At 38.1% G+C, this 102,613-nt stretch overlaps 7 protein-coding genes and 1 long non-coding RNA gene across 8 annotated transcripts; 4 read left to right on the forward strand and 4 right to left on the reverse strand.

The window, feature by feature from the left end:
- Nucleotides 1-8,850: 8,850 nt before the first annotated feature.
- LOC117296918 lies at nucleotides 8,851-17,703 on the reverse strand. Its single transcript, XM_033780027.1, has 4 exons — nucleotides 17,215-17,703; nucleotides 12,404-12,454; nucleotides 11,266-12,069; nucleotides 8,851-10,699 (listed from the first exon to the last, which is right to left on the reverse strand). Exons 1-4 carry the CDS (start codon nucleotides 17,578-17,580, stop codon nucleotides 10,637-10,639), a joined length of 1,284 nt encoding a protein of 427 aa, XP_033635918.1. The 5' UTR covers nucleotides 17,581-17,703; the 3' UTR covers nucleotides 8,851-10,636.
- A 235-nt stretch (nucleotides 17,704-17,938) lies between these two features.
- LOC117300180 (putative tRNA pseudouridine synthase Pus10) lies at nucleotides 17,939-31,770 on the forward strand. The gene is made up of 18 exons (XM_033783904.1): nucleotides 17,939-17,995; nucleotides 19,065-19,202; nucleotides 20,018-20,203; nucleotides 21,298-21,384; nucleotides 21,767-21,801; nucleotides 22,347-22,458; nucleotides 23,233-23,294; nucleotides 23,409-23,451; nucleotides 23,819-23,907; nucleotides 24,512-24,594; nucleotides 24,980-25,105; nucleotides 26,121-26,177; nucleotides 26,844-26,920; nucleotides 27,473-27,528; nucleotides 28,089-28,206; nucleotides 29,111-29,253; nucleotides 30,168-30,267; nucleotides 30,554-31,770. The coding sequence occupies exons 1-18, from the start codon at nucleotides 17,945-17,947 to the stop codon at nucleotides 30,635-30,637; spliced, it is 1,647 nt and encodes a 548-aa protein (XP_033639795.1). The 5' UTR covers nucleotides 17,939-17,944; the 3' UTR covers nucleotides 30,638-31,770.
- A 668-nt stretch (nucleotides 31,771-32,438) lies between these two features.
- On the reverse strand, nucleotides 32,439-36,434 carry LOC117298924 (aquaporin-8-like). Its single transcript, XM_033782308.1, has 5 exons — nucleotides 36,147-36,434; nucleotides 35,521-35,647; nucleotides 34,406-34,665; nucleotides 33,695-33,829; nucleotides 32,439-32,838 (listed from the first exon to the last, which is right to left on the reverse strand). The coding sequence occupies exons 1-5, from the start codon at nucleotides 36,362-36,364 to the stop codon at nucleotides 32,790-32,792; spliced, it is 789 nt and encodes a 262-aa protein (XP_033638199.1). The 5' UTR covers nucleotides 36,365-36,434; the 3' UTR covers nucleotides 32,439-32,789.
- A 1,104-nt stretch (nucleotides 36,435-37,538) lies between these two features.
- Nucleotides 37,539-40,227, forward strand: LOC117300742. Its single transcript, XR_004520216.1, has 2 exons — nucleotides 37,539-37,745; nucleotides 38,691-40,227. It is a non-coding gene; the product is annotated as an uncharacterized LOC117300742 (long non-coding RNA).
- A 4,239-nt stretch (nucleotides 40,228-44,466) lies between these two features.
- On the forward strand, nucleotides 44,467-51,484 carry LOC117307179 (nucleolar and spindle-associated protein 1-like). Its single transcript, XM_033791853.1, has 9 exons — nucleotides 44,467-44,685; nucleotides 45,652-45,798; nucleotides 46,219-46,341; nucleotides 46,952-47,366; nucleotides 47,894-48,075; nucleotides 49,222-49,296; nucleotides 49,627-49,984; nucleotides 50,578-50,676; nucleotides 51,165-51,484. Exons 1-9 carry the CDS (start codon nucleotides 44,599-44,601, stop codon nucleotides 51,347-51,349), a joined length of 1,671 nt encoding a protein of 556 aa, XP_033647744.1. The 5' UTR covers nucleotides 44,467-44,598; the 3' UTR covers nucleotides 51,350-51,484.
- A 1,507-nt stretch (nucleotides 51,485-52,991) lies between these two features.
- On the reverse strand, nucleotides 52,992-77,832 carry LOC117307186. The gene is made up of 3 exons (XM_033791865.1): nucleotides 77,725-77,832; nucleotides 56,326-56,432; nucleotides 52,992-55,929 (listed from the first exon to the last, which is right to left on the reverse strand). Exons 2-3 carry the CDS (start codon nucleotides 56,347-56,349, stop codon nucleotides 55,591-55,593), a joined length of 363 nt encoding a protein of 120 aa, XP_033647756.1. The 5' UTR covers nucleotides 56,350-56,432; nucleotides 77,725-77,832; the 3' UTR covers nucleotides 52,992-55,590.
- Nucleotides 77,833-79,239: 1,407 nt separating this feature from the next.
- On the reverse strand, nucleotides 79,240-88,240 carry LOC117295772 (AP-5 complex subunit mu-1-like). Its single transcript, XM_033778519.1, has 13 exons — nucleotides 88,162-88,240; nucleotides 87,664-87,809; nucleotides 86,714-86,843; nucleotides 86,019-86,120; nucleotides 85,226-85,296; nucleotides 84,846-84,924; nucleotides 84,093-84,233; nucleotides 83,138-83,275; nucleotides 82,614-82,740; nucleotides 81,290-81,530; nucleotides 80,500-80,719; nucleotides 79,829-79,925; nucleotides 79,240-79,383 (listed from the first exon to the last, which is right to left on the reverse strand). Exons 2-13 carry the CDS (start codon nucleotides 87,729-87,731, stop codon nucleotides 79,292-79,294), a joined length of 1,506 nt encoding a protein of 501 aa, XP_033634410.1. The 5' UTR covers nucleotides 87,732-87,809; nucleotides 88,162-88,240; the 3' UTR covers nucleotides 79,240-79,291.
- A 78-nt stretch (nucleotides 88,241-88,318) lies between these two features.
- Nucleotides 88,319-98,781, forward strand: LOC117297833 (selenoprotein N-like). Its single transcript, XM_033780990.1, has 10 exons — nucleotides 88,319-88,535; nucleotides 90,313-90,697; nucleotides 90,956-91,078; nucleotides 91,812-92,146; nucleotides 93,506-93,657; nucleotides 94,536-94,786; nucleotides 95,133-95,238; nucleotides 95,903-96,071; nucleotides 97,334-97,438; nucleotides 97,963-98,781. The coding sequence occupies exons 2-10, from the start codon at nucleotides 90,329-90,331 to the stop codon at nucleotides 98,039-98,041; spliced, it is 1,689 nt and encodes a 562-aa protein (XP_033636881.1). The 5' UTR covers nucleotides 88,319-88,535; nucleotides 90,313-90,328; the 3' UTR covers nucleotides 98,042-98,781.
- The last annotated feature ends 3,832 nt before the right edge of the window (nucleotides 98,782-102,613 follow it).

Consider the following 102,613-nt stretch of genomic DNA (forward strand, 5'->3'; position numbering starts at 1 on the left):
CAGGATATTTTCTAGTGGTAGAACTGTTTGCCTCTGGAGTTGGAGGTCCCTGGTTCAAATTCCAGGTGAGGTCTACAATTTTGTTGTTACAACTTAGATTTCAAAACTTGTTGGGGGACGGAAATTTATTAGTAGGATTTTTCCAGGATATTTTAACTGACCGAGTTGGTCTAGTGGTAGAACTGTTTGCCTCCGGAGTAGGAGGTCCCTGGTTCAAGTCCTGGGTGAGGTCTACAATTTTGTTGTTACAACTTAGGTTTCAAAAATTGTTGGGGGACGGAAATTTATTAGTAGGATTTTTCCAGGATATTTTAACTGACCGAGTTGGTCTAGTGGTGGAACTGTTTGCCTCCGGAGTCTGAGGTCCCTGGTTCAAATCCCAGGTGAGGTCTACAGTTTTGTTGTTACAACTTAGATTTCTAAATTTGTTGGGGACGGAAATTTATTAGTAGGATTTTTCCAAGATGTTTTAACTGACCGAGTTGGTCTAGTGGTAGAACTGTTTGCCTCCGGAGTCGGAGGTCCCTGGTTCAAATCCCAGGTGAGGTCTGCAATTTTGTTGTTACAACTTAGGTTTCAAAATTTGTTGGGGGACGGAAATTTATTAGTAGGATTTTTCCAGGATATTTTAACTGACTGAGTTGGTCTAGTGGTAGAACTGTTTGCCTCTGGAGTTGGAGGTCCCTGGTTCAAATCCCAGGTGAGGTCTGCAATTTTGTTGTTACAAGTTAGGTTTCAAAATTTGTTGGGGGACGGAAATTTATTAGTAGGATTTTTCAAGGATATTTTAACTGACCGAGTTGGTCTAGTGGTAGAACTGTTTGCCTCATGAGTCGGAGGTTCCCTGGTTCAAATCCCGGGTGAGGTCTCAAATTTTGTTGTTACAACTTAGGTTTCAAAATTGTTGGGGGACGGAAATTTATTAGTAGGATTTTTCCAGGATATTTTAACTGACCGAGTTGGTCTAGTGGTAGAACTGTTTGCCTCCGGAGTCGGAGGTCCATGGTTAAAATCCTGGTGAGGTCTACAATTTTGTTGTTACAACTTAGATATCAAAATTTGTTGGGGGACGGAAATTTATTAGTAGGATTTTTCCAGGATATTTTAACTGACCGAGTTGGTCTAGTGGTAGAACTGTTTGCCTCCGGAGTCGGAGGTCCCTGGTTCAAATCCCAGGTGAGGTCTACAGTTTTGTTGTTACAACTTAGATTTCTAAATTTGTTGAGGGACGGAAATTTATTAGTCGGATTTTTCCAGGATATTTTAACTGATCGTGTTGGTCTAGTGGAAGAAGTGTTTGCCTCTGGAGTTGGAGGTCCCTGGTTCAACTCCCGGGTGATGTCTACAATTTTGTTGTTACACGTTAGATTTCTAAATTTGTCGAGGGACGGAAATTTATTAGTAGGATTTATCCATGATATTTTAACTGACTGAGTTGGTCTAGTGGTAGAACTGTTTGCCTCTGGAGTTGGAGGTCCCTGGTTCAAATCCCAGGTGAGGTCTGAAATTTTGTTGTTACAACTTAGGTTTAAAAATTTGTTGGGGGACGGAAATTTATTAGTAGGATTTTTCCAGGATATTTTAACTGACCGAGTTGGTCTAGTGGTAGAACTGTTTGCCTCCGGAGTCGGAGGTCCCTGGTTCAAATCCCGGGTGAGGTCTCAAATTTTGTTGTTACAACTTAGATATCAAAATTTGTTGAGGGACAGAAATTTATTAGTCGGATTTTTCCAGGATATTTTAACTGATCGTGTTGGTCTAGTGGTAGAACTGTTTGCCTCCGGAGTCGGAGGTCCCTGGTTCAAATCCCAGGTGAGGTCTGCAATTTTGTTGTTACAACTTAGATTTCAAAATTTGTTGGGGGACGGAAATTTATTAGTAGGATTTTTCCAGGATATTTTAACTGACCGAGTTGGTCTAGTGGTAGAACTGTTTGCCTCCGGAGTCGGAGGTCCCTGGTTCAAATCCCAGGTGAGGTCTACAATTTTGTTGTTACAACTTAGATTTATAAATTTGTTGAGGGACGGAAATTTATTAGTAGGATTTTTCCAGGATATTTTAACTGACTGGGTTGGTCTAGTGGTAGAACTGTTTGCCTCATGAGTCGGAGGTCCCTGGTTCAAATCCAGGTGAGGTCTACAATTTTGTTGTTACAACTTAGATTTCTAAATTTGTTGAGGGACGGAAATTTATTAGTCGGATTTTTCCAGGATATTTTAACTGATCGTGTTGGTCTAGTGGTAGAAGTGTTTGCCTCTGGAGTCGGAGGTCCCTGGTTCAAATCCCAGGTGAGGTCTCAAATTTTGTTGTTACAACTTAGATATCAAAATTTGTTGAGGGACGGAAATTTATTAGTAGGATTTTTCCAGGATATTTTAACTGACCGAGTTGGTCTAGTGGTAGAACTGTTTGCCTCCGGAGTCGGAGGTCCCTGGTTCAAATCCCAGGTGAGGTCTGCATTTTGTTGTTACAACTTAGGTTTCAAAATTTGTTGGGGGACGGAAATTTATTAGTAGGATTTTTCCAGGATATTTTAACTGACCGAGTTGGTCTAGTGGTAGAACTGTTTGCCTCCGGAGTCGGAGGTCCCTGGTTCAAATCCCAGGTGAGGTCTACAATTTTGTTGTTACAACTTAGATTTCAAAATTTGTTGGGGGACGGAAATTTATTAGTAGGATTTTTCCAGGATATTTTAACTGACCGAGTTGGTCTAGTGGTAGAACTGTTTGCCTCCGGAGTCGGAGGTCCCTGGTTCAAATCCCTGGGTGAGGTCTACAATTTTGTTGTTACAACTTAGGTTTCAAAAATTGTTGGGGGACGGAAATTTATTAGTAGGATTTTTCCAGGATATTTTAACTGACCGAGTTGGTCTAGTGGTAGAACTGTTTGCCTCCGGAGTCGGAGGTCCCTGGTTCAAATCCCAGGTGAGGTCTACAGTTTTGTTGTTACAACTTAGATTTCTAAATTTGTTGAGGGACGGAAATTTATTAGTAGGATTTATCCATGATATTTTAACTGACCGAGTTGGTCTAGTGGTAGAACTGTTTGCCTCTGGAGTTGGAGGTCCCTGGTTCAAATCCCAGGTGAGGTCTGAAATTTTGTTGTTACAACTTAGGTTTAAAAATTTGTTGGGGGACGGAAATTTATTAGTAGGATTTTTCCAGGATATTTTAACTGACTGAGTTGGTCTAGTGGTAGAACTGTTTGCCTCCGGAGTCGGAGGTCCCTGGTTCAAATCCCGGGTGAGGTCTCAAATTTTGTTGTTACAACTTAGATATCAAAATTTGTTGAGGGACAGAAATTTATTAGTCGGATTTTTCCAGGATATTTTAACTGATCGTGTTGGTCTAGTGGAAGAAGTGTTTGCCTCTGGAGTTGGAGGTCCCTGGTTCAAATCCCGGGTGAGGTCTACAATTTTGTTGTTACAACTTAGATTTCTAAATTTGTTGAGGGACGGAAATTTATTAGTAGGATTTATCCATGATATTTTAACTGACCGAGTTGGTCTAGTGGTAGAACTGTTCGCCTCTGGAGTCGGAGGTTCCTGGTTCAAATCCCAGGTGAGGTCTCAAATTTTGTTGTTACAACTTAGATTTCAAAACTTGTTGGGGGACGGAAATTTATTAGTAGGATTTTTCCAGGATATTTTAACTGACCGAGTTGGTCTAGTGGTAGAACTGTTTGCCTCCGGAGTCGGAGGTCCCTGGTTCAAATCCCAGGTGAGGTCTACAATTTTGTTGTTACAACTTAGATATCAAAATTTGTTAGGGGACGGAAATTTATTAGTAGGATTTTTCCAGGATATCTCAACTAATCGTGTTGGCCTCACAGTGCACTAAGCTGCGCTAAGGCTGAGATTTCAAAGTTCAGAGCTGAAGTGTTAGAAATTCTGGGCAAACTTGATGTGTTATCAGAGTTAGTGGTACGTGCAATCATGCTAAGTTGGGGATGTATCTAGACATTGGTGAATGGGCTTTAAACTATGGTTCTGACTGGTGCATGCAAAAGATACCTGCATTTTTATAAGCGGAAGGCTTCCATGTTAGTAAAAAAAGGTTATTTCCTAAATGCTGTATATATATGTCAGCCTTGAAAACTTCAAAAGGACTAGGTACCCGGATAAGTGGCCAAAACAGAGGATATAAAGGCTTGGGTTTGTTTTTAACACGCCATATTAGGACTGTTGGAAAGTGAATGTAAAATCATGCAACTTGCAACCACTTTACTACACGGCAGTTTATATCATCAAACAACATTCTAAAGATACAATGTCATCCATGATGGGAATGTTATTTTCACGGTAGTAGTACCTTTCACAAAGGCACTACTAACTTGGGACTAGTCCTTAAAGGAACACGTTGCCTTGGATCGGTCGTTTGTTATAAAATGCATATGGTTAGAAAGATATTTTAAAAGTAGAATATAATGATCCACACAAGTATGACTCGAAATTGCGTGGTTTTCCTTTTACCTCGTCGACTAACACGGTCGGCCATTTATGGGAGTCAAATTTTTGACTCTGATAAATGACCGACAGTGTTAGTTCGCAAAGTTAAAGGAAAACCACGCAATTTCGAGGAAAAGTTGTGTGGATCGTTATATTCTACTTTTAAAATATCTTTCCAACCATATGCATTTTATAAAAAACGGTTACAATTTACAAACGCTTTTCAAAGACCAACTCGACTGATCCAAGGCAACGTGTTCCTTTAAGAAGGATGAGTGACTCGTACTCGAGATAAGACTAGTCTTTGTGAATTCAACCCCACGACTTTTAAAACACATTTTGGGATTGTTCAGAAGGGAAAAGAAGCCATGTTTCCTGGCAACTTAAAAGGCATACAGTCTGGTGCAAATTGCAGTCAAACTATGCCAGAAACCCCTGAGCTAGCCTTACTTTTTGGGCTGTTATGGCTCTCTTTTAACAGTGTTCTCATATATTTATTGACCAAACCAACAGCGGACGAGCCGCCAATTACAGGAAAGGATACCAAAAAAAACAATAAGAAATATTCATATAGCCTATATAAAAACAATCTGATATGTACAAAGAACTATGAAGACTGATGTTAAAGAGAGCCGTAACAACAAAACACTGCAAACAAGGTGGGCTAGGCTATACCCCTATCTGAGCATGTAGGAAGGAACCTCCATGCCCTGCTGAGCAAGCCCACATACATCTCTCTCATGAAAAGTGCTTTTGGTTCATTTTCCCTCTTGAATAAAGAGAATTCTCTAGTTTATCTGTTTGGCAAACTGTGTGTGTGTGTGTGTGGGTGTGTCTACCAGTTGAAATGTACTAGTACAAACCAATGAGGATGTCCAAACAAAATGAGAGCGAAGGGAAGTCCTTGATTTAGCAGGTCAATGTGCGTGTGTGGGAATATGTGAGGGTGGGGAGAGTAGGAGGAAGTGGGAGGCGGGCAGTGTAAACAAAAATCTCCATCTTCACAAGAAACTAGGCTCCAAACATCCAGTGTAAAAAACCCATAGTCTTCATTAACACAACAAACACATTCCTGCATTGCAACACAATTCCCTTGTTTTCTTCAACCCCTTTATTTTTCATGCAGTATTCGAAGAACAAATATTTGTCCTAGTTATTTTCTGAACTTTGTACAGGTAGGCAAGGTTTACAGAGCAAACATAGGTTGTGTCTTCGTCGCAATCTCCAGCACCATTCCATCACATAAGAATAAATGATGAAGGTTCCAATGGCCCCGGGGTCTTTCTATATATTCAACAAATTGTTTTTTCCCACGTCAGGGCCAAGGAAAACACGGCAAACATGCCTCTGTCATGTTTTCTTTTTAGTGTCCGGGGGATAAAGATGCTGTATTCAGGACCGAAATGAAAAACGGGCATGAAGTTTGATTCACTGGGCAATTACTGATGAAGCCCCTTAAAGGCACTAGACACCTTTGGTGGTCGTCAAAGACCAGTATTCTCACTTGGTGTATCCCATTATATGTACAAAATAATAAACCCGTGACAAATTTGACTCAATTGGTGATGGAAGTTGCAAGAGAATGTTGAAAGAAAAAAACACCCTTTTTGCACAATTTGTGTGCTTTTCATCTGCTTTCTAAAAGGCTTCAAGCCTGAAGGATTTTATTATTTGAGTGAGAAATGACATCTTTCTATAAAACTACACTACTTCAGAGGGAGCCAGCACTCCTTTGCTCATTGCCAAGTAAGTTTTGTTTTGCTTAGAATTCTTTTGAGCTATAACCAATAGTGTCCAGTGCTTTTAACCACTGGTGCTTAAAACAGTGTCGCATCAATAACCTTTTAATATTACGGTGTGCTTATTTGAGATCTGTTGATGAATGAAATTTGTTGACAAGACAGATCTGTCTTGATTAGGGAGAAGCGCCAGGCAAAAGCGCTTCTGCAATAATGGTATTTTCTTTCTGTTAAAGGCACTGTACATGTTTGGTAATTACTCAAAATAAATATTAGCATAAAACCTTACTTGGTAACAAGCAACGAAGAGCTGTTGATAGCATAAAACATTGTGAGAAACAACTCCTTCTGAAGTAACGTAGTTTTTGAGGTAGAGGTAGTTTCTATCTAAAATAATAAAACACTTCTGGCCAGAAGCTTTTTATTGCTTTCTGAAAGCACACTATTTTGTAAAACAAGGGTGTTTTTTCTTTCGTCATTTTCTTGCAACTTCAATGACCAATTGAGTCAAAATATTCACAGGTTTGTTATTTTATGCATATGATGAGATACACCAAGTGAGAATACTGGTCTTTGACAATTACCAAATGTGTTCAGTGCCTTTAACCTGTACTTTCTTCACATCCTGAAGACCAAGTTCCTACAAATATGTGTTTCAATTTGTCTTGATAACTGTTAACATGACACCATATATCCCATAATCAAATTAAAAGTAACATAATTGTTTAAATTTGGAAAAATGCTGTATTCTGAAACCCTAACCAGTTCAACAATAATCATTATCGCCTGTAAGTTTTGTCCTCTTTTTACAAACACCCCCATCCTTTAAAAAATGATGTAAACAAAGAATGATATGCCCTTTTGGGGTCAAAGTTGCAATGCGAGTGTTGCAATGCAAGAGTATCACTGGTGCAATTCAAGCTGAGTGCGTGCAGTTGGACCTGTTAATATGTTTTGGTCCGTAAACGTACAGTACACTTTTATCAGGCAGCCTCAATCGCTGTCATGTTCCCCCGTTTAGTATACAGAAATCAAGTAAAAGGGTTAAAATTTGTTTGCCTTTCCACAGCTATTGTATCAGTTACAAAACATTGATTTGAATGGGGGGGGGAGTGGGATGTCTGGTTTTTGAAAATGGTCTATGGTAAACAGATGTGATTATTATGCTGCATTATGTTTGCACGAGACCCCCTGTGCAACATTTGCCAGTAAAATTACTTGGTTACAAATGAATGGTCAAAAAGCTAAATTTTCAGATGAAAGAAAGTGCTTTGCTTTGACTTGTTTCAAAGTTTTGGAACAAGCAACATTTCCAGTAATAGTGAAGCCTCTGATACCCTTGCGCTTTATGCTGTGATTCCAATAAAGGGGAAATTATGCACGCCTCCATGTTATTGTGCAAAAGCTTGCCCCAAACCATGTCAAGACTGGCTTTAATTTTGGTTTTATCCTTTCACTCATGTGTGCTAGTAAAACTCTTGGACAAAATCACAAGAATAGTATTCAGGTGGGAATCAAACCCACGACCTTTTAGAGCAGTGTGTCACCAACTAGACTGCCAAAATTGCCCGCTAGCTAGAGGCAGTTCGAATCCTATATTTAGCAGCTGTCTTTGTTTGATGGATTTATATTCGAGTGTTCACCCAATTTTATGAAAATTTGTCAAAATGTTCACCATGGTGAATTCTCTATTTTGAGACACCCCTATAGTTGAATACTCTTTGGGCATAGTGAGCAGCAGTAAAATGGAAATTCTGTGACCATTAATTTGTAGTTTACAACAATCCACTTTCTATTCCACTTTCTCTAATCAATAAAACTTGCAAGATTCATTGGCACAAAGTGTAACAACTATCACAACTGTCATGATGAAGTTACAGATCTGAACAGAATGTGTAAATTACATGTATGAGAATAAAATACAAATCACAGCGAAACTACAAGAGTGCATTTACACCAATAAAAAAAAAGGATTCTAAGAGTCCTTTTTTATTGGTTTAAATGACCATTTTGCATTCATCCATTATTTTTTCAAGGATGTCTTTCCATTTTGTGTCCGTCAATCATCTTATGAAAATGACCATCATTTTACTTATTTTATAGGCAGGCTACTAACTATGCTTGAATAACTCATTACAACCGATTTCCTCTTTTTTATATAATTATTTATAGTACCATAGAAAGTGAAAAGACTCTGTCAAAAAATCAAAATAAATACAAGCATTCATGAGAGCAGTAGTCTCGCGCAGAGCCGTTGTCTCGCACAGAGCAGCAGTCCCGCTTAACAACTTGTCCACAAGTCTAGCCAAATGGCTGCATACACTAAAAAATGGCTAAGAACACTAACAAATTGTCAAGCTTGTCATGGTTACTGGAAATAAAACACTACAACCAGTATCATGACATTTACTGAAGGTGAAAACTGACACATTTGTCCCCTTATATTAACTTTAATTAATGTGACCCAATTTGACCCAAGATGACCTCAAGATGTATTTGTAAAAAATTACCAAACCCAACTTCAACAAGTTCAGTTGACCCCAACTTGACCTAAGCTGACCTTAACAAACACCTAAGACAATCCTCCAGGAGTAAACCCGACACCGATGACCTAAGCTAAAATGACACCGACTGGAATGACTCAAATTCCACACACAGTTTTGTCATGTAGCCATACATTTTGTTCAATGATTTATTCTGCAAGCACATTGTACATTCATTTATTACAATACATGTTTAAATGTACTTTCTCTTAGTTTCATTTCCTGATGGCAAATTTTACCACATAAATTATTCAAATTTCTTTTACTTCCGAACCTGCCTCTAATTTTGTGAAGACTATGATGTGGCAAAGTGCCATCAAGTCTGGTACACCACGTAATAAGGCCTAAATGAAAAACTCGCACTTTAAAATCATGTTTTTCAAATGACAATCCAGAAGATAAAAACTGAATTAAATGTAATACAAAATAAATATACATTAAGCTAATTGTATAAAAACATGTTATACAAAGCTGTACAAGTAAAAAGTAAGACAAGACACAAGATTGTCAATGAAATAAATCTAAACTATTATTTGTATGAGCATGTAGTTAGTCCATTTTCAAAGGATATGCTGGGATTGTCTTTGACAAATCTAAGACACAAACGGATGAGCTTCTTGCCCTTTGTTTTTGGAGGCAAATAGCAGAAAAGTGTTTGATACCTAGTTAGAATGTCTTATCATTTGTAATGGCTGAAGAAAAATAAAATAGCTTTATCTCAATTGAAAATATGAAGACAAAAATGAGACTAAAACTAATTCGAGCGAGATATTGTGATAATGTAATGCAGATTTAAATAAAATAAAATAAAAAGGTTATAATTAAAACACCATCTGATTCACATCAAAGGAGCTTATGCGAAGGTTCAATAAAGTAAATAAATGAGTTAAATGAATATTCAAAGGTTTAAACGAATACATAATTATTTCAGCAGCAGATTATTATTGTTATTGAAGTGCAGCATTCTGTGAGTGTTACCGTATCTATTTCAAGACAACACTCCCTCCATATATTACTAAATACTGCACACCTAATACGCACCTTGGATCAGAGAAACTTAGGATCTTGAAAGCAATTTGCAGTGATAAAGAGCACAATGGCTCAATTTCATAAATGTTTCAACCCATCTGTTCCAGTCATCATCAATTATTTTCTGATGAGCTTTTTTCAGGTACATGTAAAAGTCGCTTCTCTCCAGAAAAATTGTACTTTGACCTAGTTTTCACCACAATTTTTTAATGTAGTTTACAGATTTTTGATATTTTTCAAATTAATTTAAAGCGTACGACACAATGTCAAAGCAAACTTCTCAGTGGATGTTTAATTCAGATACCATTTTGGTAATTTTTAGTGTTCTTAATTAAAAGAATTCCTCATCCCAAACAGGCGAAAAAACAGTACATTACAACTTGTGTTTACGTGTTGGTCCCAATTTCAAGCCTGTTCTTCATAATCAGAACCCTGGCAGGTTGAATAAACAGTTTACCGGACAAAATGTTTTACCTTTGGACATTTTTTGTTTGTATGACACTAAATAGCACTTAGGTTCTGTTTTTCCCCCTTCTGTCTGTGTCAATCCCTTCATTAACACACTAAGACTCCGGCATGACACTTTGGGTAAATTGCATCGCAACCTAATAAATCACTGTCTCATATGTATTCAGCTCACATGTAATACTCTTTGGATAAATTGCATTGCAACCTAATAAATACTTTTGCATTTATGTATCCCTCGCTGGACACGTTTATGTAAACATACATGTACATGTACATCCTTTGACAGCTTTCACATTTCAATGACACATAAAACAGCAGTTGACTCCCATTACATACTGTTACAGCACACAAGTCACTTACCCACAACTTTAACCTACAATGATCATACAACCAATGCATGTTTTGTTTTTTCACCAATCAAAGAGAAATTCATAACTTGCCGCTTCCTCCATTCCTGGTTCGCCTTCTTCAGTCTGGTAAAATTGAAAAGACAACAAAGATAAAATGGTTAACAAAAAGGAGAAACTTGCAAACAAATTTACAAGTTTTCATCTCAAGTTAAATCTAGGTAACCCCCCCCCACCCCCCACATACTGAAATGATATTTGCCAAAAATACCATATTTTTTTTAGGAAACGGTGTTTATATGTAATCTTTTTTGGGTTTCCTTGCACTTAAGTTATCAAACAAACATAGTGTGCAAAAGCTATGACAAAAAAACAAGTTGCCTTGCGAGTATTCCAACAGTTCTATCAAACTGATACGTCAGTTCAAAGAGTGCATCTCTTGAATGCTAGGTATTGTTGGAATGAACGGCCCACTCTCAACAACAAGTACATGGACTTCTCTGTGAATATTGATATGCGCAACACAAGAATGGTTCATTATTATTACTAACCAGTGTTGCACCATCCATTTAATAAGATGCATAAATCAATCAAAAAAGGAAACATTATCCAAAGGGTAATTGCCAAAAATATCTCTTGCTCTAAGAGATGAACAAAAAAGCTGATTAAACAGAGCGCCCACACTAACACACCTTATGATCACCCTGTCCTGCCTCTTTGGGCGGCGACCTCTTGCTCCCCGCATCAAAGTTCATGTTATCTTGAACCTTAAGTTCTTGCTTCATCTCGGCCAAAAGAGCCGCCGGCAGGAGCTGTTTCTTCCCGGCCTGCTGCCTCTTGGACCCGCTGTCCCTCCTCGGAGATCCCATCTCGATGCTCTTCGAGGCTTTCTCCCGTTTCGGAGATCCAACCTCGCTGTTCTTGGAAGCCTTCTCCCTCCTTGGGGATCCAATCTCGATGTTCTTGGAGGGTTTCTCCCTTCTCGGCGACGACGGTATGCTGACCTTCTCCTTGGCTTTGCTGCCGCTGTTTGTAGAACCTTTTGATCCGCTGTTCTTCTTGGCCGTCACGGGCGGCGTTGATTTTGGTTTATCGGAGCGCTCCCTCTTGGGGGATTTTTTCCTCTTCTCCAGGGATCCTTGACTTGATTTTTTTTCGCCGTTGCTAGAGCTGCTGTTGGTGACGGCGGCGATGTTCTCCTTTCTGGGTTTTGACTGCTTACTGTTATTGGCCTCATTGACAGCCTGATCAAAGACTAGTCTTTCGGAGCTTGACGCCAGGAGGTTATTACCCAGACTGTTACGGTTGCTGACGTCACGCATCAGCATGACCGACAGCTTGCCTTTGTCCTTGTGGGCCTTGGCGAACCACTCAGCATCCGTCTCATCGGCTGGGTCCGAGACTTTGATGAGGTCGTGGGAGATGGAAGGTGATGGCACTGTGGTTGCAGTCGCTGGAATTGTCTCGGGGGTCATGATGGTCAACTCGTGCTGGCACTGAACGAATTTAATTAAGGAAATAGGGAAAGAAATTAGGAAAGACTTGACAGAAATGTAATCAACTCTCCAAAGTCGAGGTTGTTAATAGCACTCTGTTGAATGTAGGTCATGTTATGCAGGCTTGGAATTTCATCTTTGAAAGGCTATTTTTATTTTGTTAAGGACACTTGAAGTTCCACTGGGAAATCTTAAAGTTTAAGGGAAATTTTTTGATGGGGCCTGAAGGCAAGACCAGGGCAACAGAGGCCATTGCCCTTGTGGTCTCTGTGGAATTTTAGGCCAGGTTATGGATGTTTTAAAAAGGAACAACCTCTCTCAGAAAGATAGTTACCTTTGTCTCCCAAGAAAACGGACCAGAAAACTCATCTTTCCATGATACTGTCTGTAAATGATAAAAATAATGTGTTATCATGGGAAATAGTTTGAATCAGAAGCAATTTATCTAGAAATTGTACAGGTACAACCAAGTGTTTCTATGAAAATGTGAACACCTTCATGCATGCAATACTTACAAGTTAGCTGTATAAAAACTAGAAAACATAAATTAATGTACTCTTCTAAAAAAACACTTATAAATGTACATGTTTACCACTTGTACCTTTGAAGTAAACATTTTTTTTTAGACATAAAAGCAAATAATATTTGTAAGACTTGCTATTCCGTTATGAATTCATTCTGACATTGTGAATTATCTGGACCTGGTGTGTGAAAGTTAAAGCCTCCTAACATTAGGGAACCTTTTGCTTTAAACAACTTGGCAAGCTTTTACACACTTTCACATTTTCCCCACTCACAGCTTTCTGTGTGAGTAAAAAAGCTTCCATGTGACAAAAAAAGTGTGATTGCACTTTATGCACACATACATGTGTACTTCTTGCCACGACTCCCCACTGCATACAACACGTATTATGCACCAATGCTTGTTGCCAAACTCCAAAACACAAGGCAATGAAGCACCAATTTCAATTGGCGCCCGTAATCTTTTAATAAGATTCAATTATGTTGGCTCTGAACTTCTCCCAGATGGTTACGTCCATCAGATAAACACTCATAATGCTCAGAGTCTCAGACACAACAAGAGTAAAAACATGATTTCTACTGAACGAGTAGCTAGAGTATACGTAATATTAAGTCAGACTTGTAGAAAAGATGAAAGATTGTTATGATTGCGGTGGGGGAGGAGAGACGGTGGGCTTTTTAATCCAATGACAGGTTATCCCCAAGGAAGCTGGTGATCGCAACTTGTGCAACTAATGTTTTTATTTGAAGTTGTTGTTCTCTAATTAGTGCTGCTTGAATGAGGCGAAGCTACTTTTCAAACCAGAATAACACAATCATACATGTTCATTTATCATGTGGATATTTGGAATAAAGGTAAATTCATACAGGCCTTGAGTTTCATTATTGAAGGGGCACAGCAATTTGTCTCTGGTAAGGGACACTTTTTAAAGGCAGTGGACACTATTGGTAATTACTCAAAATAATTATTAGCATAAAACCTCACTTGGTGACGAGTAATGGGGAGAGGTTGATGGTATAATACATTGTGAGAAACGGCTCTCTCTGAAGTGACATTGTTTACGAGAAAGAAGCAATTTTCCACGAATTTGATTTGGAGACCTCAGATTGAGGTCTCGAAATTAATAGGGTATTTTTCTTTCATAGTTATCTTGCAACTTCAATGACCAATTGAGCTAAATTTTCCACAGGTTTGTTATTTTATGCATATGTTGTTTCGGTCTGACAAAGTAACTGCCTATGTTTCTAGCAGTCATTTCTCAGGTGTTGCTTTCAAATTTATGCAGCTTCACTGAACGCAGGATGTAAGATTCAATCACTATGAGGACTTTAACCATGGTTAGTAGCCAGAGGCATCCGGGTGTCATTTGGATGTCATTTGGACCAAACAAATCTGGGCTGATGCCTCGATTTGAACATATAGGTCCTTTCTCTATGATTTGATGTAGAGTTCACACTTGGGTTTAAGACTGAGGAGAGACTTGTTGTGCAGAAATTTCATAAGTGAGGATTATATTAAGGTGCCTTCCAATGAAAGCAATTTTTGTGTTTGGGGTTTGTTTGTTTGTTTGTTTGTTTGTTTGTTTGTTTAGATGAGCTTCCCACTGAGGGAACTTGGTAAACTCCCACAAGGGAATAAAAACACCAAGCTGGCAACAACCATACTGTTTCTGTCCCATACAAACATTAATTGGTTTGAAATTTCCATATGATTATGAATTGCACAAATTAAGTGTGTTCAGTAACTACAGTAGACGACAATCCTTATTCTACTCGTTGTGATTTCAGCCGTTAGTTTGGTAGGATTCGAACCCACAACCTTGTGATGGCAAAAAATAACTGCAGTCTAACCACTTTTTTTTCAGGCTCAGACTGTCGCAGTAAACTTAAACATTGGATCTTGAGTTCAAAAACTTAAACATTGGATCTTGAGTTCAAAAAAGCTTTTTAGTTTTCTATTTAATCAGCACTAACCACATACTACACTCATATAGCCTTTCATGCTGTGTAGGCACTTTTTAAGGACTGATGCTATTTTTACCTCAACAGCAATTTCAACTATAAATTGCAGCATTATTTGTTTTAACATTATTATGTGTCCGAAAGAAGAAAATACCCCTGTGACAAAAATGAGTGTTGCAAACATCCTCTTCAAATTAGAAATTCATTCAATTAAAGGAGGAGAAAATTTTGTTTGGAAGAGTAACGAATGTGGAAAGCAATAACATCCATAGACCTTAATAACAACAAAACTCTGTGGGAGAAATACTGTGTGGGAGTATCAAGTACGGTACCGGCAGTTTGAATCCTATTATTTAGCAGTGGATATCACAAAAACCATTTAATAATAGATGGTCGTGAATACAATTTGTCACTTTTCTCTGTACAGGCCTGTGTGGCATTAACAACAGATAAGATCCCCAGGGTCTTAATACAAATTTCACTTAGTAAACAAACTATATAAATTGTTACTTATTATTGCTGTTGCTTTGGACCAAAATGTCTTAATGGCATTGCTTTTATATTAGCACTTTTCCAATCTTGGTAACACTATCCCCTTAATTCTTGTTACCATAGTAACAATGCGAGCACCAATTCACTTTTCATTAAAAAAAATTTTTTGGAGCAACTAACGTTTCTAAGTCCTAATGAATTATTTATTAACTGAGGGGGAAGGTATCCATGGTTTAAATACGATGTACTTTAGATGCACTTGAAAGCTACTCCCATCCTTCGGAGTCAGGCTACCTGACCGCACTTTGGCAAACAACCTTCAATGTAGTTGCAATGAACTTGTAAATCCAAACCAACGGCCCTTAAATGGAGGGTCGCAATGAAGTGGTTGTCTACTGTGTTTGCTTGCTACTTTTAGTTTTTAAGAAATCTTACACATGCAGGCCGGATGCTTCAATAAGGGTAGTGTTTTTTTTAATCTCAGAGCACCTCTATCAGGATAATTTGAATTTCTAATGGAAGAATTCATGGTGCACCAGGAGCTTGACTCCACTGTAGAATGGACCCTTCCCGTGAAATATGCTAATCACATTCACGCATGCGTACAGACCCTGTTGGTTGGCAAACGCCATAGAGTTGTGCAGACGCGCAATCGCATCTGCGTCACGCACCCATTAGCCGTGTACAAAACAGAGCGATGTTCCCTCATTTTGCCAACCAAAATGTTAGTGCGCAGGCGCTATGTGCAATTTACATATTTCATGGGAAGGGTCTATTGCCTCCCTCTTGCCCACTCGCAATAGTCTTCATCAGGACACCCATACTTGTTATCCTTCGTTTGATTCTTTTTATCTTCTCAGGTGCTGTTGTAGTAACTTTTATTTGTTATGGTAGTTTTTAATTTAGTATTTTGTTGTTCAGTATACCTTTGTAATTTGTTCCCGAAAGCATACTTGTTATGAAGATGTTAACAGGTTTGTAAGCATCCTGCAAATTTATTTAATCGGAATTGCCCCCGTTGATTAGAAATCAATAGAAGTATATTGACAAATTTGATTCTCCCAAGCAACTTTTGGAGAATCAAATTTTTGTGTTTTTTGATTGTATTATCAACTACAGCCAGAGATGCAGTTGGTACCCACTTCGCCCTCAACACCTCACTAAGTATGAATGGATATACCATGAACTAGTGCTTACTGATTTCCTGTTTCTCAAAAAGAAGACAACTGCAATTTTCACAGGTGACTTTCAATGTATGTTTCTTGATAATTTTGCCAATAAATCTGCAAATCGTTGACAAAAACCAAACAATGGCCCTACTGTCATGACTGTTACATATTAAGCCCTTCATTTAATGTCACCTGTGACATCACATGTTTACAAAAAAAAACATGTGTAGCCTGGAACTCCTGCAAAGGGCCACATCTCAAAACCTGTTTAAAAGTTTTGTGTTAAATTAGGGGCCTATAACTCTTTAATTTATGTGGAAATTTGTGACAGAAAAATTAATGTGAAATGTTGGGCTAAACGACCAGTGCAATATTTTGCCTGTCTGAAAGTCATTAGAATGAACAAGGTCACTCTTTTTTTAGTAATAATGGTCACATGGTCTATTTAGAATTTTAGATTGCAAGAAGAATAGATGCCTATAGATGTAGGTTAAATCAAATATTGGATAAATATTTCATGGTAGTTTCAATTGCACTTGACGAATGACGCACAACCACAGTGTAAGCAGTCGGCATGAAGTTACAAATCGTGTAAACACCTAGTTGCGATAACGTAACCCTCCTCCGGTTACGTTAATAATAATACCGCAACTAGTAAACACCAGGCATTCGAATTAAACAACACAATACAGGCCAGTGCACAGGGCAGACTCAATATGGCACATATTACTGTAAACTGGAATATTTGTATTGTATTTCATATGGGTGGCAACAAATTAGACCAAGTAACTGGGGCACTGCGCAGCTACGTACTCCGGGTACTCCTTTATTAAATTAAAAAAGCAATTTGCCATCTGCAGTGCAGTCATTATTTGATTTTTTCAATAGGCAAACAATGGTCACACTTTGTTACAAATTTACATAACTTGCAGAATGCAAGTTATTTAGATTAGTAATTAAATATAAAAAAAAATTCACGTTTGTCAGATGCTTTATTTACCTCTTTATTTGAACTGTCCTCATGATCTGTGGAGTAGTGGACAACCTTTCCCCCGCCCTCAACTTTCAATCGGGGAAAACTGGCAGATACAGCGTTGGTTTTCTTTCCCAACTTGAGCTCATACCTCAGTTGAATTGTTGGATCAATGAACCACTCATCTAAAAACGAGTCTCTTTCCTTTTGAGTCAGACGGTCCCAGTCCCTTCGATGAGACTCCATGCACTTCCGCTTTTCGGAGATTATTTTTCTCCCGATCGGGTTGATTTTCGAGAAATAGTCGTCACTAATTTCCTCCATGGACCTTCCCCCGTGATCTATGGGAGCAGTGCTCCGTTTTGGCTGGGTCTCTATTACAGTAAACGCCATGTTTTTCTGGTATTTGGGTGTTTTTTGTGAGCAATGTGTCAAGACTAGTTGCCAAAAATTCACGATCGAATGACCCCAAAATGATTCATTCACATGAAATTTGCATTGATGACAGATAGATGCAGTGGGTTTATTATTGACATTTTTGACCTTTGGTAAAGACAAGTAAAATTGTGTTTCTTTAGTTTAAGATGCAATATTAAATTATTATAAATTTACATATGCCCACAAACTATTTTGCAGAGTTGTTATATTTTTAAGATACTAAAATTTACCATAAAAATAACGTTTTTATTTAGTTTTAAGAAAAATATATATAAACTTGTGATACTGGCTGAGGCGCAATGCATTACTGGGATTGAAAATGGCGGCCGCCGAGGAAGAAGAAACGAACTCAAAAACAGACAGTAATCAGGTAATATCTTACTTCTTTTGATGCTTTTTATAGTCAACTTGGTATATGGAATTTTGTTGGCATTCTTGGATACAACTGTTGTATTTTTAGGCACAAAATGCTTTGGTTGTTGTATTTTAGGTAACTCACAAACGTTCGTGCATTGCACGGAACGTTTTCACGTGGGTTGTTGTGCAGTTAAGACAGCTCGACCTTCAAGCTGAAGCTGCTTTGTTTGTTTGTTTGTTTGTTCTTTAGTGCTTGAGTTTGTTTGTTTGCTTGTTTGTTTGTTTGTTTGTTTAGATTATCTTCCGTTCAAGGGAACTCGGCAAACTCACCTACAAGGGGAGATTCATTGTACATACAAAGCTGCCAATTATTGACATTCTTCATTGTTGAACTAGTTACTACTATACTAGCCAACCTCTCTCATTTGTTTCAATTCAATGGGTGCGTTCGTTTAGCTCCCCTGGGTCAACCCCTGTGCGTGGCGTTTTTTTTTACCAGGACGAACGTGGGTAATTATCTGCACACACTTGTCCTGGGAAAAAAAAACGCCACACACCAGGGTCGACCCAGGGAAGCTAAATGAACGCACCCAATATCAACCATATCAACAATATCATAATATGACAAACATTTGATTTTGAACTTGGTTGACAGGGTTTGTTTATTTACTTGTGATTTAGTTGCGATAACGTAACCCTCCTCCAGACAGCCGCCAGTTGGCTTATTTGGTAGGATTCGAACCCATTACCTTGTGACTGCAAGTCCTGTTCGTAGTCATAAGTTTTAACCACTGGACCACGGTAACCACCTTTTTTTTAGCTGAAGCTACTCGTAGAAGTAATTTTGTACTTCATGACTTTGGACTGCAGGATGTTTAAAAATTATATTTGTCAGTTTAATCTCCAAGTTATGGACTGCAGGATGTTTAAAAATTATATTTGTCAGTTTAATCTCCAAGTTATCCAAGTTTCAGAACTGAAAGTGAAAGATTCTATTGTAACCAAAACACTGTCACTATGTTTTTATTTGTCTTTATTTTATTTTATTTTTAATTTATGTTAGTTTTCTTCTCCCAATTTAGCTGAATGTGCAGACATTTTTTGAGTTGGAAGAATGTCACACTGTGATATCTGAGCTCCAACGATGCGGATGTTGCACGAGGTGCATCCTGAGACTTCTTGGAGTGAAGAGACAGCCTTTGTTTATCACCCCCAATGAAGTAAGACATGAGGCGGTCTAGTTAGTGCAGTCCATAGTATTCATTTCCACATCATTAAGCTTACAAGGAGAAAATTGAGGAGAATCTCAGGCCTGATACTACACAGCAGCAACAAAGGCGATTGCCTCCAAGACCCCCTTGTTCAATGCCTTGGTGCCCCTGAAATGCTCAGTAGAAATTTATAATTTCCTCATAGGGTGCCCTTTACCAAACAGGAAATGCCTTCATGCCCTGTGGCCTTGCCCTTTCAAAGATGCAGCATACAGGCCTAAAATCTACAAATAGGCCGGGAGAACTATTGAAGTTCCTGCTTCTTTTTTAAACCAAAGATTGTGGATCATCGCAGTCGCAAGATGGTAAATTCAGGTTGAATTGTGCTGTATGCTTTGACACCATTGCATGCAGTCAACACTTTTGATGCAACTGGCACTACTTGTAGCAGACATTGACATTTACTTGGCCTAGGCAAGGCTACAATGAAAATCACTACCCGACTAGTTACGCTTTAACTAGTCGTGACTTTGACAATAGTACTACTACTAGTAGTTGTGGCGGCATGCAAGAGTCAGCGGGTAGTTAGTTGAAAAGTTGTAGTCGCACCTAGACATAGCACCCAATCAATAGTCACGATTTTGACACTCCCTAGAAAAACAGTTTTTCTTATAACATTTAAAGTTGGACTGTTGTTCAGTTGAGGCCTAGACAAATTCTAATGATTGTTGTTTGATCAAAGTGTTCATGACTTTACTTTGAGCTTAGTACCTTCCAAAGCTTAATGAAAGATTTGTGATGTAAACCAAATTCTTGTGTTGTAGGTAATGATCCAGCTGATGAAGGCAAAACAGAACGATGAAGAACCAAGCCCATCAACGGACAACAACGGAGAAACTGAACCTGTTGACAAGGAGGTTTCCGATTCAAGCAGTCAGAGTTCAGAGGCAGTCTGCTCCGTGTGTCTTGGTATACTGCAGGGGTTGTGTGACCCCAGCAGTGTCAAGATGGTGAGAACCTGATAGTTGTTAGTATTTATAGTTAACTTCAAGTTAACTTCTTAAGAACTGAGAAAACTTGCTTCATAGATCTGTTGGGGGACAATGAAGAAAATTAACAGTTACAGATATGTTATTCTTGTTCTGTCTTTTATATATACATGAAATATATGAAATATATGTCATGTATACATGAAAGTGTAGTTCTGTAATATTGTAGAAATATTTTGTGTAAATAAATTTGAATTTAATTTAATTTAATTTAATTGAAGAAGAAACTTTTCACAATTTCTTTTGGTACTGTTTCTGGTACAGTCCCTACATGCACATGCTAAAGAAATTGAACAGATTAATAAAAAGATCCCTTGCATCTGGACCTCGAGAGGTCCTTGTGCGGCCCCCTCTGACCTGGCAAAGAACTGCTGTGCTCCACTCTACCCACCACTAAAATTGGTCTCGTTTCAACCCTACCAGGGATGAAGTTATTGTGAGAAAATATTTGATTATAAATAATCAGAAATGAAAAGTGAATGTTTCATTTGTAACAGTATCCATTCCATCAAAATTTAACAGCAGGCAGGTTATATTGTGCTTTATTACTTAAAGGCACTTGACACCTTTGGTTATTGTCAAAGACCACTCTTCTCACTTGACGTATACATACATTGTACATGCATGCATAAAATAATAAATCTGTGAAAATTTGAACTCAATTGGTCGTCGGAAGTTGCGCGAGAATAATGGAAGAAAAACACCCTTGTTGCACAAGTTGTGTGTATTCAGATGCTTGAATTTGATACTTCAGCTGAGGTCTCAAATTCATTTCACATATTTTAGTGAGAAATTACTTCTTTCTCAAGCGCTACGTTACTTCAGAGGGAGCCATTTCTCACAATGTTTATACTTTCAACAGCTGTCAGTTGCTCGTTACCAAGGAAGTTTTTATGCTAACAATTATTTTGAGTAATTACCAAAAGTGTCCAGTGCCTTTAATAAAAAAAGATCTCTGTAACTAATATGTAAACAAGAAGATTGTGTTACTATAATACACTGTATCTGTTTGGAAATTCTACCCTAGTCTGACATGCCAATCTCTTATTTTACAGCTTGCTGATCAGGTACGTGAAGCAGACTTTGGATTTGACACTTTCACCATGTCCATGACTCTACCACTGCAGCTCCTCATCAGGGAGGTAAGGAACCAGACCATCGTAAAGCTCTTCCCCTTAGATAATCATTATGGAAAATATTCATGTTTTGAAGTATGCCTCCTTTCTTCATATCAAAAGATGAATACAATTGTACAGAGAAAATCTCCATACAAATGTTAGCTTTGACATTTTCTTCCACTGAGCTGTGTACAAATTGTGCATGCAGCAAGTCCTGGCTCTGTAGCTCTTTTAGAAACGGTTCATTGCTCATTATCGGTTTCCTGATCTTTATTAGGGCAGTCTTATATCTAGCCAATCATTACAGCAACACAATTTGTATCGAAGCTAATGAATAAGAATTTAAGATGAGAATAATGAATATATTGTATTTATAACTGGCCGTTCTCTTTTTCTTGTTGTTCAGCATTGCATATTTCTTCATTTGAAGTCAGTTTTCAGGTGAGTTGAAATTACAGAGTTAAAATTCAGAAATTTGAAATTTACAGTACAATTGCAAAATGTATTTGGATAGCGTGATGCTCATTTTTCCCCATAAATATTACCGCGCATTATTTATGAACCTCAAAGTTCTAAATGACACTGCGATTGCAAAGTTCATTTGGAAAGTGGTTTGCTACACATGTAAACACTTCTTGAACGTTAAAAAGCAATAAACAACAAGGGAAACTGTTTTTGTTTGCCATAAATTGAATTAATGTTTACCAAGTCAGTTTCCCTTGTTATTTTTTACTTGATAATTTATATAAAATGTCCCCAGGTTGTTCTCAAAATGCGATTACATCATAAATATTACCCTTTCATTATGCTAAAACCTTCAAATGCATAGCGAAAGTAGATTAGTTAAGACTCAAGCAATCATTTGAGTTTGGGAGGAAAATGGGAGAGTTTGTGTTGTTATAAGGGATACAGAAACAAAAGGCCAAATACACAAACAGAAGGCCTTGTATTTCATTTGAATTTATCCTATGCATTGTCTCGTACAGTAAACTTTACCAGAAGACCATCCATAACAACATTGCTACCATTAAGGAGGTGTACAAGTGGGTTTGTGGACCAGTCATGGGAAATGCTCTCGATGTCAAATTCTACTTCAAGGTAACACCAGATTCTGTTCAAATTAACTCAAAGATGTTGATTTATTGACTATCAGAGTACAATAATTTCATAATTGTTCAACTTATATACGTAGAATTATACGAACACCAAAGAGACATTGACCTCTGTTGGCTTGTCTTGTCCTTGTTGCCCCTCCAAACATTACCTTGCTCTCATCACAACTTGTCTAGTAGGGTTAAGGCCCGGTCTCACAGGCCCGATAACGAGAACGAAAACGAGAACAATAAAAGTGCACGCCCTCTATTGGTTGATGCTCCACGCAGAAAACCCGCACGCTTGTTCAACCAATCGAGGGTGTGCATTTTTATCGTTCTTGTTTTCGTCAATGTTATCAGGGCCTGTGTGACCGGGCCTTAACTGCTTTCAGTTCACAGGTCTTAACCCAGACAATTTTCACATGGTCCCACAATCCAATGCATCTTTCTTTTGTCAGTCCACAAAATTGCAGCCGAGGGACATTAGGATGTATTTGAATTGGCTGTTACAACAAGTCTACGTCAGGATCACTATGTCGTCATGTGAGCAATTATGGCCATGCAGGAAGAATAATCCCTAATATCCACCCTGCTGGGTGTTCAAGGCGCAGTAAATGGAATACACAATCTAAGAGCATACTGAATCAAATGTTTGGGGATAAAAACTTCTATATTTCTCCATAACAGATCACTTTAAAGGGAGATGATTCTCAAAATGCGAAATACTATCAAAAGCTACTTAGTGATTACCAAACGTATACCTCCCCTTTAAATACAGAGTCCGATGGAGATTATGGTTACATTCACACACAAAGAAACTGAGAAAGAACTAAACAAACTGTGAGTATTGTTAAGAAAATATTGTGTGTATAATTTTGGTTTCACCGTTACACAGATCTATATATCATGTGTCATACGTCTGAGCTATTATGTTATTTTATGATTTGCTTTCAGATTACAACAGAGTAATAACGAGCCTCCAAGAAAGAAGTTTAGAGTAAGTTGTTTTCAAGCTACCACATTTAGACATGTGTTTCTAGATGTGACTAAAAGAAAATTACTAAGGCTTGCTGACTTTGATTGTGTCCAAAATAAAATATCCCTCTTTGTAAGGCTTCATTGATTTTAGTTTGCCCTCCATCGATCTTTTTCCTCAGTTCTTACCAAGTCTTACCAAGTTCAGCAGAACAAACAAAGTCACATCGGACTTGGCCAAGCAACAAGAACACAGTGCCTTTTAACTGCATCCCTATTTAAGATCAAACCAAATCTATGTTCAAAATCCTTCGAATGTGCCGATTTTATATTAATATCTTATCAACAGTCAATATACAGTGGCTATTTTATTATTTGTATTAATACAGCGTGGGTATAACAGTGGAGCCATCAACTCACCAGGAAGGCCAGTAGTATTGGGAGCCATAAAGAATGTGTCAGATACCAAATTTAAAGAGTAAGTTAAAGGGAATATACTTTTTTGGAAGTTTGCACTGATTTGTAAGTTTGATTGCTGGAGGCGTAACGTTATGTTGGCACACTGGTTTTGAGTAAACTGCACTTAACAAATGTTCAGCTTTTTAAAATTTTTAAGTGCACTCGCATGCTTTGAAGTGTACATTGAGTGGGCAAGCATTACATGGCAATCAAAAACTCACTCTGTGGCATTGAAGTTAATATCGAGAAGCCCATTCCATCCCAAACGAGAAACCTAATCTGCCGTAGTAGATTTACTGGCAAGAACAAAGTTTGAGTAGAGCTGGCTAGTCAAACTATCAAATTCAATGGCAATCAAAAACTCACTCTGTGGCAGTGAGGTTTATACCGAGAAGCCCACTCGACCCATCATGAGAAACCTACTCAGCGGTAGTAGATTAACTGGCAGGGAACAAAGTTAGGCTAGAGCTGGGCTGGCTTGTCAAACTACCAATGGCAATCAAAAACTCACTCTGCGGCAGTGATGGAATATCGATTTTCGGAGATGATGCTGCAGTAGTGGATGACTGACTTACAAAAAGCCTTCCTAGAGAGGAAATGATACCACTTTTTTTTTGTTTTAGATTGTTTACATGTCCACCACCTGTGCCTCAGCAACTAAGCATCACAGAGGTGACCTGCTCCTACTCAGCAGTCTTTGTTGCTGGTAAGTAAATACTTAGTAGTAAACAACAGCAGACCTCTAAATAACCCACGGCACCCACAGCCATGCCTTGGTGTCCTGTGCTTTTGCTGTGGTGCCCTGTGAAAGGTTGCAAAACAAATTTACATTTTCCTCGTAGAAGTTTCCCCTACCAGAGGAAATTTAGCTCAGAAGATCTCCATAAAGACTGGACAATGATCAATAAACCCATTCAGTTTTAGTTATGAGAGGAAAAAACCCACAAGAACTGAGAAACCAAGCCACAATGCAAGGTTCCAACCTGAGGTAGGATTGTAACTTGGGTCGTCGTAACCTAATGCCATGGCAAGATACCCCAAATGTTGGATTTTGAAAGAGTATTTGTACTATTTTTTCCCCTTGTTTGTAGGACGTTATAACAAGTATTCCCGGAACCTAAGCCAGACACCGTGGCTGATTGAAGGCCAGCGTAAGACTGAATCCTCCATGCAGGAGATCATATGTGATCCAATTCAAAACCTCTTTAAGGCATCAGGTGAGAAGATCTTTTGCAACCGGGGCCCAAAGCCTGTAAGCAGATGTTCTCTGCTAACAGAGCAGCCCATGGCACTTTTTCTATTTCATAAACAACTGTTAGCAAGGTTCATACTTCGTACATCAAAGACCAAGTGGAAAGGAAACTGGAAATGTGCTCAACTCTTGTGAAAAGCATTCGCTGTGCATATTGAGTTGGGCCCAATTTCATTGATCTGCTATTGCTTAAAATTTTTCTGTTTAGAAAAAAAGGAGAAGGATTATACATGTGACATGGTAATTTGGATGGTAACCTTATTCTAATAAGCATAATTATGTTGTGAAGCCTGCCCTCTGTGCTCACCTTTTGTAATGCTGAAAGTTCTTATTGTGTCGGTACTGGCCGCCTTGAATTAAGTACTTCCACTACAAATGGCCTCCCTGCAAACAAAAACATTCATTGCTTAAAGGCAGTTGACACTATTGGTAATTGTCAAAGCCCAGTCTTCTCACTTGGTGTATCTCAACATATGCACAAAATAACAAACCTGTGAAAATTTGAGCTCAATTGGTAGTCGTAGTTGCGAGATATGAATGAAAGAAAAATAACCCTTTTCACACGAAGTTGTGTGCTTTTAGATGGTTGATTTCGAACCTCAAATTCTAAATCTGAGGTCTTGAAATCAAATTCTTGGAAAATTACTTCTTTCTCGAAAACTATGTCACTTCAGAGGGAGCTGTTTCTCACAATGTTTTATACCATCAACCTCTCCCCATTACTCGTCACCAAGAAAGGTTTAAAGCGAATCATTATTTTGAGTAATCACCAATAGTGTCCACTGCCTTTAACATTTTTCTGCTTAGCTAAAAAAAGAGAAGGATTGTACATGTGACGCGGTAATTTGGATAATAACCTTGTTCCAGTAAGCATACTTATGCTGAGCTTAAGTAGCTCTATGAAATTGGGCCCAGGCTTTTGAGAGAGTCTTGCTGGAAATTTTTCTTCGTTATAAATCTTAATATCTTTGTTTGAACAGATTTTAAATTCTCAGCATCTGGAAGGGAAGATGTAGATGTGAGGACACTTGGGAGGGGTGAGTTTAATTCCCTGTTTCCTTTTGTAAATTTCTTTTTAGTTTTGAGTTTTACGGCCTCTTTCTTCCATGAAGGATACAACACTTTTCTTAACATCACAAAACCTGCATGCAGCGCTTATTCAAAAGTTCTATACCATCACTGTAATGTTTGGCTGAGTTTGGGCGGTTTGTCTTGGCCCGAGTGGGCTGTTCTCACGCCTGAACGATGACAACATGATTCACTCGGAACAAGATCACACACACCACCTATCATCGGGGGTTTCGAGAACAACACTTTACAAAATGGCAGCACAACTTCAAGAGAATAAGTAAATTAGATGCAAAATGACTCTCAAATAGATTGTTAAAGTTAATATTGATAAGTTGAAAATTAATAGTCATCCCAAAGAAAATAATGAAAGTGTGGTCTCTTTTCTACTGTGGGGTTTCCAACTTTTAAAAAACATCCTATTTAACTGACGAACCACGTTGTCACATGACCAGTACCGAACCTCTTTTCGTGGCGCTTTTATCACATCGTCGTTTGAGCGGATGAAACAAGAACAGCGATCCGTCTTGTTCTCGAGCATCCAAGAACACACCGCCTGAACTCGGCCTTTGATTACAGGCGTCACCAAGAAATAAAGATCTTGTTTATTAAGCAATGAATGTTTTTGTTTGCAGGGAGGCCATTTGTAGTGGAAGTACTTAATTCAAGGCGGCCAGTACCGACACAAGAGGAACTCACAGCATTACAAAAGGTGAGCACAGAGGGCAGTCTTCACTAAGTATAGAAGCTCTGTCTGCTGGTTGTGGCTGCAGGAATCAGTTGCCATGCTGAGCTATAGGCAGAAGCAATAGCCGCGACCAAAGATGTCCATGGACCTTATGCATTGATGTCATCATCCTGCCATCTTTATGCCATGATAAAACGAAGATGAACCAATGGAAAACTTTATGAATGGGCCAATGAGCAACCTTTCGACCTCTAGCTGGGAGTGCCTTACTCTTATGGTGCCATGTATAATCACATGAAATCAAGCAAATATTTGAAGTACTGTTTGAAGCTTTGCATGGTGTGGAGACAAGAAGAAACTATAAATAAATAGTAAACTTGCGGGTACAACCATGTGTAAATCTCTTCGGGTGAGTGTTGGCTCTGAAAAGAGGCGGTTGGGTCTTGACGTTTCGAACAGTATAATCTGCTCATCTCCTCATCTCCTCACTCTGCTCATCTCCTTAACTATTGCAATATATTGATTTGTCTACTTTGACATTACGAAACTTTACCAGTGTTGTTTTTCTTTTTACAGACTATCAACAGAGGTACTACTGATGCTCGTGTTAGGGATCTTCAATGCATAGAAAAGTAATAATACCTGATACTCTCATACTTATCTTTTCTGTACTTAACAAAATGATGCACATCAATCTTGTTCAGTCCTCACCCTTTACAATTAATAAATCCATTTGTTGCCCCTCCCCTAACCACTTTGCCAACCATAGTAACTTTACTATCAACAGTAGTCAGTATGTGTATTATGGGGGAACTCCCCACTTACATCAAGCATATTTCACAGGTAAGCAGAGAGTTTTTGCTTGTGCGTGTGTCTTCCACTTAGCCAGGCATTTGTCCCTTGTACACAAGTAGCACGGAAATTTGATGCTTGTGCTGTATTACGCGGAGAATGGGGATCGCAAGAGCAGAATTTCCTCTTTAAATTGCACTGTCATTTAAAAAACCCAAGACCACCAGCTGTCTTGGGCCTGACACCGAAATCTCTGGCCCCAGGCCCAGTGTAAAATTTTGAGCCCTGACATACAGTAAAGAAAGATCACTCGATGAGTAACATAGACCAACAGCAACACAGAAGACTACAGCATGACAACTTTCAAATCTTATTGACTTTTAAAAATGTTGTTTTCTAGAGATGACCTTAACAAACTCAAAGATGGTGAGGAGATTAAGACCAAGTCTTACAGTGCACTCATTTGGTCATCCGCTGAGCAAACTGCCGAAAGTTTAGCATTCCTGACTGACATTAAGGTGAGATACATTAAACAGAACTTCAGTCCTTCAACTTTGTTGTATGAAAAGGCATTTTCATGTTTCCAAGTATGGACTTAGTCACAAAAGCAAGAAAGACTTTTATCTGAATTCAGACTTTTTAAAGTGTCTGCCTGGTAACAAAAAAATGCTGTATTTTCCTCCAAATAAAAATAGAGATGCTCTTTCACCGTTTTCCTCCTTTAAGTTAGCTTTCTTTGTCACTGTCATTTTCTCCAGTACTTTGTCTGTCAGTCTGTCTGTCTGTCTGTCTGTCCGATGTCGGTCTGTCTGTTTCGTCTTTGTATTGTCTTAAGCATTTACATTTAGATTATGTATTTTGTTATGTAAAGGCAAGCCGCTACAAGCTACCTGGCTTACTTTGGGCCTTGCCTCCACGCGCTTTCCTCAACTTATTCTTTTGTTGTATTTTATTTATACATGTATGCATTACAATGTAGTTCTGTATTATTTGCCGAAATGTGTTTGTGGGAAAAAATGTGAATTGAATTACATTGAATTTCTGTAGTGCTGAGGATTCTGTTTCCTAAAGCTCCTTGGAATCTAATACTTCAGGGGTTACCAACATGTGGAAATGCTCTGATTTCAATGTACCTCCTTAGATATCAATTCCAGTTTCAGACATTTTCTGTTAGCAGTTTAGTGTACTTTTGCCGTTGCATGGTTTTCAGGACCTTGTTTTTAAGGACCTGACATTATATCAGAAGACACTGGTCTTAACTCTTTGTGAATCCAGCCCTGGTACCCTGCTAAAATTTTCCTTAGCGAAGACTTTTGCTAAGCAGTATTTTCTGCTTAACAGCTTAATGAAATCGGGCCCAAATCTGCACTTTCTTTTTCTGATACCCTAAGCATACTTTTGTGTTTGCATTTCTTTCTGCAGGACCTGACATTATATCAGAAGACACCAGTGCGTGTCCTACACAGACGCCCTCTAGCAACAAGAGAGAGAGTTGTGCACACTATCTCAGCCAAAGTTATTGATGCCCATCATTTCAGGTTATTCCTAAGAACACAGGCAGGAACGTATCCTTTGACATGCAGGGAAAACTCATCAGTACCCAGCTAAACTGCCATGAAACTGGCATAATAAGTAATGGCTTCCTGGGCCCAATTTCATAGAGCTGCTTAAGACACAAATTTGCTTAGCATGAAATTTCTTACCAGTCAAATTTTCATTTTTATCAGCTGTTGTTTGCTTAGCATAAAAATCATGTGGAAATTTGGTTGGTAATCCTGTTTTTTATAAAGGAGGAAATTTCATGCTAAGCAAATTTGTGTGCTTTGCATCTCAATGAAATTTGGCGCTGGTTACCTTTTGCTATAAAGACAGTGCTCAAAATTAACACTGGACCACTTGCCCCGACCAGTTATTTTAGCTTAGGGCTGGTAAACTCATGACCAAATAAGCCTGGTAGCATTTTGTTTTTTAATTGAGTAGTAATAGGTTACATAATTGTGTGACATCTTTGTGTACAAAATAATTGACTATCTTTCAATTCTGTTGAGTATCGAAGTAGATTTTCTTTTGATTCCAGTCATTTGATTCCAGTCATGTAAAATAAATTTTGGCCCAGTAAAAATGTTAAGCTATATAGGCAGAGTCACACTGCAGCGATAGCGATAACGATAAAGATCACGATGCAAAGAGAACACATTCTATTGGTTGAATGGCTCCACGCAGAATACGCACTCGCTCATACAACCAATAGAATGCATGCTCTTTGCGTCGTGATCGTTATCGTCTTCGTTATCGCTGCAGTGTGACTCGGCCTTTAGCCTTCAGTCTTGTGGAGAATCCCCAATTTTTAAGCCCTGAGAGGAATAATTTTTGTCAACTTTTTTCTCCTGAGCAGGTCATAAAATAGTGCCCGGCTCAATTAGAAATGTATTCAAGATGCTTTTGTATTTGAAGTTTCCTGAACGAGTTATTTGTTCAGATACATCAAGGAGTTTGTCCATGGTGACTTTGGTCGGACGACGCCCAACCTGGGAATTCTTCTCAAGTGTGATGTGGACATTCTAGAATTAGACGTTGAAGTAAGTATTTTAAAAAATTGAGATTTTTAACAAATTGTGGAAGAAAGTTAGGAACTGTTATTTTGTTTTCAGCATTTTTTCCTGGTTTTAAAAACAAGTTGGCCGAATTTAAAACAGAGCACACTGCCGAAAATTTAGCATTACACTATGTGACTATGTGACAGACATGGTGCATTTCAAGTCTCCAATATAATTATTAATTATACAATGTACTGCTGTAATAAGTTCACTGTCAACCTTGTGCTCTGTCTTTACTTCATTCTCCTGTTATTTGTTCTTTCCCTAGTCAGTTGATGTTGACTGGCCTCCCTATCTCCCTGAGGAGGAGGATGCCGATGAGCAAATGAAGGAGGCAGAGGACAAAACCTGAAGATGTCGGAGACACTGTGATGAAGAAGAAGATAAACCCAAGTAAGATAGTTGGGTCCTCTGGCAAGATGTCAAAAGAACCTGAGAGTCTTGTGCCCATAACATGTCTGACAACTATACTATTAAGCCAAATTGATAAAGCTGTTACTCAGAAAATACTGCTTAGCAGGACACCAGTTGCAACAATGTTAACTTCATGGAATTTTTTTTCTGGTAAGCAGTTCCTGCTAAGAAATATTTTTCTGTGCTTAGCAAGTTTTTATGCTTATGGTTGGATGCCCTGGCCTGTGCTAAGGCATTGGTGGCAATTGCCAATAATGCTGCTGGTCTGTGCCTCGGTGCCCCTTAAAATGCTTCTTTTAAAAACTCCTATATTTTTATCTTGGAGGTATCAGCGACAACAGAAAATTATTCCTTTACAATAACTCAAAGCTCCTTACAGAAACTATTCACTAAGATCAACATATACATACTATTGCATACTTTATAAACTCTACATTTTTGGTTGATTCTCAATAAACATATTTTTTGTTTGTATTGACAAAAGCCAGTCTTACAAGAAGTTGGGATGATAATTTAAAATTTTTGTTTCAAACATCCTGGATACTTGTGGTTGACAAAAGCCACATTTGTAATGAGTAATCCTCTCAAGAAATTTCTTATCAAAAACATATTTTATTTGTTGTTAAAAAGGCAATGGTACATATATTTTTTATTTTTTAATGATCGTTCATTTTCAGAAAAAAAAGTTGCAACATTTTTTGCTTCAAGGAAAGAGTTCATTTACACTGTGAAGAAAAGACTTTTTGATTCTTCGCATAAAAATAATGCATCAATGATCAATTCTCATTGTATAGCAGTCAGGTCAACACCTGTGTTAAAAAAGAAATTCATGTACATGCTCAAATAAACAGAAAAACTCAAAACATTTTAAAATCATGACTCTTTTTGTTCTTGTTTTTGTTAAACTGCAGCTTTATTTACACAATGACTCGGATATAAAAACAGTTGGATCTACACTAAAAGCAATTGTGAAAAAAGCTCACACATTCGCTGAAAGAATGGGAGACTTTTGGGACGATTGGTGGCAGCAGACTTACCAGGTAAAATCCATTGTTCTCGGTCATGTGCACACGCTCAGAACTACGTAAACAATGGAAATTTACCTGGTAAGTCTGCTGCCACCTAGCAACCCAAAGTTTCCCATTGACATACTAAATTTTCTTTAAGTTGTATTCATGGAAAGTGATTTGTTTATATTTTTATTTTGGCCAATTTAAATTGCCCAAGACTGGACTTTAAACAGGAAATATTATTGTCTTATTACTACAAGCAAAGGTATTAAAATTTCTATGTTAACATAATTTGTTTCATTTTTGATTTATGATATCATGTACACGCTTGGAAACAAAATAGCAAAATATATACATTCTTGTGATTGACTTTTTGGTATTTTTTCCCCGCTTTATTTCGTGACAACTTTGTCATCAGATCAGTACAGCCTAAACTAGAAAAACAAATGTTTTCCTATTCTATAAAAAGCAAAATATTGAGGTTGTAAAAATATTTCCATTGATGATCTACTTGAACAGCAGATACCAACATACTTTAGTAATAAAACATGGTGGGGAAAGTTACACTTAGATGAAAATATGAATACTAGGGACTGGTAAATTTTCAGTCCCCACAGATAACCAGCGGCCTAGCCTCGAAAAGGCCTCGGGGGCACGTGTCCCCCACCATTTTCCAGTGCCCCCCCCCCCCACCCAATAAAAAAGCTCACAACTACCTCTTAAACCCAGCAAAAAAAAAAAAAAAAAACCATATTAACAAAATACAGTGGTCAAATAATATGACATTTACCTTTTAAAAAAATCAGTCCATTGTTTAATTCACAGGCTCATCTATTTTTACACAAACTTAAAAAAAAAAAAAAAAGGGATCATTTCAATCATGGATTTCTTAACACAGTTATCTCGCTACTAATAATTTGACATGGCAAAATCCTCTTGAGGCGTCACTACTTGTTTATCTCCATTCAATAACACTGTTGAAACAAAATGCGCAAGATGTTCATTTCGTCACCATTGAAGTATAACAATTCAAATCTCTCATGTCAAGAAGGCACCATTTTGATGAAAATGAACCAAGATTTAATTCACTTTTCCGAGAATTCTCTTCCTGCGATCACCAAGGATGACCCTGTTAAGTAAAACAGAAAAGATGTTTGTATGGTACCCTGTTTGCTTGTTAACTAAGGGAATCAATGTGCGGTGAAAGGTTGACAACTAGTGGTTTAATCCCAACGAGGTCAAGGTAAATTATCAAGAACCCGGCCTCGGCGGGTTTAAACCACTAGTTGAAAACCGATTCAACACACCTCGATTCCCATTCATAAATACCTTTTCGGTAAAAAAAACATCAACACTTTTGGTCAAAAAGTAAAATAGATACAAAACTATAATTGTTCAATGATTTCTTTCAACACAACACCCCACGTGATGTGGCACAACTGTCCCGGCCGTTGCTCTCGACCAATAGGAATGAAGAAACTGTCTTATAATCACAGGTGCAAGCTCGCGTGTCATGCCCATGTTTCAACACTTTTTACTGGTCATAAACAAAGGTTTATACACACCCACGTGACGCGCTCTCCACCAATAGGAATAGCGAAACTGTCTGAGGTATTTATGAATGTTGCATATATCAACATCACTCTAGGCAGTAGGCACCAGTCTGTTTGGAGTGAAGTCCGATGTGGAACCCATAAAAAAGTTCAAATCAATCTTTCTAAATCGGCATATAATGTGTTCAGCATAATTTGTTAAGATCTGAGAATCGTTAGCACAAAACGGGGGGGGGGGGGGGGAAAGGTAATTGTTTGAGGAGAAATACAATACAAATATACCATTGCCTTTATTTTATGGTTGCGTAAAATAGGTCTACAAGTTTTTTGTAGTTGCCATTGATATCCAAATATGTTTTGGTCAGAAATTGATAATCCTTTTTTGTACTTTGTGTATAAAAAAAAAGTATTATGACGACTGCCGGACATTACCTGTAGACCAGGGCAGCAAGGAGACATCCCACTATTGGACCAGCCCAGTACACATAATGATCGTCCCAGTACCCAGAGCAGATAGCTGCTGCAAACGAAACGGCAGGGTTGAATCCACCTCCAGATGTGTAGTAGCTAAAGAAATCATGAACAATGGAAGAAATAAGTTGTGAAAGCATTCAATGAAGAACATTATACTTAGCTGGTGCAAAATGCTTACCAACCATAAGGACCTATGGACACCATGTTTTAGCAATCTTTTACACCCTGTTTCTAGCCAACACCTTGACACTGGGTGATATCGACGCTCTGCAAAAACCACACAAGTGGGTGCAAACAGGGGACAGGAGTTCCCCCTCCCTGCCCTGTTCAGAACCCTTCCCCCCTAAATGAGATTTAAAAATGCACTAATGAAGGGTTCAATTCATTATATAGGGGCCACACCCTCAAGTTATATCTCTCCCCCCAAAAAAAAAACAAAGTGTCTGGTTATGCCTCTGAATCACACTCGCGCAATGTTTTGTTTTACCCTTACACAGATGTGTTCGTTAGCACTCTTTACTCGTTACTTTCCCTGAGTATATAACTCGGGTCAAACCCACAGCAAACACTTTGCAAATCTAGAGCAGTTGTCTTGCCAACTAGACCACCTTCATTGTCTGGTAGCTAGAGGCAGTCCGAACCCTATTATTTAGCAGCGGGTACACTCACGTAGCAATGACGGCAGCAGAGACACCCATCCCATAAGCCAGAGGAGCCCTGATGGGTTGACGGTCATCGATGTTACTAAGCAGGTAGCAGAGATAGATGGCCATAGACACGATGATCTCAATGATGATGACTGAGTGGATACCAAACTGCCAAGTGGATGTCTTCTGGTATTCATTGAAGGCATCGATGCGACGGTTGCCTCTCAGCATAGAGGCACCACCGTGGATCTCCTCGTAGGAACCCCATTGATGGATTACCAGCTGGTGTGGAAAATGGATAGACATGGTCACAAATAATTATCAAAGTCAATTTAAAAGTCTTTTTTTACCAGTTCAACTCAAGTCACAAGTCAATGTTGAAAGTTACAATTCAGGTCACAGGTCAAAAAAACAGCTACTCGAGTCAGAATCAACTCTGTAAATAAACATACTTTTTAAAGTAAAAAATTATCAGTAAAAAGTTATATTTAAAGTAAAAAGTTATCAAGTAAAAGTTATCAGGAAATATTTTACAGTACAGTCAAGTGTCTTTGTAAGTTAGCTGGGACTGGCCAAAACGTCTCTTTACAACAGGAAAGCAAAACAAAGAGTCACAAAGCAGAAATGAGATCCGGGACTACAGTCTTTATAAGCATATCCTCTTCTTAGCAAGAGTCTATAACAAGAGTCAAATGTAATTGGTTTTGCAAGTTGTATGTATATTGTACATGTGTACCATATTGTCAAGTTGTTTAACTTCCTATACCCATTTGTTTTTGCAACTAAAGCAAGGCATGTGGCAGGGTTTTGAAGTAGCCTTTCTTTGTGCGGTGTATGCACACTTTAGATGCACAGCAAAAGGTTCAAAGTACATCAGTTGTTTGCTTGTTTTTTCAGTAATTGTTTTTGCAAGATGTATGTATGTTTAAATGTATACAATCGACAACCTTTTAAAACATTAGTTTTGCCACTTGTTTTGGCAAAATAATAGCAAGGCATGAATATATTATGGGGAGGTTTAACATTACCTTTCTTGGTTTGGTCTATGCACACATAAGAGAACAGCAAAATGTTCAAAATACATACAAGTTGTTATCTTGGGAAAAGATGCAAATTGCTTATTATGAAACGCTGTACCTTGACAAAAGCTGAACCCAGTATGGCGCCAATAAACTGCACAGGAAGGTAGATGAGTCCAACAATCAGCCTGGTACCACCGCACAAAATGGACGCCACGGTCACCGCCGGGTTAAAATGGCCGCCACTAAAAGACAATATTATAGAATCAATAATAACTGACGGTTCTTAAATTCCACGTTGCCTGTGCCATTTTACCTGATATTGTTGTCAAAATGTAAACATTGTTTTTAGCTTTCGATAAAGACTCTGCTAGGGTCGAAACATCAGGACTTTAATTATTTCTTGCAAAATATATAAACATGGAACCGATCTCTCCAAACTCACTCTAATATTATAATACCAAAAAGCAAAGAAAAAAGAAGGGTTTCTGTAAACGAAATTGCAAGACAGTTAAGCAACATTTCAACCGAGATACGGTTCGTTGAGTAAAATTATCATTAAGTTGCCAAAGGGATCCACTTTAATTTGTAAGAGAGTTTGGAATTTTGTTTGACTCGCCAAAATAATTATAGCAAATTGCGGAATTTTAAAGTTGTAACTAAAAGCTAAGTTACTCACCAATGGAATTGTTTAGTTGTTATTTTTAGCAATGATTAATTGTTTGTTAAAGTAAAATACTCAACCTGATCTTGACGAAAGCTGTGCATAAAACGGCGATTCCAAATCCATGGACGATGCCTATCGCAAACAGATTGTTCACGGTGACGGACAGACACGCCACAAAAGTGTACAAAAGGGTACCACAGAATTCGGCAAACACGGGCTGGACGTATCGCTCCCAGAAGTTCAAGTCGTCCTCATCCTCAATCTTAGGTTTTCTGATAGTGATTGGTTTTTGCATTTTGGTTTTTGCGTTTGCAGGTTGTCTACTTTTTTAGGACAAAAAACTATTACGCGGGAAGAGTTTGTGATGTTTTGGCAACCGAAAATAAAATAAAAATGGCGTCGCAGTTGCGCCCTTATACCGTATTCGAGAATTTTGAGGATACTGAATGAGAAAGATAATGTTGTTAGTCTTCCAGAACAAGTCGCAATTGTAAATCCCAACGGATGATTACCATTCTGTTTATCACGTTTATGATGTATAAAGTGGCTTATTTGTGCGACTAGTTTTATCGCGATGAAAATTGGTTTATGTTTGCATATCTCCTATGCGTCATGTCAATAGTAGTTGTTCAAATAATGAAGAACCAATGGTTTGCGTCTGTTGTGTGTCTGGCATGCAGAACTAGTGTACCCTTCCCCCGCCTGGTACACAGCCGCCATTTCAAAAAGTTAATGATTAACACGTGGTTCACATATCTCTCTGCTAAACTTTGTACTTGCTGTTGGTTATTGACTAAAACCATGGAGCAATATAAAACAGCGTAGACAAACCATAGGCCTACCAACGATTTAATTAGCACGTATAGCTATATAGCTAACGATTACTGTTGTGTGAAATGTACGGGAATGTATTGTGTACGGGGTGTGTACGATTATGTGGCAGCGTGCACTTTGGATACAAATCACAAAGGAATTTGTTGGTTGTTACTTTATCAGCATTATTTTATCCTTGTTATTCTGGCGGTTATTGCACTCCCATGTACAGCTGGGCAGCCCCTATCTCGGTCCTTATTATTATGGCCAAACGAAGAAAATATATATATATATATAAAACAAAACAAGTTATGTAGACCCCCCCCCCCCCCCCCCCCAGTTATGCCTTCCCCGCCTACCCACTCCCGACTTGCCCCCATGCTCACTTCAATTTGGTGAGGTAGTCTGGCCTACAAACTTGTATGTCAACCTGAATTATAGGTCACAATACAGAAATTAATGTAAAAAAACCCAGCATAAATGAATGGTTCGATCCAAGTTATGAAGCTCCCCCCCCCCCCTCATTATGTCTCCCCGCCCACCCACTCCTGACCCTGCAAATTTTAACGGTCTCCTTGAACAGCGCCACCACTCACGTTAATGTGGTTAGGTAGTCTGGCCTACAAACTTGTATGTTGACGTAAACACCACGGTGGTGGAGAGGTTGTTTGCTAGACGTTTTGAAGCTGCACTGACGATTACTAAATTCTCAAATTATCCTGAAGTTCAAGCAGGAGATTACATCCAAAATGTCGGGTATTTTGAGAGGAGTCATCACCAGATCGGTACCCACCGTGAGGTCCGTGATCACCCAAACACGTGGAATTAGAGCAAGCAAACCAGAAACACCTCTTACAACCGTGGTAAGTGAAAATAATCGATTTTTTTCAGCCACTCAATCAACATAATCAACATGATCAACATGATCAAGTCAACTCGTCCTAAATTTGCCAAACTAGCGTTACCCATTTCCCCTCATCGTCATACAAAGTTTACTACAAACAACTCAAGGACAACAACACAACAAACAATCCCAAAAGACTGCATCGCAATTTTGGTCTTCTTGGGGCCTGGGCACTTCAATTTAAATTCCATTCATTTTTTGGATTGATACTGATAGGCTTTCGAGTCACAGTGGTTAGGTTCACTTTTATTAATCCTGGCCATCTTAGAATGGGCTTGTCCTGTATGTTTTTATAATTGTCTTGCTTGATTGCCAGTGCTCTGTCTCATTCAATCATTGGTTTACAATTGTTCTAGGTGTCATAAGTTTACATTCATTGTTTCTTATACTGTTAAATTTCTTTAGTACGGTAATATTGTATCTTGTACTGTTTGTTGAAATCTTGGCCGAATAAATAATGATAATAAGTAGAGAAACAAGTCACACTCAAACTTTCACTAATTTTTACAAAAAGAGATAAGGTAAATTAGATACTATATTATTTCATATCGAATAAAAAAAAGTTGATTGAATGAATGATGAATGATAATTACTTGCAGCATGGCCATTGGATTGGGAAACTTTTTCAAGGAAGGGATAGGGCCTATAAAAAAGACCAAATGAAATGCCTTGACAAAACCATAATTTATGCTTTACCAGAATAAGGTTACCAACCAGACAAGTGTGTGGACAAGTGTCGCACACTAACAATTTGCTGCTGGTTTCCTTCTGATTTCTGCTAAGCAGATAGTTGTTAAGAAAATATTGTCTGCTTAAGAAATTGGACCGTATCTGCACTAGAGATTATTCAATAAATAAAATTGTTGACTCTGTAAGTATGTATGCTATTATTATTGTTTTACAGGAGAATGTAACGGGAATAACAATCATTTCACTGGGATGCTTAGCTGTACCCTGCTGGATCATGACACATCTGGAGGACTACAAAGCTCGTGATTAGGGAGAAGCAACGAGCGAGTCTTAACGTGAGTGTCTGCGAGTCTTCATGATGCACCATTGAAAAGTACCAACAAACAGAATTAGCCAGCATAAGGACGTGGCTTTATCAAGTGCTGCTTTGTCTTCACCAGAAGCATTGTTCCAGCAAGCAACAGTTAGGCTGTGGATTCCCTTGTGAATTTGTCTTCATTTCTGCACCTGTATTAACATTCTTGGAGAAGTTTCACATTGCCGTGTAGTTCAGGACGCTTAACATCTCCAAGACTAGCCAACATCCTGGACACCATGAAACACAGAAAACTAAAAAATGCTGACTCTTCAGCTCTTACTTTTATAAGCAACTAAACAATGATCACATCTAATTCCGAATGTATAATAGGAGGACCATGTCCTACATTTTCAGAGCAGTATTATTTAAGTTCAAACGACAGAATCATGTTTCAAAATCGAATCTCTTCAAATCTATTTTGTTTTCAATTTACCATAAATCTTTCTGATACCTCCTTATACAATTGAAACATTCGTGTACTTAAGTACATTTCTGTCACATGCACAAAGTTCATGGTCTGTTTTCTCTTAAACAATTGTTTCGAAAAACTACAACCAAAACAGATCTGCTAAGCACAAAAAATCTTGCTGAGAAGAAATATGTTGTAATCCCTTTCAACGGGACACAATAAATGCATTGCCCTGTCGCTGTTTTCATGCACTTTTCTTAGCAGTAGCTATTGCTTAGTAGATTTTTATATTAAAGTTATAGCAATTGTAAATGTTGACATTGTAGTTTAACCCTCCTACTGTTAGATCATTTAAATATCATCTGCCATGGTTTGGAATGTTGAATGTACATGTACAATGTACTGTGTGTTTGTGTACTAACGACTTCACTGTACACAACTGTGTAACCATTAACAACCTGTGCAGTTAAATGGTCTATACATGCAAATGGTTGTTCAATTCCCTTGAAAATTACAACAACAGACAGTAGGAGGGTTAATGAAAGGAACATGACCATTATTGGATAATGATTTTGCAGAACATCTACAAAACGATGATACACTTCATTGTTCAGTGCTTTGTCAGTCACATTCACAAAAGGAAGTTTAAATATATCAAGGATAATCTTATCAAATTCACTGTTTATTTTCAAATTCATCATGTTTTGTACACAATTGTGCACATCACACAAAAGGAAAACAAAATCATTAAAAGAATTGTGTTCTTAGATTGAATAAAATGAAAGAAGGTTAAAAGTAAATATCACAAGTTAAAGACATTCAAGCAAATTGTTAATTGGAATAGACCTAGTACAGATCATGTTAATGTGTAATTTCATAGTTATAAAGATTGTGGAGACTCGCTTTGCTGTGTGGTTAATTGACATAAGTTTGCATGAAATTATTGTTTGAGTAAAATTATTAAAGGATGTGTGTGTATGAAAATCAGTTGTGTCACTTTATCTGTTCTTATTATCTCTGCCTGTCAACTTCAGCAATAAAAGTGCCTTTAAAAAAATGCTTAATATTCAGCTGGTAACAATGCAAGCTGTTTGTTATACATGAAATTTTTGAGTTCAAATAATTGGATTTAATATTCTACACTGCTGATTTTTTAGTTCCCTCTTCATTTGATAGATTAATTTAAAGAATTAAGTATTAAAAAGTATGCACCATTTCGTAACATGAACAAATGCTACAGAGAGTGTGACCTCGTTTGACCTTGTCTTCCGTTCGAAACAGGAAGTTGAAATGAAGAAAATCATTATTCCTGCGCCTCGTTGGAGGTCTGAAAACAATATCATCTGGAATCGTCATGTAACAAAAACTTAGGATTAGTTTCAAATTCAACTTGTTAATATTTTTTATAAAACACACACGATGTACCGGTGTAGACATGTATGCAGCTAGCATGCAGCACAGAGAGATGAGAGACTGTCCTTGCCCCGCCTCCGTTGTGAGAGGCTGCATTTTGATTGGACCAAAGTGGGTGCCAGTGACTTTTTGTGAGACATGCGCATTTAATAAGTTTTCTCTGTCAGCCATATTTTTTCCCTGCAAACAAAAGTGTAAAACTCTATTGATTCAACCATCATTGTGAAGAGATATTCTGCCGGAAATATCTCATTATCGCTGCTGTATGATGATTTTTACGTCTGGAGCAGTATTTGGGCGTTTGTTCAGTGGACAGGGCCTTGTTCTTCGGCAAATTATGTCAGTTTCGAAGAGGAATATTCACAAAAGGAAAGGCGTGGTGGAAAACCCCATTTCGAAAAAGGTATGCACTCTCTCTCATGACCCTCTTTACACATCATGTTTGTTAAATTTTCATTATTTGTGTGTACATCAACCTTGTAAAGAGTTCACGTAAAGTACACCGTGTATAGACGAGTTTTAAAAAACCAGAGTTTGTTAATGTGTTGTGTGGTTGTATTTGTAGGCTTAGCATGCCTAGAGAAAGAAGAGTAAAACAAAGGACTTGCTTAAAAAATACGAGTTAACGATACGATTCCGTCACGTGACGGTTTTCTTACTTTATAAGTGTACTGTCACATTGGTCACTTGTCAGTGTTTTTACTGCAGTCATGTAGTGTTCCTGCAAGCACTGACTTGTGATTTGAAGTCAAATGGTCCTTGTGTACTGTAATCTTTCTAAATTAATATTTCACTTCAACTCAAGCAAGATAATTTGTCAAATAAAAGTAAATCACATAAATTGAAACTGTTATAGGCAGGGCCAGGGGTTAACTAAGTTTTACTTTTATAGCAAATTTCTAAAGCACCCCCCCACCCCCGCCCCCAAGAAAAAGAGGGGGAAACGGTCACTGCGCAAATAAGTGCGGGCCTAAATATACCCTAGCTTCCTACTTACCACTAGGACTAGGAGTACCAGTGACCGTCTAGGTCAGTGGTACTTTTTGTGCTTCCATGTTTGGTGAAGTGTTCTATACTGCTGTTTTGTTTGTAAATTAATATCATAATGATAATATTATGTTTTTCTTTGTTAAGTTTCAATAAAACAACAAATTACACTATCGAACAGTCTATGTTCTTATACACAGGATCTAACCCTGGCTGCAGTGGCGCTCAGCTTTGGTATTCTAGCAATACCCACCTGGATCTCGGTACAATGGATGGGTGACGCTGAGGCAAAGTAAAACAGGAGGCAAGATGATTCAACAGAATGGGGGGATTAAGAGGAGACTGGAGTATTGAATGCAAACAACTCTGCAGTCTACTTACTGTGAAACTATGGATTCTTGATGGATGGAGTTCTCGACGTTGGGAGGAAGACCATTGCAAAACAAACATGTGTCATGCACGGAGATGGTTATCTTCAACTGAGTCCATATCAAGTGGGATAGTAGTTTTTGGATGGTTTGTTTATTTGTCATACAGTGTATTTAGGTGGAAAGATTTTTTAAAAACATTTTCAATTTGATTTTGTTGCATTTGGACGTGATTTGTGGTCAGAATGTTAGAGGTAAAAAGATAAAAAGATTTAGGGACTATTTTAAAGATTTGTTAGGCATTCCTAGTCAGTTCAAAATTTCTTGTTAAAAAATTAGACATTTCTATACACAACATTGTTCGGTTAACTTCAATGGATGGTCAACTGACAGAACGTACACTAAACACTAAGGTAACAACACTTAACATTTTCAAGGTTTCTGCATTGTTTAATTGCACACACAACATTTTTGAATTAAAAAGTTGTGTTAATTTTGATGGGTTAAGATCAGGAAACAATCTGTTGCTTGTTGATAAAGTGTGTAACTAACTTTACACAATATTATTGAATCCATTCTGTCTTCATAGTTTCTTATTTAGCATGTGAACAAACAAAAATGGTTTTGGGGCTCCAGAGATCAAGGTATATTCCACTACGGTGGTAAAATATCACCGTGCAACACTCCTTATTCTGCCAACTGTTCTTGTTTATTAATGCTTAAAAGTGTTTTCATTATTATAAAAACTGACAAGTGTTTGATGTTTAATATAACAATTCTATGTTTGGTAAAATAAAGTGTTACTCGTTTTGAAGAATTCTAAAAACTACATGTTTCCTATTATTCGGTAGTGGTTGACTGTATCTAGTTGTAGGTAGGCATTGCCATGTTGTCCTCTAAGCCTCGTCTTCGTCCTCATCATCTCTGGCTTTATATTCCTCGATGTGAGAGAGGAAATAGCCAAGTGGGCCCATGATGGCTGCAGTCATTCCCAGCATACCAACAGCTTGTTCCCACGATTTCATTGGGTCCCCACACTGAAAGAAAACCCAGACATGTTATAGTACATCTCTTTAGAACATACTGCTCTCCTTTGTGTTATAGGAGCTTTATTTATGAATTTGTCATCTTAAGTGTTATCTCCTGAATTTGAAGGTTTTTTAGGGTCATCCTTCCTCCATGGTTACACAGGCAACTTTTACAGGCAACTCAAACAAGCACAGTGCATGCCAACAGGTCACTTACGCATGAGTAATTTTGCAAACATTGTCTTACAATCCCAAATCAATCTTCTTTTCTATAACTTTGAAGCCGGTATCATAAAAAAAAGGGTTTGGCAGCAGCCCTCCCATGTTAAAACAAAAAATGTTGTTTCTTGTAAGATTTCTGGATTATTTGGAGGGCTTCTTTTGTTCATTCAAAGTTATAAATGCATCCTATTGGATCTTCTCTGAATAGCATCTTGGACTCTTTGAACTTGTGTCCCTTTTTGGGCAAAACAACTTATCTCTGTACTTGCTTTTCTCAAAATGGAATATTTGGGGTTGTTATATTTCCCCACAAATCAACTCCAGCCAACCGTGGTCATGCCGAGTAAATGAGGTGACAAAAATATCATTATCTAAACAATTTAAAGAAATATTTGATTATGGATAGTAAGGGATAGAGGCATCTTATTTCAAGAAATGGGGGAAAAAAGGAATATTATAGTAATAATACTAACTTTATATTGCTGATAAGACCGTGGAAAGCCAGACCTTGACCTTATTGAGGTAACATTACGAGATACTCTGAGGGCTGCTCTAGTCATCTTAAAGATGCGGCTACTCATGATGGCAGACATTGTGATGAATGATGAAGACTTCCTCTGAGAAAAGATTGTCTCGAGATGAACTTCTTCGATCAGAGATGTTCTGAGTTGAGAGCTAGCTTTTTGATACGTGCACAGTTTTCATATCAATGACAAGTAAGTTTTTGTTTGTTTTGCTTGTAAACATCCAGAAGGGGGTGACGGCAACTTTTGTCTGCGTCATCGCCAACGCGCGTAAGGGCCGCAAATGAGTGACGTAACAATGCGCATCCACGGCGAACGCAAGTGGGGTGGCCGGGGGCTCAATTTCGCAAGCACCTAAAGTGAGCAGTCAGAGTCACACTTTGCTTAGCTAACTTTGGTTTAATAATAATGAACATTAAAATATTGATGTTTTTCTTTGCAAGTAATGATTTGTGTGGTTTATCAAAAAGTAGTCCGAGCATGATAAGCCATAAAACCCGGCCCATCCTACCGGGCCCGGGCCCTACATTCGAAAAAATATATAAAAACCAACGCTTGAGGGCGCTCGACCTTACCACCGACTTGCAAAAGCCGTCGGTTAAATAACTGACCAATCACACATTACCAATGATTCGATCAACCGCGAATCAACCATTCACTGATCACGTAGCGGGTCTTTTGAAACCTTCAACGGCCAGTTCAGTATACATTGCTTTTTCACGCTGCTGCTGCCGCTGCCGCCGCGAAGTTAGAATACAAATTTTTGCAAAATTGAATTGGATTTCCTTGTGAAGATATCAATTTGATAACAATATGGAGGACTTGACTGAACTGGATGGAATGAAACGTGCTGAGCTGCAACGTCTTGCGAAGAAAGCTGGGATAAAAGCAAATATGAAGGTGAGAATACTGGTCATATTTTACTTGAGACAACTCGACTCGCCCTACCATTCCGCCAATAGCCGCAGCAAAGCAAAGTCGCCCTGACATAGATCCTCAGAGTCGCCCCTATTTCATTTTAAATTACAATTTCTTTGTTTACTTGTGTTTATTTATTTTGTTTTTAAGTTGAACATTAGATAAAGTCATAAATAATGTTCATAATAATATAAATATATATTATTAATATTATGTTATATTTATAATACTTTTTTTATATTATTGATAGGGCATATTGTTATATATTGGCTGTTTTGTTTGGACTGTTTTGTTTGGAATGGTGATTGAAATGTGAAATTAATGTTTTTTGTTTGTTTTTTAATGATGTTGATTAAAATTAAATTAATTGAAATGAATTTGAAATGTGAATTGAACATTAAATGAAGTGTGAACTTGTATTTTTATTTAATAGATAATGTTTGCAAATACTAAATAGCCTATGTAATTGTTAAAGTTAAATTTTAATTTATAAAACTTTTCTTCGTTGAGTAATTGACTCATTCAGGTGTAGACCAACCACGGTAACTTGGGCGTTTGCCAAACTAATTTCCCCCAAAATATTATTAACATACCCATCATGCATGCCCATGCTAGGTTTGTTCCGCTAACGCCTCTGCCTAGCAGTTTTGGCGAATACAACTTAATAATTAAATCAATATTTAAACATGTTTTTTTGTCAGCTCAGAGATTTTTTCTACATGTAGGCCTATTTTATAAGCTTGCATAAAAACCTGCAAAACTCACCACAACAATTTGACTTATGGTAGTTTACATAAAATTAGCTTTGCGTGAAGAGAGAGAGAAGTATGAAACTATCAAACAGGCTATGTGATACATTTTTTTTTTAAAGCTTAGATTTTAAAGCCTTTATACTTAGTACATGTAGTGCCTTTTCACTCAAATTGAATTGAATAATTGTGGTTACAGACGGATGCAATCATTGAAGAGCTGAAGAAGTACTACACCGAACAAGGATCCCTTCCTCTAGATGGAGTGTCGAGTTGTGACGACAAGAGTGGAGCAGAGTCTTCTGCAACATCAGCATCAGAATCTGCAAGCTCATCTGCGAATGAGGTATTCAAGAGTCTACACTAGCCAAATTTACTTTATAAGCAAACTGGGACCAATTTCACAGAGCTAGCTTTTCAGGAAATATTGCTTAGCAAAAATGAGCGGGATTGCAGTCATAAATGGTACTATGTGACATAGTATTTTGGCTGGTTATCTTATTCTGGTAAGCATAATTATTTTGTGCTTAAACAGCTCTATGAAATTGGCCCCTAGTTGTTGAAAAAGAAGTTTAAACCACAGTCTCAACTATTTTGAAAGGTGTGACTTAAAACTGTTAAGCAACCAGACTTAAAAGTGGTTTTATGAAACAAAAATTGATAGTTTGTATAACAAAATGTGTGTGTATTTATTACTTTGTTGTGAAGATATAAAACAGAGTGAGTGTTCATTTTTTAATTCTTGAATGATTCTTTTTGTTGCCAGGAACCAGAGGAGACAAAACCCAGTGAAGAAGCCCCTACCAAGAAGGTGGTACGAAAGGGAAGGAAGGGCCGCAAGAGAGCCAAGGATAATGTCAAGCCAACTGTGGTGGAGACGCCAGAACAAGTAAATACAAAGTCTCGATTTTAACAAGTAATAGTCGTCTCAACTAGCGCGCTATGCATGAAGCTTCAAGGATACTGACATGATTAAGAGCTTTGGTGTAGCAAATGCAATGGTTTCTTTTGACACTTTTATGCGCCACATACACATGAAAATGTTTGAAAAAGCATATCATTTCTTAGGTAACAGATGGAAACTGGCATCAGTCAAAGTTCACAAGTGGCACGAACAAAAAGGTTAACAAATATATCATAGAGGATCTCAGATAAATAATAGACTAGGGCTGTATCCAAATTAGCATCTACAGCAACGGCTGTAGCTAAGGGTGTTGCTAAGGACGTCCTATACCTCAACACATGATGACGTGGAAATCTAGCTGTACATGTCGCAGCCAATTCTGACACAGCCTTATATCTGGCAATTATGGGCCTCAAATTGTTACATCATCTACATGAATTAATTATGCGGAATTCTTTCTTGGATGTGTACTTGATCTGGAGCACTCTTGCTCGATATCATCAATCATTGTCATTCATAATGGTTTTCATTCACAACAGAAAATTGAAAGTTGCAAGTTGCTTTCATCTGAAAAATTCACATTATTTGTTTGCAGAAAGTAGCGACTCCTGCAGTTACATCACCCAGGCCGCTAAGGCGCGCCACAAGAAGCGTAACCCCCAAGACGGAAACTACATCCCTTCCTGAGGCCACCTCTGAACCAACCCTCCAAAAGCAACTAAGGAGAACGACAAGAAGCGTCACCCCAAAGACCAATAATGCACTCCCCGTCAAGACCAGCCCCACGCCAGCTGATCCACAGCCGCTGCGAAGAGCCACAAGAAGCGTTACCCCTAAAGGAGGCAGCACCTTTTCCGAGACTGTCTTGACACCGACTGTCGCTGCTGTGACTCATCGTAGGACCTTCGAGGTAGAGCAGCAGAAGGAGGAGGAGATGACTGTTATTGAGAGTGACCCTGAGATGAAAAGAGCGATCATGGCAGAGCTTGAAAAGGCGGCTGAAGAACAGTGTAAGTGTAAGATCCACAGATTCTTGTCACCAAAGTGCCACCTTTAAAATAAGCTGTGAAATTGAATTGCTCCTTTGTGTAAATACTTATTGTTTACTTCTGTAATGTTCCATGGTGGTTACAATTTGTTTTTACTATAACTATTCACCTTTGATCTGTTGCTTTGTATTTCAACCAACATATGCGTTGAAGTTTAAAGTTGTTACTTTCCTTGAGGCTTTGACTACACTTTAGATACTTTGTTCCTCTTACCCTCAGTAATATTTGCCAGTAAGCTGACCAACTATTCAACAGTTGCAGGTTGTGTACTATGGAACACCTGTGCACAGAGTGATCTGCGTGTTAACTGTGACTGTGCAGATGTCCTCGCCACATGATATTATATTTTAGGACTGTATATTTGAAATCATGAACGATAATGGTCAGACAGTAAGGGGGCAACAGGACTCAGTGAATTGCTTTGAATCAGGCTTGCAACTCTTCAATGTCCAGATTTTGACATTTTTTTTAACTTACGAATCCAACAGTTGCTCTCCAGAGTAAAATTCCCAAGCCGAGGTCAAAGGTCATCAAGCCCGTAACCCCTGGCAACAAGGACTGGTCCCGCATCCATCAAACCAACTTCAACAAGATGGAGTCAATTGACGACTATCTGGCACGGAAGAGAAAGAGAACGGATACTCTGTCGGCTTCAGTCAAGAGGGCAAAGGTCAGTCCAATAGAGATTACATGAAGGCCTCTATGGCCTCTGGTATGGCTTTGGTGCCCCTTCAAAAGTTTCCCATAACATAAAAAAAATTGCCCTTGCCCTCTCACAGATGTGGGGGAAGAAGACTATGTTGAATTGTAAATGTTTTGTATATCAGTGTTGCTTGTCGATTTTTCTAGTGTGCATTTTATTTTGTTCCCGGCCTAACAGTTTATAGATCCATAGAAGTTTTGTCCTGTGATATGCGGCGAAAAAGAGGACTTGGACTCCTTGCTGCAAAATGTGTTAACTTTTCATCCAGTCATTCAATGATTTTGGATGTTTCTCAATCAGATGTATTCCTACCTCTAATGTATCTGTGCCCCCCCCCCCATCTTTCTTGATCTTCTTTCCCTTGCTCTGGATATATTCTTCTTTTCAATTGCTTTCACTGTCATATATTTTGTTGGTTTCTTATTTGCTGTATCACATAATGTGTTGCTTTCTGAACTGTTTTTGAATGATGATTTGTCTGTGATAAATGTTGTAAACAATTGATTTGATGTTGCTTGATTGTTTATATTTCTTGTTTTCATTCTATTCCCTCTGTTGTATTGAGGTACACTATCTGCTTACAACCTCTGTTTCCCCACAAACAATACAAGAACAGCCGTTGTAGACTCAAAAACTCTGTAGACTTGATTGAATTTTATTTTATTTATTGAATTATGTTGTAACATTTTTAGAATTGAATGATTGAAAGGCTTTTTTACAGACTGTTTCATGCCCTACCCCACTACCCCTTCCTGTTTGTGTCACTTTGCTGATTTATATAATTGCATTTTTATATTATAACTAATCATATGGTTTTTATATTGTTATTGTAAGACAATTGTGAAATCACAATATACACCTGATGCTTATGAAATTGCTGAGCTGAGACTTGAGCAATTATTAGTTATTAATAGGCCTAGATAATTTTTTAATGTAAAATCAGAATAGAATTATAATATTCAACTGCATTGTGTTATTGTAATTTATGGTTTGTGTGTTAATAGTCCGTGAAGTAGATGTACAGTAAATAATAAGTAATGTGATTTCAATTCACACCCCCTTTCATCTAATCTTGAATCTAACTCAGTATATTTCCTGTATGCACATTTATAGCTAATTGCTGATGAAGCCAAGGCAGCTGTTGAGACCCTGACCACACATCGCACACCGCAGTCTACTGCCAAAAAGGTAAACTAAAAAGGCAACCCCTATAGCATCAGGGCCTAATTTGATAGAGCTGCTCAACCACAAAAAAAACTGCCTTAGCAATTTCTGCTTAGCATGGTACCAGCCGTAGATAGCACATATGAGTTGGTGTTTTGGCTGGTAACCTTATTCTGGTAAGCATAATTTTACTGTGTTTAGCTACTTTTCAGGCTTAAGCAGCTTTATGAAATTGGGCCCTGTTTAAGAGCTTGTAAAACAGCTGGATGTTGTACTTTTATAATAATACATAATCCTGTGGAAATTATACATTCCTACATTTTTATGTCAATTTTGTTTTCCTGAAACCAACAGACAGCCAAGCCAGTATCCCGAGCCCACCCTGGCAACCTGACCTTCATGTCCCCCAAGACATCCCTGACAAAACGTCGTGCTGCTAGCACCAAGACCACCACAAAAAACCCCTCAATCCTCAAAGGCACTGCCTCCAAGACAGTTACCTTCAAGACGTCACGTCTGAAGACCCCAACGAGGGCGGCTGTGCTCCTCGGCGGTGGAATTGAGCCCAAACTGAAGAGAAAATCTACACCCGGCCCGAGAAAATCTGTCTCGGTTCTCGACACTTCAGCCAAAAAGATCACAGAGTTCTCATCGAGAAAATCACTTGGGGACTCACGCAGGTCAATTGGAGAATTACGAAAGTCAATTGGAGGTAAGTAGCTTTGATTAACAGGCTTTAACAGATGTTCTTGTGTAACCTGGGCCTTATCTTGAATCTCAGCTTGGGCACTGGCTCTGGGTTGGGCACCATCATAAATTTGTTTGCAGTGTTTTTCCGGTTTTTTTTAACATCAAACAAAGCCTAGGGCCGATTTCACAAAGAGCTAAGATTGATTGTAACTGCAAATCAATCGTAGTTGCTTAGTAAAGTGTGATGTCACATTTATACAAATCACTATGGTGATACTGACGATTTGTCTTACGATGGATTTAATTACTTTGTGAAATCAAGCCCTGGAGACGGAGCCTATAAGCCAAGGTTTGGGAAAAGCCACCAGTTTTATCTGTATTGCTTAACTTGCATAAGGCCCTTAACAAAGTTCACTTCAGCTCTGGCTTGGGCTTCATCAGTTATTTGAAAACATACACTTTCAGTACGGAGCTTGAAAAGGGGCGAAATATTTCCAGGGGCATGTTGACCAGTATAACATCAAAGGCCGTGGCCGCCGGGAATTGTGAGGCCTGTTCAAAAAAATCACCAATGGATAAAACCTTGAGTTTTATATATATATTTTTTTTCTTCAGGTGCCATCACTCCTTTCAAGTCTAGTCAGACCCCAAACAAGCCTTCGTTTGACCTCAAAGCTTCCCTCAATAAGCCACTCGGATATAAGCCCCACACTGGTAAGTTCTGTAATCAATTAGTCAACCCTGTTTGTCAACCACATGGAAACTTTATTGTGATTGTGCAATAGTCTGTAACCTAAAGGGCATTCATCCTTTATGAACAACTTAGGTGGGGTATAACATTAGATTCAGGGAGAGAATTTCATGTTTCTTTATAGACATCTTGCATTGGACACTATTTTTGATGTCAAACAATGGAAATGAGGATGTGTTTGCACTGTGACGACTCGCAGCCAATGATAGCGTTTCATTGTCCTTAGTAAAGGGACTGTTTTTGGCTTGTGTCGTCATATGCAAGGGGTCTATATATGATCATAAGAATGCTATAAAAAGCAATTGATTAAACTGACGGTTCTTCAGCCATGCCAGCATGTTTCTTGGGAAGGGCTAATTTAATCAATTTTATCTTAAGTATGTTATTGATCATTGCATGAGCAAGACAATTAATATATATATTCGCTTCTGTTTTGTTCTTTGTCAACCAGGTAAGCTGAAACCCCTTCAGGTGTCCACTCTCTACAAGACAGCGACATCGAATATCCAGAAAGCCAAGGACACGTTGAAGAAACCAGTACTGAAGACACGTGAAGATAGACGAGCAGGAGCTAAGCAGAACCGGGCAAACAAAAGAGCAAATGTTCTCATGTCTCGACGAGGTATCAATGCTTAAATTCAACTTTGTTGCAGCTGTAAAAAAAAAACAGAGAAAGCTTTGTTCATCCATGACTTGAATACATAGGCACTACAGGGTTCTCCTTTAACAGTGGTCTACTGCCTAGCCAAATGTCAGTTAAAACACCAAAGGGCTAGTTCAGTGTTAAAAAGCATCCCTATTTTAGTACGTGAAATATGGACCGGCGAACAAACTGGCGGACTTGTGAAACGTCAAATTTACTGGCCCTGCTGGCTAGTCATGAATAAATTTAAAGGTAAACCCTTCACTAGCAAAGAGGAATTTGTATTGATGAGATTCATGACAAACTGTGGATCCTCTCAACTTGGGTTAATTGTTTGCGCTATAAGTGTGTGTTTTCTAATTCTGCTTGGAAAGCAAGATGACTTGCATCTATGAATAATCAGAGTTTTTACAGTTTTTATATGGCCGTGCAAACACCACTAAAAATAGCAAATGTGTAAGGACACAATGTACATTCCCTTTTGTGACTTGTTTTGTTTGGACTGACTACCATTAGACGAGCATTCGTAGTTATAGTGGGTGTTGATTCGAAATGAGTGAGTCTGTGTCCCTTGCTGTAGTAACTTCGTGTTTGACATCATTTTCAAATAGTACACCTTCATTTTAAATTGCAGCTTTGTAAATTTGTGTACATAATGTCTTTTTTATTTTTCAGTTTTTTATAACATAATTTTAAAGAAAAAATCACCCTGTACTTGTTCTGAAGAAAAAGACAAAGGTGTATGGAACAAACTGTAAATAAGCCGTTTATTTTTTAGACTGCACCAAGTCCTCATGACGCATGTGTGTTCAGTTTGTTTTTGAATGATTGAAATATATGCTAAATTAGTTTGCTTGTCTTTAGATTGTAAAGTAACAGAATAAACATTCATTTGTGGGGGGGAAAAGTAGTGATTAAGTCAAAGACTTTTTTGCATATTTCAGTCAAATGTTTTTGTTGTACAAAATAATTTAAGACGAGTGAAATAAACAAGTGACTCTATAACAAACCCCAAACTTGCCTCTGACAATTATCATGAACATCTGAAGAAAAAAGAATTGTATGCCAATCTGAAATGCATCTCCTTGGGTCCTAAAAACTCTAATGGACCATAAATGAATACTCTCCATTTCATGTTTGACCAGAAGACTTCACATCTGATACAAGTGACCGATAGTATTTTCTACAACTGTATTATTGTTTAGATGACAAATATGAGGCAAATACAAGTGTTGGCTGGAGAGCTGAGCAAAGGTTGACATCTGTGATGTCTTGGATTATGAGAAATTTTTTTGATTTTTTTGTCTCGGGTTCCCCAAACGATAGATCAGGGCGGCCTAGAATGTAATCTTTTAAAGGGCAAGGCCATTTTGCAAAGGGCACTTTGGGAAAGCTTAAAGTCTATGAGAACTTGTTGAAGGGGCACCAAGGCCAAGACCAAGGGCCGTGTAATTCCAGGCCTGTATGCTCTTGTCTGAAATATTCATTTCTAATGACTCGCGATTCTTGGTTTGAATCGGACATGGTCACATACAGGGATAAGGATTTTCAGACCTATCTAAATTCTAACTTTTGCATGTCTACCTGGAACCCAAAAAATACTTGACACAAATAAAATACACATTTAGTGCAATATCATTTGTTTCCTCTAAGTTGTTTTATCCACTACATACCTTTTATAATACACATTCATCTACTGCACATGTCTAAAGGTACTGTATAAATTTAAAAGTGGAATAAAAAAAAATCACAATTTATGAATGATAAGTCTAAGCTGCTCAAAGGATTTTTAACTAAAACGAAAACAATAATGTCCTGTAAAAAAACAACCTTTTCCTTAATACCCCCTTCCCCCAAACAAGTAAGGGTTATAAATTTGAAAAAAAATTACCTGTCCAACAATTTATGGGATACATATAAATCAACTATATTAAAGTAAAACGGAATTTGGCAAAAACATCTGTCCAATTTTTGAGTTGTAATTTTTTCTTCTTCATTGCACGTTACACAAGACTAGACTACATGTATACTAATTAAGTACTAACAAAATTGTTGGCAGATCTTTTAACTAATTGTGTATGCCACTTTTTCTATGAAGGTAAATGAAATGGGAAATGCTTTAGAGATTTCAAAATGTCGGGCATGACTTGTGAACTACTGTAGTTATTGTGCCTATAAAGTTGTCTAGATGACAGCGTACAAAACAAATGGAAGACAGTAAAATATATATCATAGAAAAGTGTACAAACATAAAAATGAAAATTGCTTCCTTTTTGATAAGGCCGCAGTTTGATCGACATTTGTTTTTAAAATAAAACATTTGTCCAGTTAGCACTTTGCAAATTACACCAATCAGATGGTACACTTGATCAAGACAGTTGAAGTACGGTTTTCAATAAATATTATTTCATTGTACAATAAGATTAAGGCTACATGGTTCAAGGTGTATGGTGCTATAACTTCTGTAGTTTCATGTCCAGTTTTAGGCTCAGACTTTTTAGAAAGAGACACAGTGGGTCAACAGACATCCATTAGGCTCTACCCCTTAATGTATTGACAAATCCTAGTGCTGTCCTGTTCCCCATTATGGCCAACTGTGAACAAACTTCTTGTTATAGCGCCCTCTTTTGAATCATTCTTCTTCACCCCATGTTAATTTCCCATATGGGGGACAGAAAATCAGATGGACAGCTACCAAATGGCACTAGGGACAATGCGCACCAGAGTGCGCAGGACAGTCTTGATCAAGGCTAGCTTTATAATGATCAAGGGCTGAGAGTCAAGTGTCCCTCCCATGCTCATGAGTGCCGTGAGGGTGGGCTTACTGGATCAGTAATTTAAGTCTGTTTCAAAACTTGTATGTGATTCTCCCATTAGCCCTAAATGAATTGAAACACTGTTTTAATGTGTCCAATGTTTTTGACAATTTGTTTTCAATACATTTGGATTTATAACAAACATGAAGTTATTACACATTCAAATTGCCAAGCTGCCGGCAACAATGTGCGGCACACAACATAATATTACAAGTCTAAAATATTATCTACAACTTTTTGTAAAAGACAACCTACTTCTATGTATTACTTAGTCATGCAAAGCTAATAATCACTTTGTTCATTGGCTTTTACCCTCACAAATTTCAGCATGATAATGATGAAAACGGGCAAGTTTAAAAACAAGAAGCACATTGGCACTTAATTATTTTGTTCCTTGGAAGCAAAACACATGTCAATATATATCACTTGTGTCTTTGTATTAATTTCTTTGCAAACAAATTAAATGCAGCAAATAATGGAACAAAGCACATTGCATCAGCAGAAATATTTGGTATATTGGAGTGAGGGTGAAGGAAAACATAATCCACCCTACATGTAAAAAAAGGGAGAGACAAAAATTTTCACCACTGAAAGCAAGAGAGGTATAAATTCATGCATTTTTTAAATTACCACCCAAAATGGCAACTTTGAATTGTTGCGTTGCTAATAATGTTCTATCTTTCTAAATTTATGACAAAGACTTTTTAGGAGCTACTGTTAATTGAAACAAAATTTATCTAACATGGCGGCTACAGAACAGTTTCAAACACGAATGATCGTCTTTGGATAAGGTTTTCCATACATCAAATTGGAAAAGGGTTAAACTTGGGCCACTTGCCTTGAAGGAAAGAAACAAACTGATTAAAATTCTTCAGTATTGGGTAATATCAGTTGATCTGTTGTATACTTATTTGCTACCGTTTGGAAAATTTAGTCAGAAAAGTTGTCTGTCTGACAAGAAATGCACCAAATGATGGTAACATTTGTTCAGTATGAAAGTTAGGCCTTTTTAGGCATTTAAATTTTGCCATCCTTGGAACCTCCTATGTCTACTGAAAAACTCCAGGGTAACTCAACACCCAATGGTCTGGACTTGATGATGGGATTGTTGCACATGCCTAGTGCCATGTCACAAGGAATGCTTTTGCCTATGCAGTAATGAATACACCAAAACCAGGCAAAACCTGGCGATAAGTTTAAGAAGGTTTTGAGTAGCTAGGGTATGAAAGTCATAAAGCTGTCACTACTGTACAACTTTGACAGGTTAGTTTTAACATCCTGCTTAAGATGTTCCCGATATATTGATAATAAGATATACTGAGAATGGAGTGTGATGAATTTCCACACAAACCAATATTTGTTTCTTCCCTGTTGATCATGCCCTTGTATCCGCCGCTGCTGATTAAGATTTATAAACCCTAACACCCTGAACGTTGAGACACCATGTTGGAGGCACACGTCTTGGGTAGCTCCAGACCCCGATGCAGGAAATTGGCCAGGTCAGCGCAGCCGCCGCAGCACGGCACAAACGCACAGACGATGGCGTACAAGATTCCGCAGAGGATCCCGATGGGCCAGCCGATGATCAGCAGTAGAATGACCCAGACAATACTCCATAGCCAGCCACAGTTTGCCATGCCTCCTGAGGAGCGGTGATACGAAGAGCTGGTTGTGGTGCGACTCGGTCCGGTGGTGCGGACGTGGGATGTCTCTGTTCGGACGGTGTGGTGGGCAGTCGGGGTGTGAGTCGTACGCTCCTGAAGTGTGAAAAAAAGTTAATATAGATGTTGGTCATTACTCTTTGTAATATTTGGCTTGCGGTAACACCATCTGTGTATCTACTTGCCAGGTAGATTTTGTTCTTTAGAGAACTGTCCTGCTTTTTAACTACTACCTGGCTGGAAGGTAGAAAATCGGCCAGGGTACTATTACTTCAGCTTATAGGACCGTTTTTATCTGCACTACACAGAGTGAGGTTTCTTCTTCACGCAGCAGGGTGGATTACAAGTCTTATTATTATTTTCCACTAAATTTTCAAGGCCAAGCAGGATATTTTAATGGCGGGAATTAGGCACAGGCAGGAAGGAAGTTAAATCTGAGTGTTGGTGAAGATATGTCTTCCCAAACTGAACCAATTCAAATGATTATCTTACCGTAACCACAACCTTAGTAGGCATTGATTGCAGTGGGTTTAGAAGGTGAACACTGTAGGAATGACACTAATCTAGTGCTAGACAACTCACAACTCTACGCACAGGATCTGTAAATTCAAAAACAAAAAAACATAGTACAAAGTTAATTCCTCATTTTTTGAGGCATCTCCCTAGTTCATTAACTCCAAACCTAATGACCTATTAGAAGGGTTTCAATCTATATTTAGCTCAAGTCTTGAAATCTACCAAAATGATTTTAGTTTTGTCAAACTAATTGTTAAATTTTCAATGTAAAGTATTTGAAAGCTCTGAATAATTTGTTTAAAATTGGTAGATGTATGAAACAACCAAGTAGTTTTCTCACTGATACATATCCCATAGGCTAGTTAGCTCCGTCGCTAAAGCATATTATACATCAACCCAGACGACGCATGTTCAAATTTCGCTTTTATAATTTTCTTTGTTCACCACCCCCCCCCCCTCTAAAAACAAAGAACAAACAAAAACCTACATGACTGGGTGGTAAAAGAAAATTGTTTTAAACACATAATTTTGTACACACAATAATTAAAGGTGATGAGATTTTCCAGGAAAGCTCTACCCAAAACCAAGGACCATGTCTCTTTAAAGACAACGGTTCCGCTCAATTAACTTTGGCTGCTTGGCAAAGTGAATTACTTCTATCCTAACTTGTCAAATGGAATCCTTCAGTCATGAATCCTACCCTCGTTCATCCTCGCTACAAGTTGGTGTGATTTCAAGAGCAGACAGTTCAGGAAATTAGATAATGTAGCTCAATGCCTTTATAATGTTATATCAACTTCCTGATCAAAAGACTGCGGGCCGTAGACACGCCATTGATAAAGGTTAACATCACAATCAAAAGTACTCTTTAGTCAGTTTAGCCACGGGGATGAAACTGGCTTACCAAATTTGGGCATGTTCTCGAGTGACATATAACAAGTGTTGTGAGGGTTCCTACCCCCCCCCCCCCTCCATCAGCCCTACCACTGGATCCGTGGTTAAACCCAGTTTGTGACTTTAATGGGGAAGTGACTTGATAGTCATTGCAACATTTTTTTAATGAATTTTACTGCAGTATCTTCCATTTAATTCCCTATTTTACAACTTGCTTTTTATTTATCAATGGACCTCAAATGCATTGACACCATCGAGCCGACGTCTTAGAGGTAAAAGCGATGATGAAACAATCAAATGCACAGATTTGTACGCGTGGCGCACATGTTTGGCCAACTAACAGCCGTTTTTTTCCCTCTAGGTGAGGGCGCCCTACTGATATGACATCATGTCCATAAAGGTCTATGTTTTCAAATCTTGGGGTTCCCCTTGCTTATTTGTGGAGTGCTGGTAAGATTATAACCCAATGGCAGCAGTCTCAGCCTAGGCCCAAATTCCCTACTCCCATTCAGAAGAATGTTTGGGTGTGACTGTGGGCAAAACCCACCTCCAAAACCCAAACCTACTGAAGAGAATGCACTCCTGACTACAAAACTCACCACATTGTCAGAAAGACGCATTCAATTGTGTGTCAAGTTTGCAAAAACGATTGAGAAAAACTTTCCCCAATGGCTGCCACCAAAGCAGTCTGATTTCCGCACACTGGGTTTTAGTGACCAATACAGGACTGTGAAATGTAGAACAGAGCGCTATCGGAAGAGTGCTCTCCCATTTTTAGTGAGACTCTTAAACCAGAATTCAATCTAGAACTGACTCTGAATTGAAATTAGAACTGTCACTTTACTGTCCTAATTTTGTTTCAATCCCTTTGTTCTATATTTTTGAATCTGATGTTGTGCAGATTCTTTAGATGAACTTGCCAGTTTGTGCCATGGATAATTTTCTCCATATTTAATTCATCCCATAAGTTTAGCTAATTTATGTTAAAGTCTCTACTTTGTGTTCCTTTTCCGCATAATTTGATTTTTTGATTGGCGTTATTTATACCATGCCACTATTGCAATTGCCAATCTCCTTCATTCTTATTTAAATTTTATAGTGGTTTAATGTTTTGTATGTTTCCCTTCAATGTATGTAATCTTGACGTTTTTACCCTGTAAATTCAATTGTAATTTAGCCTTTGGCAACAAATATTTGAATAAAATACCTTGAATTGAATTGAATTAAATTGAAGACAAATTATTAGCCCTATGGAAGAGCCTTCAAACAGTTACCATCCAAATGTTTGGACAAGAGAGAAATTGGTATTGGCCGCTTGTTTACAGTTGATAAGCAAATGTTGTTTTGGCCTCCACTTGACCCCTTTCTAGACAACCTGATATGACATGCAGCTCAGAACAATGCGCATCTACCATTCCCGCCTTATTGGGATTCAACTCCTTTGTGTACATTTTTACTCCTAAAATGGTGGACATAGGGGCTTGTATTAGTGTGCTGTTTTTTTGTGTGAAATGGGTCTACACCCATACTCTTCGCCCTTCAGATTGGACATATGTAAAGCCGTTGGTCCTGTGTGTTGTAACACATGTAAAGGAACCCAGTGCACTTATCGAAAAGAGAAGGGTTTGCCCCATACCAGTGTTTCTGATTTGATTGGCAGCATATTGCGCCACAGCACCTTCTTAACCATTACATGGTGCTATAAAGGAATAGGTCTCATACTTTAAATATTGAGTGCTTTGATACGAACCTTGAGATGTGATAAAGCGTTATCTAAGAACCTAGTTCTATTATTATTATTCAAAGTCAACCAACTTCCTGTACATTCTGTTGGGACTTCAGGGTTAATGGATAATTAATACAGGATTTATGGCTATTTATTTTCATAATTGCTGTCAATATTTTCAGATGGAATGGCTTTTTGAATACAATGCCAAAATCAAAAACTAATACAAAACTTGTCAGTTTCCCCATTAAATTAACTTGTTTGTTCCTCAATAAACCGCATTTATTTCCTTTCCTCAACATTGACACACCCATATTTGTAGAAGGAACGTGGCATCACGACAATAAATCCCAGTTTGGTTAAAAAGGGGGGCAGGGCATTGGAGGTAACACTGCCACAGGGATGGTACAAACTTCTGTAAAGAATTAATTATAAATGCCTATCTTTTTGTTTACAAAACGCATAGAAAACCAAAAAATGTCCGACACCCCTCCAAGGTTTTAGCCGGATTTGGTGTTAAAATGGGCGCCAAATTTGCAGGAAATTTTACAAGCTGGAGACCCAAATTTTTCACTTGCAATATATATGATAGATAAAACAGGGTGTGTAAAACAAATTTAACACAAAAGTCACCCATACACCTCTCTCGCTTACACCTTTCCCCCTCTTCTTTTAACCTCTATTTTTTTACCCTGATCAAAGAAGCACCCCTTACAACAAGCAAACTATCCCATGGGAAAACAAATAAAAATAGCGACACATAAGTCGTCCTGTTAGACCTCTTTTAATTATCACGTTGTCAAAATATTATTCAATACAAACCTAGAGAACAATTGTTTGTATCAGTTGCTACTCAAAAGTTTTCTTTAATTGCCACTCAATTCATGTGTTGGTACACAAAACATGTTCATTTTCAAAATGGCAACATTGATGGATAAAATCATTCCCTAACAACATGCTAATTTAAAATGGTCAATTCACATTTGTTTATTCGTGTTAAATTAAAATAAAATCAAAATTATTTCACCATTAAACCATATTTTACTCTAAATAAGGTAATAGCCACTACTTTACAATACCCTGTATCATTTAATCTCCTGTCACATGGGCATTAAACAAAACAAAAGTAATGAACTGAACGAACAAATCTCAACCAAGAATTCCCTTCCGTGCAGCCATTTAAAGAAATTATTGCTCAACAATGAGAAATAGTGTTCAACAAAAAGCTACAATTTATCTTATTGACAAACCCTTTTTGGTACCAATATTGTGATAAGGCACAGTGTTCAAGATTATTGAAAAACAAAATATGCGTACTTGACAAATACCAATCAACATTGAAAAGAAAAGGCCACTAATGTTGACCTCCGAAACTCGACAATTCATAACTTTATGTCCAACTCATGTTTAACTAAGTAGCTCCTACCATATGTAAACCATTACAAGTATGTAAGATAACTTGTTCTCTTCTGAGGTTTGGTTGTGTGAAAACAATATTTAACAATCTTTGGATGGTTTTTGAAAAAAAAAATTCCACATGAACGCAAAGATCTTTTGCGTGTATTGTCTGTAATGCATCACGCTTTCATAGAAGCACTTTCTTTGTAAAATTTTATAATTTGTTTTGTTTTAATTATTGCGCATTCTTTGTGTAGGCCTACACTCTTGATTTAATAAAAATTACACATCTTTTGATAAAAAAAATTACTTTTTTCATGCAACACATTTCAGAACCATACCTTGGGTTGATTTCACAAAGAGTTAGGACTAGTCCCTCGGGAGATATTAAAACGTCAGGACAGTAACTTGTCCCTAACTCGAGATAAGACTAGTCTTAACTCTTTGTGAAATTGAACCCTTGTTATTTAACCTTTTTATACAAAGCAAAATAAACACACAGATCTTTAAATGTTTAAAATATTTAAAAAGTCGTAAAAACACATCACTCACATTTTACACTGACTGTAACAGTGTTTTGGATAAAAGAAAACTGCAACACTGTTAAAATCCCTCCCTTTTTGATCTTCTTAAACAATTAGCACAAAATATTTGTGTTTTTTTACCCAAGAAGTTTTATGCACAGAATTCTTATGCACAAATTGTCCTATTTTTCAGATAGGCATAGAAGCTTTTTTGAAGACAGGCAAACACAAGCTTGTAAGCACCAGAACTGGCTTCCTTATTAAAGGCACTGTACATGTTTGGTAATTGTCAAAGACCAGTGTTATCACTTGGTGTATCTCATCATAAGCATAAAATAACAACCCTGTGAAAATTTGGGCTAAGTTGGTCATCGAAGTTGCGAGAAAATGATGCCGAAGAAAAAACACCCTTGTTGGACAAATTTGTGTGCTTTCAGATAGGAATAAAAGACTTCTAGCTTCAGAGGGAGTCGTTTCCCACAAAGTTTTATACTATCAAAAGCTCTCCAATGCTCGTGACCAAGTCAGTTTTTAAGTTAATATTTGTTTTGAGTAATTACCAAACGTATACCTTCCCTTTAAAAAGTATTTTTGTTGTTTTTATATATTAGGCCTAGTTGTGGAAATTTGATGAGACATTTTTTAGTTAAGCTTGAAATCCTCAGGGATCAGTGGTTCTGAAATAATTGTGAATACTTGAGTGTGCAATTGTTGTGGAGTTGGCTTTGTTGGGCTTTAGTTTTCTAGAACTATTTCTCATTTGCATTAACTAGTTGTGGTCTGCAATATGTCTATTTCTGCTGGTCTCAAGAACTGCTTCTGGTCTGCAGAATTGTTTCTGGTCTGCAGAATTGTTTCTGGTCTGCAAAACCTTTTCTATGAAGAACTGTTTATTGTCTGAAGAACTAAATCTGACCTGAAGAGCTGTTTTTGGTACACTAAGTCGGTTTTGTTGGGCTTAGTTTTGTAGAACTATTTCTGTTCTGCAGAACTATTTGTGGCATGAAGAACTGTTTCTCAAAACAACTGTTTATGGCCTGAAGAACTGTTTCTGGTCAGCAGAACTGTTTCTAACCTGCCGAACTGTTTTTGGTACACTGATAACAACCATGAGTTGGTATGATGGCCAAGCATAACTAAAGTCCTTCCTGAATCGAAGCTTCATCATTAGTCCCCAATAATTACTTTTCTGATGACCAACACTCAAATGAGCTCGTTCACGTTAGGGTGAAATGACCTTGCCCCTTCAGGAATTATGCCTAAGGGTTTAAATCACAGTCAACGAAACAACGAAAACCAAAACTTGTTAGACCCGCACCATGCATTCTCGCTTCCTTTTCTCCACTCTCTCTATTTACAAGCCTCTCCATTTTCTCTCTAACTGCAAAGTGGCTTCATCCCAACGATGTTCTCGGCAATGGTCTGGGGCAGCATCACGACCTTCTGCAGCGCCTCGATGATGTCCTTCAAGAAGCTCATGCAGACGGCGAAAGGCATGAGGCAGATCCACAGCCAAGCCACAAAGAAGGCGATCGGCCAGCCCAAGAAGATGAGGATGAGGATCCAGAGTATTGCCCAGAGAATTCCTGCACCGCCTCCTGCCATCTTGGACGTCTGTTAATGATTACTGAGTAAAAGTGTTGGAACTTTGGTTGGATCAGAGAGAGATGTCTTTAGTCTGAATTGAATAGGCTGATGTCAGATGCTTTTTATTCCTGGACAATACAATGAAAAGAGAAAGAAAAAAAAGGTTTAAACTTCCTATTGTAGATACAAAAATTGGACAATAATGAAAGGCTTTGTAAAAAAAAAATTATTTTGTTGTGATCATAATTTATTCAATATCCATTACAAAGGGATAAAACTGATGCTTTTTGGAAAATTGTAATGGCGGCGGGAAATTAACAAAATGTAAACAAAAAATCATCCTAACTTGCCTGATGTATAAATATTCAATTGCACATGTGCAATAAAACTGCTTGAAAAACTCAATTAATTTGTGAAAACTCAGAACAGAATTTGCACATTAAATATAAGCCAACTCAACTAATATGAAAAATTCACTTTAAATATTGAAAGAAAAAAAAATCCTGCTGATACAATAATTTTCCAAGGAAAATGGGAAATTGTTACATTACTGATAATCAATTTTCTTCATTTTAAATATGAATGATTAACAGCAATATCAATAATCTGATGCATTATCCAAAAGGATAAATACAAACTAAAATAATTTATTTCATGTTCAATCATAAATTTATTATAATTTCTAGTACAGACATTGCTTACGCCTGGCTGGCCGTACCAGAAATCAAAACATACACACTCTACTTATGCTGGTCGAACAAGTACCACCAATTCAATGTAAACATTAAAGACTTATCAGCATTATGTATTTAGGTCATGTCTGATCTGAACGAGGGCAATCTAATCAAGCATGAAGGAACAAAGTAAGACCATGGAGGAAGGAAAAGACCATGGAGCCATAAACTAGATCATAAGACGCTATAGTAAGAATCTATAAAAGCATTTCAAAGCGTGCATGCATGGACATACAACGCGGTGTATTGTAAATGCACAATTCTAGTTCTACAAGCAATTCCTTTTAATTGAGAATTTTTATATTGACTGACAAACGAATGCCTGGGCCAACTCGGCCCCAATTTCATTAAATGTGTTTACAATGCACACATTTGCTAAGCAAGGGCAGAATCTTGTTTGAATGGCAAAATTTGCTGATTAATGGGTTGTAAACCATATCTTTCCACTGTGCCATGGTTGCACACTGAATAATTCTTAATTAAAACCCCATCGAGGAAAGACTGGTCTGACAGGGTAGTTTCAATAACAAAAACTGCGGACATTTAGACTTGGCCTTGCTGCCTGTAAATCAACGTTGTCTATACCATAAGCTGACAATATTTTAATACTTTTAAATGTGAGAATACAGTCCAGTCTTGAGTAATACACTGCAATGGAATTTACTCTGGTACAAAATGACCTTGCCCTTTCAGGAAGGAAATTTCAGATATAAGTGCCTGCCTGGCTGTCGCTATGGACTCATTGTGGAGGGACTGCCCGGAGGGTTCTTTTAAGGGGAAGGCAGTCCCCCTGTCACCATACCAAGTATAAATTGTCCAAACCAAAAGACTACAATTCTCTACGTTACCACATTTAGTAGCTACACTTCGTGCTTCATTCTTGAAAGGGCAAGGGCACCAAGGTGTTTGCTTTGTTGTAAAGGGCACCTCTAATGAGGAAAGTACAGTAAATTATCCATTGGAACATTTCAAGGGGCAACACGGCAATGACCAGGGGCAACAGCGTCAATTGCCTCCATGAAGCATCAGGTATGCCCACCGCCATGGAGGTACAACTGGTCAATACCGCAAATTCAAGACAGAAAAACATGTTGTAGCCAAGTCATTTTTTCTCTCAAGTCAAGTTAAGTCGCAAGTCATCTTTGCTCAAGTTAAGTGTCTTTTGCTCAAGTCAAGTCAAGTCAAAAGTCATTTTTGCTAAAGTCTAGTCAAGTCGCAAGTCAGTGAAATTGGACGCTGGACTCGAGTCTGACTCGAGTCCAAGTCACCGACTTGGTCAACAACACTGAAAAATACTGAATGCATGAATGAATAAAGACCGTACTTAAATACATTCAAAAGCATTACAAATACAGTATGTATGTTCTTGACAAGTACAGTCTTTTTCACAAAAATATAAACTGCATTTACCTTTAAGAAGAAGATATTGTAATGCAACAATCTCACAACCAATCTATCCACAAGCAGGCATTTTTTAAGACTGAAATACATGTATACACACACTCTCGCTGGTGATCACTGTGTAATTGCGTCCCTATAGCAACTCCCAGCTAGACTCCTATTCCTGTATCTAGGCTACCTGGAAAACACCTAACAATTCTGTCCTCGTCGTCGAGCATGCATTCAAACCAACCATCTGTGTTTCTGCCATTGTGTCCATGACCTTGTACCATTCATGATGCTTCAGGGTATGGCAACTCACACAATACTTTTATTTGGGTTTCAATTTTGTTTCTGTCCTGTTTTTTTTTCTTCTGTCAATAGGGTTGATAGCCCAATCGCCCCCTCAGTTATTGGGTGATGGTGTAAAGTTGGGTAGACAAGCGTGACTAAATCAAGGCAAAATGTAAAGCTATAATCAATATGTCAGGTATGCTGTGTTTGGATTGGGTCAATACAAATTTTAAATACAGTCTGTTTTTGAGCTAAATAATGTACAATCAATAGACAAAGGGTTCCCCCTTGTTTGTCTGTGGTCCTCCCGGAACCCCTTTGATGGCATCCATCTTGTGCACAATTTCCCTAAATGGTTTGTTTACTACTTAAGTTTTATATATAGCGTACTTAAAATCTACCAATAAGGTATTCAAAGAGCTTGAACTTGAACAAAGAGAAATATTTAAAGGCACTGGACACTATTTAAACCACTGCCAGTATTCAGTGTTAAGTTCTGAAAAATATGCCTGCTGTTAGTTTGTTTGTGATGGTTGACAAATTGTAATCATCTTCCAAAAAACCAATGATGCAATATGGTTTTTTTTTTTTATTATGCAGAATGCACATTTAATTCCCTGTTAAATTACAGTGAATACGTGTTATTTTTAACAAAGTGTAGATTCATGGCAACTAAAGGGTGACGAATGTGGGCAGACTGAAACAGACACATTGTACTTGATACGTGTGCCATATGCTACAATTCACGCCTCTTTGATTTAATAGCGCATTAAACAGACAAAATTAGAATCTATATTTATTGGAAGAGGGTATAAAATATAAAATGTCAGTCATCCGTATAGGATTTCACTTTAACAGCAGAAATTGTGCATATACTTTCAAGAACAACTTCAATATCTGCAGCGCTGCAAATAGTTATTTGCATCTTACAATCACAGAGATTTTGTACAGCAATCAGGGAGAAATTTAGGATTTCATTCAACTCATGAAAAAAATGGAAATAGTGGTTTATATTCAGGGAGCTCTCTGCAGAATCAGGGAGAGTTGGCGCAGCTCTGTAGCATACCAAAAACTATTATTATTAGCAAAAAAAGTTAGCACATAATAAGTCTTGCTTCCCAGTATGGGTTTACAGCAAACATATTGCCATAGGAATCCATACTTCTGTGACGGTTTTCCAGCTTAGTTTTGCTGTTTTGCAAATTATTTCTTTAGTGCTTAAGAAATTATTTGCAAAACCTGATCAGGTTGTCTGCCAACAAGCTTTTTGAAATTCACAAACACGACAAATTACTCTGATTTTGCCACAGCAACGGAAGCTATTATATAAAACTTGTATTTCAGGTCCACGATTACCTTATGAGGAACAATATACAGCCACAAAACAGGTCAAGCTGTAAAACGACCATTTCTTCAATAAAAACACATCCATTTTGTGTACAACTGTAACCATATGCATTTATAATTTTTGCCAAATAATATGAACAGTCTACATACCAGCTAGTATCTCTACACTTAATGATTTCACCAATGTAACGCTTGTGACTACACAAGTATATCCAAGCCGAAAGGTGGGGTCCAACACAGCAGATGTTCAGTGCATAGCAACCAGCTGCTACAATCATCAAATAACGTCGTCTGATAAACGCACAATGTCAGTGAATGCCCGAGAACTTTTTACGAGTCCATGGTATACTATCAGATTGACACTACTCAAACGAGCCCATGGAAACAGACCACCACATGATCAACACACCTTTTCTTTATATCTGTTGATATTGAGTTTGGGTTAGCCGTATTTACTATGCAAATTAGTGCCAAAGTAATAAAGTTAGGTCTGGGTTTGAAACTAGGAGCTTGGTGTACACCACATTGGAATGTGTTCTGAACAATCCAACAGCTCGATAAATGGTTTAAACTGTAAAGGATTGTTTAAACTCCACACAGAGCATGTTTGTGTAGACCCATCCATTAAGAGTTTATAGACTACATGTGCCAGTACAATTGCCTGAAAGACAACATTTGGTCAGTACATTGTGTACTCAATGGATTGAACACTTAACTTTTTAAATAGAATACAATACTTGCAGGGTTGGGGTTTACTTCTAGTTGAACATTTTGGGGTTAGCAATTGACCAATTCTTTTTCGTCATCATAACCACAATTCCCAGCATGTAAAACTCCCTAAAGTACCTCATCGTCCAAAAAACCTAATGAGAATATTAAAATTATGTTTCTAGGGGTGGATTTCACAAAGGTAGTCCTAACTTAGGACTAGTCCTAACTTAGGACTAGTCCTAGGCAATGCTAATAGATAGGACTAGTCCTAATATCAATGTGTCTGTGTACAATGTACACAGGATGGAATGAGGTACTGTTGAGTTTCAATGTCAAGCTTCATAATGAGCAGAGTATCATTGAAGGGGCAAGAATGTACTCAAGGTCTAGTATTACATTAACGGACAAGGAACATTATTCATAGAGTTGGACTAAAAACTGTTGCAATGATATGCATATCAATTAATGTGTATCACTTATAATTTGCATCATATCGTAATTTGCATCATGTCGAGCACAAGTTGATTTACAAACATTAAGTGAAAATACAAATTAAAGGCCCTGATACTCAAAGAGCAACTTCGCATTCTTTCGCAAACATGTGAGGCTTCATACTTGAGAGGGCAGGAGGGCAGTTTCTCATTGGTAAGGGGCAGTTGAATGAAGAAAAGATAGGAACTTATTCAAGAAGCCCTAAGGCAATGACTTGAGACATGAAGGCAATGACTTGGGACACCAAGGCAATGAATGAGTATACGGAGACTGGCAATAACTTGGGGCAAATATGAGGCAATGACTCGGGGCAAGGAGGCAATGACTTGGGGCAAGTAGCAGGTAATGACTAAGGTATGGACGCAATGAACTAGGGCAGAGAGGCAATGACTTGGGACACCAAGGCAATGACTGAGTATACGGAGACTGGCAATAACTTGGGGCAAATATGAGGCAATGACTCGGGGCAAAGAGGCAATGACTTGGGGCAAGTAGCAGGTAATGACTAAGGTATGGACGCAATGAACTTTGGCAGAGAGGCAATGACTATGGACACCATGGCAATGACTTGGTGTTCAAAGATAATGAAATTGGGCCAAGAGGCAATGAATTGGGGCAAAGAAGAAATTAATTTGGGCACAGAGGCAATGTCTTGGGGCACAGAGGCAATGTACCTGCATCTGTGCCTCTTTGGAAGTATCAGGCCTATAAAAACAAACCACCATATTCACCATCACATAAACATGACCTTAGTTCGATCATTTTGTAAAGGGTTGGGGGACTGGTTTCCATGTTCGTATCAAAGTTGATGAAATTAACACTAATTCCTGCTGATAGCCCTAAAAATATTGTTCGATAACACAGTTTAGGAAGACCTGTGTTCCATTGGATAGTATTTTCAAAATATCTGAGCCTTGCAATGTATAACTTGTATGACACTATGCAACTGTCCCCTTATTAAAATTCCTATGAGAAGTCTCCCAAGTTTAATATTGACTTGATATTGCTGAATTTGATCGTCATGCTCTATTGAGACATCTGGATGCCTCATTTCCCACATCTCTCATATCATCCTATCCCACAGTCCTGTATGGATCCTTAGGTACCTGTACCTCCTACTCTGATGACTGTATGATTATGAAGATGATGCTCTCCATCTGTGCCTTGTTAATTATTAGTCACCATTCCATAAATAATCATCATCCCACTTATCATAAATATAACGTCCTTGAGTATTCTACTCCAATTGCAAAGATGAGCAACATAGTTAGAAAGTAATAGCTAACTCATTTGTTACTTTTATAATACCCAAGTGCTGGGGGACACTTATACCCAGATTGGGAAACCCTTCTACCTATCTCCCAAAGGGTACCCAATTGGGAATTTATCTTAATTAGAGGCTTTGGCTATAGCTGTGCCTCAAAGCACTTTCGACAAAACAGTGAGAAAAAAAACTTTTTAAAAATTACACAAGTTTTAAAACTAAAAAAAAGAAAAAACCCATGCTAGATTTCGAAATAATATAGCCTACATCCTAAAACAATATGTGGAAAAAGGGAAACAAAATAAGTTGAGCAATAACAGATTATCAAAAAAGTGGTGTGAGATAGATAATAAAGAGCTTTAATATCGTGTGCTGTATGACCCCAAAAAACACAACAATTGCTTACTGAAAATTATCAATTCTGGCTAAAGGGCCAGTGTTTTTATCTGGCCACTCTGCCAAAACTTTATTGGGGGTCTACACAAAACAGTTGATAACCTAAAATACTGTCCTGTCTGTATACACATTGTCATCAAAGGATTACAATGCGACAGTATATACTTAAGGATTAGAATGAAAACACCACCTTGACATATCTAACTGACAGAATAATTAATTACTCTTTTATGTTTAGTTATTTTGTTTACATTGGATTTATCAACGGGTTTGGTTAACATTAGATCTGAAGTCAGTCACTTTAATTGGTACTAACTGCTATTGTTTGATTATTTTTGTTTGTTTTAGGGGGTATTGTTATAGTTAAAGTTGGGCACAACAGATGTTCCCGAGGGCACCCGCCCCCAATCCACTGGACCCCAAAATGTTCCACTCGACATTACTAATTGTGCCAAAGTATGGGGGCAATCCTTCACATAAGCGTTTTTAACTTTCCGTGGGTCAACTGAAACAGCCCATGTGCATGCCCTGAGTAGTTGAATAGTTATCCATTGCAATTAGAAAGTTTTTTCAATACCAGTCTGACTTAATCTGTATTCAATCATAAATGTGTACATTTTATACCTTTTTTATTATTTTTTTTTTCCCCAGAAAATACTGGATTGTTCCCCTAAAATAAATATGATTTTTAACTCAAAAACCCCCCAACCCATACATGAATTCACCTTAAAAACTCGTCAATAGTTTTTGTGTAAAAAAGTAGTACTTCTATAATATGATATTTTTCAGTTTTCAATCGGATATTGTTCTTAGTAATATTTTAACAAGCTTGCATAAATTTTGACAAGCCTGTGTACTATATGTGAAATATTTATTGAAATAAAATGCGTCTATTGATAACGGGACTAATCTCAAAAATAGTTTGGACATATTGAAAATGTAGCTGTTGTCATAGAAGTAGAGTAAGGTCACACCCAGTAAATATGATACCTTCAATTACACCAACCCCCAAGATCGCATTAGTTATGCAACCTCCAAAGGACGCTCAGGTTCATTCAAGGAAACAACGCCCCAAGAAGCTCACATGCAACAGTGCAAGACCGATCCCTCAGTGAGAGTACATATGTTTATGAGTCTGATTCATATGTCACCATCCAGCATGTATGAAAGGCCAACCAACCTGAAGCCTAATTGACCTAGAACACTGAACAGACATATATCAGGCCACCACTAGTAATACTGCCGATCATTTTCCTGCAAGTGTAACAGTGGATCGTTGTAGATGTACAACACACACTATTGAAAATCTCATCATAGACAGTACTTCCAAGTTGCTTAAACAGACCAAACGCGTATTTTTTGTATGAATGGCCAGAAAAAAACTTGTGTAGTACATTCGGAGGGGCAAAAGGCCAAGACCAGGGCAACACAGGCCATGGCCTCCATTGCCTCCCGCCAGTTGCCTCCAGCCAGGTTTCCAGGCCTGCTTTGGATTTAAGGAACCCGAGTGCTAAATTTGCATTTTAAGTTTTATAAAACAGTGAGTTAGACATTGCTTTCACGTAGATATGGCAGACGGGTCCAAATTACTGACCCCTCCTCTCTCAAACGCCATTATGCATACCTTTACATTGAAGTTGACTCTCTCGATGATTAGAAAACACTATCAGCAGAGTTATTTGCAGGTCAAGTTATATAAATTATGTCATCTGCCTTTGGGGGGAAAGTGAGTGGTTTTACCCAGTTGACCCATAACTAATTTGTAAATTTATTGATGCAGAATTAGGTTAAAAGATTCTCTGGAGCTGGAGGCATGGGAATTAAGAAGAATTACCCTCGTTCTGCACTTTTCAACACGATGTCTGTAGCATTATATTTCAATTCTAGAGTAGTTGACAATATTTTGACAATCAACACCAACAACCATATCATGTAGAATCTAGACTAGCAAGGTCACCAATTGAATGGCATGGTTTAAAGGCACTGCAGCCTATATCACACAATGCTATAGGATTAATTCTACCTCCAGTTAAGAAGGGGGAAGAGCAACTCGTCCTAGCTTGGGTTCAATGGGTCCTAACGTCTATGGATACAGAACTTAACTCATTTTAAGTTCTAAGATTAATTCTAAGTTAGGAAGAGTTTGGTGAAATTGACGGCTGGACACTTTTGGTGATTGTCAAAGCCAGTACTCTCACTTGATGCAACAAAACTGTGAAAATTTTGACTCAATTGGTCATCAAAGATGCAAGAGACGAATTTGTGTGCTTTCAGATGGCTAATGCTTCAGGCATGAAGTCTTTTAATTTGAATGAAAAATTACCTCTTTCTCAAAAACTATGTTACTTCAGAGGGAGCCAATTTATGCTATCAACAGCTCTCCGTTGCTCAAAACAAAGTAAGGTTTTATGCTTTAATTTATTTTGAGTAATTACCAATAGTGTCAAGTGCCTTTAAGCCACATGAAAAAAAGGAAGAGAAGAAAGAACTCTTTCTGTTTTTCCTGGTTGGAAAATGAAGAGCCTCTTTCACCTTGCTTGATATCAATCATCATCAGGGCAAGTCATCAGACAGTGGATCATTATAATAATTACAGTCACAGTGAGTGGGGGAAGAATACAGCAGTAGACTGGGGCTTGCCACTGTAAATATACAGTTGTTGTGTCTATAAAACAAACATAGGTTCAACTTGGGCCCAATTTCATAAAGCCTGTAAGCATAAAAATTTGCTTAGCATGACATTTATTCCTTGATAAAAACAGGATTACCAACCAAATTTCCACGTGATTTTCAGGATAAGCAAATAACAGTCAGCTGTATCAAGCAATATGCAACAAATGGAAATTTGGTTTGTAGTCCTGTTTTTATAAAGGAATAAGTTTCATGCTAAGCACATTTTGTGCTTACAGGATTTATGAAATTGGGCCCTGATGGCTTTCTGCTCACCTAGGAGTTCTAAGCTAAAAGACAAAGTATACCTTTGGTTTGTAGCACTGTTTGATAGTTTTAGAATCCTGTGTAAATGTAGATGTATAGAATAAAACTAACATCTGAAACTTTTCTTTTATTCAATGGTTTCGCAAACTGTTGTTGGCTAGTCACGTATTATTAGGAGACTGAAAAAGACTGGAGCTTGCTACAAAAAGCATTTCGAATAACCAAAACTGGTACTTTTCAAAAAAAGCATCAGATGAAAAGTTTTAACTAGTGAACAATTTTTCTGTATTTCAACCCATATAAAGCCTCAAGGCCTTTACATTGAAACAAATTTAAGGTATGTTATTTTATGATAGGACTCTCCAAAGGTTGATTGTTATACTGAGCCTTGAAGGAACATTGGTCACCCTTCCACAAGGTTCTTTTTTTTTTTTGTTCTCAAATACCACCCTGGCAGACTTAAATGTGATTGATCTTTAGTGGAGGCCAGTGAGAGGGAAAGAGGGGCGCATGGCATATTTCCTGTGCCTCATTGTAACTTGCAATAAGACTCAACATAAACATCTGGGCACTTCTATCAAAAAAAACCTTCTTCACTCAAACAGGGAATGGTTTCATCCGGCACTTTTGCATAGCTAAGTTCTTTTGCATATTCTTTGTGCACACAGAATACTAATATTGAGCTAGAGCAAATAATTTTTTTTAGTATTAATTACTGATACGATTTGAGAAGCATTACCAAGGGAAATGTTCACAATAAAACCATCTTAACAGTTAAGCATTCCACTGATTGACGAAATTGAAGTAGAATCTGTAGACCTAGTGCGTTTAAAACAGTTTATAAAGTTTCAACAAGGCATATTTTCTTTTGAGAAAATTCCCTTTAAAAGCTGTGTATGCTCTTGGCTTCAACAGCAATCTAATAACAGCCAAATTTGAGCTGTTTCATGTTACTGAGCATGGGGTTAAAGATCAAAAGGGAGAAATGCCAGAAAAAAACAAGACTGCCTGACTGAAACAGTCTTTGTAGATCTTGAAGTCTTTTTGAACTTTCACCTGTGACCAGAACCGAGAATGCATTTTGGGGCAAGCTTAAAGATAGTGCCCATGACTTCTTTGAATCATAAGAAACGGTGACAGGTGCGTAGGAGTAGACACTGTCAGAACAAGTAGGAAAAGTTCAAGGTTACTGTTGTTTTAAGCTTTTGTTGAAGTTCAGACACTAAAATAATACTATGTATTTTACGTTAATCCGTGCCTTCCCAAAGGCCTGCTGTGCTAAGTTATGATTTTTGCAGGAACTGATTACAAAAAATTATCCCTTAACAGTGGACGCTGGCCCAGATTTATACATGCTTTGCCTCCATTGGCCTATAAATCCGTTATTCTGCCAGCATTACCTTTGACTAATCTTTACTGTGACTGATCTTTGGCTGAACTACCCTCTCAATTCACAAAGCCAGCGTGCCAATACACACAACTTGGGAGAACCCTGCTATCTAATTATCGGAATTAAAAACTTTTTTAAAAGAACAAGTTTTCAGAAACCAAAACTCGGAAGCAAGTTAATAGAAAGACTACCTTAGCCTAATACTTCATTGGGGCATATCAGACCCGTAGCCTCACTGTCCATAACTCATTTACTAGAGTGTCATGGCCGAGTGGTTAAGAGCATCGAATTCAAGTTCTGGTGCTGATTCACCGGAGTGTGGGTTCGAATCCCGGTCGTGACACTTGTGTCCTTGAGCAAGATACTTTACTATAATTGCTTCTCTTCACCCAGGGGTATAAATGGGTACCTGCGAGGGTAGAGGTTGTTAATGTGTATGAAAAAGCCACAAGCGCCTTACAGGCAGCTCAGGGCTGTATACTCCCAAGGGAGCTGAGAAACATTACAGGGATGTTATTGGCCTCATGACCAGGGCACTAATGTAAAGAGCATTGATACGGTTATTGTGAAATGCGCTATATAAGAATTTGTTATTATTATTATTATTATTACTGTATTTGATCTAGAAAGATTCAAAGAGAAATGTCCATACCCCTTACTAGCTCTTAACTTCTGAGTAAAACAAAACCAAAGGATCAGCCCTGAGAAATAACCATAATTTAAAGACATACATACGTGACTGTATAAATCTGTATCTTAATGCAATGTAGACAGGATGAGTTCCCAGCAGACAGTGTGTAATAAAGCAAGAAGCATACCAGGTATATATAATATACAACAAAATCTCAATGCACCAACACTGGCACCACAACTCTCTCACACTCCAATTTGATAGCAATTTGATCTGCTCCAATGCAAACATACAATAAAAAGTTCTACTAACCTAACCCTAGAAATACCAAACAGGTTTCAAGGCTGTGTGTTCTATTATTGTGTAATGCATAGAGAAGGTCCTTGGTGTAATGTAGAGGCTTTCTAATTCTGGCATCTGGATCATTCTAATCAATTTTCCTTGCTGTATAATATTAATAAGGTGACTCATTTTGTTTTTTCTTGGTTTTTTTTCGGCCATGGGTTTTCATGAAAGATAGGGAAAATTTTACTTAATCATCCTACTTTTCAACCTAGATAAATACATAATTCATTGAGAATATTAACTGCCATGTTTTCATGAAAATAAAGTCCACATTTTCATAGAAAAGATTTGTATAACATGGAAAAGGTTTCAATGTATGCTTTGTAACTGAAGACACCAAGTCATTTTGGTACGAAGAACATGATTAATGATTAATGGTAAAACTATTATCTCAACACTTATTTGAAAACTGTTTTCTCAATTAATTACTGAGATTCAATCAACTCATGAAATGTTTTGCCACATAATTTTACTTTATTTTTGAATCTTTTCTCATGGGAATCTTTAAGAAACATTTGAAGGACATCTAATTTAATTTTTTCAAAAACCAATGATGGCCCCTCCCTTTAATTGTTTTGTGTCATAACATTTATAAATAATTGTGATTATGAAAAATGCACAAATTTTCCCACCAAAAAAGTAGCAAACACAATGAATTATTTCCTGTTTCCATTAATCATACCTGTATAACATTTGACATCAGGTAGTAGTTGTACAGTGTATATTGTATGACAGCGCCAATCTGTTTACACCCTGCCCTGGTTCTCTACTGTAATTGAGCAGACATCACATGATGTCTACCACATGATCACAAAGCTGAATCTATTATTCCATAAATGATTACACATATCCAGTACGCTTCAACATAAATCAAAATACTTTAAAGTACGGTATAAAATGCAGGTTGGTTTATCGAAAAGAAAAATTGTACAAGTGTAGGAATGTAGGTGATGACCAAAGTTCATCAATAATAAATACCAGACACCAGTCATACAAAGACTCTGGATTTGAATGTAATGTAAATTTACATTTCCAGCCATGATATTTGGTCCCTGGGAAAAAAAAGTATAAATGCTTTATTGACACTTGGAAGGACTGACATCCATGTACACATGGTGTACATTTCAGGCATTTTAATCAAAAATGTTCAGATTTCCCAAAAGGCAAAACAAGAAAATAAGAAAACGGACTAAAGTAGGAAGACATTTTTAAAAACAGTTTCCTTTACAGTCTATTTTAAGGAGCAAGGTCAAAATCATTTAACTTATTATTTGGCATAAATTAAAAAGAACATCCCTTTTAAAAGGGATATTCTTTTATTTTATGCCAAAGTTTGAAAAAAACTTACAATAGATGTAGGCCTAGGTATTTTCTTTGAACCTTTACGTGTGACAATATAATGAAGATGAAACTTTTTCAGGCTCATTTGTACACATCCTGATGGCAAGTAGGCCTACAAGCAATTATAAAAAAGGATTTCCTTTACTGTACATTCAATTTCTAGAACTTATAAAATGTCATAACAAAAAACTGAAACAGGTCATGCTGCCTTATAAAAGCATAAAACAAAAGAATAACTTACCTTCAGAAAAGTTGTCCGCTTTCCGTACACCTATAATCCTCCAAAAGGTACAACAGCCAACAAGTTGCTGTTCTTTGTATGAAGACTGAGTGAACAATATGAATATGGCCACAGGTCTACTCAGTTTGACTACTAGACTGTAGTGTAGGTATAAAGTTCAGACCTTGCTTAGGTAATTTTGCAACTCATATCAGACTGTGATGTCATCAGTGTCAGAATGCTTCCTGTGTGATGTCCTGTACAACCCTTTGCTCTTTGGTACAAATTGACTGCAGATTTAACCACCAGCCAAAAGCCAGAGAAAAACTCCATCCAAAGTGATGCAATGCGGGTGAAGCACAACTCTGCCCCCTCCCCTTCCCTCCTGAGTCCCTCCCCCGTTCACAGACAAGATCCCCTCATCCAAAATATTTGATTTGTTGAGATTTTACTGAGAGAATTGTAAGATAATTAAGTGTTTTGTTCCATAACACGAAAACAAAACCCAAATCCATGATCAATTCATACTTCTAAAGAGAATGGAGTAGGCTATTTTCTGAAAATTAATGGGCTTTCTCAAAAGTTTTAACCAGTTTAGTATTTAAAGAGAGTCTGTATTGCTTCTACCTAGTAAGACAAAACACAAAAAACATATTTACATAAAAAATAAAAAAATAAAAAAGATAATGATGGTAGAGTCCATTGAATTATTACTGGCTGAAAGGATGCAGGTTTTGAGAAATTAATTAGTGAAACAATTTCACAAATTTAACTTTTTGTATCAGGGAGATAACAAGTGTTTTCAACCTTCACAGTTAGTAGGGATGCATTTCACTGGCTATTAAAAGACAAAGAAGACTTTACAACAAATATTTCAGAGTTTTGTTTATATTTTTTAGGTGCGCTCTTAAAAACTTTTCTTAGATGTTGAACTTTTCTACAAGTCCAAAACAACTCTGACAAAGCCCATCAAATAAGTGCCTAAACATGTGTTCAATGTTCAATGATGTATTCACAATGTGTGCACATGGTGGTGTTGGTTTTGAATTGTTGTGTTCTGCAGATCAACAACAGGAAGTCTACACTGACAGATCGAGTACAATGTCATAGACATATCGCGTAACTGTAATTCTAGATGAGGTCAACATGATTGAAAAACCCAATGTTGCAACGGAACAAACATCAACATTTCTAAAAACAAACTCCATTTGTCTATGAAGATTAATCGAAAGAACTAACAAAAATTCCATGTTCAAACTTCCCAGTAGGAATTGCACTTGTAGGGTCGAAACAGCAAAACAAAAATACTCCACAAAACGGCATATTTGGTGGTCCTTGTTTGAAAAAAAGTAGGAATAAACATAGAAATAAACTGTGGTATGAGAGAGAACGATTTGCATGGATGGATGGACGTTGTTAATGTTAGAACTGAATTAAAGTTCATTTTAAACCATCTTTTAGATTAATTTTGTTCCCATATCAGCCCACCGATGTTAATAAATATTACCATGCGATACGCGCGGGCGATATTCAATGAGCGACCACGGAATGCAAGGCATTTGGGCTGGGTGTGGGACCGGGGATCTAGCGATAGACGGCGATCAAGCGATGATCGGTTGTACGCCACTTCCGAACATTGCTGTTGTTTACAACGGAAATGAACAAAGGCTAAGCCTTTTTGCCAAGTAGATCGGACAACTTGATCCTAAATAGTAAATACTTCAATGGATTAGATCAGATTAACGGTCTAGATGTAACACTTACCCGAACTTGATCAACACTCACTCAGTAGCATCAGCTGTCACATTGATTGGTGCATAGATTAGAAAAAACTCGAGTGGATAGGGTAGGGAGTTGTGCGGGAATCGGGTGCATCCAAATGGTAATAATAAACAAAATGAAATTTAGTAAAAAGTAATCACAAGAGGGCGCTATTTCAAAAACTTTTTCTGCGCACTTCTTAATTAAAAAAACATCATTAATCCGTTCAGCAGAATCATGTCCTAGATCAGTGGCAGAATGGGTATTCCTTCCAACTTTCGAAGCATTAATTAATAGGCATAACATTAACAATGTTAGTGAAGTGGGACACAAAATACAAACCCCAAAGAGTTATTAACTTACTGTTCTCATAAATTTAATTATTCCATCATAAAAGTATCATAGAACTATAAAATTATCAAATTTACAAAATTCAAGATTTGCTCCCCAATATTATTTAACTGCTATTTTTAGCCAACCCACAATATTTTTCTGCTATTGAGAAACAACCTTCAAATCATTTCCTTCTAAATACCTAGTAGGCCTACATGGTAAATTTTTATTTCCAGCAAGATTGAGTGACCTTATCCAGGAATAATGACTGAGCCTCTTCCAAGAACGTTGGGCAATTCTTGTTCATAATTATTGAGTAGTGTTTCCAACATTGTGTGAGCCTCTTTCAGGAACAGAGTAAACCTTTCAAGGAATAGTGAATGAATTATTTCCAGCAAGATTGAGTGAGCCCAGTCCAGGAATAATGACTGAGCCTCCTTCCAAGAATGTTGAATTGTCCAAGAATGTTGAAGTGTTGTCTTTTTCAGAAACATTGAGTAGTCCTTCCAACACTGTGAGAGCTTTTTCCATGAGCATTGAGTTAGCCTTTCAAGGACTAATGAAAACTCAAGATTGAGTGAGCCCAGTTCAGGAATAATTAATGAGCCTTTTCCAATAACATTGGGCAATTCTTTTCCATAAACATTGAGTAGTCCTTCCAACATTGTGAAAGCTTTTTCCATGAACATTGAGTCAGCCTTTCAAGGAATATTGAAACAAATATTTCTAGCAAGATTGAGTGAGCCCAGTCCAGGAATAATAACTGAGCCTCTTCCAAAATTATTGAGTAGTCCTTCCAACAGTGTGAAAGCGTTTTCTAGGAACTTTGAGTAAGCCTTTCAAGGAATAGTGAATGAATTATTTCCAGCAAGATTGAGTGAGCCCAGTCCAGGAATAATGACTGAGCCTCCTTCCAAGAATGTTGGGCAAGTCATTTCCATAAACATTGCGTAGGCCTACCGTCCTTCCAAAATTTTTGAGCTGTTTCCATGAACATTTGAGTCGGCCTTTTCAAGGAATAGCGAGTCAACCTATTTCTATAGGTATGATGGATGAGTGTTTTTCAGGAGTATTGAGTAGACCAACATTGAGAAAGCCTTTCCCAGGACAGTTGAGTGAGCCTTTACTAGGAATTCTGAAGAACCTTTTCCTGGGACAGTCCTTTTGCATGAATATTCAGGAAAACTTGGCCACCATTATTTCTAGTTATTGAGCGATGATTTCCAGACCACCAGTTTCATTGCTTGAGATACTTAGGCACAGGAAACACTGCCTGGGCATCACCATGGGAATTCCAAACTTTGTACTCAGCCGTTACAAACTCTTTAGCTGTAATAGGAGGGGAAAAAACAGAAAAAGACAACACATAATCACTATTCGTCTCTAACTATGTTTCAATCAACTTAGGCCATGAATTACACATTGGAGGACACAGAGGCCATGGCCTAAGTTGCCCCTTGTCTTAGCCTCTAAGTTGCCTCTTCCAAAGTTTTCAATGGAAAGTGCCCTATGCGAAATGAAAATGGCAGTGCCCTCTCAACGATGAAGGGGCCACAACACGCCCCTTAGCCTTTGGAATCTTTTAATCAGGAAAGAAAGCAGGGTAAAAGCAGAATTTGTCAAAATGTAAAAGAAGAAATTTCTTAAACCATGGCCAGCATGGTGGAGATTTCCTAAACAAAATTGTCTTGTTCTTTGTAAAATGAAACCCGGCCAGAGGGGAACTAACTTAGAAAATAATATAATGTCAGTGCAATCGTTAACAATTACTCACCTAGTGTCACTTTAGGTTTTGCACTCGGTTGTATTTGAACTGATCTTGGATCAATCTGACATCCTGTATATGTGAAGTCTGGTACCTTGAAGTATATCTGTGCATTGCCAACAACAAGTTTCAAAACATTGATTTGTATACAAAACTAGACATCTAGTTAGTTAACTGTCAATATAGACCAAAACAATTCAACCACTTTCATCAATGGTATTCCTGAATCTAAAAAATGCCACAGAGGCAACTGTTGCCCTGGTCTTCACCTTGGTGCTCTTTCAAAAGTTTCTCATAAACTTTACGATTTTACAATGGAAGTGCCCTTTGCAATATGAAAATGGCCCTGCTCTCTCAAAGATAAAGTTCCAATAAGACAAATCAGGCAGATTCTGTATTGTCATTTAGAGGTAGCCATTTTGTTGATAGTGAACTTGATGTCATTGCTACATTCGTATTTCATTGTTTTATTCTTAAGAGTAGTCAAAATAGTTGGAGCCACATTTGAACAATAATGTGTTTTGCACCTCTGAAAAAAAGTTCAAAAGGGCACCTCTGAAAAACAGTGTTTCACTGAGAGGTTTCCCCAGGGTAAATAAGAAAAGAAAGAAATGTTTGAAGACACTTGTTTCAGTTAAGTGTATAAACAACAAACTAGTGAACACCCTGAATGTACTTACTGAGGCATATGTATTGAGGCCCACGCAAAACGGATCCTCGTACGTTCCAGGAGCCTGCTTCTTCTCATTGTACTCTTCAAACTGCACCTTAGCTTGGAGTGTTGCCTCCAGGGTCTTTGAGGGAAACTTCTGGCCAAGATTCCACCCCAATCGGCGTCTGTCTGTGGGTAGAACCACGTTACCGGAGCTTGGTGTGACGTTGATGTCAGAGATGATGCCTCTGTGGATGAGGTGAATTAAAGACCGTCTGAGTTCCCTAGAGTTATACTTTGTAAATCAATAAGTCATTGGGCCTTGTCACACGAGGCAACTTTGAGTTTTTTTCTTGCTGTATATCTACTTGCTGTGTACTAGATTTTGTTCTTTTGAGAACTTGTCTTGGTATATATTCTACTACCACAGATGATATTTTGGGGAATTCGGGAGACTTCTAAGTTTGGAAAAGAACGGTCCTGCTTGTTAACTACTACCTGGGTGGAAGGTAGGAAAGGTAGGGGGGGTCAGAATTTTCTTTTGGTTTATGTTTTATAAAAAAAATCGCTGTTATGCTTTTTTAATTGTTTTTTTTTTTTGTCTGAGCGGGGGGAGGGGCGGTGACCCCCTTTCCCAATTTTTTGATTTTAGGCTCTGAAGGAAAGAGTTACTGGCATCCCTGACTGTTATTTTCACTAAGTTGAATCGAGAAGACTTCTTATTATTAACTTCACTACCGCCGAGTGAGTTCTATATTGGCCTCAATGTTTCAACTAGCTTGCTCTAGTCACCAAAATCTTTGCTGGCAATTTCTCACCTGTTATAGAATGGCAGCTGCACCTCACAATACTCCATGGCATTCCTGACCTTAGCATTGAGTTTAACCTTGACCAGGAGATTGACTTCCCTCTCATTGCCCTTCATGTGGTAGGAGGCGGTGATGGGCGGAGTCATGAAGGAGGCGGAAGACGTGTAGTACCCCAGGGTGAAGCCCTCCCTCGGTGGCATGAAGCGTAGGCTTCGCTTTGGCATTTTGGGAGTTGTTGTTCCAGGTGAACCTTTTGTTTAAAAAACAAAACATGTTTGTAGAATGACTGAACAGAATGTGCTAACCATAACTGTCATTAGTAATGTGACTCGGATCATTGCCTTCAGGTTTTGTAATAGACCTGTATCATGCTGTCTCCATCTTGGTCATGTTCCTTGTATCGAATAACAAAAATGAATGCTAATAATCTTTTTGCAAAAAGGAACCAGACTATTTTGTTCTTCCAGCCTCAGTTCGATTACATAGGGTGCGTTCGTTTAGCTTCCCTGGGTCGACCCAGGTGTGTGACTGGGTTTTTTCCCAGGACGAACGTGGGTAATTATCTGCACACGTTCGTCCTGGAAAAAAATAACGCCATACACCGGGGTCGCCCCAGGGAAGCTAAACGAACACACCCATAGATATCAATGGGAAAAATTCAAGATGGCTGCACCATGATAAAGGTCTTTAGAGCTTGAAAAACCATTGTTTTATTTTAGAATCTTAGCAGTGTAATTGACTTAATAAGACCGTTAGATGCATCAATTCCTGAATCAGCAAAATATAAGAATGAGGTGGATCTGTGAAACATGTAGAAGTAGTATGTCTCAGATCATTCAAGCTTATGCATTACAAAGACCCAGGTCTCTGGAGAAGCAATACAACTACTTCCTCATGCCTCAATTATTGTCTTAGTCTCTTTAAAATCACTGGACACTAATGGTAATTAGTCAAAATATATATCAGCATAAAAACTAACTTCGTAACGAGCAATGGAAAGCTGTTGGTAGTATAAAATATTGTGAGAAATGACTCCCTCTGAAGTGACATAGTTTTTGAGGAAGAGGTAATTTCTCACTTACATATTTGAATCTAAAAATTTCTTCAATGAAGCCCTTTTCAAGCATCTAAAAAGCACACAAATTAGTGCAACAAGGGTATTTTTTATTTCATTATTTTCTTGCAACCTCGAGACCAAGTTTTCACAGATTTGAGAATACTGGTCTTTGACAATAACTGAACGGTCTTTCAAAGTTCGTTTTTACAGTATTTATTGTCAAATACACAATATTATGTTTTCCTTTATACCTGATTCAAAGAGCCAACTTCATACCTGATTCAAGGAGCCGTGTGTCACCACCCTGGACACAAGGGTGGACCATGAGATTATCCAAGGGTGGGGAGTCATTTGGCACAGTCAGTGTCACAGTCACCTCTGGATTCACTCCCTCTAAATCGGCCTGTATGGAAACCCAACCAAACAAATAACAAGTTTGTCCAGTGGAAAGAAATCAATTACAACAAAACGAAATGGTCATTATAATGTCAAATCACCCAATGGGTTAAACCCAACCCCCTTCAAATTTGTTTTATGTGGTGTTTTTGGCTCAACAAAATTAAACTTTAGCTCCATCCGATAAACGGGTTTCACGCTACTGCCCACCCTTTCTCCATGGTTTGGTTAAAAATGAGTGCAACCACCAACATTCAAACAACAATGAATCAGCAACCACTGGGTCAAATTGGTTGAAATTGAATCAGTAACAACAAGAAGGGAAAAGATTTATTTAATTGTAATAAGAAAACACTACCAGCTTCCTTTGCATTGAGTGTACAGTTCAAAAGCTGAACTTTTACCTTGCATGATATTGTTCCATATACGTTGCACACGTCCTCCATGTTATCGCTGTTATACAACACTGCCCTCACTTGTTCATTAATGGAGAATTGTAAAACCGCTTTGCCCGTGGTCAGGATTGGTCGCCAAGCTGGTTGCTATTGATGAAAATATGAACAAGTTTATACAAAAACATTTTCCCCCACCCAAAAAACAATGAACTGTCTAACAGTTCCTGAAATAAAATGCTGACATAAATGCCTGTATTGTTTGTTTGAATGTAATGGTCAGTCATTTCTATAACAAGGGCCTCTTCCAAAACCTCGGCTTTGGGCTCCAGGTCTGGCTTGGCCTCAGCATAAATTTTGGAGCAGTTGTTCATTGTTTCCGACATCAAATAAAGCTCGGAGACGGAGCGTAAACCGAAGTATGGAAAATGAAAGCCCTTGGTGATCGTCATCCATGCCAAGTTCAACAAATTTGACAACTGACTCATTCCTGGAATAATGAGCAATTAAGTGAGATGTTTATGAGTTTTGAACCCTTAAATAATTAATCCAGGGATGTCGTGGCCGAGCGGTTAAGAGCACTAAACTCAAGCTTTGGTGAATGTGATCAGCAGAGTGTGGGTTCGAGTCCCGGTCAAAGCACTTAACCATTGCTTCGTCCTTCGGATGGGACGTAAAGCTGTAGGTCCTGGGTGTTGTTACAAAAACTATCAACACACGCAAAAGACCCCAGTACACACTTATCGCAAAGATAAGGGGTTCGCCCCGGTGTGTCTGGCAGTGCATTTATCTTCAATCATGAAGGCTGCCTTAGAAAAGAAGAAGCTATCCAGTACCTTTCTGTCCCCTCTATTTATAATTCTATACTGGTACTCATTGAAAGCAAGTTCAGAAACTTAATAAGGATTGTGAATACTTTGAACACAGTTTCAAAAGAATTAAAAGCATGGCTAACAATGCTACTTACCTTAGTGTGTGTGGATACCAGCTGTGTAGAGTGTTTGTTCTGTAATGCTTCTCTGACAGTGACTGGATTGATGTCAATCAGGGTTCCAAATGGGGCTGCTTGACACATATAGGATAACAGCTCCAACAGCTTGGGGTGGGACTGCAAGTATAAAAGGGTACAACCAAAGATTATAGATGGTGTTTGAAGCTTTGCATGGTGTGGAGAATAAGAGCAACTATAAATATAAATATGAATAGTAAACTTGCGGGTACAACCATGGGTAAAAACTCTTTTGAAGGAGTGGTGGCTCTGAAAAGAGCCGGTTTGGTCTTGACGTTTCGAACAGTATACTCTGCTCGTCTTCAGGAGAATGTCTTTCTCTTGAAGACGAGCAGAGTTTTCTGTTCGAAACGTCAAGACCAAACCGGCTCTTTTCAGAGCCACCACTCCTTCAAAAGAGTTTTTACCCATGGTTGTACCCGCAAGTTTACTATTCATATTTATATTTATAGTTGCTCTTAAAGGTTATAGAGTGCTGAAAGAGCAAGATGGGGAACTGGAGCTTGCACTATTGTTGGATTGTGAAACACACATGGGTGCCATTTTAGTAAGCAAATGTTTTGTTATAAAATTATCGTTGAAAGCAATGGTCATTGTCTGCGCTGAACGATTGTTGAATCAAAAGAGTTACTTGCTGAACTTGCTGTACTAAATGAGGTGATAAATCTTGAAGGGCTACGCATCAACAAGTGGCTCTACTTCAATACTCACTGTGGTGAAATCTCTAGGTAAAGGTCCCATAAAGTCAGCCATAGCTCCCAGCAGGGAGAATCCCAGGGAGATGCCGAGTCTGGATACAGAACACAGTGAAAGAATGTTCAATAACTAGTTTGTGTGTTTGAGACCACAGTTTTATGGTCTTAACTGTTTGTTTTTTGTTTAGATGATCTACCCAGAAATGAACTCGACAAACTCCCACAAGGGGATATAAACACCAAGCTCACAACAGCTCTCTCATACAAACATTGGTTTAATGTCCATGATTATGAATTGATTATGAGTCAGTGACTAGACGGGATTACTTATTCTAGTCATTGTGAAATCAGCAGTTAAGTTCTAACAGGTCTTAGGTTGTTGTTGGATAAACTTACATGCTGATGAGAGGTGGCCTTGGTTCACATCCCTGCTCAACTAGAGGCAAACAGCAAAACAGGAGACCAAACTGAAAAGCAAATTATAATGAACAAGTAGTTTAAATAGCTGATTGATTTTTATCATAACAAAATAACTTGTCTGAAAAGAAGTACTAAAAACTTGAATTTAAATAGCCTTTTAAGAAAATCTGTATATATGCATCACCACTTCAATGTGTACAGGGCTCGAATTAAGGGGGAAAATCCAAAAGATGGAAGGACTTGTAGCTCAGAATCTTTACTGGACCAGAGTCAAACTGATAAGAGACTTGAATCAAAATGAGAGCACAATTTTATCATCTTAACTGTTTTATTTGAACAGACACCAAGAGAAGATGTAGCTCTTCTGTATAATGGGTGAATACTCAGCAGGATTGAAAGATATTTGTGAGACTCAATCCTTAGCATTTGAGTATCATTCTTTTGAGGAAAAAGATGTTTAATTGAGAGGGAAAAAAAACAAGACCACCGGACTTACCCCGTCATACATTTAGTGGCCCGACACTGAAATCACAGGCCTGAGGCCGGTGGTCCAGTGTAAAATTTTACACCAGGGGCCGATTTCACAAAGGTCTCAAATTGATCGTAACTTCAAATCAATCGTAGTTGCTAAGTAAAGTGTGATGTCACAATACAAATCTCTATGGTGATACTGAAAATTTGTCTTGCGATGAATTTTATTGCTTTGTGAAATCAGCCCCTGGTGTATAGTTGTTACTTAAGCCTGTTGTTTGCAGTCGACATCTATTACCTTTTCAATGATAACCACCGGCCAAAGTTTGCCTCCAGGCACCTTGACCTCAAAGACAGGCTTCTGGAATTGTTTCTCACACGTGTCTCTTGACTCTACATACTGAAACAAACACAAAGTTTGAAAATGAAGTAAACATTTATTATTAATAGAGTTTAAATTTGCACCAGGGACTCAGTGGTCTAGTGGTAAGACATCTGCTTTAGAACAGCAGAGGTCATGGGTTTGAATCCTACTCAAAGTGATATGTCTGTTCATTCGGCTTTTAAGCATTCCTGAAACCAAGTCAACTCCTTTGGAGTATGCAGCACTGGCAACCAAATGTGGAGTGTCTGGTGTTGTCAGCAGTAGAGTGTGGGTTTGATTGATGGTCATGACACTTGTGCCATTGAGTAAGGCACTTAACCATAGTTGCTTCGTAAAACGTTGGGAAGGCAGTGCATTCTGCTCTACCAACCATGCAGGCTCCTACAGTGAATGATACCAATGCCTACATCCTTCAGGACTGTGAAGGGTGTAACCCTGTTTCAGCCGGGTGACAACGTGTCCCTGGTGACAATTGATTTGGGTCGATAGCCCAATTTATTTTAAGTGTAGCCCTCACCTTGAAGTGGCTGTCGGACCATGTGAGTTGGGAAATATCTCTTTAAAAAAAATGACAAAAATAATATTCCTAACTACGGATCACAAAGTACCTTTGTACTTGGATGTTTTAGTCCCAGTTCCTCCAATGTGGCATCATACAAGAGATTCTCAGGTGGGACGTGGACATGATCTTGAGTACCAGTGAAGACCAATGCTCTCTTCTCTACTGTTGGATATTTCCTGTACATCAAATCAAAAGATGAAAACAAGTAATATAAGCCAACAGGGCAAAAACAAATTTACTTCAAAGCTTTGCTTTTAAAAAGGGACTGAAATTGTAGCAATTGCTACAGTAGCACTTGTAAGGGAATTTGGCTGGAAATTTGTTTCTGTTCATACAAATTTCTCTGTCATGCAATGACATACTTAAACATAAGAAAATTTGCAGTAGATAAATCTCTTTTGAGTGATGGTGGGTCTGTTTCGGAGACAGTATACTCCATTTGTTGTCATGAGACTGTTGGACGCCATCTGGGCCTATGGCTTATAAGGGAGAATGTGGTGAGCCAAAGGGACATGTCACACAAGGCAATTTACAGGCAACCAGTTCCAGGCAATCTCCAAGAAGAAAAGCCATTCACATTTCAATGTTCACCTATTTTTCTTGTTGATTATAAGATATTGTTTGAAAATCAACTCATGGGCCACCGAAGTGGTCCTGTAGCATGCACTGAGGTTGGTTGCCTCCAAGTTGGCTGTAAAAGTTGCCTCGTGTGACAAGGCCCTTAGATGCTGGATGGGTTGTGTTGTGAAGGTGGGGAAACTGTGGAGTAAAGTGAACTGGCTTTTCTCTTGGGTGTGTCATTTCCTATACTATCGACAGCTCTCCAATGCTCGTTACAAAGTCAGTTTTTAAGTTAATCAGTGTTTTGAGTAATTACCAAACGTGTACCAATTCCCTTTAACGACATACTAGTTGTGATGATCGTAATTCTCCATCCTCCCGACAGTCGTAGAGGATGGAGAGTTGTCTGATCAACGCAACTAAAGAAATACTTACTTGATAAAGACAATGCCTTCTGGTCCATTACCTGGTAGCGGTAAAACCCACACAGCCCTGATGCTCATCCTGACCTTGTCAACTCATTGAGAAATGTCTATCGTCAGATTGCAGATCTTCTTAGAAATTAGAATTACCGGCGACACCTGTGGAAATGATTACAATGTACTATTACGCATACAAACATTGGACTATAATGAATTATTGATATTGAGTCAAGCATGGGCCTTTGTTACTTCTAGAAACTATAAGGCTCTCAAGGGGGAGTCTTATACAGTTTCGGCGATAGCCGAACCAACCTCATATACTTTTAAAGTTCTACAGTAGGAGTAGTATAGAGAAGGTCTATCCCCCGTCCGTAGCCCCACCCACTTTTTTTAGTTGGCCAATTTTGGATTCAACACCCAAATTGGATGTTATTAAAATTAATTGAATGGTGCTTTCTCAAGCCTATGATATTTTTCCATCATCCTCTCATGAATACCGTTATTTGCCTACCTTTTCGGGTCACTTTTCATCCGTCGATCTGTTTATGCACAGTACACATTATTGCTCAGAAAGTTTGTTTTCATCACACCACCACTAATCAGCAAGCCCGCCCTCTTGAGGTTGAATTTAATAAGGCACCGGGAAATAAATCACCCACCCACACATCACACACATTCCCCCAACAGAACTATGGAAAAGGGGCTTACGTGACTTTCACCTCTGCGATGTCTGCTGAAGGTTTGCAAGAAATCAGATAAACAAGGTCAAGAAGGAAGTGGTAATTTAATTTTTGGGAGAACAAAGCGTCGGGGAAGGTTCTCACAACCGTTTTCTCCTTGGTTGATAGTCATGATGTGCACGAACACATGAACAACGTAATGTTGGTAAGTTTGGGAGAGTGATCTCAACCAAAGTAATAAATACAGTTAGGTCATAAGTTCGTAAACCGTATACTATTACCTTACTAGAAAATTAAGGCCTACATCTTTCAAAAAACAAAACAAGGAAAGGAACAGCCGTGAAAACCCTCCTCCACAAAGCTCAGTCAACCCAGTCAACTCATGCGCTCACATCTGCATTCCTGCAATCATGAAGGCTGCACTTTTCAAGGAAGAAGAAGAATGTCTGGGACTGGGAGGCAGCAGCTGAGCTGAGGGCAATATATCCTGGTGTCATGTGTTTTCAGTAGGATAACAGGAAAATTGTTCACAATCAAAAACAAAACAAATTTTTTTTAAATCATCTACCCAATTTTTTAACAATAACACTTACACTTCATGGTGTGTTGAAATTTTTAAAGTTTTGGTTTTAAAGTTGCAAGAGACAGTCCGCCATTAACAGTGCTTAAGCATGCACGACATTGGAGCAACGTCATATGTTTTCACACCTTTCACTGGTTGGTATTTTATTGAATATTCAGAAGCTAGTATGGCGTGCAAAATAAATCAAAAATATAATTCAATTTACTACTTAACAAGTTTAACTACATTTTTGTCCTAAGGCATTATGGCTACTATATTAGAATCCAGAGATATCATCAAGGCATGAAAGTAAAACACCCCACCCCCCTTGAAGCACACACACTTCATAACAATCCGTTTTCCCCCATTTCAGACCAGTAATGTATGTTTGGTTTCAGGAGATAAGAAACCAATCTATGATATTTTCTCTTTAATGTAGACTTAATATTTATTACGCTTAATCAGTTTTATTACAGTATGCAGTAAATCAAAAACATTTTTTTTTTTCCTTTTTCACTTAAAATATTTTAATATTTTCCCCACATTTGCACACCATAGAATCCCAAATAGTAACCACCTCACGTGATCCATCTAGTGACTCACGCAGAATGAAACTCAATCTAGCAGATAGTAATTTTGTTTTGAACTTTTGAGGTTGAATGATGTTTCTTTGACTCATTTGAATGTTGGCATATTAGTACCAAAAATCAATCATTAGATTTATAAATGTTTGAGCATAACCAACGACAGGAAACTTTATTCTCAGCATGATTAAGCCTGATGAAAATACAGTCCGTGAGTAAACTGCATAGCTTCTGTCACCGTTGCAGCTTGCACAATTTTGCGGTAAACGGGAATCAAAGTTGGGGACCGAAAACATATGAGGGTCGATAACGTATGACGCTACGATATTATATGATCATTGACTTGACATGCTTGAGGAGGAGGGTTTATCATCATCTAGGAGGAGAATAAATACTTGAATTGCGACTTATATACATGTAAAGTTGTAAACTGATTAATTTACTTGGGCAATCAGGTTGGCTCAGTGGTTTCTGTCCCTGCCTTTTACTTCAGTGGACCCCGGTAGGAGACCTACACCGGAGCCTAATTGCTTATTAATAAAAATAATAATAATTTAATTGATTAATTTAATGCCCGATTCCAGACAATGCTGTTCAAAGGCGCATGACAATGTACAATGTGGATTTGGTTTTCAGTCCCTACCTTCTCCATTGTCTTCTCTAATAAAAAATGTCAGTGTGATGTTTCCATCAGGTTGCTTTGCCGAATGTATTGAAATTCAGATTCAGATACTGGGCCTTTCAACCCCTTGCAAATGCATTGCTCAGCAGGAAGTAGAAAAATGTCGATCACAGACCAGTATTTTAACCATTTGTCTTTTCCTATTTTCTCTCAGAAAAATTAGGCAGTTCATGATGGCGGGAGAGGAAAAAGAAAGACCACCGGACACTGACACTAAGGGAGGAGAAATGAATGTGAAACTCATCCATGTTGGTGTGCAGACCACCAATGGATGCGATGACGTCGCCGCCAAGCCGGCACGTCGCTGCGGTTGCTTCTCCGTGTGTTTCCTCTCGGTGATCATCGCAATATTAGCCGTGGGGGCAGCAGTCCTCTTGAAGTATTACGAAATGCGCAATCTAAGTCAATCATTCCTGGTCGCCCAGCTTGGGGAGGAGGCGTACTCGATGTTCAAAGCGTACGATCGGGATGATGATGGATATCTCAGCTTGGCCGAGTTTGAGCCACTGCTGACCAAACTGGACACCCAACACAACGAGGTGAGGTTTTTCGGTCCGACCTCCTTGTTCAAAGTGCGGCCGAGACTGGAATGGATTTGAGTTCCTTATACCAGAAAGCTTGCAAAGGAATGTTTAAGTGCCCAAAACTCTCCTTTACAAGTTATCTGAAGGAACTAAAATAGAATACTTCCTTATTTTTCCCTTGTCTAGAATTCGTTTTTATCAGAAGTAATATCTCTATAGTCATAACTTTCGGGTTGGGTTAATGAAACTTATTTTTGTAAACTTTGTCGGCAGGTTGTTGACTTCAGTCAGTTCATGGAAGACATCGACCCCACTCAAGAGGTGATCTCTGTTGAAGCTCACTTCCAGCCACTTCGTCAAGACACCATGACCAAAGACAGAGGGGGTCTGTTTGGTGTAAGAACATTTTCTGTCCTTATTTGACGAAGGAATCTTTAAAGACACTGGACACTATTTGTAATTGTCAAAGACTAGTCTTCACAGTTGGTGTATCTCAACGAATGCACAAAATAACAAACCTGTGAAAATTTTAGATCAATTGGTCGTCGAAGTTGCAAGATAATAGTGAAAGAAAAAACACCCTTGTCACATGAAGTTGTGTGCTTTCATATGCTTGATTTTGAGACCTCAAATTCTAATTCTGAGGTCTCGAAATAAAATTCGTGGAAAATTACTTCTTTCTTGAAAACTACGTCACTTCAGTAGAGGGAGCCATTTATCACAATGTTGTATACTATCAACCTCTCCCCATTACTTGTTAATAAGTAAGGTTTTATGCTAATAATTATTTTGAGTAATTACCAATACTGTCCACTGCCTTTAATTGAAACTGCTGAACCTAACCCCATAGCTAACCCTAATCCCAACCCCATTGTCATGACCAGGCCCCAATTTCATGCTTTAAAAGCTAAAAAATACGCTGAGCACAACCAAATCATGCCTACTAGATTAAGGTGACCAAAACAAATACCATGTGACTGGTATTCTGCTCACAGCTCCAGTTGACATTTTTAGCCATGCAGTCTTGTGGATTTTACCCCCAAATATTTGGGGTTTATTTTAGGAGATTTATTGTAGACGCTAATTGTCTTTAGTCTTTCAAAATAATTATGTATTTATTTGTTTATAGAAGGACCTCGGCAGCCTAGGAGGCCTTGATAACTGGAACAGCACCTACCAGGAGATCGCTGGTTTCGGTGTACCACAGTTCACCGCGTTCCTCCCCGACGGGGCAATCCCTGTGGGCGAAGTCTATGAGCTCGTCAAGTCCAACCTGAACCAGTTCGCCAACACACTGTCCAGCAACCGTTACTTCCCACCCAAGGTGATGGGGAGGGAGTTGCTGCTACACAGGCTGCTGAGTATGTTCCATCCTCAGCCGTTCCTTCATACCCGGTTCGGTCCGCAGGGTGCGATGGCTGTCGTCAGAGCGGAGAGTCAGTTGTATGTCGATGTGGTTTTTAGGTGAGTTAGGCCCTAAATGTTTATTTTAAAATGAGTAACTAAAAGGTTTTTGGATAGTATGAAAATCTCTGTGGTTTTGTCCTGTGTAATGAAGGGTTACTTTCCACTTGTATGTTGATTTGGTTTTTGTGTGAGTAACGTTTATTTTGAAACGAATAACCAAGTAGTTTTTAGACAGTTATTGTCCTCTGTAATAAAGGGTTACTTTTCTCTTTACTGCATAATTGTTTTGGTAAAAGTTTTGTCAATTTTTATAAAAACAAGAAAGTGTTTCAAAAAAAATTCTGTCAATGACAAGCCATAGCTTTCAGTTTTTCACTTTGAATGTGTTCTGCCGGGATTACATTTCAGTTTGAACACAATCACTGACCCTGCCAAATGTGCTGCTTTTTATTACCCTGAATCAATAACGACCACATTTGCCCACATTTGCGCTAGAAGCAACCTTGTATCCAGAGTTTATCAGTAAAAAGCTAGCTCTAGTTCAGTCGCACCTACTTCTTGCACCCGAGAGAGCTTGGCTTCCTCCATAATGTTGACATTTATCTTTGGTGTTATTGTGTTCACAGGTTATTTTTAAACATTGTTTATAAACATCTCTGCTTTATGCTGGTAGGTAATGTAAATCGAAACTGCTTCTGTCTGAGCATAGATGGACTAATCAAACAGTCTGGTGCCCCAAAGGCATGCATACTTGGTAGATTAATGGTATGCAAACAATTCACAACAGACATTGTTTTGTACTCTAAGAATGCATTGATTATTGATATGAGATCAAGAATGTAAACTTGAGCTACATATATATGCACGTTATTGTTGCGGTAGCACGTTATTGTTGTGCAGCAAAACAGCCATTCTGCAAATCACAGCCTTACTTTGCTGAGCTTTTATCGTTTATTAATGAGACATAACAGAAGTTAAATAAAAGGCTGTCTTGTATTTTTCAGAAGCTTCAAAGAGTGACATCCAAGTGTAGAGCAGCTTAAGCACAAAATGTAGCGAAGCAAAACAAAATTGTGCTAATCAGAATAAGGTTACCAGCCAATATGCTATGTCACATGTACAATCTGTGACTGGTGTCCTGCTTATTTTTGCCTAGCAGAAAATGTCTTTAAAGCAATATTAAGCAACTAATTAAAATCGTATTATGTTATACTAATTTGATGCCTGCAGAAGATGCTTGGTGGCAGTCTTACATTCTGTCATTGCTCCAAAACTCGAAGTCCTCAAAAAATACGTTCATCCATCAGGCATTATATTATATTCAGGTTTGCTGCGACCCTCTCACATTCTTATGTAATTACTTGATGAAGCAAGTTGTATTACCTGACCATTTTTCTTAATTTCTTGACTCGTCAGGATTCATGCAGAGTTTCAACTGAACAAGCCTCCTGAAAACCCCTTCTGGTTTACTCCAGCTCAGTTCACTGGAAACCTAATCATCAGCCGGGACTCATCACACATAGAGCACTTCCATCTCTATGTACCCTGTAACAGGAGTCTCAATGTGGGTAAGAACAATCTTCTTGAAGAAAAGGTCTTCAAAAGCCAAGCTTCTTAATGTACATGCAGGCCTGTATGCTTCGTTTGTGTTTTTGTTTTCGATGCATATTGACCCCTTGCACGCCTGCCACATGAGGCAAACTGTGCCACGCTCACCATTTTGGTGGTCAATAGGTTTACATGTAATCACTGATTCGCCTAAAATGCGCACTTCATTGAATAGTGCACAGAGTGACATTGCCCACCAGTATGGCACATCCAAGATTATTCTGATGATGACGTCAGGTGAATTGGGTCAATAAATCAGCTTGTTTGCTAAGCATGTTGTATTGTAAGAATCTCAATTCTCAATTAGGATGCTCAGGTTGTATGCTTCGTTTTTGAAAGGGCAAGTGCACCAAGGCATTTTCTTCTTGGTTAAGGGTGCCCTATTAGGAGATTGTTAGTTTCTACTGGAGCAATACAAGGGCAATGCAAGGGGGCGTGTAGGCAATCGCCTTCTTTGTCTCCGTGAAGTATCAGGGCTGTATGTGCACAGCCGCAATCGTGGGTACACATTTCGTGTCCATTTTGTGAACAACAGTTAGAAAACCACTGATGTAGCAGTACTCTCGATGTTATTTATTTATAAATTAACAATCGCAGTGTCAATGGTGAATAAACGGGTTTGAGTTTGTCGAATACAAGATTTGCAAAGAGTTACTCAACATTTATCCAAGGATAAAGCAATAAAGGTTAAGTGTCTTGCCTAAGGAAATAAGTAACTGGAACCTCATTTTATAGAGCTTATTTATGTTGCCTTCAGTTCATTTATGGTTTCCCCACCATGAAAAGTGTCAAAATCTATAATTTGTTTCCCCTTCTTTTACATCCACTTACAAAAAAGACATGGAGTGGATGACCGGCCCTGTGGAGAACGAGAACATGGAGGTGGACATTGGTCACATGCCTCAGATGGAACTGACCGTCCCGTCCCCGTCCAGCCACATCGCCATGTATGGGGAGAACGGAGAGGTCCTACAGGAGGCCAAGCCACCAGTCCGAGACTTGGAGAATAACAAGATCACATGGAATAGTCAGATCTCCATGGAAGAAGCAGTCAGGATACTAGAGCTGCATTTTTATCCATTCAAATCGGTAAGTTGGGAATTGGTCGACTCTGTAGATCAAATATATAGTCTAGGACAGATGTATATGTAGATACTGTATGTCATTCTAAAACTAAATTGTGTGAATTATTTAACAGTTTTATTTATGCTATGCCACTATCCAATAACGAAGGAAATATGAATGTTTGTTTTTCTTCATTTAACGTGTTTAGAAAGGCACTGATTTTTGTGAGTAAACTCATGTTAGATGTTAGATGAAAAATATACAGTGTTACTTAGGTTTATCAAAATATTTCCAAGGTAGGATATCATTGTTTTGTGACAAACTGCACCCCTCCAAAATAAATTATTTTTGCCATATTTTGATATCTTAGGTGCCTTATTTGCCCTTCACTGAAGCATTTCAGCGGGCAGCAGCAGAGGAGAAATTGGTGCATTCCATTTTACTCTGGGGATCACTGGACGACCAATCCTGCTGAGGTGAGATTCTTAATTTGGAAACCCCCTCTTTTGGTATCTTCATTTGATGCATTGAATGTTCTTAATATAATGCCCAATTACTTTTGATTGGTCTTATCAGAAAGTAGAGACTCAAAGCTTAGTTGATTGAAATGAAAACTAACTCTCAAGCATTTTTATCTCACCTGACGCATGGACAGGCCCCAATATCATGCCTCTGCTTACTGCAAGCAAAGAATCAGGGCTTATGGAAGCAGGGACATCCTTGCTTACGTCAAGCATATTTCACGGGTCAGCAGGGAATTTCTGCTTGTGCGTGTGCATACTCCCTGTTAGGCTTTCTTCACTTACACAGCTAGCACAGAAATTTGGCGCTTACACAGTAAGCAAAGAATGAAAATCGTGAACGCAGAGCCATGGAATTGGGCCTATTTTAAAAGAGATTCGAAGCTTGGCCTATTGAAATGAAATCTCACACATGTCAGGTGTGTTAAGAAGCCTTCCAAGAGGCTGATTACCAAATTGCAGTCCTCATTTTCTGCCTCTTTATAAGCTGGTCAAAGCCATCTCAACTCAATGGAACTGAACCCGCTCATTGGTTTTAATGGATGCAGAGAGATTTTTGCAGAAACTGTACCAACATGTGAATAATTTGTTTCCTTAACTGTTTCAATTTGCTCGCCAGGTTCGGGGCGGACTCTTCGAGAGACGGCTCTCGAGAGTTCGCCCGTTACTCAGCTGCTGGACCAACACTTTGTCAGTAGCTGGTCCCTCATTGCTGATCTTAAGACCTTCAAGGAGGACACTGACCCTGAGGTCTCCAAACTTGCCACTCTCTGTTTAGATAAATACACGTAAGTTAGAATCCATATCCATAGTATACTAATGCAAGTAACAGGTCTGTTTGTGTAAGAAAAACTCCCAGGGGTTGATTTTACAAAGAGTTAGGACTAGTCCTGACTTATGACTTGTCCTAGCAGATATTTACAAACTTAAGGCTCTTCCTAAGTTAGGACGAGTAACTCGTCCTAATTCGAGATAAGACTAGCCTTAACTCTTTGGCAAATCCACCCCAGGTGTCGGTATAGATCGGGCTGCGAATCTTCGTACAGCCTTTTTTTTCGGTCCGGTGATCATACTAAGGAAATGAATAATATCAGAAATGTACAACTCATATACAAAAGTATATGTGTTATCAGGAAATAGCATTATTATCACTCTAGAAATACTATTGATTTTGGGATGCACTAAGGCAGCACCATAAGCCTTTTTGAGATATGGCGGACACAATGCTACAACACTATAAGGTTTGGGTAAATTTGTGCGCATACACCCAAACCAAATGGTACACTCACGTCCGCCATACCTCAGAAAGGCGTATACCTTTTAGACCATACATTGTACCTATCACAAACTTTGTCTTGTCTGGTTATGCCCCGCCATTTTCAATTCTCCTCTGACCGGTCTTTGTTTGTTGTTAATTTGATTCTCTGTTGGAATGGAAAGAAAATGAAAAACGAAAATGAACACGTATCAGCTAGATCCATTTTGTTTGGTTAGAAAGACTTAGAGACAGTGGACACTATTGGTAATTGTCAAAGACCAGTCTTCTCACTTTGTGTATCTCAACATATGCATGAAATAACAAACCTGTGAAAATTTGAGCTTGATTGGTCGTCAGAGTTGCGAGATAACTATGAAAGAAAAAAACACCCTTGTCACACGAAGTTGTGTGCTTTCAGATGCTTGAGACCTCAAATTCTAAACTGGAGGTCTCGAAATCAAATTCGTGGACAATTACTTCTTTCTCGCAAACTACGTCACTTCAGAGGGAGCCGTTTCTCACATTGTTTTATACTATCATCCTCTCCCCATAACTCACTACCAAGTGGGGTTTTATGCTGATAATTATTTTGAGTAATAGTGTCCACTGCCTTTAAAAAAAACTATTCTTCAAAGGCCAACAAACTACTTAGAATTCCATCAAACTAGGTATTTCTCTTTTAAAATTATGTCTATTAATTTGAAGCATATAACTTTCTTGTATCTATAAAAGTTGCTTTTTAAAATGTCCTCATTTACAAGTGGGGTTGTGACACTGTTTATTTTTTTCCAGTTTTCCTGTGCAGATGATTATTTCATTACCCAATGGTACCGTAGTGCACAATGTCAATGCTAACGATCTACTTGACTTTAGTAATGAGTCGCCAACAATATCACAGTAAGTTTGAATTTTTGTATTCATTACTACTCAACTTTCATGGGTTTTTTTTCCCAGTTGCTGGCGATACCTCTAAAACATGACCACCTTTTGAATTATAATGTTCCCATGTTTGGTTTTATCATATACATCTTCATTTATATAGGATTAAAACAATCATACGGTTCCAAAAGTACTTTGCCTTTAAATGAATCCATCTGCAACCTTTTATCCTCCTTTATTTACCATTTGTGGTTAAATTGTTGACAAGTTGTCCTGGAAGAGTTTTGAGAATGATCCCAATAGACCTTTATCATGGTACAGCCGTCTTGAATTTCTCCCATTGATATCAGTATTACCAAACCGAGGCTAGCAGAAAAAATAGTCTGGTTCCTATTAGCATAATGATTACTAGCACTCATTATTGTTATTCGATACAAGGAACATGACCAAGATGGAGGCAGCATGATACAGGTCTATAGCCTCAAGGATGAAAACTGTTGATGGTTAAAGACATTTTCATATTGTTTGTCATTAATATCCAGGGTGTTTACTGACCCGCTTGTGACGGCATACATGAACTTTCTCCACGAAGGACTGAAAAAAGGAAAAAGTTTTCTCTAGGATGCAACTCATTGTCCAAGAATGTTTGATAAGTATGGTGCCATTTTTATTTTTTTACGAAGAAGAACAAACAAGTTTTTTTTATATAGACTGACTCTATTTTGATGCCAACTGTCATCGTTTAATATTTAACTTATTGAATACTTAACTCCTGAGGCAATCTAAATCTACATGTTGGAACCTTAATAAACCGACAAAAACTTAAAACTTTGGATCTAAAAAGATCAATGCCAACCGTGATACATTTTTTGTAATTTGTTTATATTAACGGATTTTGGAGCAGTAAGGCTGGATTGTGATGGCCAAGGAAACAAGTTTTCTTCTTAGTTTTTGCTTGTTTTCATTTCTGAAAGGCAATTATGTATCAGTTTTAATCTTATTGCTATCCACAATGTTTTAACCCTACACTGATATTCAGTTCAAAGGCGTAACCAAACATTTTCACGTGGGAAGGGGGAGGGGGTGTAAGCTGGGGCAAATACATAATTTTGGTAGCTTTTTAATAAATTGATCCAATCATTAAAGTGCATGTTTTCATTCTCATATTTTTATTTTGGGGGATGGCAATTTTTCTTTGGGGAAAAAGGAAAACAATAACATTACAAGCACAAACTGTGGATTATACCAATAATTTACATGTAATCAGGCAATTTATTTTACCCAGTTAACCCTTTAGTCCCTGCACCGCCCGAGTTTGCTGAAATCCAATTTCTCAAGATTCTTGCAGTAAATTACTGGAACCGTAGTTCAAATTTTAAAAGATAGCTTAATGTGTATGCACAATTTGAACCTTGATATTTGTATAAAAGTACAAGTTCTCATGGGAACAATAAATGCCTCTCGTTAAACGGCTACGGTAATTTTTATGGCGAATATTTTTGTGCACGGATAAAATGGACACAACAGCTTTTGAAGGCTTTTGTCTGGCTCAATGCTCATACTGATTAGGCGGCTGGGCGGTACAGTGGCTAAATGGTTAAACTATTCCATACTTGCACTCTGAGCAGAATGAAACATGTCTTCTATTCTAAATTAAAGATTGACTCTATGTTCAGATTATTTTTTGAGATGCATTAATTTTCCAATACATGTAAAACGTCTCCCTGAAAGTGGGGAATCTTTAGCCATTTGCGTCATGCCTTGATGGTTAATTACAGTCATAAAAAAAAAAACGCTACCAGTCCAAGGCTGCGAGTCTCATCTTATCACAAAATGCTGCCATGCTGAGTGGGGTGATACACAATTATCTCGGCCATAGTTAAAGGGAAGGTACACGTTTAGGAATTGTCAAAAACCAGTCTTCTGACTTGGTGTATCCCATCATAAGCATAAAATAACAAGTCTGTGAAAATTTGGGCTCAATCGGTCATCGAAGTTGCGAGAAAATGACGAAAGGAAAAAACACCCTTGTTGGACGATTGTGTGCTTTCAGATAGGAATAAAAGACTTCTAGCTAGAAGTCTTATATTATTTTAGTGAGAAATTACTTCTTCTCAAAAACTATGTTACTTTAGAGGGAGTTGTTTCCCACAATGTTTTATACTATCAACAGCTCTCCAATGCCCGTTACCAAGTCAGTTTTTAAGTTAATATTTGTTTTGAGTAACTACCAAACATGTACCTCCCCTTTAAGTATGTATTAGCTTTACACGATTAAGGCCTTGCATAAGGCACTATATGCTTTATTTTTATTTTGCTTTATATAATTATTTAAAATATTACTAATCCACTGATTACTACTCATTAATTTTATTTTCTAAACTTCTACATACTTTATTTCAACACAATAATGGTATGAATTATTCAAACGTTTCAAGCAGAATTTGTTTGCACACAAAAATTATGCGTTGTGAGGCCTTGCCTTGCATGTTAATTTCACATAAGTGACACCGAATGTGGCGACTTGTATTAATGAAGACTTGGTCATAAACCACACTATGTGCTTGGCCTTGTTGGATGGGTTTACACTGTGCCGAAGGGTGTTTCTTTTGTGAAATTGGCAGACGGTATGATACATAAGTAGCTATGGCAAGACCTACCAATGGTGTGTCACAAAGTCATTCCTTTTTATTCCGATCTGCACACCATATTCAACTGGTGAATATTTCATTAAATTTGGAACCGGGCTCGATTTCACAAAGCACTAAGATTCATCTTAAAGGGTTTTTTTTTTTTGTAGGACTAAAAACACAATGTCCACAGATTTGTATTAAACTTACACCGTTTGATGATAATGATAGTAGAAAACTTCCCTGAAAATATTACTTGCCTAGGTGCTGTAATTTTTGAGAAATGAGTAAAACAATGTCAAGAAAATAGTTTTTGACTCAGTGATCATGAGACAAAAATTATTTTAGCATGTAAAAGCGTATTTTCATGACATTGTTTTACTCATTTCTCAAAAACTACAGGACCTCAGCAAGTGATATTTTCAGGAAAGCTTCCTACTATCATTATCATCAAACGGTGTAAGTTTAATGTAAATCTGTGGACGTTGTGTTTTGTGTTACAAAAAGTACCCAAATCCTTTAAATTTGAGTTTCCATTAATACCAAAGTGATTTGTATTGTGCATGAGTCCAAATTTGATTAGCATTTAAGATTGAATCACACTTAAGATCAATCTTAATGTGAAATTTGCCCATGTTTCTCCAATACATAAAAAAAATAATAATAAATAAAATAAAAGATGGTTTACGTTCAGTTATAAACTTTGTTTTATAATCCATTGTCTTCTGTTTTGTAAAAATCATGGGACAAACAAGTACACTGAAATACTCAGTATTTATTCGGACAGTTGATACAGACTTAGAGTTTATAAAAGTAGGACCTTCCACCTTGTTTTTTTTCTATCATTGCCAATCGTGTATGAGTGCTTTGAGATTTTGTTTTTGACGTTTTACTTGTATCCTAAACAGCAATTCATTGTGTGTTTTCTACATAAATGACATAATTATAAAAGAATAATAAAGAAGGCACTTTCGTGTGACAACTAAATTTGTTTTAATTCTCAAAGTGCATGATGTGTAGGTGGCCAGACGTTGACCCAATTATGTAAGCAGACATTCGTAGTCTGCTGCGCACTCGGTGCAATTTCAAATCTGCAGTGCTTAGTAAAAATTAATTTTTTATTCAACAGAGATACAGCAACTTGGGTTGATATATTGTGTGTGCTGAGCTAAATATCCACCTTGCTTAGCAGCTCTATGGAGTTGCCAAAGCTGTAGTATAAAGGGCTGATCGTTGGAGACACTCGTTTTTTTAATGTTTTTTTTTACCAGACTCCAAACATACCTTAGTAAGTTTCAATAACTGTTTTGGAAAAGAAAAAACATCTAACCAACCCGTGAAAATTAAACCAAGTTTGGTGTTCCCGTTTTTAGTAATTTATATAAATAGTCAGTGATTTTGTGCAAATTCGTGTATAAACTGAACATGCAAACTTATTGTGGTTGCCGCGTAATCAAAATAAGTAAAGGCGAGTTTTGGGTCTTCAAATGCTATTTTATCGACCTTTGCATAGGAGTGGTGACAGTGATTGTATGATGAGAGTTTAGTTAAACCCGGTGTATTTCAAGACAACTATTAACATTTATTATTACAGGGGCGTACATTTTATGGTTCATTCAGTGCAAGGCCACAGAATGTGAAACTTCCTTTCACATCGCCATAAAAACCGAACCCAAAATAGTTAACAGAAATCGGTTGGTGGTCTTCGAAGCTTAAAAAGGCATCCGTGTCTGAACCTTTACCGATGGACACGATCAAGCTTTCCCGCCCGTGGGTGTAATTAGTTCCCGGAGCTGCGCTCACCCAAAAATCTTTGTATAAAGTACCCTCGTCCAACCAACCTAATGAGTTGTGAACCCACCGAACGATCTCAGTTTGCTTGCCCCTTCGTATTGCAGATTTGGTGTCATACCATCCTCCTACTACTATCTCATACATTACCCCGTCCGTGTCCTGGTTCCGCTCCGAAAGTGAGATGTGTACGTCGTATTTGGCTCGGGCTGAGAATTTGAAACGAACCTCGCCATCTGCAGATTTGGGGAGCGCTGCAAACTTGTAGTTGTAATGGTACCCAGTGGTGTTGAAACTCACACATGCTGCTGGAATTAATAAGAAGTATGTTTTACCAATTTCAAGATGAATCAAGCACACTAGACACGTGCCTATCGTGGCCGCATTTTGGGTGTCAAGGTTGACTTGAACGCGTGCCTTTTCTTGTACGCCATTTGGGTGTCCGCCATTTTGAATATTTGCAATGGACGCAAATGAATCGAATCCCATAATGGCGGAGATTGTTTACGCGCATTGTGCGGATATGCGTTCACATGTGTTGCACCCATGCGGGTCAATCCCAGTGATCCGAATTTGAGATCAGTGATTAATTCCTGGCTCTTTTCGAAACCACTACAGGACCATGATCCTTGCATACAAAAACATCGGAAGTGGGCCGAGAAATAACTTTCTATAAAGGTGGATAATGATATCAAGCTACAGGATTAAGTTCCTGGTTGCCTAGCCTTGATAAGGGCATCTCAAAGCGCGTACTATGTGTAGACTGACCTCA

This window comes from Asterias rubens, chromosome 1, assembly GCF_902459465.1.
Source record: "Asterias rubens chromosome 1, eAstRub1.3, whole genome shotgun sequence".
NCBI classification, from domain to species: Eukaryota; Metazoa; Echinodermata; class Asteroidea; order Forcipulatida; family Asteriidae; genus Asterias; species Asterias rubens.

Excerpts from the sequence above, each read along its gene's own strand:
- LOC117296918 (XM_033780027.1), bottom strand. The coding sequence starts at position 17,580 with ATGGCGTTTACTGTAATAGAGACCCAGCCAAAACGGAGCACTGCTCCC. Across the intron at positions 12,455-17,214 it reads AGGACAGTTCAAATAAAGAG|ACAGTATCATGGAAAGATGA; the intron begins GTAAATAAAGCA and ends TATCATTTACAG. Across the intron at positions 10,700-11,265 it reads CAGGACAGGGTGATCATAAG|ACTGAAGAAGGCGAACCAGG; the intron begins GTGTGTTAGTGT and ends CAATTTTACCAG.
- LOC117300180 (XM_033783904.1), top strand. The coding sequence starts at position 17,945 with ATGGCGGCCGCCGAGGAAGAAGAAACGAACTCAAAAACAGACAGTAAT. Across the intron at positions 23,908-24,511 it reads TCAGATACCAAATTTAAAGA|ATTGTTTACATGTCCACCAC; the intron begins GTAAGTTAAAGG and ends TTTTTGTTTTAG. Across the intron at positions 26,178-26,843 it reads TGTGAGGACACTTGGGAGGG|GGAGGCCATTTGTAGTGGAA; the intron begins GTGAGTTTAATT and ends TTTTGTTTGCAG.
- LOC117298924 (XM_033782308.1), bottom strand. The coding sequence starts at position 36,364 with ATGCAAAAACCAATCACTATCAGAAAACCTAAGATTGAGGATGAGGAC. Across the intron at positions 35,648-36,146 it reads ACAGCTTTCGTCAAGATCAG|TGGCGGCCATTTTAACCCGG; the intron begins GTTGAGTATTTT and ends ATTGTCTTTTAG. Across the intron at positions 34,666-35,520 it reads TGGGTTCAGCTTTTGTCAAG|CTGGTAATCCATCAATGGGG; the intron begins GTACAGCGTTTC and ends TTTCCACACCAG.
- LOC117307179 (XM_033791853.1), top strand. The coding sequence starts at position 44,599 with ATGGAGGACTTGACTGAACTGGATGGAATGAAACGTGCTGAGCTGCAA. Across the intron at positions 44,686-45,651 it reads GGATAAAAGCAAATATGAAG|ACGGATGCAATCATTGAAGA; the intron begins GTGAGAATACTG and ends TTGTGGTTACAG. Across the intron at positions 46,342-46,951 it reads TGGTGGAGACGCCAGAACAA|AAAGTAGCGACTCCTGCAGT; the intron begins GTAAATACAAAG and ends ATTTGTTTGCAG.
- LOC117307186 (XM_033791865.1), bottom strand. The coding sequence starts at position 56,349 with ATGCCTACTAAGGTTGTGGTTACG. Across the intron at positions 55,930-56,325 it reads CTACTAAGGTTGTGGTTACG|GAGCGTACGACTCACACCCC; the intron begins GTAAGATAATCA and ends TTCACACTTCAG.
- LOC117295772 (XM_033778519.1), bottom strand. The coding sequence starts at position 87,731 with ATGAGCATCAGGGCTGTGTGGGTTTTACCGCTACCAGGTAATGGACCA. Across the intron at positions 86,844-87,663 it reads GAAGGCATTGTCTTTATCAA|GAAATATCCAACAGTAGAGA; the intron begins GTAAGTATTTCT and ends TTTGATGTACAG. Across the intron at positions 84,234-84,845 it reads TACCTAGAGATTTCACCACA|TCCCACCCCAAGCTGTTGGA; the intron begins GTGAGTATTGAA and ends TTATACTTGCAG.